Source organism: Lissotriton helveticus, chromosome 6 (assembly GCF_964261635.1).
Source record: "Lissotriton helveticus chromosome 6, aLisHel1.1, whole genome shotgun sequence".
Classification (NCBI taxonomy): domain Eukaryota; kingdom Metazoa; phylum Chordata; class Amphibia; order Caudata; family Salamandridae; genus Lissotriton; species Lissotriton helveticus.
The window spans coordinates 158,185,495-158,329,673 of record NC_136067.1 but is presented as its reverse complement, the minus strand read 5'-3'; the positions used below and the strand labels follow the sequence as shown (position 1 = coordinate 158,329,673).

Genomic DNA, 144,179 nt, shown 5'->3' with positions numbered 1-144,179 from the left:
ATCCCTTAATGTTTAATTTTGAAATATAGACAGATGCTGCATTACTTTAATACGTAGATTTATTATGGAAATATTTTCTGTATCAATATTGCTGCTATGTTCAGAAGGAAAAGAGCCAGCCAACACTTGTTTCACCCTTTGGTCTGCGTGCAGGCCTGAGGATTTCTCTAGGCAAAGATGGCCTTTGTCACAATAATTAATGGTTACTGGTCTGTGTGGTAAGAACTTGGTCCAGCATTGTGGCCTTCCATGAGAGAATGTAATTTAAAGATCAGGAAACTTGCAATAAGGGTATTAAATTAAGCGACAATACCAAGTGAGAGTCGTGGTAATCTGACACAAATCAGAAAAGTCGCAGGATGAAGGCTCAGTCTGAAAACCCTTAAAATTGTTTGTGACTTTTGCTTTAATCTGAGTTTTTTTATCAGTCAGAAGAAAATATACTCTTCAACATTGTAGAAAACTTCAATTTATTCGAGTGGTGTTACACTTCTCAGCCTGTTTGAAATATCTACCTCTTGAGTCAATAATATTCTTTAAACATGCAGTAAAGCATACCATTAAGCAGGGCGAGCCTTTTTCATCTTGCACATTACATCATATCACAATTTATATACCAACATTTTATTTTTATTTTTATTCTTTGTAGTATACTATCTAAGAACAGCTCTAAAAAGCACTCTCTCTAACTCTCATGGATATTTATTCCGAAAAAGTTAATCCAAAAGGAATTTCATCAGATTTCCACCCATTTTGTGTGCTGGTCCTTAAAGTCCAATTTATTTATGAGTATTTCTTTCTTCTTAGTTCCTCTCTTGTGTTCCAAATAACAACTTGAATATATTTTCCAAATTTGCCAGAGTGCTGCAGGTCGGGTATTTTAAAGTTCTTAGGGACACAGTGTATTTTTGGGAGAAGCTTTTTTAGGCATTCCCAAACAATTGTGAAGGAGTAAAAGAAAACACTGAACTTGCTAGAATCACTATGAAGGTGATTTTTTCTTACACATTTATTACATCAGTAGTCCAGCACCAGGCTCAAGTTTGATGCTCTAGAGGACAATTCAGTGCACATTTTAAACCAAGTAAAGGTACGTATAAGCAACAGAAATTGTAATCATTGTATAACCCTCTTAAACAGAGCGGCAAGGCCAAAACCATAAACTATAAGAAACAATTTAAAATGCACTAAAATGACAGTGAATTTGCTAGTCATAACCTTACTATTTCAAAGAATACCTAACTCTAGTTTGAATGAGTGTTATAGTTTGTGAACTAGTCTTAATACAGTCCCCATTGTACTTAAAACTAGGTACAACATTTATGAATTCTGTACATCCAAAATAAAAGCAGACACCAAAAGTAGAAATTAAAGCCAATACAAAAAGATTTTGGATTCAGATGTTTTACTGTAAGATTGTAGCTCATATGTGACCTCCCTCATATTCCCAAGTCAGCCATGAATCAAAATAAGTTTTCATGTTTTAAACACAACATTGCAAGACTCTCACTCAATTAGGGCTTTAGGAATCAATGCATCAGCTATATTACAAACTGGTCTATTAAGCTTTGCAATGCTTTTGAGAAAGTGTCTTCCGTTTACAAATGATTTGGGATCTGACGCATCTTGACTCTTTTAGTGGCCTGTCATAAACATAGTGAACCACATAGATATTGTAGATAATAGATTATATAACTTCCGCCAATTTACCAAAACCCTCCTTCAGGACATTAAAAGATTGGAACACGCCTACTTCACTTCCCATTCCTCAGATAGTCTGACATCTCTGGTTGCTGCCAAACTTAAATTTAATGAACAGTCAACTGAAGATGCCTCTTTGTACTTGCTTAAATCTAGTGCCAAGTTTTATGGTGGTAGGAACAAGGCCGGGAAGATTCTTGCAAATTACTTAAAAATCAAACAAAATAAAGTCACTATTGAATCAATTTATGATGACACTGCCCAGTTACACCATAAAGATGCTGACATTCTTGCTACCTTCTCACATTTTTACAAGTCCTTATACACCTCAGATACACCCACTTCTCCTCAGTCTCTTACTCACTTTTTCTCTACCATTCAGACCCCCCCCTCCTTCCCTCTTGACTTGTCCTCCTTAGAATCCGATGCCTCGCAGCCAGAATTGGTTGCTGCTCTTCATCGTTTGAAACTGAACAAAGCCCCCGGCCCTGACGGTTTCACCGTTGAGTTTTATCTCCACTTTTCGAAGCTTCTTATTCCAAAACTCCACTCACTTATCTCCTCTTTTACTGATTTAGGCACTTCTTCTGGTACTTTTTCGGACGCCCATATTTGTCTAATCCCTAAACCTGGCAAAGATGTCCAATATTGTAAAAATTACAGACCTATTTCACTAGTCAATATAGATTACAAAATCTTCGCTAAAATGTTGGCAATGAGACTGGATCATCTGCTCCCCGACCTGCTTGGAGATGAACAATCAGGCTTTGTTAAAGGCCGCTATATTACAGATAACACGAGGCTCCTATTTAACATCTTAACGAAATCTTCTCATCTCCAAATTCCCCTTGCAGCCATAGCTTTAGATGCTGAAAAGGCATTCGACAGAGTCGAATGGTCGTACCTTTTTCACACCCTTAATTGGTTTGGATTTGGTCCTAAATTTATCTCCCTAATCTCCTTGTTATACTCTCATCCTCGAGCTGCAGTTTTCGCTAATGGCCGTATTTCTCCTTATTTTGATCTCGGTAGAGGTGTCCGTCAAGGTTGTCCCCTCTCACCCTTCCTTTTCAACCTGGCCCTCGAACCTTTTTTATCCAAACTCCGTCAAAACCCTAACATTACTGGTTTTAGTACTACAGAGCTTTCCGTCAAACTAGCTGCTTACGCGGACGACATTTTATTATTTATCTCGAATCCTACTGTTTCCATCCCTGCCTTTCTAGCGGAAGTACAACATTTTTCCTCAGTTTCTGGCTATAAACTTAATAACGATAAATGCGAAATTTTACCTTTAACGAAGTTTACTTTTAAAACTGATTTCACTGCCTCAAACTTCACCTGGAGTCCTTCCAATATTAAATACCTCGGCTTACATATTACCCCCTCAATTCGTGACACTGTTTCCCTTTGTTTAACCAGGTGCATCCAGAAAATATCCGATCTCACAGCTAGGTGGCATCCTCTTTATTTATCCTGGTGGGGCCGCCTTGATACAATCAAGATGATGATCTCCCCTATTATTCTTTACACTTTATCCAACATTCCTGTCCCCATTCCAGCTAAATTCCTCACAAAAATAAATTCAGTTTTATCTTCTTTTCTTTGGCATAAAAGCAAACCTAGAATGTCTTTAGCTAGACTCTGTCGTCCTCCCTCCGAGGGTGGGGTCAACTTTCCAAATTTCTCCGCTTATCATAAGGCCTTTTTGCTTCGTCAGTCTTCCTTCTGGTTACAAGACCCTGAGTCTCCATGCCCTCTATGGACAAAGGTAGAGCGCCTTTTTCTTTCACCTTTTTCTTTTGCAGAATGCATCTCCTTTTCTCGTAAGCCTGCCTCACTTCTTACCCCTATTCATAAGTTCACCCTCAAACTCCTCCATTCCTCTCACCCTTCGGCCCCTGCTTGCATTGCTGACTTTCTCTCCTCTACTATATGGCATAATAAGTACCTTCTGATCCGGGGCAAACCCATTCTATGGAAGTCTTGGAGATCCAAAGGACTGCTGTGGGTTTCCCAATTGTTTTCACGTTCCACCTTCTTACCCTTTTCCATTCTTCGTCTCACCTTTCACCTACCCCTCACTTATCTTCCCCAATATCTTCTCCTCAAGGCGTCAGTCATGGCCGTGTATGTTACACTTCCTGCCACTCCTCCTCCTACCTCTAATCCAGACCCTATTGCTCACCTTCATTCTACTCTACTCACCCTTCCAAAAGCTTCTGTTCTTTACAAACAGCTTCATGTACACGCTACTCCCAGACTTAAGAGCAAAGTTGAGGAGCAGTGGGAGACTGATCTTTCCCTCTCCTGGCCGACCCCTCTTTGGGATAGGATCTGGTTAAAGATTCGTAAATCCTCCAGGGCTGCTTCCTTAACGCAATCTCTATTCTTTATTTATAACCGTCTATTACACACTCCTTACACCCTTCACCAACGTTTCCCTAACACACCCGACACTTGTTGGTCATGTACTTCCCCACATGCTACCTTGTTTCACATGTTGTTCCTTTGCAAGGATGTTCATACCTTTTGGTCACAAGTTTGGGCACAAATTAATGTCATTTTTTCTACTACTATTCCATTTTCACATGCTCATGTTTTCCTGGGTAGCCTGTCTTCTTGTTGGGATTGTCATGACCTTAATGTTCGAATTGTTGATTTATTATTAGCGGTTGCCTTTCAACAGATCACGATCAATTGGAAGTCTGCATCTAGTATTACTTTTAAAGCTTGGTGGTTTAATGTACTTCACAACCACAGACTCGATAATGCTTTTGTTTTTCCTCCACAGCTGGCCACTAAACGTGCTGACTTATGGCTTCCTATTACATTGTATTTAGATAAATGTGCACTTCGTTCTTTCCGCCCTAGACCTGCGCAGCAGGAAGTACCTAAACCTCCTTGATACCCTTCACATTACTTTCTATTTAACCACTCTATTTTACTGCATAGCCATATTTGCATTCTATTACATTACCTATTTATTGCACCCTTTATTTTTATGCTTTTTTCAAAATGATTTACCTTTATATTCTGCATGATGTATTGATTTTGTTGCATTGCATTGCTATCCTTTTTATTATTCCACCACTGTAAGTTTTTATTTCCCTTCCCCCCATTCCCCTCTTATTTCTTCACCATTGCTCCCTTATTAGTTTTGTCCCTGTTTGTATTATTCCCATGCTTTTCTTTAATAAACTTGATTTTGAACTGAAAAAAGATTATATAACTTCACTGAGATGACTCCTAATGTGACCTGCAAGTCACAAGTTCAAATGCTGGCAAAGCCAACCCAACATTCGATGCTTCTGAGATCAAGACCGATTGTTTTTCGTAATTCCACAGCAGAAACAGTGAGATGTTGGTACAGAATGTAATTTCTACTGAAATGTGTTGATCCGCTAACCATTTTTAATTGCCACTAAAGATTATTAATTGTACCATAATCTAGAAGAGGTTGAAATGCGGTTCATATCATTCAAATTCACAGACCTGTCTTAGTCAATAGGTGCAGCTATACGAGGGTTTTTTCTGCGTTGACACTTCTCTACCCCTTTTAGCAGTGATTCTCTCTGGTAAATATTGACTAAATAGTGACCAACGAAAATTCAGTATTTTGTTATTGCACAGCTGTTTTTATAACAGTGTTAACCAAATTTTCAATATATTAGTCATGAGGCATAACAATTTTAAGAAACACATCTATGACTCATTTGCAGAATATGAAATGACTTTCTATCACAAATTGAGAAACGTGTGAAATAAACCACAAATGACTGTATCTTTGTTTATGAAGCATGTAAATATACTGACCTTTGTATGCTCCAGATAAACACTTAAAAAATAAACGTATTATTAATTTGGGATGTATAATCTTCTGGCACATTAGTCAAGGCGCACAGTTTGTAGGTGTATTTTACATATGTGACTGCAGGAGCTGCATTGCCTATATCTGTTTATCTCTTGCAGCAACAAGCGTACGAGTTTGAGTTTGGAGCTATGTACGCTCGAATGCTTTGCATCTTTACAGTCATCATGGCATACAGCCTTGTTTGTCCTATCATCGCCCCTTTTGGTAAGTTGATTGTTTGACCTTGAGTTGTTTTGGTAGAGGTTAGTGGCATTTGCTGTATTTTTTTTAACTTATAGTGAAAAAATAAACTTAACACTAATAGAACACCAGGCCAATTGGGTGTGCCAGTTTCCCAGCTTGTATTTGGATCACTTGCGTATATAAATAATACTTTCAAGCTACTAATTTACGCATGCTTCTCTAGTTGTGTTTCTGTTTAATGAGCTTTCCAATTATCATTCATTTACAGTGGTGTTCAAAGTATCACTGTGCTTGATTTCCTAAAAATGTAGCATGCAATAGGCCCTTTGTTTTCCGTTACTAGCATTTAATAATGTGTGTCAGGTTGCTGCTGAGACTGGCACATTGATGTATGTATTTAGGCACTAAAGAAAAAATCTGCAGTGATTTTCCAACCAACTCTAGATTACAACTGTGTGCAATTATCAATGATTAATGATAGATGTGTTTTTAAAATGTTGGCATACCAAAAGAGGAACAACAAAATAATTTGCACCCGGCCTACCCGCATTTGCCATAATAGAATAAGAAGCCACCTCTGTTTGTGTATTTTTCTCTTCAGTAAAAAATCGTAAAATAGACATTGTGATTCTAAAGTATAGCGGGATATGCAGACGGCATACCCACGTTTCTGTTTACTAACAGCTGAATCAATTTATGATTTCTAGAAATATGCTAGAAAAGTAATGAATTGGCTGCGGGATAGTGATGTGTGTGTGATCTCCAGATTGACTAACATTTAGTGCAATCTCCACATGGGCTGGGCCCCTCCAAGTTTCTGAGGTGTTGTCTTTGGGATATTCAAACACCCTAGCTCTGCCTTGTGAAATTGCAGCACTGAATGAAACAAAGTGTCTTTATCATGTCCTGATCCAAAGGCAAAGAAGACCCAAAATTAACCCTTAAACTAAATCTTAAAGGATTCGACCCTTCTTGTTGTTGTGAATGATAAAACCTCTAGTTATCAAAAATTATCCCACTCTAACATTAATACATCAAATCAACAGAATGCCACAACCAGGGAATGTCTACCTATATTCACCCAAGAGAGTAAAGCACCTCCAACGTGACTCTGGTATCCAGACAACCTAGTTTGCTTCAATGAAAACAGTGCTCCACTCCACGTCATCGATCCCACAGAAGCGGAACTGATTATCATTACTGGCAAGGATCAGATTTAAAAATGGATATCTGATTTTATAAATCCATCCTCCTAAGAAAACCTAGCTACCTAGCCAACCAACTACATTGGGAGCTCCAGTTTCCCAAAAAGCTAAAGCTCTTCACAACTGGAATCTCCCAAATTCAGAACTGAAGAAGCTCTGAAAAAATTATTCACGGGGCAGCAATCTCCATCTGGAATTCCCTACTGACAAAGCGTGACATCATATCTTTCAGAAGAGGAGTAAGACCAACATATTCAGACTTTGGGGAAATTCCACCAGTAAACATGTGAGTCTCGTATTTCTCGAAGTGGATAGATGTCCTTCTATTCACACCGTACGTTCACTTCTTCCGTCCATATTGTTAGAGCACCCTAACCCCCTCAAGCTCAAGTTGATAACTTTAGTCTCTCCTTCTTCATACTTTGATTCACCTCCATATACTCCTTACAGGATTCTTTTCTCCTGTGTGGTTTTGTATATCTAACAAATCATCACAATGACCTAGTCTGTGTAACAAACTGCTCACAACCTGGAAATTTGCTTTTCTTCTAAGCCGTCCAAAGGAACAAACTGAATTCATAATGAACATGTAGGTTGTGCCTCATATAATTCCTTGACTAACCAAGCTGCATTTACTACTCGCTGTGCCAGGAGTAGAGTACTTTGTGTTCCTCACACACCTTACCTATACACAAAGAAAGCCATAATGCGAATCCTACACACATGCCTCATTACTGTGAAACTCTAAGATATAACTGCTCTGCACGACCGCTGTATGTCTTCGGTCTAGTGCATTTGCTGCATTACTCCTCAACGCCCCAGTGATGCATCTCACGAATGGCAGCAATGTGCTCTATAATTAGTTCAAAGATTACAATTCCCATTATTTCTGTCCATGACATTACATATAAAATATTACAATTCTGTATTCTAAATGATAATTAGCTTTTTTACAGTTTTGGAGCTTTGAGCATACACTGAAAATATGATGTGAATCAATAATAAATCATGAAGATTTTGCCACCAATGGTGCTTACCTCGTGAACACTAGAGTGCTCAGGCCCACCTTCTGTGAATGGAGGATCTGGCAATGAAGCCCTTGCTAAAAATGGCTCATTCCACAGAATCATTCCCCATGCAGATACATTCAAGAACACTTTTCAACATTCTCCATTGACACCACGTGTTCCTGCCATTGGGTAACTTTATTACCAAGGAGTTGTAATTGCAACATAGATATTGATTAAGTTAGTTGGTTTTACTAGACCGGTATTTGTAATTAGAACCCTATTATCTATGTTCAGTAGGGGTACAAGTACATGACAGAGAGGCTCTGAGAAACTCCAATCAGCTATTTTCTGAGTTTTTGAACAGCCAGCTTCTAATTTTCCAAGTAGAGCCACACAAGAAATGTCAATATCTCTCTTTGAAACTGTGTCCTGCGCAAATATTTTCTTAAGATTTTATGGAAGCTTATCCTTATAGGTGTGACTTGTTTCTGTAGGCCTTACGTATTTACTGCTAAAGCACATGGTGGACCGCCACAATATCTACTATGCCTACCTGCCTACGACGTTGGAGCGAAACATCCATTTTAGTGCAGTGCTCCAGGCTCTAGCTGCTCCCATCCTTTGTATCACCTGGCTATATTTTTTCTCCCTTGTCAGAATGGGTAAGTGATGTGTGCTTTAAGATTACCACAATGTGTAGCTAGTGTTATTTTAGCATATTAAATAACACCATGTTCATCGCCCTTATGGTCATTTTAATTGAGCATGTTAAACATTGAATATCAGTTTCATTGAATTCTTAGAAAAAATGGCACAAAATCTATACCCAGAAGTTGTATTGTAGAGAAGCTGACAGGTGGGATATGGGAGAGAGAAGTCAAATTTTATCTGAGCTGTGATTCGGCTGCCAGTCTGCCTTACAAGAAGGACACAGAAGTGTAAAATAGTTTTCCTTGAAAGTACGCTTGGCTCACCTTTGGTAGCTTGGCTTGAGAATCAAGCCAAGCTAGACTTGTGTGTGTGTGTTATTTTGTGTAACAAAACCAACAACTAGCAATGCAGTTAAAGAATTAACAATTAAAATACCCAAACCATTTTTGATAGGTTGAGATTTAATAAGAAACCAGCATTAGCAATGTCAGTAGCTTTGGTGTTGGCTGCAAACATTTTGCCTTATTCAGTGCTTGTTTTGTCATTGTTTTTATAAAACATTATCAGGTGAGCTGTGGGTCCCTCACATTGCCAATACCAGTAAGTCTGACTTATAAATAAGCGTACCTTTTGTGTTCATTGATGGCTTTAGACACTCAAACTTCTACATGCACTCTGTCATTCATCTTTGCACTCAATGCATCCATTCATCCATCTACTTACTCTTTCTTGCATTCATCCTCTGAAACACACACAAACTCAACATATGCAAGATACAATTAAAGAATACAAGTACTAAAAAGAAAATATGCTGCTGCCTAAATGTGTTTACAAATCATACACAGCGAGATGATGGCCGGAGCGCTGTTACTTTCCAGACACTCTCCCCCAGTCACAGTTCTGAGTTGAATCCATCATCATTCTTTAGCTCACTTCGCCACCCTAGTTCAGACCCAGCCATATGCAAATCAGTCTTGACCCTGTTTCTCATGGGAACAGTCCAGCCAAACTGCCAAGCCAGGTCTCTCCCTGGACCGAAAACAAGTATCCGGAGACCGGTTTCGCGGTAACACCCCTCATCAGTCAGGCTAGCTTGAATCCAGTGGCAAAGTGAGTAAGGGACCCACGTCTGGGCATACCCTGCCAAGTTTGGGCAAACAAAGCAAACACAGTGAGATGATGGCCAGAGCGCTGAAACTTTTCAGACACACTCTCCCAGTCACAGATCTGGGTTGAATTCATCATCGTTCTTTAGCTCACTTTGCCACCCAGTTCAGACCCATCCATATGCAAATCAGTCTTCACCCTGTTCCTCATGGGAACAGTCCAGCCTGAACTGCCAAGCCAGGTCTTCCCTAGACCAGAAACAAGCATCCTGGGACCGGTTTCAAGGTAATACCCCTCATCAGCCTGGCTAGCTTGAATCCAATGGCAAAGTGAGCAAGGGACCCACTTCTGGGCATACCCTGCCAACTTAAGGCAAAGAAAGCAAACACAAGAGGATGGCTGGAGCACTGAAACATTTCAGACACTCACCCCCCAGTCACAGATCTGGGTTGAATCCATCATCATTCTTTAGTTCACTTTGCCACTCCAGTTCAGACCCAGCCATATGCAAACCAGTCTTGACCCTCTTCGTCATGGGAACAGTCCAGCCCGAACTGCCAAGGCAGGTCTTCCTTGGACCGGAAACAAGCATCCTTGTTTTCGGTCCGTTGATGGCAGTGTCAAGGACTTGTTAGCATAGATAGCAGTTTAAATGTTAAATTGTAGCTTTCTTTCTTTTTCTTCTTCTTATTTCACAGGGTATGAATTCAGACAATGGGTTTAATTTGTAAGCTCAAGATGCTGAAGGCATTATGTTACTGGATAACCTTTTTTAAATTTCCGTTACTTAAGCCCCCTATATCTTGCACTCCTGAGGCTATGGACGGGGTGGGTGGAGTGCTCTTTGATGTTATGTGGGTGTGGACCTAATTGTGCTAAAGCAATTCCTCAACCACAATACAAATATTCACGTTATATTTTGTTAACCATTTGTTTTTCATTTCATTGTAGGTTTCAAATCCTCCACAACACTCTTTACATTACTTGTCTTGGTGATGACAATCTTTGTGAGCCTATTTTATACCTGCTTCGGCTGTTTTAAGCACTTGAGCCCACTTCATTATAAGGTAATCACCTGGTTTTCAGTCTAGGATTACTCTGAGAAGTAGTAGGTAGGAATCATGCATATTTGTAACATGTTCAGAATAAATGTAATATAATCCTAAAAAAAAGATTCAAAACATAACAAGCATTTTCAATGCAATAGGTCTCGCATTTGCGAGCCTTTAAGCTATTGGCATTGTCAATGTCAATGCCTTTTATTCATGTGTTTTCAAAGCAACACATAAAACAAGGCCTTGTTATTTTTAATGCCAATAGCTCAAACTCTTGCACATGCGAGAAAGCTTTAATGGTGGCCGGGCCCCTCCCTACCTGTAGATGCTGCGCTTGTATCCAGATTACAGAGAAAGAGCTGCGCACAATATTAAGTGAAAGTGCATATGGGGCATTTTCACTCTTAGTGGGAAAAAAATGTAATTTAGAAAGCTTCTGTAGCACTGCTTCTAAAGTGAAAGCGGCACATGTTATTAATTAAATAAATAAATAAGTGTGGCCGCTAATGCGAAAGCGGCCTGCGCTGTAAAATAAATAATTAAATAGGCATGGCCGCTAAAGTGAAAGCGGCCCGTGCTGTAATTTAAATAAATACATTAGTAAAAGCGTGTGGCATGCTGCGATGTCTTGGGTGGAGATCATTAAAGAAAACAGTCCTCACCGACTTAGAAAGCAGACAGTGTAACAACACAAGTAAAATAAGCGCTAAATTCTGCTTCAGATCACTAGACATTCCCACATGTATGATGCCTGTACCTGTGTATCATTTGAAATGCTTTATTGTAGCGCTGAAGAATGTCGACACAGTGCAGAGCATACTCCCACGCTTTCCGCAGGATAAATGAACCTCGTATTTGTTTACGTTTGCCATTCTGGAGGGAAGGCATTTGTTGCACTATTGAATGAGCACATAAGACGGTGTACTTTTCCCACTCCTTCAGTGCTCATTGGTGCCTGCTGGGAGGCGACCGCCTAGATAGAGCAATTATGGTGTTTGTGCGAGAGTGAGCCAGTAGGTGTTTCCCAAAGCTTAAAGTTGTAGTGACTTTGCAATCGCAACAAGGACACGGCTCGGAAATGACTGCGGCAAACGGGCAAAGTCCAGTCTGACGAGATCTCGCCTCGTGGGTCTCCTCCATCAAGTACAAGGGCGTACACAAGTTCTACGAATGGGCGGGTTGTTCTTTGACTTTGAGAACTGTAAAAACAAGTCCCCGCCGGGCCGCCGCGCTGCCTGCGACGACCCGGAAGCGGTTGGGAAGCCGGCCAATCCCATCGCGGCCCCAACCGGAAGTCCCGCCCCATCGCGGCGAGAGACAGAGAGAGCTGCTCGAGGAGCCACGAAGGCTCCGCATTGAGTCCCGGTCCCGAGATGGGGGACCGGGTGAAGAGCGTCCGGGCGCATGGGGAAGGCGGGGCTCTCATGTGGTGAGAGAGCCCCGCAAAGCGCTACCGCCGCCCGAGAAGAAGAACCGCCGCCGAGCACCGCCAGAACAGGTGAGTGTGTTGAGTGAAAGGAGGGGTGAGTGGGGGTGGGGTGTATGCGCGTGTGTCTGTTTGAGTGTGTTTGTGCGTGCGTCTGTCTGTCTGTGTGCGCGTGTGTCTGTTTAAGGGGGGTGCGTGTGTGTATATGCAGTGTGTATGGCTTTCTTTGTGCGCATGCGTGAGTGACGACGTGCGCGCTCACGAGGTACAATCTCGGAAAGAGAAAGCGCGTGGAACATTGCTGTCCTCATTCCCCCAGAAGTAACAACATAAGTCGTCTCGCCCTAGACAGCAAAGCTTTGCTTTGCTTTCGTCTAGGCGAGACCTAAAAACTAAAGAAAACGGGCAGCAGTCTTTTGTTTTTATTTAAAGATTGCGAGGTAGTACTGCATGAATTTGCAAAAGACAAAAACATCTTCCAGCTCTCATGAGCAATGGGTCACTGTGCTTTTTCTTACGTGAAAGTTAATAGGTTGTTAAAGCCTCTGATGTAAATTAAGAGGTTGATGATCTGTATAGCGGTCATTACTTTATGTATGTTAGTGTTGGAAAACTCCCAAGCTTGCTACATCTGTTTGAAACATGGGAATAACTTGGACATATGCAGCCTTGTAATAATCATTCAACAAATGAAACATTGTAAAATAGTACATATATGACAGTAAAACTGGCATTAAGCATGTGAGGAGGTAACAGAGCCGAAACATTACATCAAAATGTGAACAATGAGTGGTATCCAAACAACGTAAGTAAGACTATGCAAAAGTGGAAACATGTGTAGGGCAAAATATTTGCAAAACCTAGAAAATAGAGTGTGCATTTAATATTTCAACACTTTAATAATTAGTTACTTATAAAGAGTTTTCTAAAGCATTGTTACATCACCTTTGTCACCTCCAGATACTAAAAAGGTTAGTGTCCAGCTGGATGTATGAGGTGGTCCTAGGCCTCACACTCCTCAGTCACTTCCCTAACTTCGGTCATTTTCATGCACTATACACGGTCCAGCACCCCACAATAATTTCAGTACTTACTAATGTAAATTCTTACCTAGTTTTGCTCATTTGTCCTAATTAGACAGTCTGTGAGATATAATCTACATTACTTGCTTCAAAAAGTTATTAACTCAGTGGATTCATATTTCAACACAGGCTACCCTTTTTAAATTTAAAACTATACTGGCATACAATTCCTACTTCTATGTTTCTGTAGTTTTTTCAGTTGCCCCAGTATTGGAACTTTCATAGATTCCCATGCTTTGTATCATTCCCCGTCGTCGGAATGGGAGCCTCGGTAGTATAAAAAACCATAGAAACAAAAGAGAAACCTAGGCCTAGGCCTCATCTCATTTTGTATTCTATCCACCTCTTTTTGTGAAAAAGAGACCAAACTTTTGCCAGGACCAATCAGAGCAGCCTCACCCTCTAGAACCTTCCTGAGAGAGCTCAGAGCCTCAGATTTTTCTACCGCACGTTGTGCTAGGGAGTCTCCACTGAGCTCTGCTCAGTTTTCACTGTTTTTCTACTTATTTCTTCAAGTTTCTGCTTCAAATCGTCATGTCTGACAAGGAGAAGAAGGCCTTATTCAGGTCCTGTGCCTCTTGTGGCAAAAAACGTCTTTTTGTCGAGGATAAGCACGATAATTGCATCTATTGCTTATATCCTGACCACAAGGCCACAGACTGCAAGATCTGCAGGACTTTCTCGAACAAGACTCTTCGGGACAGAGAAGGCCGGCTACTTACCTGGCTTCAGAAGATGAAGACACGCAAGGAGGTGCTCTCTTCGGATGAGGAGGATTCCGTGTCTGCTGCTTCCTCGCAAAGATCAAAGAAGAGGGTAGGTCTCCCCCTGGTTCTTCTACATCTGAGCCCCCTCCTAAAGCCCCTCACAAGATCTCTGACAGGTCTGAGAGGGCTGGTCCCCTTCAATCTCCTCACGAAAGTGTAAAGGAGAGGCAGGGACAGGCTACAGCAGTGGTGCCAGCCTTAAAGGACAAAAAGGAGGTGGTGATCCTTTCTCCTCCGTCCAAAAAGATCAAGCCCAGTGATAAACACTCTACTGGCACTTCAGGATCTGGGCCGGAGAAAAAACAGCGTCCGTCGACGACGAGAACACCAGGTACGTCGACGACTGTGACTTTGGCTAAAGTTCCCGCTGTTTCTGTGGCTCCGTCGACGGGCTCGTCGACGGTAGCGGTGTCCACGACGACGACTTCGTCGACGTTCAAGGTTCCGAGCTCGTCGACGATGATGACTTCCACGTCGACAACGACTAGCAGGCCGCTGTCGACGGCCGCAACGACGACGAAGACTACGTCGACGACGTCGACGACGACGGCTTCCACGTCGACGACGATGATAATGACGACGAGTTCGTCGACGAGACCGTCGACGATGGTCCCATCGACGACGAGGATTGTGTCGACGAAGGCTGTGGTGCAGTCGACGGTTACAGTAACTGATGCTCCGTCGACGACGGCGTCGTCGACGAGACCGTCGACGGTCCAAAAATTGCATTTTCCAGTTCAGAGAATGAAAATCACGCCGGAGATGACGTCTCCGCGACGAGTCTCTTCCCATCTACCGACAATGCTGTTAGATGATGAGTCTGACGAGGATGAGTTTCAGGACAATTATGGACCTGCCTATAGTCCCTCGGACTTGAACGTAAAGTTGCAAGAGACGGACACGGAGGAGTATTTCGACCAGGCAGGTGGCCAACAACTACATCCTTATGTTGTGGAAGAGCGACATCCGCCGAGTTTGGGACAAGGCATGGTAGCCATGCCCTCCTCTCTCATTTCGGATCTTCAGGACATGCTTCAGGATTATCGTAAAAGGTTTCCGTCAGACCCTTCCGGACAGACTACGTTTTTTCCACTTCCACCACAGCCGCAAGTGCAGCCGGCTACTAGTGTTCCGGTGGTACCCTCCACACCACCGCCAGTGACGCCTTTGGCCCGGGTTCCCACACCAGATCCCGTACCACGGCCCGATACCCATCAGGATACCTCTTCAGATGAGGAGGTTGTTCCAGTGGATCCCTTGATGGATCCTTTACAGGACCCTGACCCGGATCAGGGGGACAATGACCCGCAAGACCCAAATGCTGCTGGTCGTGACACTTCCATCTCCCCTCCGGTGGATATAGGGGGTTTTCATCATCTGATGGAACGGGCTGCCAAGAGGTTTGGACTACCTATTTCAAGAGAGGAATCGGAATGTTTCCTTTATGACTTTAAGGAACAACACCAACGCTCTGTCAAATCAATTCCCATCATAGAGCATGTATGGGAGGAGGGCATGAAGATCATGCAGAGTCCTGCCACGGTGATTCCAGTCCTCCCCAGGCTGGAGAAGAAATATAAAGCTCCTGAAGGCAGTCCAGCTTGCCTTATTGGTCAGCCAAAGCCTGACTCGGTGATTTCTCAGGCGGCACAAAGCAAGTCAAAGAATCCGTCCACACCGTTGACCACTCCTCCGGACAAAGACGGCAGACGTCTGGATAATGTTGGAAAACGATTTTCCTCTATGGCCAGCTTACTGGTTAGAGCGGCGAATGCCCTTGCCATCTTAGGCCGTTACGACCGCCAGATGTGGTGCGACATGGAACCCTTCGTGGACCTATTACCTGAGCCCACTAAGGAGGACGCCAAGAAGGTGCTGGCGGAAGGAGAGAAATCGTCTGCAGAAGTGATTGACTGTGCAATGGACATTGCTTCCACGGCCTTCCGGGCCTTGGCCGGCTCCGCCGTCTTACGGCGTCAGGGTTGGCTGAAGGCCACCTGGTTTCGTCAGGAGGTCCAGAACAGAGTCCTAGACCTCCCTTTTGATGGGGAGATGCTGTTCGGAAGCATGTAGATGATACCCTACAGAATATCAAGAAGGACACAGACACAGCAAAGTCCTTGGGCTCTCTCACCTATCGCAAGGTCCCCTTTAGGGGCGCACGAGGGAGAGGATTTACATCTTACAGAGGAAACCAACAACGTTTTTCCTCGCAGTCTTCCCAGTCATATAAACCCAATTACTCGAATCAGCGACAAGGGCAATCAGCATCTTTCTCTCGCAACACTCCGCGAGGCCGTCAACAGCGACAAGGCCGTGACAACACCAAACGACAATAGCGGCCTCCCGGCTCTACCTGCTGTTCCTCCCCTCCCGATCACATCAGTGGGGGGGAGGATATCCCTTTGTCTGGACAGTTGGATGTCAATAACATCGGACCAATGGGTCCTCAACATCGTGAAGAGTGGCCATACGTTGGAGTTTCACGACTTTCCTCCAACACGAGCTCCGGGCGCCATCCGCTCAGGACATCTAGGATTACTACATCTAGAAGCCCACCAGTTGTTCCTCAAAGGAGCAATAGAACCGGTCCCGCTCTCTCAAAAGGGCCGGGGGTTCTATTCAAGATTCTTCCTAGTGCGGAAGACGAAGGACACTTGGCGTCCCATCCTCGATCTTCGGGAGCTCAACACCTATCTCGTAAAGCTCTCCTTCAGGATGGTCACTCTCCAGGAAATTCTTCCTCTCTTAAATCCAGGCGACTACTTGGCGTCGCTGGATTTAGAAGACGCATATTTCCATATTCCAATACACCCAGCTCACAGACAATACCTTCGCTTTACAGTGGGAAAGAGCCATTTCCAGTTCAAGGTGCTTCCGTTCGGCCTTCGATCGGCACCGAGAGTGTTCACCAAAGTATTGGCACCGGTGGCAGCTTTCCTTCGACGACAATCTCTCGAAGTTTTCCCTTACTTGGACGACTGGCTCGTCAAGGCACCATCTTTCCAGGACGCTTCGCAAGCCGTGTCTACTTGCCTCCATTTGTTCCGCTGCCTGGGCCTTCAGTTGAACGAACACAAGTCAGTCCTCCTGCCTTCCAAATCTGCAAGATTCCTGGGGTCCGTGCTGGACACCACGCATTGTACGGCTCGTCCCTCAGAAGAGCGACAACAAAAATTGATGGTTTCGGCTCAACTACTCTGCCGCAGCAAGGTCCTATCGGTCCGCCAATACAAATCCCTTCTCGGATCGATTTCCTCCTGCATACCATTAGTGCCGCATTGCAGGCTAAGGATGCGTCCTCTACAGGAGGAGCTGGACAAGCAATGGCGCCAAGCAGAGGGGTCGTTCGACGACAGGGTTGTCGTAACATCAGCAATGAGAACAGCGAGCGAATGGTGGCTTCAGAAAAGCAATCTCGCCCAAGGCCTAACGTTCAGGATTTCTCCTTCACCCATGGTGATGACCACGGACGCCTCGTTGGAAGGCTGGGGTGCAGTGCTCCGAGAGCTTCAAGTCAGTGGCCATTGGAGTCCAGGACAGCGGCAGTGCCATATCAATTTCCTGGAGCTGACAGCCATTCGGTTGGCCTTGCAAGCTTTTCTACCCAGAGTGGGCAATCGCTCAGTGCTGGTCCGGACGGACAATACGACGGCCATGCACTATGTAAACAAACAAGGAGGCACCAAATCACAGACTCTGTCCGCAGAAGCTCAACGGATTTGGGATTTCGCAATTCACAACAACATCACTCTGAGAGCCGAGCACTTGGCGGGAACTCTCAATGTCAAGGCGGACGCCTTGAGTCGCCAGACGGAAGTGACTCACGAGTGGGAATTGAATCAATCCATTCTCGACGGAGTGTTCTCAGTTTGGGGGATGCCGACCATCGACCTCTTTGCTTCGCCGGAGAACGGCAAATGCCGGTTCTACGCAAGCAAGGTTCACCATCGGGGGTCCCTAGGGAACGCTCTTTCGATGGCCTGGTACAGCGCGTTCTTTTACGCTTTTCCTCCCATTCCCCTCATTCCTCGAGTTCTCAAGAAAATGAAGGCAGAACCCTGCAGGATGATTCTAATTGCTCCAGCGTGGCCCAGACAATTCTGGTACACAGAACTGCTGCGACTCTCCCAAGCTCCTCCAATTCACTTGAGGCCCATTCCGTCCCTCTTGTCCAGGAGTCAGGGACAGGTTTTCCACCCGGATCCGAGATCCCTCCACTTGACGGCGTGGCTCCTGAACACAGAGAATTCAGTCATCTAGCTTTGTCTCAAGAATGCAGAGAGGTCTTGGCTCATGCCAGAGCACCAAGTACCAACAAAACGTACACGGCAAAATGGAAGAGATTCTGCTTGTGGTGTCAACGGGAAGGTCTCCATCCTTACACTTCCCAACCTCATCAGTTGCTGCCGTATTTGCTATCTCTGGCTAAGTCTGGTTTGGCACATTCATCAGTAAAGGTGCATCTAGCGGCCATATCAAGGTTTCGACGCAGTTCGGCAGGTCCTTCCTTATGGTCCTCGAGGGTGGTTAAAGAATTCTTGAAGGGCCTATTCCGGATGTATCCGCCAGTTCGTCCTCCTCCACCAGTGTGGCAGCTCAACCTTGTCTTGGCTCAACTCATGAAAGCTCCGTTCGAGCCGATTCACAAGGCAGACTTAAAGTTCCTCTCCTGGAAACTAGCACTCCTCTTAGCTCTAACATCGGCTAGACGAGTGAGTGAGCTTCAGGCACTCTCCATAGTGCATCCATTCCTGCAATTTACTAAACAAGGTCTGGTTCTTCGGACTAATCCCAAATTCATCCCGAAGGTGCCATCTGAGTTCCACTTGAATGAACCGGTGATTCTGAAAACCTTCTTTCCACATCCTTCTACACCTGCGGAGCGTACGCTCCATTCTTTGGACATTCAACGGTGCTTAAAGTTTTACTTGGAGCGCACACGTCCCTTTCGGAAGTCTACTCAGTTGTTTGTGTCCTACAGTGCACCTCGTAAGGGGTTGCCTTTGGCAAAGACTGGCATTTCCCGCTGGATCTCCAGTGCGATTCAATTCTGTCATCAGGAAGCGGGCAAGCCGCTGGACGGCAGAGTCCGTGCACATTCCACGAGGTCGGTGGCTTCATCTGTGGCTCTCTTTTCGGGAGTTGCCATTAAAGACATCTGCAGGGCAGCAACGTGGAGCAGTACTCATACCTTCACGAAACACTACTGCCTGGATTCTGCAGGACGAGATGATGCGGCTGTTGGCCAGGCAGTCCTGCGTAATCTGTTTCATTGAGAGGTGAGCTTTCCCTACGATCCCTCCATCCTGGTGAGCACATTTTGTTTGGTTTTACTGTACTTTATGTATTTTTCTATGGTTATGTGATGCCATGTATTTACAAAATGTGGTCATGGTGCTGTACTGCTAGCTATTCTGATACAAAGCATGGGAATCTATGAAAGTTCCAATACTGGGGCAAGAAAACAAGTTACTTACCTGTAACTTTGGTTCCCCAGTATTGGTAACTTTCATGGATTCCCATGCGCCCGCCCACCTCCCCTGGGAAAGCTCATCCTTTTACAGAGTTAGTGGCTGTTTGCACAACGGCTACGAAAATCTGAGGCTCTGAGCTCTCTCAGGAAGGTTCTAGAGGGTGAGGCTGCTCTGATTGGTCCTGGCAAAAGTTTGGTCTCTTTTTCACAAAAAGAGGTGGATAGAATACAAAATGAGATGAGGCCTAGGCCTAGGTTTCTCTTTTGTTTCTATGGTTTTTTATACTACCGAGGCTCCCATTCCGACGACGGGGAATGATACAAAGCATGGGAATCTATGAAAGTTACCAATACTGGGGAACCAAAGTTACAGGTAAGTAACTTGTTTTCTTCCGTTTTCTAGACAATATAATGTATTATTTTATTTAAGATCCTGTATTATGAAATCAGTGGATAACAACTGATTTTTATCTAGCATATTGTTATAAAATGCATTGACTGCCTTTTAAGCAATGTGTTATTTTTGGCATCGAGAGGTGGCCTGCCTTTCACTGAGAATGTGTTACATGCTCCAAAGAATCTGTCATCTTAAACATATGCTGTGCTTGCCACCCTTTTAGTTAAACTAGTCATGTTGTCGTGATATCTACAATAAATATGAATGCTAAGTGTTTACATGTAATGCTTTTCATTGGACGAAATGCATATTTTGGTAATTCTGAAAACCTAAGTAGGTTTTAATGTTTAGTGGGGTTTATCTTTAATATATGATTCTTTGTTTTGTCCCATATGTTGCTTTAACTCCATGACAGGTTGTAACCTGTGACATATTACAATATTTTCAACATAATTGTTTGCCCAGAATATCAATAAGATCTAATCTTAGTCATTCCATCTTTTCTAATAATGTTGCAAATTTTTATCAATTGTTTTGGGATTGCATTTGTAGATCTTAGTGATTTCAATCATTTACTTTCCTATATAAATGTCTAAAAGCCCCATTTGGAATGGTGTATTTGTTGGCAAATTCAGAAATTCACATTGAAGTGTTCCATATGTACATCACCTACTTTCACAATTTGTTTATTTTGTTATGCAATACTATTTATAATGAGAACAAGCTAAAGGGCTCATATTATCTTTAATAGTGCTCAGTAACCATAATTATGCCAAGTTGAGATTTTTAACCAATCATCTCCAACAGAATTCAACCTATACCTTCATTCAAAGTTTAAAGAAATGTTTTATTGTTTTTTCAGTTGTAGTAATAAATGTCCTCTCCTCTAAAAGAACTCCCACCATATATAAGCATAAATATCCTCAGTTACTTCTTCTCTGAGTCAAGATATGCCACTCACAGATTACACTTTTTGTTCATCTAAGTGAGCTTTAGATGTCCAAAGAATATTGTTAATCAGGGCTACCGGGTAAACATATTAAACACACGCACTTGTGTGTACGAAGTATATGATTTGCCTTCCACTTCCTTTTTGTCAGATATTTAAACAATGCTGATGCTATTGACCGCCTTCAAACATGAATGTTGTTTTTTTTAAAGGTACAGTACACTTATGAAGTCTTCCTATTTCAGCAAACTATTCATAATGGTGTATTATTGTCTTCCCTAGGTCGAGGAACCACCAAATGAATTTAAAGGATTAAAACAAGAAGATTGTGGTCGTAAACATAATGTGAGAATACTTACTATTTTTGTTTTATAAATGAGTACTTGTGATGTTTCTACAAGCTGAGTTTTGGGGGATTTTCTCATATCTTCATGAAAGTATCTCATACATGTCACATTTAATTTAATTTTATTGGGATTGTTATACAGTCAGTACCTTGTCCCAGTGGCATGTGGAATACTTTGCATTGATCAGTTAGTTACAAGCGATAGATTGATGTGACTGGTGCTTGACAGGAAACTTAGTATACAATAATTTTCAGAATATCAACAGTGGAAGCATACAGTTACCAAGGCAATGTGGGACACATGAAGTTTAGTTAATAAGTAATCATTACTTAGCGTGTTGTCTAGTAGATGACACGGTGCCACACATTCATGACATCACAGTTTTCATGCATTAGGTTAGAGTAGACACCAGTTTTATATGCTTCTGAAACATCAACTATCCATCAATGTAGTTGTCTTGTGTGTATTGATTTTTTTCTAATCGGTTGCCTATTGAATTGTGAGGAATGAGATGTGCGTAAAAACAACTTTCTGTATATTATAAGCTACTACACGAAGGATCTCATTTTGCAGTTAGTTTGCTTTAGGGCTCTGTTTACCACTGTTAACTAGTGCTAAAGTGCTTGTGTTCTCTACTTTAAACATGGTGGAATTAGCTTATATGGAATTGTCATATTTAATTTACTTCTAAGTTCCTAGAAAAACTGGCACTACATGTGCCCAGGGCCTGTCAATTAAATGCTACTAGTGGGTCTCCAGCATTGATTGGGCAACCCACTTAAGTAGCCCTTTAAACGTGTATCAGGCCTGCCGTTGCACAGCCTGTGTGTGCAGTTTAAACTGCCTTTTAGACCTGCAAAAATAAACCTTTTGCCAGGCCCAAACCTTACTTTTTAATACATGTAAACCACCCCTATTGTAGGCCCTGGACAGCCCAGAGAGAGGGCAGGGTGCAATGTATCTAAAAAGGAAGACATCCTTTAAAGTGGTATATGTCCTGTTAGTTAAAAACACTTACATTCATTTGTCATTACTGCAAGGCCCACCTCTCCCATAGAATAACATTAGAGTTGCATTATTACATTTAATTAGTGTAAAATCCAAATGGGAAGAGATGTACAAATTCATGTTTGATGTCTTGTGAATCACAATTTAAAACCCTAATTTATAGTGAAGTCGGATTTTAAATTGCAATTCTGAAAACGCTACTTTTAGAAAGTTGCCATTTTCTTGCCTTAGCCACTTGGTCCTTCAAGCCTGTCTGTTCACATTGACTGGGTGTAGCAACAGTCGGGCTTTGTGCATTCCTCCTAGACAGTTGCATACAATGGGAAGCTTAGGTGTGACTAGATGGACCATCACTGGCAGGATGAGAGGGCGGAGCTGGGCATAGCCATACTTACACATGAATAGGCAATGTGTCCTGTCTCCACACAAAGGGCTGTATACAACTGGTTACCATGACGTGGGAGGCACATCTTATCTTCAGGCTTCTTGCCTCCATGCAGCGCTCCTCTCACCTGCAGAACATCTATGTTCAGTGATTATGGTTTGTGCAGAATCCTACTCTGCACATGTGCGTTTATTTGTGGTTTCAGATCTACTTCTCATCTTGTAGCACAGTTGTATGTTTAGTATTGTAATTCTGTAGGCTTTCTGTTCCAGATCATTGTCCCTAATAACAAGATGCTATTTAAGTAGTTGATGTACTGTACTTTCCGGATGTGTACCTCACAAAAATGGCCCCTGCCTTCAGTCGCTTGCATTGCCAGGTATCGCCTATGCAGAAACCTAAATCTGTAGTCCCAGATGCATGTGTGACATATGCTCTTCCAAATCATAGCCTTTGGTTTGTAAGTAATACCTGATTTGAAGTACAGTGCCATGGACCAGGAGAAAATAGTGACTGACACTTCCAAAATCAGAACAATGTGGGTAATTTAGAACTCCTAGAAAGGGGTGAGCCCAAAGTATGTCTGTTGCCTCAATTCAATCCTGCAAAGAATCTCTTTTCCCCATTAACCATATAAAACAGGGTAGTCATAATTAGCCCAAACCTTTATTCAACAGCGACAGAGCAAGTCAGTATTGGTTCAGGAAGCAGCAACGTTGCCCAACTTTTCCAATGACGTCGACTTCAGCACTGGGGTGTGTCTAGTGTAAGTTGCCTATCAGCAGAACATCACACAGAAAGAAATAAAATGTGGGTGAAAAGGTTTCTTCATGAAACCATAGAGAGGAAAGTCAATTGATTGGGAATATAGAGCGTCTTCTGGTGCCAAGCATATTATTTTTGGGATATCCACCTTAGATGCAGAAAGCTAGTTGTCTGATGTACTCTCCACTACTAGAGACTGGATGACCACAACTTTTCTAAAACTGAACCCATCAAAAAAGCGAAATTCTCCCAGTTTACACCAGGTGTCTAAAGGATCATATTCGCTTTGGCCAGAAACTATGGTATGGAACTAAGAATTAATCCTTGACTATCAGTTAACACTAGATGTTCAAATCACTAATGTAACCATGTTGTGCTTTTGCCATCTGAAACAATTTAGAAGAATACTCCCATTCTTGACTTTTCCACATAAAGTCATGGTGGCCAATCCCTGCATATACCAGCTAAGTTTAATGCTGGAAAAATATTTGATTTTAGTATGTGAAGATATGCATTGCACATCTCCAATACATTAAAAAAAACATTATTAGAGTGATCTTTAATCTGAAAACATCAGACCATGTCTCAAAATATAGACTATTAGAAGCTAAATGAATCCAATTAAAGATAACATGCGTTCTGCAAAAAAAACATGCCACAGAAACAATCACCCTTTCTTTGCACATAAACAACAGAAACATCAGCCCTTACATTCTCTCACGCCATTGAGTAAATTTTAATTTTTGGTCCTGAAAAAAAACTTGACAAATGGGGAAGCAGTCCTATCTGTGACAGGTTTTAAATTCTGCATGTCTTGCCCTCTTTACATTCAAAGTAAGCAAAATATTCTGAATTTCAGGCAATCAATGAAAACTTGGCTGCTTAACCAATAATGTTTGCACCCAATAAGTGACAGTCGATCTAAAATATCGCCTAGATATTCTGCTAATGAATGATGATTGTGCTTAATAAATATACATAAATACATTATTTGAGTCAATTGTACCAGAGATAAAGCCCTTATTATAGTGGGCAACCTATAATTCTGGTGGTCCTTAGCACCAGGTACAGCTTAAAGGCTCGTATAGATTATTAGAGAGGGGTAAGTAGCCAGACACGCATGAACTCCGGAACATACCTAAATAGGCACACTTTTTTTACGCTGGCTTCTGCAGTCCAAACTTTAGTGACACTGCTCTGTCTTCTGCTGATACTCTTGTTTCCTGGCCCACTGTTCGCCCACATAGTGTGACTGATTGAGCAGTGCCTACAACATGAGAAAACTACTTGTGACTTTGCTGGATTGAGAGTGGAGACAAATTTACATGCTGCATGCTCAGTAGGTGACAGTGTGTGCTTGTCTGGTAGCCATTGGTTTGGTTGGCTGCCACTCTAAGGCTGTTGAAATGAGCAGTACTGACCTTTTTGTAATATGAAAAACCTCTGAATGATGTACTGGGCTTGGCTTCCTCTCTGAGAGCTAGTTCTAGAATGTTGGAGGGCTACATGTAGTTCCCGAGCTACTTGTTGGAGACCCCTGTTTTATACACTCTCAAGGGTAAGAGGAAATAGTTCTAAAGGCTAACGAGGGCGCTGTAGCAGTAATCCAGTTTGATTTGTACCTTAGAATTGCTACTGGTACTGGTTTTTTTTTGTTTTTTTTAAAATATGTTTATTTCCGGTATTGATCATGGACAGTTACAATTTGAAAACATTGCATTAATCACAGAACAATTAGTTATGTCCATGCAGTTGCATATATCAGTATACATTATATTGGCTTTCATATTTTTGTTTTGTTCTCAGCTTACCAAATACAACAACTCCCCCCTCCCGCTAACTACCCCGGCACTTACACTTTGACAACTAAGCAACACATAGTACTTTGTCTGCATTTACAGAATGTTATCTCTCGTTTAGAACCCAGCTACGTCTGTCTGCACTCCCAATTACAATGTCACAAAGTCATTTCTCCATTTGCACCTGTTCGTGCGTTGTCCGCCACCAGTGGGGGGGGGGAGGGGGAAAAGGGGGGAACACGAGGGAGGGGAGGGGGGGAAAGAGAGGGAGGAGGGGGGAGGGAAGAGGAGAGGGGGGGCTAGCATGATGGGGTGCGGAGAATAGGGGAAAGAGGGAGGGTTACCCTTCTATGATCTAGCTGTGTCCCTCTCCTTCAGTGGTCTCACTAGTAGATTGATTCACATTATTGTCAGTACTTGTTTCAAAGTCCAGAAGCATTGCATTCCACTCCATTGATATGGGAGTCTTTCTCAGCCCTCTGCGTTCCTCTCGTTGCAATTCCATACCCTCCGCCCTCCCCCACCGTACCACCTCCCCGCGCCAAACATCTGGGTCTGGCGGCCTAGCTGACTTCCACCTCATCGTTACTGTTCTCTTAGCCAGTAGGAGGGCCAAGTCGGCGAAGCGGGTTGCCACGCTCCTTTTCCTTTCGGTAGTTCCCAATCCCAACAAACTATGTCGCAGATGTGTATGGCCTGGCTGGTGCTATCCTGGCTAGTGTGTCATGTACTGTGGCCCAGTAGTACCCTAACTTAGGGCATTCCCATAGCATGTGTATCAGTTGTGCATCTCCAGTCCCACATCGAGGGCTTTAGCATGTGTATCAGTTGTGCATCTCCAGTCCCACATCGAGGGCACGTGTCTGCAGCATCGGGAAACATAGCACTTAGCCTATGTGGGGTTAGGTACGCCCTATGCACCACCATTAGCTGAATAAATTAAAATTTCGGATTCCTCGAAACCTTTTTGGGGAATTGCAAGATTCTTTCCCATTCTTTGTCTCGAAGAGCCCTTCCTATGTCTCCCTCCCATTGTTCTCGGGTGGGTTGGAGTGAAATTGCCTTGCCCGCTCTAATGCCGCTCGTTATCCACTTAGTCAGGCGGCTACCTGTTCCCATTAAATACTGCATAGTGAGCAGCCGGTTCGTGGGTGGTTCTGTGCCATTCTGTGCTACTGGTACTGTTTGTGGAATGTGCGAAATGGAGCTGATACTTATGGCTTTTGAAGGGTAGAAGTGGAAAGAGTTAATGTAGTAGGTAATCCACATGCAACTTTGGAGGTGGACTCTACGGTTTGGTACTTAGAGTGAGGAGGTTATGATATCAGAAGGTCTCATCTCCAAGTTCAGTAAAAAACAACAGAAGACACTTCCCCCTACTTAATCTGTTCGAGTTCGGTAATCTATCCAAAATAACATGCCCCGCAGACTTGTAGTTTGTTTAATTTATTACTTTATAAAAGTTATTTTTTACCATGGTTGAAAGTACATTTTCAAACATTGTATACATATAAAAAAATCATAAATATTGTACATGAGTTGCAATAGAGCCCCAGATGAACTTCTAGAGAAACCATACATGATATGTACATGCCTCCAACGATACCAAACAGAAAAACAACCATGAAATGTGAAAACAAAACAATTATACCTTAAACTTAAAAAGACATACATATATATTTACATACAGCGTACAAAAAACACAAGAAATGCACCGAAGCGTGTTTCGGAGGTACCATGTACTTAGACCATCCTTCATCAGGGCGCTGAATTCATAAAGTGTTCAGTGGTCTGAAACCATTTGTAGCTTATGCGTCAAAAAATGATTAAATGTAGTACACCGGGCTCTGTACAATGTGAACACACTACTCTGTGGGGACAAACAAAACATAGTAAATCATGACATACTTTAATTTCATAATGGTTTAAGAGACGGAGCAAGGTAACCAGGCCATAAGTCCCAAACACCGAAATGGTGCAATGTAGATACAAAATACTGTCTCTCTACGTGCAGAATTCAAAAGATCCAAAGATAACCAGGTGATGAGAGGAATATCCAAGAAAAAGAATGAAATAGATACATAGGTAAAAAGGTAGAAACAGGTGAAGCAGGGAATATAAAACAAAAAAAGAGACTAACATACTTTTCAAAGGCTGTATTTATTCCAAAAAGACTGTGGCTCTAGGGGATTCTTGAACACCCCGAGCACAAGCAGACTATCTCACAAGCAGAAATTGGTTCTGTAAAGAGAGATAATCAGGTAAATCAGGTAAAGACCTAATACCTTAGGTGTGAACTCAAATAGTAAAGAGGTGCTAATATGGGATGGCATACATACTTTCGCGGTAAAGTCGTCCAGGATCCACTAGGACAGCCCAACCATGGATATGGTCTTTAGAGGGTGACACTATAAGAACTAGGAAATAAAGGACAGTAAGAGTAAGAGCATGGTTATGCATTCCTCTTCCTAATGGAATATCAAGAATGTATAGAAGGTAATTTGCAGTCCTACATACACAGTTGTTCGAGGAAGTGGCCCCAGTTCACATTCAGAGGGTTATGATGCTGCTGTGAAATTTCGGGTAACCGTCAGCGCAATATATACTTGAGAAGAGGGAAGATATATATATGTAAATCAGTCGCCCCAGTATGGGAATTAAGACCCAAAATGGATTAAACGCAGTCTAACTTACAGGTTAGAAAACTGCGAGCCGTATAGACCAGAAACTGTCCTTTTACGACAGGCTCCGGTCGCCGTAAGTGCCAAGGGTTCAAAATCCAAACTTTATATGGCAAATCTGTAAAAAGACAGAGACTCGATGGTTGATCATATAGTAGGATGAACAAATGCCTATCCAATAAAGTCTGTGTCCTGCACGATGGAATTGATACCCTCTCTTCCCACTTAAAGTTACGGGACATTAATTACTCAGAGAAATCAGGCAAAATTCCGCCAAAGATCAATGTGACGCCATCTGGGTCGTCGGTCCTCCGTCGGAGCGAGCATTAAGGCTCTGCAAGACTGTTGGACCAGGCCTTGTGGCGTGGTCCTACCCCTCCCGCATGGCGGGCCCGGGACGACATCGGCCATCCATCGACCCGCTGTCTCCTCCACTGGCACTACTCTCCACGAACTCTCGACAAGAGCAGCCACCCTGACAACCCACGGCTCTCCCCCCTGGAACCCGGTGAACCCTACTCGCCCCCAACTCTGCAGTTCCGGCTACCACCCCGGACCACCATTTCAGGCCCGACTCCATCTTGGGCCCATCACGTCCCGAGCACGTGGCCTCGACCTGACCCCGGCCACGGCCTCAGCGGAGCCCGACACCGAGGCACCAAGATCCACCCAGGTGGTAGAGTGGCCACTCGACGGATCTAGGAGGAGGGGAGTTTCGATGGCCCTCCAGCCGTCCCCGGACGCCTGGTATCGATCGCCCTCCGGCCTCCCTGGGCGCTGGCTCCACCCCCCTGCTGGGTGTCTGGACACACTCATCCCGGCCCCTCTGACCCCCAGGCGCGAGGGTCCGGACATCAAAGGACTCCAGTCCTATATCTGGGCAAGGCCTGGATTGGGACAGTAGTTGTATCCTGGAGTTGACGCCCTGCTGACCTCGTCGCGGCTGATCCTAATAAGAATTCTCGTACTTGGAACCTGGAACTTCGGAGCCCTGCTGACGCTGTCGCGGCCCGACATCGCTGAACTATCTTCGGAGCCCTGCTGACGCTGTCGCGGCCTGACATCGCTGAACCATCCTCGGAGCCCTGCTGACGCTGTCGCGGCCCGACATCGCTGAACCATCTTCGGAGCCCTGCTGACGCTGTCGCGGCCCAACATCGCTGAACCATCCTCGGAGCCCTGCTGACGCTGTTGCGGCCCGACATCGCTGAACCACCCTCGGAGCCCACCTGACGCTGTCGCGGCTCCTTGCACCCCCCAGCTCGAGGATTGAGAGCTGTGTGCAGGGTATCCTAGTACCAGCTGGTACCCAGACTGTCCCGCTACCCCTTTTCCCCTGATACCGAGACTTTAAGGATCCCTCGATCCCTTTGTACCTATTGCTGCGAGAACTTGCCTTTATTCTTTATATAAAGACTCTTAAGTATCTACTCTCGTGTGGTGTCCCTTTGTAATGGTGTGTTTGCTCGTCCGGTACGATTGTACGAGAGGAACCTCGCCAAGGAGGCCTCTCGACGGCGCTCGGCCTATTCAATAAGGATTGGTGGGTCTCAGGGTAGTCAGTCAGACATCTTCTGTCTCCCCTGGGGTCGCCTTTCTAACATTGGTGGCAGGCGACGGGATCCGAGCAGACGTTAATCGTACAGCGAGTAACTCGCCCTCTACTAACAAAGGCCCACAGCAACTATGACCACTAAAGAAGCCGGAACATCCCTACAGTTCCAAAAGGAACTATTGGAGGAGTACACCCATAAAGAACTCAAACAATTTTGCAAAGACTTGGGTATCGCTACCACCGGACTAAGCACTAAAGAAGATTTTAAAGAAGCGCTACAAACCTGGGTGGAGGCTGAAGCAACGCCACCCCGAACTGAAGGTGACACGGTCCCAGACGTGCCCCCGGGAACCATAACAGCCCCAGCGGTAGAAAGAACCACCAACAGAGACCCAGGCCTCTCCCACGAAGACGCCCAAGAGCGAGAGAGAAGCCGGCTCCATGAGTTGGAGCTCGCCCGACTCCGGCTGGACGGAGAACTCCAACTAGCGGAAAAGAAAATGCCCATCGAGCAACTCCGGCTGCAAGGAGACCTGGAGGAGAGACGGAGACAGAGAGAATTGGAAGAAAAGAAACTCACGTTCGAGCACGAGCGTGGCCTCAAAGAAATGGAGATCAAGGCCAAGAGCGAAGAAGCTGGCGCCGCTGTGAACCGAAGCTCCCCACCTCCTACCGACACGAAGGTCCACATTCCCAAGGATGTCGTCAAAGAGTACTATAAAAATGACGACATCCAGCAGTGGTTTAAGGCCTACGAAGTCGCCATGACCGCGCACCGCATACCACGAAAAGATTGGGGTGCCGGCTTATGGGGGAAGTTCGTCAGCGAAGGAAGAGACACCCTGCTGGACCTGGCCGACGACGTGATGTCCTCCTATGATCACATGAAGGACGCCCTGTTCACCCGTTATGGTCTCACTCCTGAAATGTACCGGCAGAGATTCCGAGACTGTAAAAAGATCCCCGGTACCACATGGGTGGAGTACGTAAACTTTTATAGCCTGGCCCTGGAAGGGTGGATCAAGGGCAGCAAGGTGTCCACCTACGAGCAGCTGTTCGACCTCATCGTATGGGAACACCTCTCCAACAACTGCTTTGTCGAGCTCCGACAGCATCTACTCGACAGCAAACTGACCGAGCCACGGAAACTCGCCGTCGAGGCCGATCGATGGGTTAGCACCCGGGTCCCCCGGGCCCCGATAGGAGAATCAGGACGGAACCCCCCGGGGCACCCCCGCCAGCGAGGCGGCGGAGGAGGCCAGAACCGGAGCCGAGACTTCCCGTCTGCACCACCCCCGAGTCCGCCCCGGGGGTCGCCCCAGAATAACACTTCGCCAACCCTGTTCAGAAGAGGGGCCCCCCCAGCACGGCCGGGGCCCCGCCCGAACATCACATGCCACAGATGCCAGCGATCAGGTCACTTTTCCAGTGACCCCCACTGCCCACTGAACCAGCGTACCGGCACCACCGGACCTCCAACCCGCGAGATCGCGGCCGCCGCCCTGGGGGAAGGAGGGGAAGAAGAAGAAGAGGCCTACAACGAGGACCAGACTGAGTGGGAGCCGGCCGCCATGGCCCTAGTCTGTCTAGGCGAAAGAGACATGATCCCCCGAGCTCCCCTCCCGAGCAACACCCAAAAATACCGTCAGTGGGTCAACATCAATGGGCGACGGACCGAAGCACTCCGTGACACTGGGGCTAGTGTGACGGCTGTCCGCTGCCACTTAGTGACCCCCAAACAGATCCTACCGAATGTGCTATGCCCTGTACTGGCTGCCGACAATTCCGAGACCCTGTGCCAGATGGCCCGAATCCCCTTCGAGTGGGGGGGGGGGGTGTCTGGCACCCTTAAGGTGACCGTCCGGGACGACGCCCCCGTGGACTGCCTCCTCGGCAACGACCTCGAAAGCTCCCCCTGGGCCCAAGTCGAGCGGAGAGAACACCTGGGGATGTTGGGACTACCCGAGTGGGTCTGCGCCACCACCTGATCCATGGCAGCCCGGGCCCCGGCAGCGACCGAGGCCGCCCCGACCGAAGAACCGGAGTGGCCCGCGCCGCCGCCTCCCGCCGTTGAGAACGAAACCGACCCGGAGTCCGGGCTGCCGGAGCCCCACCGCGACGACATCCCCGAACTAGTCCAATGGCATCATGAAGGTGGTCCCACCCGAGAACAATTCCGGCAGGAACAGAAGACCTGCCCCTCCCTCGAGGGGACCCGGCAGCAAGCCGCCGCTCAAGCCGCTGGGGACACCCTGGGGTCCCACTGGGTCTACTGGGACCACGACCTCCTATACAGCGAACAGAAAATTGCCGAACTAGGGGCCAGCAGAGTGTTGGTGGTCCCCCTACGATTCAGAGACTTCCTCTTAAACCTGGCACACGACGTGCCCCTCGCCGGGCACCTGGGGCAGGACAAAACCTACAGCCGCCTGGTGACCCATTTTTACTGGCCAAAAATGCGCAACGACGTGCACAATCACTGCAGAACCTGTCCGACCTGTAAAGCCAGCGGGAAGAGCGGGGGAAAAGGCAAGGCCCCGCTCCAACCCTTTCCCGTGGTAACCATCCCCTTCGAGCGAGTGGGGATCGACATAGTGGGACCCCTGGACCCCCGCACCTCTCAAGGACACCGCTTCATCCTCGTCCTGGTGGACCATGTCACCCGCTACCCAGAAGCCATCCCCCTCCGGACCATAACGGCCCCTGTGGTGGGCCGGGCGCTGATGGGGATTTTCTCCAGAGTAGGATTCCCCCGAGAGGTCGTGAGTGATCGGGGCACAAACTTTATATCCAAATATATGCGGTCCCTGTGGCAACAGTGCGGGTTACATATAAGTTCACCACCCCGTATCACCCCCAAGGGAATGGACTTGTGGGGCTGTTTAACCGAACACTCAAGGGGATGATCAAGGGCCTGGAAGAGCCCCTATGCCGCAAATGGGACGTCCTGCTGCCCTGCCTCCTGTTTGCCTATCGGGAGGTGCCCCAGAAGTCCCTGGGGTTCAGCCCCTTTGAACTATTGCATGACTCGCAATCCGGTTTTAGGACCGGCTACAGCACGGAGACGGCACTACTAGAGGTGGCGGAGACTGTGCGGGAGACTGTGGACAGGGGAGAGGTGGCTATGTTAGTGCTCCTCGACCTGTCTGCAGCCTTCGACACGGTCTCCCATGCCATCCTCCTGGGGAGACTCCGTGAGATGGGGATTCACGGCACCCCTCTGGCCTGGATCTCTTCCTTTCTCACAGGCCGCACACCAAGTCTGGTGCCGCCCTTTCTGGTCCAAAGACAGGAAACCACTTGACTGCGGGGTGCCCCAGGGTTCTGCTCTCAGCCCCCTCTTTTTCAACATCTATGTGGCACCCCTAGCAAAGGTTATCGAGTCTTTGGGGGTAAGAGTGATATCGTACGCTGACGACACTCAGCTTATCTTTTCTTTTAAAGATCACTCACCCTCAGGTTTCGACAATTTCAGAAGCTGTCTTTCCAATATCGTGGCTTGGATGACCTCAAACACGCTGAAATTAAATACGGATAAGACTGAGGTGTTATTTTTTAGTCAGACAATTCCCCTACCCCCCTCTACATGGTGGCCTGTGGAACTCAACCCTCCACCTGCCCCGGTGAGGGTGGCCCGCAATCTCAGAGTTCAATTCGATAACGACCTATCTTTTAAGACTCAGATTCAGAAAGTCACCTCAGCATGCTTTGGGAAACTTCATATGATCAGAAAAATCTCCCCCTTTCTTCCCAAGGAAGCTCTGAAAACAGTGACACATGCTCTAATTACATCACACTTAGACTACGCGAACAGTCTGTACGTGGGACTTTCCGCCTACCTGCTGCACAGACTGCAAATTGTGCTGAACGCTGCTGCCAGGCTGATTTGCAAAGTCCCTTGCCGTCACTCAATCTCCCCCCACTTGAAGAAATTGCACTGGCTACCGATCACTGCTCGCGTTAAATTCAAGGCCCTGATACTAGCCTTTAGAGCTCTTAAGGGGAAAGGCCCTAAATACCTGAGTCGCAGACTTAAACCAGTGCACTCCACTCTTAACCTCAGATCGAATCACCTTCACCTGCTGTCAACTCCCCGATTCCGTTTTGCGAGAAAGGGTGGTAGAGCCTTCACAGTGGCAGTATCCAAACTGTGGAACTCTCTGCCCATCAGTCTTAGGATGACTGACACTGAATCTCAGTTCAGGGGCAAACTGAAAACCTTCTTATTTTCAGCCCACTAATATAAACAAGCAACTGCCACTCCTTCCTGCATTCCTCAGCGCCGGGACACCCCCGTTGGGGGTAGCTGTGCGCTCAATAAATGTCAAATAATAATAATAAATAATAATAATATTGTACGGACACCCTGTCCGAGGTCCCCTCAGCCTGGTCAAAGAAGGCTGGGAGACCGACGTCCGAGATGCTCCGCCTGATGTCTACCGGTACCTCCTGACCCTCCGCAACCAGACTCGGAAGTTCCGGGAACTTGCCGAGGCCAGTCAGGAGGAGATGAAACGCTGGTATGACCAGAACGCCTCGTCCATCGAGTTCGAGCCGGGCCAACAGGTCTGGGTCATGTCCCCGGTCGAACCTTGTGCCCTCCAGGACAGATGGACGGGGCCCTTCAAAGTGGTGGAGCGCAAGAGCCCCGTCACCTATCTGGTGGACATGGAGTCCCCCGGGAACCCCCTCCGGGTTCTACACGCCAACCGGCTCAAGCCTCACTTTGCCCGCACGGAGCTGAGCCTGCTGTTGGCTATGGATGACGGAGCCGAAGATGACTCCGAGCCCCTGCCCGACCTCCTGAAGTGCTCCGAAAAGGACGGCTCTGTCGAGGGGATTCCCCTCTCCTCCGCCCTGACCCCCGAACAGGGCCAGTACTGCCGAAAACTGCTGAGACAATTCGCGAACCTGTTTTCACTCACTCCCGGGGTCACCCAGTGGTGTGTCCACGATGTCGACACCGGGGACAGCCCACCCGTGCGACACCGGGCGTACCGAGTTCCCGACCGAGTTCGGGCCTGCATCCAGTCCGAAGTTGCCAAGATGCTAGCCCTAGGGGTGGTCTAGCCCTAGGGGTGGTCGAACCCTCAGACAGTCCCTGGGCCAGTCCAGTTGTCCTGGCCCCTAAAGCCGCTGCCCCCGGCGCCCCCCCCGGAACTCAGATTTTGTGTCGACTACCGGGGGCTGAATGCCGTCACCAGGACCGACGCCCATCCCATCCCCCGGGCCGATGAACTGATCGATCGCCTGGGGGCCGCCAGATACCTCAGCACCTTCGACCTCACGGCCGGGTATTGGCAGATCGGCCTCACTCCTGGTGCCCAAGAACGATCTGCCTTCTCGACCCCCGATGGCCACTTCCATTTCAAGGTGATGCCCTTCGGTATGAAAAACGCCCCGGCCACCTTCCAGAGACTGGTGAATAGGGTGCTGGCGGGGCTAGAAGAGTTCAGTACCGCATATCTGTACGATATTGCGGTGTACAGCCCACACTAGAACGAGCACCTGACACACCTCTGGGAGGTCCTGACGGCCCTCCGACGGGCCGGATTGACAATAAAAGCCAGCAAGTGCCAGATAGGCCAAGGGTCTGTGACCTATCTGGGGCACCAAGTCGGGAGCGGCCAGGTAGCGCCCCTCCAACCAAAGATTGACGCCATCGTGGCCTGGGAGCCCCCGGTCACCAAGACAGCGGTCCGAGCCTTCCTGGGGCTCACTGGATACTACTGGCGCTTCATAAAAGACTATGGGAGCATTGTGGGGCCCCTCACTGAGCTGACCTCCAAAAAGCAACCACAGAAGATACACTGGACCCCCGAGTGTCAAACGGCCTTCGAGACTCTGAAAACTGCCATGTGCACCGCCCCTGTGCTCCAAGCCCCCGACTACAGCCGAGAGTTTGTGGTCCAGACCGACGCCTCGGAGCACGGCATCGGGGCGGTCCTATCGCAAGTTGACCCCGAGGGAATTGACCATCCTGTGGCCTTCATCAGCCGGCGCCTGCTGGCTAGAGAACAACGATGGAGCACCATCGAGAGAGAAGCCTTCGCCGTCGTGTGGGCCCTAAAGAAACTCCGGCCCTACCTCTTCGGCACCCACTTCCGGGTCCAGACCGACCACCGGCCCCTGCGGTGGCTGATGCAGATGCGGGGTGAGAACCCGAAGCTGCTGCGATGGTCCATCTCCCTCCAAGGGATGGACTTCACTGTGGAGCATCGCCCTGGCAACGACCACGCCAACGCCGACGGCCTGTCCCACTTCTTCCGCCTCGGCGAGGAGACTCCCCAAGAAGATGGGTGACTCTCCCTGCCTTCAGCTGGAGGGGACGTGTGTTGGACCCGGCCTCGTGGCGTGGCCCTCCCCTTCCTGCCTGGCGGGCCCGGGACGACATCTGCCATCCATCGACCTGCTGTCGCCTCCACTGGCACTACTCTCCACGAACTCTCGACAAGAGCAGCCACCCTGACAAACCACGGCTCTCCCCCCTGGAACCCGGCGAACCCTACTCGCCCCCAACTCTGCAGTTCCGGCTACCACCCTGGACCACCATTTGAGGCCCGACTCCATCTTGGGCCCATCACGTCCCGAGCACGTGGCCTCGGCCCGACCCCGGCCACGGCCTCAGTGGAGCCCGACACCGAGGCACCAAGATCCACCCAGGTGGTAGAGTGGCCACTCGACGGATCTAGGAGGAGGGGAGTTTCGATGGCCCTCCAGCCGTCCCCGGACGCCTGGTATCGATCGCCCTCCGGCCTCCCTGGGCGCTGGCTCCACCCCCCTGCTGGGTGTCTGGACACACTCATCCCGGCCCCTCTGACCCCCAGGCGCGAGGGTCCGGACATCAAAGGACTCCAGTCCTATATCTGGGCAAGGCCTGGATTGGGACAGTAGTTGTATCCTGGAGTTGACGCCCTGCTGACCTCGTCGCGGCTGATCCTAATGAGAATTCTCGTACTTGGAAGCTGGAACTTCGGAGCCCTGCTGACGCTGTCGCGCCCCAACATCGCTGAACTATCTTCGGAGCCCTGCTGACGCTGTTGCGGCCCGACATCGCTGAACCATCCTCGGAGCCCTGCTGACGCGTCCCGACATCGCTGAACCATCTTCGGAGCCCTGCTGACGCTGTCGCGGCCCGACATCGCTGAACCATCCTCGGAGCCCTGCTGACGCTGTCGCGGCCCGACATCGCTGAACCATCCTCGGAGCCCTGCTGACGCTGTCGCGGCCCGACATCGCTGAACCACCCTCGGAGCCCTGCTGACGCTGTCGCGGCTCCTTGCACCCCCCAGCTCGAGGATTGAGAGCTGTGCGCAGGGTATCCTAGTACCAGCTGGTACCCAGACTGTCCCGCTACCCCTTTTCCCCTGATACCGAGACTTTAAGGATCCCTCGATCCCTTTGTACCTATTGCTGCGAGAACTTGCCTTTATTCTTTATATAAAGACTCTTAAGTATCTACTCTCGTGTGGTGTCCCTTTGTAGTGGTGTGTTTGCTCGTCAGGTACGATTGTACGAGAGGAACCTCGCCAAGGAGGCCTCTCGACGGCGCTGGGCCTATTCCATAAGGATTGGTGGGTCTCAGGGTAGTCAGTCAGACATCTTCTGTCTCCCCTGGGGTTGCCTTTCTAACAAAGACCGGCCCTTATATCCTGTTGTACGCCGTAATACAGGGGGTTCAATGAGTTCTAAATAGGAAACACCTGCCACAGCAATGGCATAGAACGTCACACCAAGTGGTGCGGCGCCGAGATGGGGGTCATAGTGGAGTGGCACGCGCAAAGGTGGGGAGGGGCAAGGAACGTGAAGACGCGTAGATCCTACATCTATACGGGCCATATTAGAATGAGGTAAAAATAAACTATCAATAACAAAAGGGAGAGTGAGGGAAAATTTACACTTATCTATGTGAGTTGGGAACTCCTGGTCCCCGGAATTAGTTACAAAAAACAATGGAGGAGTATCCACTCAGAAACAGAGAGAAAAAGGTTTCTCTGGACATGGGCTTATGTGCTCAATTCAGCACAATGTGCCCCAACCTGTTTAAGGATAATACATATCCTTATAGAAGACCCCTCACTCACCAACCTGGTTGGTGACATGCTTCATCATCGGGGTCCCACCCCATAGGCCGAGTGCCTATAGGGTGTGCTGCGACACCTGACTACAGTGGAGCTGGTTAATTTTTCTTTTATGTGTTCAGGGCGATCAAACAAGTGAGTTTAAAAAGGGCCAACACTAAAAATAAACTAGCCTATATGGGTACGAGTTGTATCCTGATCCAACAGCCAAACAGATATAGAAATAAAGTTGATGTTAAAATGTTAAGAAGGTGTCAATATATAATGCATAATCACTATTAAATTAATTGTTTGGGAATAACAATTACAACAGATCCTGGGGCGAAGAAGGCATTAAACATATGGCGTATAACATCTAAACCAATGTGGAGGCCATATTGAAATAAGAAAAAGGTCGAAAAACCCAAAAGAACCAGTATATGAAAACGGGCCATGTCAGGTTCGGATGGTCAGATATAAAAGCAATGCCGGTATCCTTATTAGAAAAAGGAGTCCACTCCAAGTGTCAAAATCGAGGGACTAGCTAACTGTCAAAAATTGACAGAGAAACAATAAAAAAAGAGCAGTCAGTCCCCCGGGGCTCATCGGGTAGACCAGATTGGAGTAGATAACAAGAAAAAACTTACTCATGGGCATGTGGTCGAAAAAAACATATGCTACTGCACATAAGATCCTACTAAGGGGAAAGCCTAGGAAGAGTACCACTTCCCTATGGGGGAGTAGCATAAATCTCCCTTCAAGATAATATGCTTAATTTCCTAGGGGTGTATGTTCAATATGGGACTGCGGATAAGCTATACATCCCCAATTACCATCCGGGAGACAACTCCATGTCTTTCATTCAAAGTCTCAGCTAAACAGCAGTGAGAAAGTATCAGTCCCCAGCACAAGTCCAGAAATCAAAACAGGATGTCTATATCTTCCTGTCATGGGGACCAAATCCTAAGCGAAAACCAATGGGCCTCCTGGGGTAAGTCCTAAGGGACCTGAAGGCTCATAAGTAGTGATTAAAGGGAAATGTTCACACTATAGCATTCTTCCAGGGGAGGCATTCTTTGAAGCCTGTGGTAGCTGTCTGTAGAGTATAGATCCACTATACCTCCCTCTTACATCTAAGGGCATCCACATTGCCATCCTTAGTGTGATGTATTCCTTCCAGTATGGTCCAAATTACATCCTTTACTGCATGTTGTTGTTCCCCCAATGTGTGACCAAAGGAGCGCCTATCCATTTATTATGGACTAGCAGCCCGTCCCGACGTTGTCCGGGTATGAATTGCTGCCGGCCAGTAGTATATTGTTTTGTAGGATTTTGTTTAGATAGCATTTCTTATCTGTGACAGGCCTGTGAAACGCTCCGATTCACAGTGCACTGCTGATGCACTTAAGAAAGCGCGTTCAGTAGTGTGTTAACTCTAGTTTCCCTACTTTATTTTTCCTTGCAATATTATATAGCGCGAACTCGACAACATGGCATGAGCACAATTTACATTACAGAAGAACACATTCATTTGTGGTAGACACGGGGAGACAAAGCGATTTGCCTGGAATCACAGGATGTTGAGCTGATGCCGAGATTCGAACGTAGCTCCCCAGCTCTAAAGTTCGCAATTCTAAGACTTATGGCGGGAGGTGTGTCTAAAAGTGTATGTCGGTGCTGGCCATCAATGAGAGAGACCTGTGCATTTTTCAAACGGGTGGTGAAAAAATATGAGTATGTTGCTGGAGATGTGGGCCGCCGTGCAACCAATGTACTTACCGGGGGAGGGTAAACACCCATTATTCCGCAACTTTCTTTCCGCATACCATCACTCCGCATACTTTCATTACGAAAGTACCATGACTCCGCAATGCCATTATAACGCATGGCATTACATTTTATATGCTCTTACCACGCATACATTTACAACGAAATTCGTTGTAAATGCATGAATTATAAAAGCATGTTTTTTTAATGTTTGGATAAGGTAAGTATGGGTATTGGGGTATATGTTTTGGGGTACGGAGATGTTTTGGGGTGTTTGGGTATTTTGAGGGTTCAGATATAGTTTTGGGTTATGGGGTACCGGGGTAGTTTTAGGGTTTAGGGATACGTATGGGTTTTGGGGTACAGGGGTATTATTAGGGTTCAGGGCTAGGTTTGGGTTTTGGGGTATAGGGGTATTTTTAGTGTTCAGGGGTAGGTTTGGGTTTTGGGGTACAGGGGTATTTTAAGGGTTCAGGGCTAGGTTTGGGTTTTGGGGTACAGGGGTATTTTTAGGGTTCAGGGCTAAGTTTGGGTTTTGGGGTACAGGGGTATTTTAGGGTTCAGGGGTAGGTTTGGGTTTTGGGGTACAGGGTTATTTTTAGGGTTCAGTGGTAGGTTTGGGTTTTGGGGTACAGGGGTATTTTTAGGGTTCAGGGCTAGGTTTGGGTTTTGGGGTACAGGGGTATTTTTAGGGTTTAGGGATAGGTTTGGGTTTTGGGGTACAGGGTATATTTATAGGGTTAAGATGGGTTAGTGTTTAAGGGTGTTGGGGTATTTTAAGGAGTAAGGGTGGGTTATGATTATGGGGTGCAGGGGTATTTAAAGGGAGCAGGGTGGGATTAGCACACGATATGAGACATGGCATGAAGGGTGGAACATACCACACGCCCCCAGCGTTTGTCATGCCCCCAGCACACCGCAGACACGCCCACAAGGGACTACTTTGCTGGCACGGTTCTTTTACCTTTTAAATGTATATGGTGGGCGTCTGCATAGCCTATGTCCTTCTGCTGCAACTGTCCTTTCCAACACTGTATTGGGTGTTGTGATTGGTGCTGTGGTTCCTGAGATTACCCGCCTCAAAGGTTTGGGCTCTCTCTTTATTATATTAGTATGGATGGCAGATTTATTTTCACTAAATCTCACTCTCAACTCCCTGCTAGTTTCACTGACAAAACCCTTTTTGCAGGGATATAAGATGAGATACACCACGTTGGCGATCCCAGGTAGAATTATGTTTGAACAGGATTGATTAGGCCCAGCGTGTATGGCCAAAATATAGCTGCCAGTACTGTGGCAAACAACTTTGTTTCTACATCTAACAATAAGATCACCCTGTAGGATCTACACACGGGGCGATCGCTGCCTGGCTTGGGTGTTACTGAAATCTTGACCCACAACATTCATTCAATAAATGAATTGAACATGTGTGCGAATATTGGGACTAGGCCATTACGGACTGTCCTGTAGAGTTTGTGTGAACCCATTGGTGTGGGTTGCTTTATGGCTCTTGAACCTGGAAATACTGCAGTCACCTCTTCCAACCTAATAGGCAGTGCTACAGTTTTGGCTTGCACGCTGTAAAGGGTCTGTAAACAGAACTCCTTAAAGACATTTGCTATGTTTTGGTGATCTCAGACCATGTCCCCAAAGGGTGTTCTAACTTCTAAGACTATCATGCATCACATTGGCTCTGAGTTGGCCCAGCAACTTCGTTCCCAACACTGTAGTAGTGTTGCTTCATTCATAACCGGGGATAATGTGCTTTATCCATATCTAAAATTCTGCACCAGCAGTATCTCCCATTTCTTCCCCCTATCCTCGGTAACCCCCACACTACAGCGTGTCCGGCAGGGTTTTCATGCTATTATCATCTGTCTTTGTCTGCCATATATTGTCCGGTAGTAATTTGGATCCTTTCTCTAATCTTCCTGCCTGCTATCAGCCCATATCTGTCTCCAGTCTTTTCCTGTGATGGGGCTTAGAGGTGTACATAGTGTCACTGATATAGGTGCCTGATCTGAGATAGCCATGTGCCCGATTTCCGCATTGGTAAGCTGGAGCTTCGTTGCAAATATTGTTAAAAAATGGTCGCCTCTGACATGTGCAGGGTGCCACTGAGAAATACGTGGTGTCCATTGTTTTGGTGTGAAGTGCACTACATATGTCTTTTATGCTCTGTGTGGGTATAACTGACCATCCCTCGCGAGTGCTCCTGTTTGTCCCACCATTTGTGCTTACCTATCTAGGGTTTTGTTTTTGTTCTTTACTATGTTAGGTTTGTCTTATTAAGCTGTCCTCATCTCTAGATTGTAGGATATCCATTCTCGTCAGCCTAAGGAACTGTTCCTGACCTATGTTTAATGCATGCATGTTGGCTCCTGAGGAGTGTGTGTCAGCGCGAAGGCAGAGGGCAAGACACCTACCCTTTTCATGAGCCTCTTTGCGTCTCAACTTTCAAGGTTTGCCACAGCAGGACGGCCCGCCTCCACTTTCAAATGTCCTGAAAAAAATTACTGTTTTGGGACCCATTTGGATTTCAGTCTAAACCAGTCTCTTGAACAGCTGTGTCTCATAAACAAGGTACATGCCAATTAGAGGGAACATGGGCACTTTATCGCTGGGTGGCAGGGGTAAAGTGCAAAGAGTTCTACAGTAAGCAAAAATATAGTGTCCAGCATAGGGTGAAAAATCCAGGGTGACCCTTCGGAAAGGTGCATATTTGCTCCTGGCATATTCAGCTAGCAAAAAAAATTTTTTTAAACGTGCATTTGCTATGGAGAATCCTCGCACAGCAGGAAAAGGAGCTTGCAAGGAAAGTTACATGACCTTTGCACGAGTGCATCTAGAAACCTGCCCCTGGTGCAGCTTATTCGCCGGACTCCTGAGATATTTGGTGAATTAAAAAGCAGTTGGAGTAATATGTTCCGGTAGTTTTTTCCGCTTCTATTTTTCCTACTTTTTCCATTAATTGGGATATCTATGCCGGGGTGCATATAACTGTTAGTACAGTAGAAAACAGCAGAAAGTGCAACAATTTGGTGGGCAGTAATAGAATTTCTGGCACTCATTATTCACAGTTTTTTTAAAGAGCAAGAAAAATTGATCACCTTGTACTACAGAATTGTGATATTAGCGAAGGGCAAAGGCGTTTTCAATAGCAGTGAAATCCTCATTGAAATCTGGACATGTGTCCTTATTATTTGTGTTTACTCTTCTATTTAGACATGCATAAAACCATAACTCAAAATGTAAAAAATGTCGACAAGTATCCATGCTTTGGTTCTAGGTCATTTTAGTGCAGGCATTGGAAGGTTTGAGACCTTGCTGAGCTATCCCTGCACCACTTCCTTCCTCTGTCTATTATTGTGTGCATGCGGCGTTAGCTCTTGTGGGGCGTGTCCGATCAACTCTGCATACCTGCACCTTGCTATTTCCATCTGAATATTGACAGTGTAGTTGTGAAGTAGCGATATTGCTAACCATATAGGGCTGCCTTTGGATCCTCTCATTTCATCCACTGGCTTTTCAAACAGCCTTGCTTAGCCATTGGCTGGAGACTTTGTCAGTGACGTCTCGGCTCAGCCCGGTGGAGTATTTATCTGGACTTAATGCTGTTGGCTGAATGGGTGAAACCTTCCAACTCCACTTGAGTGCATTGAACTGCAGGAGGAACTCCTTTACAACTATAGCCCTCTCTGTTGGGTCCCACCATCTCCCCTCTCTGCGTCTTGCTCTAATGTACCAACATTGCAAGCTTTAACGCGTTAAATCCCTCTCTGTTGGCCTTGCCAACTCTTGTTTGTTCGGTATTGTGGTTCTGTTCCCTTTTATACTTCTAGATCACCCACATGGCTGGTGTGCTTACTTAGAAGGTCTCCGGTTTTATGCCTGTGACTTTTGCATTCCCCCATTCTTGCCTGTTTCTCTACACATCTGCTTTGGTAACAAGACAAAATATCGAATTCAAAATATAGAATTACCAAAATATCGAAGTCAAAATATAGAATGGACAAAATATCGAATGGACAGAATATAGTGGTGAAAAATATCGAATTGAAGGTAAGTAATATCGATTTTTTTTTTTAAATATAGAAAGTCAAAATATCGAAGTATATAATATAGGTATTAAAATTAAGTGTTTTGTATGTTAGTATATAAGTGAAAAGTGTATATTATTTTTGTAATTTATTTTAAGTAATGAATTTTACGTTATTTAATTTTTGTGTAATTTAATTCTGTAGCGAGTTGTGGGTTAATATGGGAATAGGGTGGGAAGTAATTTATTTATATAAAATTAAATATTAATTTTTAGAAATTACAAATTATTTTAAATTTAATTTTGCGTTTTAGTTCTGTAGCGGGTTGTGGGTTTATAGGGGAATAGGGTGAGATGTAATTGAATTGTAATTAATTAAATATTTGTATTTATTTATTGGTATTCATTTTGAATTAATTGCTAATTAATTTTTAATTGGTAATTAATTTTTATTAATTAATAATTATGTTAATTTTATTAATTTCTTTTCTGTAGCGGGTTGTGGGTTTATAGGGGAATAGGGTGGGAAGTAATGTAATAGTAATTATGTAAATAATTTTTATTTATTTATTGGTTTTCTTTTTTATTCACTAATTAATTGTGAATTGGTAATCATATTTTATTAATTGGTAATTCATTTGTATTAATTGATAATTACGATAATTGTATCAATTTATTTTATGTAGCGGATTGTGGGTTTATAGGGAAATAGGGTGGGAAGTATTTTAATTGTAATTAATTACATATTAAAAATACTTTTTGTGTATTGATAATTTACTATTAATTAATTATTAATTGGTATTAATTTGTATTCATTCGTTTTTGTTATTGAAAATTAATTAGTTAATTATGAATAGGTAATTAATTTTAATAACTAATATTTATTTGTATTTATAATTGATTATTTATTACATAATATTAAATTGGCAATTAATCGTAGTTAATGTTTTATCGGTATTGTTATTTAATTTATTTTTATTAATATATTAAATCACTACTTTACCTACTGTTAAATTCACTAGAGTGGTAATAGTAATTTTTACCCCTGCGCTATCCAACGCTTTCCCTACTGTTGCACTCTCTGGAGTGGGACTAGTAATTTTTACCCTCCCTCTATCCAACGCTTTCCCGACTGTTGCACTCACTGGAGTGGGAATAGTAATTTTTACCCTCCCTCTATCCAACGCTTTCCCTACTGTTGCCCTCACTGGAGTTGGAATAGTAATTTTTACCCTCCCGCTATCCAACGCTTTCCCTACTGTTGCGCACTCTGGAGTGGGAATAGCAAATGTTAACCTCCAGTTATCCTATGGTAAAAATATTGTATCTTTTTTATTAATATTAAGTTAATATATATATATGTGTATTAAAAATAAAATTGTATTTTTTTTTAACTTAACCTTCAAATTATTAAATAATTAATTTATTGAAGTATTTTTAAGTATGTTTTAGTTAGTTATATTTCTTATTTCATTAATTTTAAATTAATTTAAAGACATTAAAAAAAATCGATATTTTGACTAACTATATTTTTGAAAACGATATTTTTGATTCAATATTTTTGTACTTACCTGTTTGTAGATAGGAATTCGATATGTTTGCATTCTATATTTTTTCTTCGATATTATGTCAGTGATCCATCTGCTTTCTGTCATGGGGCAGGGCCCCCCTGTGATCTCACTCCCCTGCATGGCTTCCGTTTTTTGGTGCACTTATTTTCCTTTCAGTACATCATGCTGCAGGCTCTTGAAGCCAGTCTCCTTACCCAAGGAGCTCTCATGTATGTCTGCTGGTGTGCCTGGCAGCTGTTTGGTACCATGCTGCCGGGGCACAACTAGACCCAACCTTTGGTAGGGGTGTGGGGCGCTAACACTTCCAATAAGTGGGGCGGAACAAGCATTCAGGCAATATAGGTGGATATATCTTTAAATACAACAAGAGGGAAAGAAGTGACAAACTGCAATTTACACATATTGGACAAATTCTGTCTGATTATGATTGACAGACTGGAGTTCATACTGACCCCTAGAATCTTCACTTGGGCTCAGTTGTTTGGGGGTGGGCCACATTGTTGATAGGTGACGTTTGATCCATTTTCGACATATGAATATTTTGATTTGTGATGTGTTTATATTGCTGTGGTTGGCATCATGCATTATTTGACTGCTTATGGCATTGTAGAATTGAGAAGGAGTCAAAGTCCTGTGGGTTTTCATACTTCAGTATGATATGTGTATCAACTGCTTATCAGTAACACTTGAGATTTAAGGAGACGATTAGGTCCAGTAGAGAGCTGACCTGAAGGGAGGAGTGAGATGATCTATCTGATAGAAAAGGTGCAATCTGCTTCAGTTGTGTGCCACACACTCTGATACTGTCAAGTCTCTGAAACAGCTCAGGATAGTGAACAGTGTCAAAAGCAAGGGGGAGTTTAAGTAATAGGTGTGCTGGTACTCCATTTTTAATCCACCGTATGTTAAAAAAATCACCCCATGTGGAAATAACTGCTGATTCTGTGGCACGGCCATGCCAGAATCTGTGTTGGTAATTTGAAAGCAGTTTATTTATTTGATGAATGCTTTGAGGCAGATTTTTCAATCACCCTTTTTAGGTCTCGCTGGTGTTAGCAGCGCATAGCGCTGCTCCAGCGAAAGACCTATTGTTGTGGGTTTGCCGGGAATGAGGACAGGGGATGAGCACGCGCTTTTCCTTGGCGATTTGACCTCGTGGGCGCGCGCACGCCCAGTCCGGCGCCGTGCACATCCCCAGTCCTACATTCAGAGCAAGTCAGGCATTCGAAATCGCGCGCACACGCACACACACGCACACACACGCACGCACACGCGCGCACACACACACACATACATACATATACCCACGCAGGCACAATGCATCAGGACGCACACACACGCACAGCTAACAGACACACAGTCACACATATACATACACACGCACAGCTACACACACGCGCACACACACACACAACTACACGCGCACACGCACAGCTACACCCACACACGCGCACCCCCCCACTCACCTGGCTCTTTTCTTGCTGCGCTGCTACGTGATGTCTCATACCGTTATGCCTTGCCTGCTCTCCCGGGAACTCCATCACTCCCGGAATCCCTGCTTTCTTCTGGCATGAGGTCACGTGTTCTTGGCATCACGCGTACTGATTGGTGGATACCCAGCCAATGAGTCAGCACATTATTACTCTGTCGGCGTGCGGGATCGCCTGTGTCCGGAAAGTGCAGATTTACCACGAAGAACCGGGGTAAGAGGGCCGAAATTGTGTGGAGTGGTTGAGAAATCTGCGGGTGATGCTGGGGGAAGCATGTTTGTGAGTTGGTAAAGGGTCACCCTCATACATAAACACACTAGCCCCATCCTCTCGCCCCATAACACCACGAGGGAGGCAGCGTTCTGGTTCTAGCTCTCTCCCACGTGTACTTCTCCCCCAGGACCCTTCTGCCCACTCCATGCTTCTCTCTCCCGCCCATGTGTTTCTCTTCTCCCCCATGTGTTTCTTTTCTTCCCCATGATCCACGTTGCTGCCTCTCAGTGTTGGATACTTATCCAGCCACACTCCTTGTTGCTTCCCCTTCCCTCTGTGTCGGTTCCCTCCGCCCTCTGTGTATGTCTCCTCACCTCGCCCTCGGTCAGCCCCCCCCACCCTCCCAGACCCCCCCACCCTCTTTGTCAGTCCCCCACCCCTTCCATGTTGCTTCCGCCGCAACAATCAACCCTCCGTGTGCGTCCCTCACCGGCTTTAAAAAACACTTTGCCGTTAGTGGGTCCCAATAGGGAAAAAGCCTTTGCTTTTTGTTCAAGTATAACCAAAATAACCAAAATAGTGCTTGTAACGGAGCAGCTCGTTTAAAAAGTCGTGTGCGCAGTTTTCCACTTCAATGGGAAAGATTTCGGCTACGTTCACAAAAAAGTGTTAAATACACTGGTACCACCTGCCTCCGTGGCTCCCTGACCCTCAGTGCCAGACAATCGTAATTATTTTTTTGTGAAGAGTTTGATGAGCAGAGAAGGCTTAGCCAGCAAACAATGAGTGTGTCGTAATGGTGGTCTTCTCAACTACGTGTTAACGATTGCCAAAGCACGTGCACAAAGAGGTGGTTACAGATATGAAACAACTAAATTTCCTAGGATTTTAATTGCGCAGTGTGAATCCATCTGAAAATGCCGACAAAAACCAAGAGGCTCCATCGCAAATAAATAAAAATTATTTGCAATGCAATATGCGTCTCATTTGCAAGAGTTTAAGCTATTAGCATTGTAAATGACAATGCCTTTTATCTATGTAAATAAAAGGCAATGACATTTACAATGCCAATAGCTCAAACATGCTTAAATGCGAGACCTATTGCATTGCAAATGCTTGTTGACTAAAACCAACAGTTATTAGCCAGAGGTTAGAAGATCTCTTTGCTCACGGTCTGTTTGGTTTTGGGAGAGTTTTAGGTAAGACATTTAGTGTTCCTTTGGGGAAAATACCTATATTCAAGGAGTTGTTAGCTGCTCTGGCTGGATTGGCTGCACAGATATCCATGAGGACATGGGTCTGCCGGGGATCCCGCTGGCCCAGAAGCATCTGCAGCATTGATGAAGCCTTCTACTGTATTACCAAGGAATCGGGCTGGAGGCGGAACCTTTATCCTCTGAAATCTTCTAGGGGGGCTGTTGTTTGTCAAGTGGAGGCCTCATCAGGTTTGCAGACCTCTTAACACCTCTCTCTATTCAAATCTTCTGTCCTACGTTGAGGGCTCTCAGCTCTCCAGGCTCTAGGACAGCTCCCCAGGACATACAGCAGGTCTCCCTTAACCCCTTGGCCGCGGCGGTATTTCCGCCCCGGCGCTAGGGGGTAGAGGGGGTGGGGGCGCGGGGCGCCTCAATGCTCGTGACGGAACCACTCCGTCACGAGCCACGGTGGCGCTGTGCTTGTGACGGAATGGTTCCGTCACGGCCCCGCCCGCTCAATAGAACGCGCCGCGCAGGGGCAAGATTGATGCCGCGCGGATGCGTTGCTGGGCCGTGACGGAACCATTCCGTCACCAGCACAGCGCCACCGTGGCTCGTGATGGAATGGTTCCGTCACGAGCATGCAAAGGGTTAAGCAAGGCAGACATGAGGTCCATGGCTCGTTAGCTTTACGGGCTCCAGTCAGCTTTCTTTGGTACCACCTTGTGGGTCTTCAGAAGAAAGAAAAAAATAAACATGCAAGCTGCTCACCATTTACAGGGGGAGGAACAGCTATTCCTGCATGTGTGTGCTGTGTAGACATAGCAGGCAGTGATTGGAAATCATGTATATTCAAACCAGTGATTATTCAGTGAGACGAAACGTGCACTTGTTTAGTATCCACAAAATGGTAGATTTACAGGTCTCAACTAAACATGTACATAGTGAAAAGAAATTAGGTAAGCCATATTAATTTAGGAAAACTGAATTTTCCTGAACATGCTGTTGGATCAGATATTTTCTCTGTGAGTTGCACAGTTATGTTGCTCTATTCTGAAGGCCCAGCTGCAACTATCCTGTATCCTGTTTTTTTTTAATTTTGGCTAAAGGCTCATGCTAACATAAAATGTGCTTAGAGGCCTACCCTATCCGTGACACAAGTGAGGTCCTGGAACTGTCCTGTAACCTGGAGGGGTGCATAAAGTGTGCCCTCATTTTGCTGACACTGTATTACCGCCCCTGTTTTTGCTTTAACAGGTACAGTGGTGGTGGTAGCATACCATGTTTTGTAAATCTGCACTTGTGCCCTTTCTGTGCTGCTGGCACAATTTGTGTAAAGTTCTGCTGCGATTTCTAACTCAGAACCTATTGGTAACATCCCAATTGATTTTATTGTGTTTTTGGCTTCTGTAGTATTTGTAGTATGCCCTTAAGTGAGCAAGAGCAATGAAAGCATGTGGGTCCCATTTTGGAAGCCCCCGTCCTGCTCCTGTGCATGTGTATTGCTGACATTCCTGACGTTTCAGTGAGGAGACGAGGCTCCTTTAAAAATTTACTGAAACACTTCTGCTAAGAGGAGCTTCTGATCAGTCTTCCTGCAGTACTGCCATTTGGTTGGTGGTGGGGCTCTCATCTCTATTTTTCAGGGCGAAAGGGTTCTTTTAACCCCCTCCATGCTGATGACGGCCCCCGGCCGTCATGCACCACGGTGGGCGTGTGCTGATGACGGCTGGGGGCCGTCATGAACCCGCCCACTCATTAAAAGGGCCGCACAGGCGCAGAATCGCGGCCGCGCCCAAAGGGTTAAGTGAAGCCAGTGTTTTGACTTCAGCCTATCACTGTTAGTCAGTTGAAGAAATCTCATACCTCTCTGTGCCTCTTTTGTATGTACTCCTGGCTGGAAACTACCCTGCTGGGAGGAGCGTAACTCTACAAAAAAAGCTGTGTCTGGAGAACAGCCTACTTAGGACACTTGAAAGAAGAAGCTCCGTAAATCTGCTTTGACTGTCTAAAAGTGAGTGCTACTTACATCCTTGCTGCTCCAGTTCCAAGTCCTTTTGCCAAAGAAGGGAGTATTCCACAGCATACTCTGAAGACCACTGCGCAAGTAGAGCTTGTGTCTGTGTGACAGTCTTTACTTGCTGGAAGAGCTGTTCTGAAGCGCCTGAAGACAGCCTGTCTGCTGAGAGCGGGAAGGAGCCAGACTCTAGGGTGGAGGGCCTACCAGGAGCAAGAAGACGGAAGAGCACGATCTAAGCGTATGAGTGCAGTCTCTCTAGAATTGAGGGTCCAAGTGGCAATCGCAGGCTGGCAGCTGACCTTGCCACTATGCAATAGTGGCAATCAAGTTTGAGCTCGCTGCTTAAACCCAGAGCTGTGCCTCTGGCACATGTTGACACACTTACTGGGCTTGACCCAAGCCGCTGAACTACGTGCGTCACGGGCTAGAAAGGATATGTATTCAGAGTGACCAACTACACTTTGTGTGCCACCTCAGTCTATTAGTTTGTGTCATTCACTTAATACACCATTTTCAACGGGTCTCAACAGCACAATGGTTGCAGGTAGAAATGGTGCTGCACTAAAGGCATCAAAAGAAAACAAGGTGATTTTGAATAAAACTAATACTGTTCTAAAAACCAGTTCACTACTTTTGGGTAATCTACACATTACATTTAACTCAGTTTGTTATTCGTGAAGCATTAATGTAATCAAGTCAATAACCAAATTGAGACTATCAGGAGGAAGGGGATGGCAATAGCAACAAGACTAAGTCAGTTAAAAACAAAGCGTACAGGTCCTATCCTTTCACTTCTCCTCCGGGTAGCAGAAGCTAAAATTCTACCCTCTATCACCTATGGCAGCGAAGCACTGAGGGGCAGGGACGCAAAACTGCTGGACACCACCATGGCCAGGGCTTATAGAGTTATGTTTAGCCTTCCAACTTACACCCTCACCTGCACAGATTCGATTGGAGTTCGGCCTAACCAAACAACGTTTGGCAAGGCAAGGTTCCTATATAATGTGTTGGCACAAAATTAAGAACTTCCCCCGGAATACACTGAACCATCAGCTCTGGCAAGAACTATGTAACATATCCAACTCACCAGCCAGAAAGTACTTGGAGGATTCCCTTGCCACTACCGGGCTAGTCGACCTATGGGAAACTCAAACTACCCATTCGCTCTTGGAGCAAGTAATAAAAAAGGTAATCGAGAAAATCTCCCTTGTCGAAGACAAAGCTGCCTTTGCCCGCAGGAGCCATGCCTGAATGACACTGGGCGGCTACAAATTACTTGGGTCACAGGCATACTTCAACTTGGGGTACTCCAGGAAGAACAAAGAACAATTCTTAAAATACAGGCTAGGAATCCTGCCAGCCATTCCGCACCTTCCACCCTGGCAGAGGGAGAAATGTAGAAACACATGCAGACTATGTGGGAACGGTACTGAGGATATGGAATATCTAATCTGCTCCTGCACCAAATTAAAGGAGGAAAGGGTAGGATTACTTAAAGTGCACTTTAGCGAACGAGGGATTCGAACTCGGAGCCAGGCTGTGATTGCATGCTTCAACCCCAAGGATCTGCAGCTAAATGGGAAGCTAGTAAAATTCCTGTCACCAATAGAATCTAAACAAGGAAGAGCTGCGCCCCGTGCAAATGCAAAACCACATAAGGAAGTTTAAACTTGCACAACTGATAATTTTGAGCACAGACATTTGAACCTCTTCAGAAGAAGCCGAATAAAGGCGCTTTTATATTAGAGACTTTTTAGTTTTTTTAGAAATGCATTTCTCTTGTCTTAATATGTATGAAAAAAAATTTAACGTGTACTTTTGTAATGCTTTTAATTAATCAAAAACAATAAATTAATTACTCAAGTTAATATAAAGTGTGATTATGCGCTTATTAAGCTTTTTATTGAATGTGTTTCAGTAACTTGCTTGATATCTCAGCTATCGCCGTATCGTGAGTGATAAACCGAAAAAAGAGCTCTTTAAGAAGCCCAACTGAGAGAGGGGATTTGGCTCCACTAACCTGTTTATCTCGAGTACAGCACTTATGTTGTGCTGCCAAGAAAGAGTGCGTGTTGCTCCCAAATGGCTCCTGAGTAGTGTTTTCTCAACTAACATGGCAGCCCAATTGAAATGCAGTGGCATGGCAGTGTACAAGTAGAAGACCCCCTCCACAATGATGTGATGTTACTGGTTAAGAGTATTGCTGTGTGAGCCAGCAGCAGTATTACTGGCAGAAGTATTGCTAAATAGAGCTTCCCAAAAGTGGGTTCATATCACCCAAAATGGCTGCCTCGTCCAGCTGATGACATAGTGGCATATGGTCTTCCCAAACTTCCTTGCACTCCAGAAGTACTGGCCACTGCTGCCTTAAACTCTGTTTACTCTCCACAACTTCACTGGCTCTAACAGCCTGTCCCCATCTCCAAGATGATCTGTGGCCTCTACACGCTCTCTCCTCCTGTAGCAGCCCCTACAGAGTGCTATTACAATACAGGCCAATGGGACCAAGTGCCGCTCTACATCATTGCTTCAGAATTGGTAAAACAACACGTCTGACCATAGGTGCCTCCCCTTTCCATCTCCATGGTCGTTATGAAAGCCAATGGGGCTCAGTGCAGGGCCAACTAGTACCTCTTGAGCTTGTGCTTTCTCCCCCTACCTGCACCACACCTTAGCCAGCAGTCCCCTCTAAGTTCCCGCACCTGCTCACAGCCACTGTTGCAATGCTTAAGCCTTAGCTGTTGGGCTGCCCCCCTCCTGTAGCCTTCAGCTGCTTTCACCACTTCCTTTTGGCTGATCCCCAAGACCTAAGACCAACCCCACCTCCCACACCAGCCACCAGAGGGTCAGCTCAATCTTCTATCCAGTACTATTCCCCCAGCCTCAGTGCACTCTCCCCTCTTGCACTGGACTTTAAATTACACATGAACAAGCATGTAGTACTACAGGAAGAGCATATATTCTGTGGGTGCATTTGTAGACGTGTATGCATGTTCACGAGTGTTAGGTAATTTAATGTGTGCTGTGTTAGAGGTCTACCTGTGTTAGTGCTGGGTAACAATGAGTGCAGAGTGAGCAGTGTGAGTGCAGGATGAAATGTGTGCCTGTGTAAGTGCACAGCAGAAGCCCTGCCCACCCAAGGACCTAATTAATGCAGGCTGCAGAATGACCACGCTGCTGATGTGCAGAAGGCATGACAAAGGCAAGCTCGCCTGTACCTGTCTGTGCCTGGCAAGCACCCAGCGCCGCGACCCCAGGTCCTTTCACCCCCCCAAAGATACAACATTGCCATGCTCTACACTTTCGACCTCACAACATACACTGCCACTGTGACGACCCACGCTCCTAGGTATGACCTTTCACCTGTACCCACTGCAATTTCACCTGCCACAACACATACACTAGCCCACTTACCAGACCCACCCTGAACACACCACAGACACCACCTGAACAAAAACACCAGCTCTCATGTGGCCTTCTCCGCACTCGCTCACTATGCAAACGCACCGCGGAAATTTGGGACCTTGTCTCTACCTTCACATCCGACGTCCTCTTCCTCTCTGGACCCGGCTCAGTTCCACTTCCACGCACAACAATGCCAGCGCAATACCCAGAGGATGCAATATCACCCATCATAACCGCATCAACAAGCCTGGCGGAGGGACAGCCATCACACACGAGAAATTCATCCAATGCACTGCCACAAATGACATAGCCCCAGCAATGGAACACCTCAACTTCCGACTCCAAACAAAGATCAAAACCAACATAAGGGGCACCCTCACCTACCATCCTCCAGGACCATATCCAGCCTTCTGCAATTTCATTGCCCCCCTTGCACAGACTCGAACAACTACATTTTCCTCAGTGACCTGAACTCCCATCTCGACGACAACAATGACATCAACACTACCAACCTCCCCAACAGCATGAACAACATTGGACTTACTCAAATCGTCCTCCACCCCTCTCACACTGCAGGCCACACACTAGACCACATTGTCACCTCCAGGGACTGTATCAGGTACTGCTACACAAATGAACTCACTGGGAACGACCACTCCATCATCCACATCAACATCACCAGCTCACAGGCCTCCGCCCCCAGTGTTCCCAACGCTCCCTACCGAAGCTGGAGCAAAGTCTCAAAGGACACATAAATCAATGCCCTCAACACCACCCACCCCATATCCTCGAACAACCTAGACCAGAACGTCCGCAACCTCCACAATTGGGTCACGACTGCGCTGATGGCGTCGCTCCTATCAGCTACAGCACCCACAGAAGGTCCACCAAGCAGGCTAGCTGGTCCACTGAAGACCTCAGAACCTCTAAACAACACTGTAAACAACTGGAAAGGAGATGGCACACCAGCAAAAACAAGGCCGACAAGACTGCCTTCAAGACAGCCCTCAACCTCTACCACAGACAGTTGAGAGAATTGAAGAAAAAGGCCTTTGCCTCACACATTAACTCAAGCACCAATAACAGCGAAGAACTCTTCAACATCGTCAAAGAATTCTCGAACGCCTCAGTTGCAACAGTCACTATTACCCCCACACAGGAACTCTACAACAACCTTGCAAACTTCTTCCACAATAAGATTGGCAACAGAAACTTCAAGCCCAAGGCCACAGACTTCAAGCAACACAACGACGCGATACCACCACAGACATCCGACTAACGAAATGGAGCCAGCTCGCCCCACAGGACACCGCCTCCATCATGAACTCGGTCCACTCAAGGGCCCAAACCGACCCATGCCCTCACCACATCTTTAACCTAGGCGTAGACGGAATCAGCCACCTTGTTCAACACCCAATTGCCACTGCCTTCTTCCCCTAGGATTGTAAACACTCCGAAGTCAACGCCCTAGTAAAGAAGCCGTCGGCAGACCCCAGCTAACTCCACAACTACCGACAAATCTTCTTGCTCCCGTTCCCGGCCAAAGTTAGAAAAGAACATCAGTCAACAACTCTCCTCACATCTGGAACGGAACCGCCTACTCGACTCCTTGCAATCCGGATTCCACAGCAACCACAGCACCGAGACCGCCCTCATCATTGCTCCTGACGACGTCTGACGAGGAGAGACTGTGGCTCTGATCCTACTAGACCTCTTGGTAGCCTTTGATAGGGTCTCTCACCTCACACTCATCACAAGGCTACACAGCATAGGCATCCAAGGAGCTGCTCTCAGATTGATGCCTCTTTTCTCACCAAAAGAATGCAAAAAGTCCACCTCCCCCATCACCTCCAAACCCAATATAATCTGTGAAGTACCCCAAGGATCCTCGCTCTGTCCCACACTCTTTAACACTTATGACACCTCTAGCCAGCATCGCCAAAACCCACAAACTCAAAATCTTATCCCACGCCAAGGACAAACAACTCATCCTTTCTGAAGACACCACCAATACCAACATCGACAACTGCATGACAGATGTCACCAACTGCATGAAGGAAAAATGTCTGGAGCTAAACATGGATAAGACTGGGGTACTGATTTTCGGGAACAAAATCTCCTCTTGGGATGCATCTTGGTGGCCCTCAGAACTCGGACCTACTTCCACCCCCACTGACCACGCTAGCAACCTAGGCACCATTCTGGACAAGAATCTAACCATGACGGCTCAGGTCAACTCCATCTCCTCCTCCTGCTGCTTCATCCCCTGCATGGTTTGTAAAATATTCAAATAGCTATCACCCAGCGCTCATCCTCAGCCGACTGGACTACAGCAATGCTCTCTACGCAGGGATTGGAGCTCACCTCTGATGACTACAGACCATTCGGAATGCTGCAGCCAGACTTGTCCTGGACCTTCCTAGAAAAACTCACATCACCCCCTACCTCTCTGAACTCCATTGGCCCCCTGGACAGAAAAGATGCCAGTTCAAGCTCCTGCCCTATGCATACAAGGCCATAACCACTGCGGATCCGCCTACTTGAACCACCGCCTGAACTTCCATCAGCTCAGCAGAAACCTCTGCTCCTCATCGCTTTCTCTAAACCCACCCTCCCCTTGCATGTGACTTGGCAGATGCGGAGGTTGTGCCATCTCCTACCTTGCAGTGATGACGAGGAATGAGCTACCTTTTCATCTACGGAACTCCCCATCTTTTCCAGAGTAAGATCTGGCTATTCGGCAAATCAATTGGACCCTGCCAGCGCCTGGATACCTTCACGGGTGACAAGTCGCTCTCTACTAATCTACTGAATGGTTGATTGAGTGTAAGGTAATCAGTATGTGCTGTGCCAATGCACGATGATGTATCCCTCTACAGTAACTCTCCATGTCATTGACGGTTCGCAAGTGGGGGTGGAAGGGGGGGGGGGGGGGTCAGGTGTAATTTGAACTATGATTATTGAAGCTGATCCCACAACAAAATGCCAGTCTTTTGGATGTGTGAAATTTCCTTTTCTAGAGATGGGTGAGCCATTGAAGGCCAGAGCCAGATGTTGAACTCTGGAGAAGTGTTCTTGGAACTTCAAGCCAAGTCTTCTTGTGGCTTCTGCCACCCACATCCTTATGTTAGTCACCAAATTCCCTTCCTCTTCATCTAGCGACTAAATGATGCAACATTAAATCAGGAAACCTGGTTTCAGACAGTTTATCTGCTTGACAAAATGTGTGCTACCCTGGGCAATTTCCTTATTTCACTGTGCCTCCTTTTATTTTACTATCACATTAAAGCGTACCTTAAACACTCCATCTAGGATGTGCCTTCTACAAAAACCCAACATGTATATGTTTTAATAGACTTAAATGTTGCCCCATTTGTTATAAAAACCTAAGCGGCGTTCACATGACATCTGACGCGCCTCTTGGTTCACTAATAGCAGTGTCATCGCAGGTATGAATGTTTCAAAGTTTACGTTTAGAACCTATGACTTCTTATAAATTTCAATCAATGCAGAAAATCATTTTAATGCACTGAAGTGAAACACTTCCGTGTTAAAGAAATATACCTTTTGAAATGTGTTTCTTTAGCACGTGTTTACTAGACGAATTGTATGTCGCACTGAGCTTTGGCTGGGCCTTCTCTGTCCTCATTTATAGTTTTCCTGAAATCCACTCTCCCACTGTGGTAGCAACAGTCCATGACAAGAGCGGCGACAGCAGTGAGAGTGGGGGGCGGTAGCAATTAAAACACACAAGGACTCGTGAACTGCGAATGGCCTTTTGAAGACCTGCCAAATACTTTAGATGAGGCCGAGCCAGAGAGGTCAGCCCCTGGCCCGCCCAGGACACTTTAAGAACTGCTGTGTACTCACCAGCCTGGGCTGCGGCAGAAGCCCCCTCAGCCCAATGGGCGTTGTGTGTCTGCCATGCTGTGGTGCCCGGGGGGACAACACTGTTCTCCTGCATGGTGTATGTTTAGAGTGGACCATTCATGTGGGTTTTGATTGTGCTAATTCTGTGTCAGAATGTAACGTACAGAAATATTGTCAGACTTAAATATTGTGTCTCGAATATTGTTTACAAAAATACCATCCAACAGTTTGTCGATTTTCTATCATTGACTCTAATTCAGCAATGTTTTTGTAGATGCTATTTAGGGCACAATATTTATGTCTGATACACAGCAGCCCCTTACTCACCCGAAACTGGTCTCAGGATGCTTGTTTCCAGTTCAGGGAGGACCTGGCTTGGCAGTTCGGGCTGGACTGTTCCCATGAGGCACAGGGCCAAGACTGATTTGCATATGGCTGGGTCTGAACTGGGATGGTGAATTGAGCTAAAGAACGAAGATGGATTCAACCCAGATCTGTGACTGGGGGTGAGTGTCTGAAAAGTTTCAGCGCTCCGTCCATCATCTCCTTGTGTTTGTCTTGATATACAATCTGTCATAGTCAGACCCTGCCCCATTGGCCCCAGGATTTTGTGGCCTAGTTTGGCAAATTTTGGGGCAAAAAAATATAAAATTTGCAGCTGTTTTCAAGCACTTGGCAAAAAAATACTGCTTTTCTGTGTGGTCTGTTACTGCTGGAGACTCTGACAAGTCACAGTCTGTGACCTGATTGGAACATAGGGCAGCAGGGTTGGCAAGATGCAGGTGCCTGGGGGATGGTTGGCCGATGAGTCTTTTGGGGGGAGGGCCAGTTAAGTTGTGGGAGAAGGAGGGCACACGGGGAGTGGGCACAGAAGGAATTGGGCAGGGGGCCAGGGGAGATACGGGGATGGAGGGGGAGAGGGTAGATGCTACTGTGCATCAAGAGAGGAGGCAGGTCAGAGTTCCAGTGGTACAGCAGGCCCACAGGCAGGCTACTGCGGGGAGCAGGTGGGTACAATTTAAAGACTAATAGGAGATTGGATCAGGTATATACCTGCAAATCCTGGTGTCTGGCACTCATTTTGCAGGTTGTTTTCACACTGTGCGCATTTGTAAGTGATGATTGTTGCGACGCCGGTGACTGAGAAAGTTAAAACCTCTCCTAGGCTACCACCTGGCTTGTTGCTCGCCTTCTTTTTATTGCCCAGCAGCAGTGACTAGCCAATACAAGAATGTTCAGTTTATCTTCTTTTCAATTACATTGCATGCAGTATCTTTTTAATTTTTTTTTATTAAAGTGCTGATTTTGCCATTTCTTTTTCAAATTCCCAGAAGAAGTCCCAGGGCCGGTCTGCATAGAGCTTTTTCGTCCATTTGACACAAGTAGAGAATAAAATAAAAGGGCACTACCAAAAACATTGGAAATCTGTACAGTGCATCATCGCAGTACGATGGAAGTTTAGGTGCAACTGTAAATATATAGTGTACGTTAATATTATTAGGAAGCATATGTGTGTTGGTCGAATGAAGATTATAATGATAGACATACCAATAACAAAATGGTTTCTCTATTTTCAGGTCTATGTTCCAAAAGCGTTGCTTTCCGCTGATCCTGTGCCCACTCCTTCGGCTCCAGAGGGAGCAGGACCGAGGTCCTACGGCACCATGGAAGACGCCTTCACGCCGGTCACAGACGACAACATGGTCCAACTAGTGGTGGATGATGATGAAAACATACATTAACAACTTCTCTGTCATCCTTAGCTCATACCTGAGATGTGCCTCCTCCCTGGGACTCGTTTACTGCTGCTGACTCCCAAGCTCCAATGGTTTCCTGTGAAGAGGACAAAGGGAAACAAGTCCCAAGCGTAGGGATCCTTGGGCTCCCGTGTGATATGGTAATACACAGGCACTGTATCCTTGGAGGAGCTGAGCATGTCAGAGACACATGGCTCCCACAAAATACCAGCGGAGAGGAGGCCGTTGGGGTGCCGAGAATTCTACAGAGAGCTCTTCCCAGGGCAAAGGTCAAGATACTCCGTCCAACCTAATACGCCCCACTCGTAGTCCAGAAGTTATCTGTCTAACGTGCTGTATTTATAATTCAGCTGTCATCATGTTATTTTTAATTTATTCCAGCTGAATACAGCTCGAAGAGAGCTTTAGTTAAGCCTTACTAAACAAAGCAATGGCTGGAACGGACTGGATTTATGGAGAAAGGTTGCAGGTTCTTAGAGAAAGTCACGACAGGAAATGGCCACCGGGTGGCGATAGTGTGCCGCAACCTAACTATTTAAGCACTGGTAGACGTCACTTAATTCCCATTTGACTCCGATTCAATGCACGAGTATTGCACATCGGTCCGCGGTTTTGTATTGTATTCTGGCAATTACAGTCTTGAAATTCTAATAGATAAACAGAACTAAAAGTACCAGAATGCCAGCATGCAAGCATGCAAGCACGCATGAAAGAGAGAAACTTGGACGCACTGCGACTGGTGTCTCTTTGCCAATCTCCGGCGTCTGTTTTTTGCCTCAGACTAATTTTGGGTACACCATAATCTCACTTTTAGCTCACAAGCCCTTATTAATCAGAAGTTGTATGGGTTAAAACGGAGCAAACACGTTTGGCAGCATTTTGGCAGCTCGCAGTGCAGAACTGAGCAGGTATATTAAGCTCCAGGCAAGACACAAGGGAACAGGTTTTGAGGCCACAATTGCACAGTCATTGAACATAAAAAGAACTTCATATATGGAAAAGAGTGTTTAATGAAGAAAGCATGAGCCATTTATTTACAAATTTGAAAATTGCAGCTAACTGATATAGCCTTAAACAGAGCCCCTTTTTACTCCTATCTTAAAGTTTTTTTTTACTCCATTTCTTATTATTTTATGCCCTGCTGCAAATCTTTACATTGCGGTTAATCATTAATGCTCAGTTGCCTGGTGAAACATGACTTTCTATATATATATTTTTGCACCAATGCAAAAATGTACCTAATCTAATATGATATCCTGCCTCTGTCACTTCCTTAAAAGACTATTGCAAACAGGAGTGCTCACCCGCAGCACCCCTAACAAAGGCCTTCGAATGCTACACAATGGGTCCTCGTTTTTTGAAAGGTTGAGTCTGAGTACCATTAAGTATACTATGCAAAAACACAACCAAGAAATGACATCACATTCACTTTAGACATTGACTTGCATCCTCTGTCTCTCCTGTTAGTGGTATCACTGGTTGCAACAAAAAGCAGGGAAAATGGGTGTAAATGGGGTAAATAAAACCCTTATAAACACTCCAAAACACACACACAAGCTAGAGTTCTCTGTCGTGTATACTGGTAACTTAAAGTCGCAGTACATGATTTGAATGCAATTCACCGCGGATCCCGCCACAATAAATATGATTGCCCCAAGCCACTAAAGGGTTAATTCTGTGCAGTGTAACTGTGCACACACTCTCATCTCCCTGAAGTCACTCCCAGATAGGTGTTAGTATGAAATCACTCCCAGAGTGCCATGATGACTGTACCTCATACACCTCCTAGGATTACCTCGTCGCCAAATGAAGTACCAAGTTCCATATGTCCCAGATCCAACGCTAGGCTAATCTTGTGTCCTGAAACAGGGTTAGGACACACATGCATCTCAATGCGTTATTGTGCCAAATAGATATTCAGTAAACTATTGTTTTTATAAAAATAGGCAGACATCATCAAAAATACATCACTGAGTTTTTGGGACCTGCATCTAATAACATGCGCTTTACTGTAACTTCCAACGCATTGGATATTTTGCATGCGTAAATGTACCCATTAGCTTCTGTGATCGCAATCTCCATGCCCCTAACAGTGTGCAAGTAATCATACCCTACCAGCCAGCTTCTCTGCCAGTAATCAACCCGTCAGTCAGTATTGTGTTGTGTTCTGCCCCAAAAGCCGGTACCGCAAAGTAGCCACCCCATCAATTTACCACTCTGCAAGCTCTGTTCAGTACTCACCCCTAACCAGTAAATGATGTGTACACGCGCCTGTCAATCAGTACAGGGTAGATAGCAGCTATCTCTTTTGACAGATGTCAACTGCCAAAGGAATGAGTCGCCTCTATAAAGATTTACTGCAGCCACAACCTCAGGTTTGCCCTTTACAGAGCCAGTACACCACCACCTTTTAATGAGAGGGATGCATCTACAGATTAATTTATAACTACAAGGATGCATTTATCTCCAGAGTAACCTGTAACTACAAGGATGCATTTATCTCCGGAGTAACCTGTAACTACAGAGATGCATCTATCTCCAGAGTATCCTGTAACTACAGAGATGCATCTATCTCCAGAGTATCCTGTAACTACAGAGATGCATCTATCTCCAGAGTATCCTGTAACTACAGAGATGCATCTATCTCCAGAGTAACCTGTAACTACAGAGATGCATCTATCTCCAGAGTATCCTGTAACTACAGAGATGCATCTATCTCCAGAGTAACCTGTAACTGCAGAGATGCATCTATCTCCAGAGTATCCTGTAACTACAGAGATGCATCTATCTCCAGAGTAACCTGTAACTACAGGGGTACATCTATCTCCAGAGTAACCTGTAACTACAGGGGTGCATCTATCTCCAGAGTATCCTGTAACTACAGAGATGCATCTATCTCCAGAGTAACCTGTAACTACAGGGGCGCATCTATCTCCAGAGTATCCTGTAACTACAGAGATGCATCTATCTCCAGAGTAACCTGTAACTACAGAGATGCATCTATCTCCAGAGTAACCTGTAACTACAGAGATGCATCTATCTCCAGAGTAACCTGTAACTACAGGGGTGCATCTATCTCCAGAGTAACCTGTAACTACAGGGGTACATCTATCTCCAGAGTAACCTGTAACTACAGGGGTGCATCTATCTCCGGAGTATCCTGTAACTACAGAGATGCATCTATCTCCAGAGTAACGTGTAACTACAGGGGTGCATCTATCTCCAGAGTAACCTGTAACTACAGAGATGCATCTATCTCCAGAGTAACCTGTAACTACAGGGGTACATCTATCTCCAGAGTAACCTGTAACTACAGGGGTGCATCTATCTCCAGAGTAACCTGTAACTACAGGGGTGCATCTATCTCCAGAGTAACCTGTAACTACAGAGATGCATCTATCTCCAGAGTAACCTGTAACTACAGAGATGCATCTATCTCCAGAGTAACCTGTAACTACAGGGGTGCATCTATCTCCAGAGTATCCTGTAACTACAGAGATGCATCTATCTCCAGAGTAACGTGTAACTACAGGGGTGCATCTATCTCCAGAGTAACCTGTAACTACAGAGATGCATCTATCTCCAGAGTAACGTGTAACTACAGGGGTGCATCTATCTCCAGAGTAACCTGTAACTACAGAGATGCATCTATCTCCAGAGTAACGTGTAACTACAGGGGTACATCTATCTCCAGAGTAACCTGTAACTACAGGGGTGCATCTATCTCCAGAGTAACCTGTAACTACAGGGGTGCATCTATCTCCAGAGTAACCTGTAACTACAGAGATGCATCTATCTCCAGAGTAACCTGTAACTACAGAGATGCATCTATCTCCAGAGTAACCTGTAACTACAGGGGTACATCTATCTCCAGAGTCACCTGTAACTACAGGGGTGCATCTATCTCCAGAGTATCCTGTAACTACAGAGATGCATCTATCTCCAGAGTAACGTGTAACTACAGGGGTGCATCTATCTCCAGAGTAACCTGTAACTACAGAGATGCATCTATCTCCAGAGTAACCTGTAACTACAGGGGTGCATCTATCTCCAGAGTAACCTGTAACTACAGAGATGCATCTATCTCCAGAGTAACCTGTAACTACAGGGGTGCATCTATCTCCAGAGTAACCTGTAACTACAGAGATGCATCTATCTCCAGAGTATCCTGTAACTACAGAGATGCATCTATCTCCAGAGTATCCTGTAACTACAGAGATGCATCTATCTCCAGAGTAACCTGTAACTACAGGGGTGCATCTATCTCCAGATTAACCTGTAACTACAGAGATGCATCTATCTCCAGAGTAACCTGTAACTACAGGGATACATCTATCTCCAGATTAACCTGTAACTACAGGGGTGCATCTATCTCCAGAGTAACCTGTAACTACAGGGGTGCATCTATCTCCAGAGTAACCTGTAACTACAGGGGCGCATCTATCTCCAGATTCACCTGTAACTACAGAGATGCATCTATCTCCAGAGTAACCTGTAACTACAGGGATACATCTATCTCCAGATTAACCTGTAACTACAGGGGTGCATCTATCTCCAGAGTAACCTGTAACTACAGGGGTGCATCTATCTCCAGAGTAACCTGTAACTACAGGGGCGCATCTATCTCCAGAGTAACCTGTAACTACAGGGGCGCATCTATCTCCAGAGTAACCTGTACCTACACCAGATCGCCCTGAGTACCACTCTCCAACACTATGAGAATGTTGAATCCATACAAAGGAACATTCATTTGAGCCCAGGATTAAAGTGGTAAAGATGATGCCCAAGTGTTGTTACTTGGCAAACAGTCACTGCCATTCACAGTGCTATCATAATATGATGCAAAATATATTATTATCATATAGTATGTCGCATAATGTCACTGTTTTTGCATGAAGGGTTCTCGCAAAGAAATCCATTAAACAAGTAAACCAGTTTAGAGTATGTGGAAGTAGTCTCATATCCACTGTTTAATCTGTGATGCATCTAGTGCTAATCTACTGGGCATCTCTTGGGATCTGACCAACGTACTCCTTCGGATTTCAAAAACAATACTGCCAAATATCTGCCAAAAATGTTTAATCAGTTCGTCATTACATCAGTGTGAACAAAGTGTCAAAAGTCTCACTGTCCTCACAGTTGTCTGTGCTAAAAACACATGAAATCCAAGCATTGGGCCCATCTACAATTTTTCACGTGAAACACCTAAACTTTTATATTCAGAACGGGTGGTATTGATTTTCAACTTTAGCCGATTTTTGAAAGTTGATAACAAAGAATTTTGGACTTTAATTACTTTAATAGGGAATTATTTTCTGCTTTTGTATATTTATTTCTAAAGTTGCTGTTTTGACACTTGAAGCGTTTTTCCTGTACCTTCAACAGGACTAGATTGAGATGCAACATTTGTCTGTACAGCACGCAACGTTTGTGTACAGAATTGAGTTTAGGTCAGTGGCACTGATAACTATGAGTAGGTCTCTTATACCGTTACTACGAGGAATCAAGGTTATAATCTTTTCAGTCAAAGCAACTTCTCAACCACTGTTCTTGCACTTTTCCATGCAATGTGAGTGTTACATGAAGCATCCTAGCCATACACTTGATATGCAATGCCCACTGTTCTTTAGGGCTTAAAAATATCTCCAAACTTTGTATTTTATTAATTTATGTATACATAATATGGTTTGACCAAATAGGATTGCAACTAAGTTTCCTAAATTAGTATTTTTATACAGTACTCCATGGTATTTAATTGTGAGATTAATCACGGTGGTAAATGCAGGAAATATACTTGTTATAATGTAAGATGAAGAATAGTTTGAGATTTGAATAAAGCAATTTACAAACGAAAGAAAAACATTTTATCATAAAAATGGAATGTAAGTTATTGATTCTCTGATTTCAGGATGTATCCACATATAATTGAATGATTTACCTTCCTCAGAGTTATGTAGTGTGGTTGCCCTACCTTCTTTGTTTGTCATTCACTCTTTGTTGCCAATATCTGGCACCCTACATCGAATTCTGGGTTCATATTTGGGTGACATGGAGCAGCCAGGATCAATCACTTGTAATGTGACTCCTACATATTTAATGTTTCACTTCCTAAGCTCGTCCTCCGTCCAGGAATCATTTCTACTTATTTATCTTGCCAAATCAAAGAGGCAAGACTTTAGTTTTATTTCTGTTACTATGGAAATATTTTCTTATGGTTATATATAGTAGGCCAGTCAGCAATGGCTCCCTATTGGTGCGTTCTAAATTGACCTGCATGATGCATCCGTAATTGCACACAGGATCTCCCCACTACCTGGTGCACATCCTCAGAATCTGTTCTCCCTGGAGCCCTGAGACTTCGACTTCTGGAACCACCATCAGCCTTGTTTAGGGTCATCCTGATTTATCAAAGTTTTTACTCTCATTAACAACTCGTGCTGTTTATTCAACTTTGCTTGAGCAATGTAAGATGGTTCCGCGATGCGTTTGATTGACAACATTTTTCCCCAGCATGCAGTTTTCCAGCGGTGACAAGAATAGTCTGCTGGTATGTACACTGTATGGATGTTTCCGTAAACCGAGACCATGACGTGCGGGCGCTGCCACAAACACCAGCCTATGGCCTGGTGGCATGAGAAACCTGATGCCCCACTAGCCAAGTCATGAGAAGTGAGGAACCTGGAAGTAACCATGGACTCCGATCCACCCCTGATACGTAATTGAGGTCAAAGAACACCTTCCACACAATGAACACTGCAACGCATCCGCCCGTGTCTTGGATACCAACAAAAAAATAAAGTTAGCCTAGCTATAATGGATCAGTAGCCTATATCTTTGTGCCCTTTGTTAAATCTCTATATATAAAAACCAAAGTATGTCCGTTTGTCCTTTATGCATTACTTCACCATTCACCCGATCGGCATGAAACTTTGGGAAGTTGTTGAGTGCACTCCCGCGAAGGTTTCTGGCTAAAAAAAAAAACAAAGAAAAAGAAATAACAAAAAAAAATTGTTAATAGTTGTTGAGTACACTCCCGCAAAGGTTTCTGGCAAAAAAGAAAAAAAATGAAACATTTGTTAAATATCGGCCCCCGGGCCAGCCAGGGCCCTCATAATCTTTTCAATACTGAACGTTTACAGTTTCTGGTGCGACTCGCTTTTGCAATGACCATCAACAAAGCACAAGGACAATCGCTGCAAGTCTGTGGACTAGATTTGGAGAATCCGTGCTTCTCACATAGACAACTGTATGTGGCCGGCTCACGCGTCGGAAAACCTTCTGATTTCTTCGTGTACGCACCAGGCGGAAAAACAAAAAATATCATGTATCCACAAGCACTCGAATAAATAAACATAATTAAAACAACACTTTAAAATGTTTTCCATATTAAAATGAATAAGTTTCAATAAAAATGACAATGTAAATTGAATGTTATCATAACAAATTTCCTTTCTTCTGAGATCGCAGCAACACGCGACGGGTAAGCTAGTCATATATAAAACCTAACAAATCCAAAACACAACACCAAGACTCTTCTTCCACCTTCATCCAATAGAACACAAGGCCAGTTCTGCAAGCATGCCATTGGCTACCTTTAGTTACACATTCAGTGGTCAAGACTCTTTGCATCATTCCCAGAGCCTTCCAATGAAAAGGACCGCTATAACTACAAATCACATTTAAACGTGCTCTAGGCTAGTACAATGGTTCATCACACTGCCCTAAAATAAGAAACCCAGTGGCAGCTCTGCTTTCTCCATACGGTGGGATATTTAATTTTTTTACAATTCACGCAGCACAGCGAGGCAACTTACTTCATTGTTTGAATGGTAGAGACATCTTCATCATTTGTCTCGCGATGGCGCACATGTGGCTGCCTAGCGCCTATACTCCTTTTTTTTTTTTTTTTAAATGCTCATAGTTTTATATAGCACGAGCTAGACCTGAAGATATCAGGTATCGGAGCACTTTACATGAGCACCAGTTTTGTTACACAAGGAGATATCATGGTGCAAGGGTGCCTGCGTTATAGGTTGTATTGTTTTTGTGCAGGAAAGGATACCTTTGTGCACAAAAACAATCCTTAAAAGGCATTTCATTTTTCTATGTGTGTTGCATTTTGCAACACACACAGAGGAAGTAACTTGTTACGCCTGGTTCAGGAAGGTGTAGCACTTTAATGCAGTCCTGTATTTACAAGTCTTTGAAAATCTGGGAATGCACCAAGAGACATTGGGTGGATGCATAAAAAAACTCATGCTCTCCCCATGTAACGCCTATCTGACGCAAAGTAACACAAGTGCTTTGTGCTGCCTTGCAATACTTTTTATTTACTAAACCACACGAAACCAAACAAAGTGGCTTTACGTGGCATAGTAAATGCCCAAAAGGATTTTTTGTCGGGCAGAGCTAAAAAAGTCACGCATCCCCAATGCAAAACCTTAGTAACCCACTATCTCTAGCTGCCTGCCATCTTAGATTGGAAACATACAGCACCATACAAAGTTTGGAAGAGAGATGAAAACTTGGCTGTTAATGAAATAGTCAAATGTTTATCCTGTGCTTGAGCCTGTAACCTATAATCCCACCTATAAGTGCAGCCAAGAGCTACCAATCAACAGGCTGCGATGAGAAGAGGAACACAGGCACCCCACATAAGCTGGCAACCTCCACCCACATCGCCTTGCAATGATCACAACATATGGTTGGGCTGTCATAACTAAGTCTTCCCGAATATGTGATGACGCTCTGCTAAATAGTAAAAGTGACTGCTAACACTTAGCACTTGAAGATCGGCTTCCTTACTGATGAGATGGAGGACTCTAACCACAGAACACTACCATAGTAAATGGTGTCTGACCAACCACAAGATGGGGGACAGTAACTCTTGTAATTCTGATGGTCCTCCCTTTCTCAATCTGATATAAACTGAGTCATATACCAACTAATTGCCCATTTAAATAAGGGAACAGACATATAGCGGCCTATTCACTAACTGCATTTTGTTGTTATTAGTACTACAATAGAAGTACTACTTTAAGTACTACAAAATGCTATTCACAAACATACAAGTGTAAATCTCCTCTGATTTCTTTTCTATGGCAAGATCCTCACACATGTATGTTTACTACTTAGGGCCCGATTCCGATGCGGTTAGAAAGTCTTCCCGACCAAATGGCTCTGAGAATGTTTTTTGACTTGCCCGGATCGGGAGAATCCGACCGACCGAGTACGATGCATCTGGATGCTTCCAGATACGATTGGGTCGGATTCCCATTGACTTCAATGGGAGCCTATGTTCCGACTGACTGCATAGGCTCCCATTGAAGAAAGGGGTGGCTGAGGAAAATCGAGCACCCCTTGGTGCCTGCCACACTGCATGGCTGGTAAGGGGGGGGACTCATGGATACCCCCACGGGCCCAATTGGGAAGGCTCCAGGTGCAGGGGGGCCCGCTACATGCCCCCAAGGTATGATTCCGACTGCCGATTTGAGTCGGACGGCCCAATTCGGAAAGGCTGTCCAAATCTAGCATCATACTAGGTCGTTTGGAAACACGGCCCATAAAGACGTACAATTCTGCTCTATACAGTTCGGTCATCCTGAATGCCGTCTGATTCAGATTGGGATATTCCTAACGCCTGACTCGCATCGTACTCGGTCAGTCAGAAACCTCTCTGATTCTGTCGGAAAGACATGTTCCCGATCCATTCGGAAGGAGCAAATGCCGTTAGGATGCCTTCCTAACCGCATCGGAATCGAGCACTTAGTAGTAAATGTGGGAGGGGCCTGGGAAGTGGCTGGAAAAAGAGATGCTTACTGCTAAATGAGAGTGGCTTAGGGAGGGTTAAGGAGGAGTTCAGGAAAGGTTAGGAAGCGGTTTAGGCAGAAACATGCACCATACTCACAAAAGTGTAAGCCCATTGCTATTCACAAATTGCACTTACTGCAGCCAAAAAAAGACACAAAACAGTAGTAAATTACTCCATCTCAGAGCTGCAGTAAGTCCAGATAGCCAACCACTGGTACTGCAACACCCTCCAATAGAAAATAATAGAGGTCAGGACTTAAAACGGCTCAGGAAATAATGTTACATTAAATTATTTTAAATAGTTAAATATAAATTAATGATTTCATGCAAAAAAAGTCTAAAAATAAAACTCATGATTTAATTACGAAATATGTTAACTTTTTAATTTATAAATCAATGTAACATTATTTTTTGGTAAAATATATTTACATGACATTAAATAAATTCTCTATCAGTTTTAATAATTATTAATGCATAATAAATGTAATCTTTGTATGTTAGGTAGGAATTATTTTTAATTTCAACCTCAGAAAACTATTTTTATTTAATATATTTATTTTTGTATTTATTTTTTATTTAAAAAGTTTTATATAGCGCTGGCTAGACCCGGAGGTATCAGAGCGCTTTACATGAGCGTCAGATCATAGTTACAGGTTACATCATTACAAAGGTTACAAAGTTCTTAGAGAATGGCAATATAGTTACATGTAAGGTCGAGATAAACAATAAGCACAAATACGTAAGGGGAAAAGCAGGCAAGGTGAGAGATTCCGGGGAGGGGGGGTTGGAGCACGGGAAGTAGAAAGATAATGAGGGTGGGAAAGGGGAGGGGCGGGTGAGAGACACAGCATGGGAAGAGGAGAGGAAGGGTGATGGGGACACAAACCGGTAGACGAGTCAAGGCAACGTCCAAAGTCCAGTAAGGTGTGATCCCAGGGCAGACAAGGGGAGAGATTCGGGGGAGAGAGGATAGGAGCTAGGGAAGAGACAGTAAGGAGAGACGAAAAGAAGTCTGCCTAAAGACCGACTGGGAGGTGACGACCCAGGAGGGAATCCACGGCCCATCTCCTCTATAGCTAAACCAGGTAGCTCCATCGGGCGTCAGACAAAATAGTTCGGTCTCAATACATTGAGAGAGGGGGGAAGGAGAGACATAAATAGAGGGAGGATGCGGTAGGAGACGACAGGAGAGGCGAAAGGAAGTGCAACAATGTGGTTCGACAATAAACCAGAAAAATAACAACAAGTAAACATTAAATAGAACAGTCAGCATTACATTAAGGGAGGAGAGAAAGGAGAGATAAAGTAGTGGGGGGTAGGGGAGGAGAGAGAGTGAGGATAAGGGAGGAGACAACCGTAGAGACGAAAGGAAGTCTGTCTAAAAACCGACTGGGTAGGTGACGACCAAGGAGGGAATCCACTGCCCATCTCCCCTATATGAGGAAAATTGAATTTTGCCTTGTCATGTGTCCCTACGTGTTCCCCATCGTATGTTATATGTGCATGATCGATATGCATATTTACCCCCTTAACCGAATAAAGACGCAATTACAGTTGTGTCCAACGTTAGTATGCCAGTTATCCAGTCTTCGTGGAAGCAACAAGTATTAGGCCTATGTTGCCAACGTTTTACAGTGTGCACGTTAATTCATCGAGTTGTCCCCGTTTTCTAGGCCTCATAGGGCCCGAACACCAGATTCAAGCTCAAGTCTCCTGAAACTACTCCGAGGAGCGATGTAGCCCCTCCCGTATTCCTGACCTTTCGCTTACTCTCTGCCAAGCAGCGCGGTGCCCGGCCTGGCCTGCCTGCCTGTCTGCCAAGAATATGTTATGCCTCTAGTTATCAGTCCAGCTCCCCGGCTTCACATTCTGAAGCTAACGAACCGCATAAACATCTTCAGCTATAGTCTAGTCTTCCTGTCTCCATGCAAGAGAATTACCGAATTAGTATTCATAGAAGATTCATAGCACACGCAATACATAAAGAAATATATGCATGCACCAGCCTTAGTGTCAAGTAGCCTTTACCCTGATGACATTTAGATTCTATCAACATGTTCTCCAAACACGAGATATCAGATATGCTATAGGTACATGTCGTCCTGACATCCCAGACTTTAGTCTCCTCTTCTAGTGCCAGAAGTCAGAGCCCCCAGCTCTCCCTAGATACACGTCATGGCCCGTTTGCGCGCACCAGTAGGTTAAAGGTTCCAGCTGCCCAGGTAGCCCCCTCCATGTATCCACCCATTTATGACACTTCTGTGACGTTTACATCACATGTCTCCGTGCACGCCCTGTGCACGCCTTCTTTTCACGCCCATATGTTCTTATCTCTCATTTGTCACTTGTTACGCCTACTGTATGCCATGTAATTGTACTGTTTTTCTATATATATTGTAAGATGTTAATATGACATGAGGCTTTTTTCTTTCCCCTTGTGTCTGTCCCTTCCTGAACCTTTGCAGGTGATGGAACCCGATGGTCCATTGGCTCGAGCCATCTAATTAAAGCCTGTTTGACTCAGATTCCACGGATCCTGCCTCTTATTTATTGAGCTATCTGTTTTCAGTTAATGCATAGAAAAATAGTACCGGTAATTAATTATTTATTTACCACAGAAATGGCGCCCGAATAGGGACGAGCCCCTTCCCCACGCGCCGGCGATGTAACGCAGGCCCCCTGACCCTTCTACAGCCGTGACGGACCCCTACTGCACACTTGCAGATATTTCTGCTTCAAGTCTCCCTCAGGCCCACGAAGGAGATGGAGACTGCGGTCCGGCATCCAGACGAGGCGGTGAGGAATGCGGTTCGTCCCGACCAGAGCCCAAGCCGAGAGAGCAAGGTCCGAGGTATCCGGAGGCCCACCTGTAACTGAAGCCCGAAGCCCGAGGCGCATGCGTAGTGCGTAGTAACCAGATGTCGTAGCAGTCCAGTCTAGTCCGAGGCCTTCAGTTTGCTTCCCGGTGAGTACCGTTGCTGGGGGTATCTAGACGGGTTCATTAATTTGTGCCCGGTCCGACGGGTTTGGGTACACAGATCCGGTCCGACGTGTTCACCTAGGTGAATACGGTATGACGTGTCTCTTTAGGAGACCGGTATGTTCTGTACTGTTTTAACAGTGCATCCGATTCTGTACTGTTTTAGCAGTGCATCTAGTAATTCTAGTAAGTCTGTTCTCGAGAAGTTCAAGTATTATGTTTTCAATGTATCAGGTAGTATTCTGTTCGAACTGTTATTAATGTGTTCATTGATGTCATGGTATGAATGATTGTTTTGCTATTCATTACGGTGTTTATTGTGTATTGTGTTCAAGTTCAAGTACGGTTCAAATATGCCGCTGTTTTCTAAGTTACGTCAGATAAAAACCAGAAAAGGGTTACTCGGAGAATCAGTTCCTGTCCCTCCTAGGGACAGTCCTGGACATTTCATGTATCATAAGCATGGCTTAGATGCCATACTGTATCTAGATTTATGGGTGGATTACACCAAACATCTCGAAGAGAAATATAGATGGCCTGTTTCAGGAACATGGGATGCCGAGTGCATCATGAGAGTAGAAGAAGCATTATGGAAAAAGAAAGCCAGACAATCCCAGAAAGATGCCATAGAGTTATGGCGTAAAGAATCGCATAGGAGAACAGAGAAAGAATTCAGAAAAGCAGAATTAAGTAGAGAATCTTCCGAAAAAGCCCATGAAAGGGAATTACTAGAAGAAGGTGAACGAGTTAGAGCAGAACAGTCAGACAGACAAAGAAATGCCCTTATTAAAGGTATGTATCCTCTTCTCGCCGAGGGATTGCCTAAAGCGACCCCGGAAGCACCCTGTAATTTACCGCCACCATTGGTCCCGACTAAGCTGCGTCATAAACCGACAGCAGCTGAAATCTTTCTTTCTTCCTATTTAGATGACACTGTCCCAGAATATGCAAATACGAATTCTGCTCCGCCTGTTCAACTTCCACCTCCTGTTAATAATGTAATTACTGTTCCTCCAGTCGTGGGTCCCGGGAATCCTGTCCATGTGCCAGTACCCCCGGACCAACCCACATTACGTACACCTATTTTGCCAGTTCCGTTACCAGCAACCGCACATTCAGTGTTAACTGACGATTCCAGTCCAGGAGGAGCGGGGGGAGGTACTCCTATCACCCCGCCTCAAACAAAACGACTGACGCTGAGAGACGCAGCGTTACAACACACGCCAAAGGTAGCTACGTACGAAGCCCTCAAAAAGTTCCTTACTGATAGTAAATATGATTGTAGATATGATCCAGTGCCAGGTGAAGATCACATGATATTATATTCAGTACGTTTACGACGAGTTGCAAACTTCTTGGTCACCATATCAGATATGAAAGAACATTTAGACAGAATATATCATTTTATCCGAACAGGGGAGAATCCAGAAAGTATTCACGAAGCTATGGCACACAGAAAGGTCGAGATTCAAAGCATGATTTTACAGTTCTTGATAAATTGTTTAATAAGAGAACAAGATCATCCTGATAAAGAAAAAGACGAGATGAAAGTCCTGACAAGATGGAGCGACAATATAGCAGACGGAAAACACAAGACACAAAATAGTATAGAAACCATGTACAGAAAGATCCGGAAAGAAATTATAAGCATACACGAGAAGGAGAAAGCAAGAATAGTAGCAGAGAAAGAGAATGAATCTTCAGATGAAGATGTAGACAACGAGAATCCCACCAGAATAGCGTATGTAGGTAGGACGAGACCTTCTGATAGACACACACGCCTAGACTACAAGAAAGCTTTTCCTCCTCCCGTGCCAGAACAGTGTTCTCTTGAACAAGTATTCCAGGCTACCGATAAAGTTCTGAAATTACGAATAGGTTATAGTGAGCTTAGTACCATGCATGAACAAGAACTAGCCCGATCAGCAGTTCAATGGACTAGTGATTCTACCACGTTTCCAGACGAAGTAGTGGCTCAAATGTTTCTGAAACTGCCCCCAGCCGAGCAGCGACTGGTGGGTATGTACATGATCCAGCACCTCATTACACTGTATGAGAGTCAACATTCTGATCCAGGTCCGTTATATAATGTACTAAACGAGTTACTCCTAAACAGATGGAAAGGTCTAGGTACCGATTTAATTGGTGTCATTTTAGAACAGCGCCACAAATACAGAACGTTCCTAACTCCGCATTTTGTTCCTGTTTCACCCCCATTCTACATAGATAGACAGAATCCGTTGCGAGAAGTGCATCCTGTTAAGGGAGCGGGGGGTGATCTCGAACGAGTATTTGTTTACACCCCTATAACGAAAATAGAATTACTAGAAATGAAAAAGTTAGTGCCCTGTCACGATAAAGATCCAGCAGGGTTCCACCGTGAATTAAAAGATATGCTCCGTATGGGAGAATACACGTATCCTGATATCATCAAAATGTTAAAGGTCCTGTTGCCTGCGGGCATATATGAAAAACTGAAAGAAAAAGAATGGGAGGTGGGAGAGAAAAAGATTGATTGGACCGCGTTAGAGAACGAAGAAAATACACGAGTCCCAGGTACTGGCCTTGGGGAAAAAGCTAAAGCATTGCCCGAGTTATTAATACAAGTCTTGCCAAGATTACTAGCCACGAAAAAGGAAGACTGGGATGCCATCTCAGCCTGTAAACAGAAACAAGACGAAGACACTAGTGATTTTTATTCCAGATTTGAGAAATGTTTCATTATTAATAGCGGTCTGAAAACAAGTAGTGAGTCATATCCACATCTTTTTGTTACCAAACTAGTTGAGAATTCTTTACCACAGGTTAAGAACCGAGTATTGAAAGTCGAAAGTACTTGGCAAGCTAATACCCCGTCACAGATGCTCCAGATGCTACAGTATCACCAGAATAGAATTAGGGAAGAGCAAGAACACGAAAGGAGACGTATGAAAGACACGAAAATGAAAGTACTAGTTGCACAGTCTGTTCCAGCAGATAGTCAGAAGAGGGGTACGAATCAAACTAGTCATTCTGCAGCTCCCGTTAAAGGGACATGCAATTACTGTAAACAGCCAGGTCATTATATAAATGAATGTGCAGTTCTGAAACACAACATAGCTACTGGTAAGACGAAAGAGAGACCGCGTCCTCCTAGACAAGAACATGTTCCGCAGAATACGCAACCGCCGCAGAACGCACAACAGACAGTTACAGTACCGCAGCCTATAGCTGCCACACAACACGTTACACAACAGATGTACCAGTATGCACAGTCAGATTATCCAGAATATCAGCAGTATTCATGAAACAGCCTAGAGAGGGAGGTTGGCTTGCCTCTCATCGAGATTCCTGTAGATCAAGAGGGTCCCTATGTACACAGTCAAGTATTAGGGAAAGACAGAAAGTTTCTGATTGATACAGGGGCAAGTAGGACTACCATCAGTCATGACGAGGTTCCAGGGGCTCCACTCTCAGGCTCAAGAAATGTTTCCCTGGGATTTTCAGGAAAGCCTATTGTTAATGAAATATCGAAACCAGTTTCCCTAGAAGTTGGTCCATTGTCCCGAACTACAGACTTGTTACTTACGAAATCATGTCCAGAAAATTTACTAGGTATTAAAACATTGAAAGAATTAGGAGCAGTCATCTGCTGTTCTCCGGAAGGAGTAAGATTGTTTTTACGTGATTTTAAAGGTCATTATGTGTTACGTGATTTTGATCCTAGATTATTGAATGTACCACAGCATTTATGGGCGCAAGGTCCAACTGATGTAGGTTGTATGCACATTACACCCTATCGTGTCACTCTGAAACAAGGTGTTGTATTACCACGAATCCGACAGTACAAATTGCCACCTGAGGCTGTAGCAGCCTTATCGAAAATTATTGACGAGCTCATTGCTCAAGGAGTAGTTGTAGAAACTGACTCCAATATATGTAATTCTCCTATCATTCCGATTCTTAAACATACTGATCCAAATGCACCTCCAGTTTATCGATTAGTGATTGATCTCCGAGAACTCAATAAATGTATCATACCCCAGTACCCTGTGGTCCCAGATATCTCTTCCCTATTGACTGCCATTGATTCCGAAGCAGAGTTCTTTACAGTTATTGATCTCAAGAACGCATTCTTTAGTGTCCCCATTCATCCAGACAGCCAGTTTCTTTTCGGTTTCTGTTTAAATGGAAGAAGCTATAAATTTACACGAGCTCCTCAAGGTTTCACAGAAAGTCCTAGTATTTACAGTCAAGCACTTAAGAGACAACTAGACAGTATTCACATGCCAACTGACACTGCCCTGCTCCAGTATGTCGATGATCTATTAATCACAACCCGTACAGAACGTGACTGCGAACGTGCGTCACTGACCGTCTTGTATCATTTTGTCCACCACAAGCGTGGAAGGGTATACTCAGATGTGAGTCCCTTGCTCATTGCACCATCAGGATTCAAGCAAGCCGGGCCGAAGACGCCTGAAATGGCAGAAACCGGTCCCCGGAAGCTTGTTTCCTTCCCAGTACAAGAATTGGCTTGGTAGTTTGGTTTGCCCTGTTCCCATCATGCACTGGGACAGGAACAGACTAATTTGCATATAGCCAAGTTCTGAGCTGGGATGGTGCAGTGAGCTAAAAAACGGTGATGGATCAAGCCCTGATCTTTGGACTGGGTAAGAGTGGTCTGCTTAATTCAGGCACTCTGTTCATCACCACCCCCTTTTCTGAATCATTTTGTCCACCATAAGCGTGGAAGGGTATACTCAGATGTGAGTCCCTTGCTCATTGCACCATCAGGATTCAAGCAAGCCGGGCCGAAGACGCCTGAAATGGCAGGAACCGGTCCCCGGAAGCTTGTTTCCTTCCCAGTACAAGAATTGGCTTGGTAGTTTGGTTTGCCCTGTTCCCATCATGCACTGGGACAGGAACAGACTAATTTGCATATAGCCAAGTTCTGAGCTGGGATGGTGCAGTGAGCTAAAAAACGGTGATGGATCAAGCCCTGATCTTTGGACTGGGTAAGAGTGGTCTGCTTAATTCAGGCACTCTGTTCATCACCACCCCCTTTTCTGAATCATTTTGTCCACCATAAGCGTGGAAGGGTATACTCAGATGTGAGTCCCTTGCTCATTGCACCATCAGGATTCAAGCAAGCCGGGCCGAAGACGCCTGAAATGGCAGGAACCGGTCCCCGGAAGCTTGTTTCCTTCCCAGTACAAGAATTGGCTTGGTAGTTTGGTTTGCCCTGTTCCCATCATGCACTGGGACAGGAACAGACTAATTTGCATATAGCCAAGTTCTGAGCTGGGATGGTGCAGTGAGCTAAAAAACGGTGATGGATCAAGCCCTGATCTTTGGACTGGGTAAGAGTGGTCTGCTTAATTCAGGCACTCTGTTCATCACCACCCCCTTTTCTGAATCATTTTGTCCACCATAAGCGTGGAAGGGTATACTCAGATGTGAGTCCCTTGCTCATTGCACCATCAGGATTCAAGCAAGCCGGGCCGAAGACGCCTGAAATGGCAGAAACCGGTCCCCGGAAGCTTGTTTCCTTCCCAGTACAAGAATTGGCTTGGTAGTTTGGTTTGCCCTGTTCCCATCATGCACTGGGACAGGAACAGACTAATTTGCATATAGCCAAGTTCTGAGCTGGGATGGTGCAGTGAGCTAAAAAACGGTGATGGATCAAGCCCTGATCTTTGGACTGGGTAAGAGTGGTCTGCTTAATTCAGGCACTCTGTTCATCACCACCCCCTTTTCTGAATCGTCTTGTATTTCCTGGCAGACATGGGGCACAAGGTGTCCCCTTCGAAACTGCAATTCTGTGTCCAGCAAGTGGTATACCTTGGACACTTACTGTCCAAGAGGGGTAGACAGTTGACACCTGACCGTATCCAGTTAATAGCACATCTTCCACAGCCCAAGACACAGAAGGAGGTACGAGCTTTTATCGGCCTCACTTCTTACTGCAGACAATGGATTCCTCAGTATGCATATCTAGCCAAGCCACTGATACAGTTAACAACACAGGAGGCAGCGACATCGACTGTCCTCCCTTGGACCCAGGAACATACACTTGTTTTCAATGAGTTAAAGAAAGCTTTATGTAATGCACCTGTGTTAGCGACACCAAACTATAGTAAGCCTTTTACACTCTTTGTTACTGAACGTGATGGTACAGCATTATCTGTTCTTACACAAGATCAAGCAGGACAACACAAGCCTTGTGCTTATTTTTCTAGCACATTAGATCCAGTAGCCCAGGCTCTGCCTGCGTGCCTCAAGTCAGTTGCAGCCACAGCTCTAGCTATCAGACAAAGTGATTCCATAGTGTTAGGACACTCCCTGACAGTACAAGTTCCACATTCCGTGGAAGTTCTTTTAAACCGAACACAGACTCAGCACTTGACAATTGCACGATTAACAGGATATGAATTAACACTGTTTCAGCCACACATAGAAATCAGACGCTGCAACATTTTAAATCCTGCTACACTGTTACCCTCGACTGTTCCAGATCCTGCCACACATGATTGTGTGGAAGTTATTAATATCATGACTAAGCCAAGACAAGACTTGACTGATATTGCATTACTTGATCCAGACCTGACACTTTACGTGGATGGTTCGTGTATGAGAACAAGTACAGGAGAGCTAGTAGCCGCGTATGCAGTGACTACTGAAACTGAAGTTATAGAAACACATCGTATCGACATCCTGTCTGCTCAAGCAGCAGAGCTCATCGCTCTGACCCAAGCCTGCATACGAGCTAAGAACCTGAAAGTAAACATATATACAGATTCACGTTATGCATTCGGAGTTGTACACGACTTCGGAGTACTCTGGCAAGAAAGAGGTTTCATGACCTCTCATGGAGCCAAGATTCAGCATGGTCCCCTCATTCAAGCTCTGTTAGAAGCAATACATTTACCGAAAGCCATTGCCATTATGAAGTGCAAAGCACATACGAAAGCCACTGATACCATTTCCCAAGGTAACGATCTAGCAGATCGAACAGCCAAGCTTACAGCTCAGACTCCAGACATTCCAGTTAATAACACGACAAAGACAGACGTTCCAGATCAGACTACTTGTATGACAGTTAAAGACCCTACACGAGACGTACTAGACATACAGTCACATGCTACCCCAGACGAAATCAAGAAATGGTCTGAACAAGGAGGGGTCCAGACAGATCAGGGATGGTTGACGAAGGGAAAAGCCACATGGTTTCTCCCCGACTCTATGGTTCAAGTCCTTATTAATACCGCACATAGTCCAGCACATTTAGGAGAAAAAGCCATGTTAAACAGCATCCAGAACCTCTGGTTTAACAAGCATTTATGAGCAGCAGCAAAGCAGAAAGTGCATACCTGCATGATCTGTTGTCAATTCAATCCAGGTAAAGGTGTTCCGGTGGAACAAGGTGGATTTCATCCTCCTGACCACCCTTTTGAAGTCCTCCAGATGGATTATATTCAGATGGATCGATGTCGAGGTTTCAAGTATGTCCTCGTAGTTGTATGCGCTTTGTCCAGATGGACAGAAGCATATCCAGTCTCAGATTACACTGCCGCGACCACTGCCAGGCAGTTGGTTCGTGAGTTTTTCCCCCGCTATGGTTTGCCCAGGGTCGTGTATTCAGACAACGGCCAGCCATTCTCATCCGAACTCATGAAACAAGTATCTCTTCTGTTAGGGTACCAGTGGAAGTTCCACTGTGTACGACACCCCGAGGCAGCTGGCCTCGTCGAGAGACATAATCAGACTCTGAAAATCCGCCTTGCAAAGGTTTGCGCAGAAAAAGGTGTAGATTGGATGGTAGCACTGCCAGTCGCCCTTTTTTACATGAGAATGGTCGCTCACTCCCGTTCAGGTCTGTCACCCTTCGAGGTTGTTTTCGGTCGTCCCCCGAACATGTGGGGTACACCTATGCCACGTAAAATTACAGATGTTGACAGTAATATGCTGACAGATTACCTAGCTTCCTTGATGTCTGCACTACTCTCTTGTCGTTCACAGGTCGCGGCTGCCTTTCCAGACAACACCGAGGTGAAACCGCACGAGGTCATTCCAGGCGACCTCGTTTTGATTAGGAACTTTGATCGTTCAGGTCCGCTGGAGCCCCGCTGGAAAGTGCCGAAGCTTGTTCTGATGACCACAAGGACCGCCGTCAAAGTGGAGGGCCGCAAGGGATGGCTTCACTCCAGTCACGTCAAACGTTTTCATGGACTCCGTCCAAAGACTTTTTTCAAAGACTGCCCCGTTCTCAAGGACTGCCCAGATACTGACTCTAAACTTCCCCTGTTAGAGAAAACTCCGCAGCAGGAGTATAAATTAAAGTTAAGGTCTAGCAAGTCAGACAGTTTAATTGTGTAAGTCCCTCTCGGGTGAAGCGGTTAGACAGGTTCCTGACATGTATGAGATAGACCCCAATAGTGAGAGAGTTAGTCGAAACTCCAAGAAAATACGTTATTGTAAAAATTTGCGCAGCAGATGCGTGGTTATGTCATTGTTTATGTTATTTCTGAGTCTTACGATTACATGCATAAGTTATGTTTTACATGTATATTTTCCTCCTATTGATTCACAGGTACATTTGTCCTCTAATGATACAGTAGAGCACACTTTTAGTGACCTACCTCCTCACGAGTTATCCCACCGACTTGCCATGCGCAACAATACTTTTATCCGTATGCTACACTATTCACACCAGACCAGCAATGCCACTAATTGTTGGGTGTGTGGTCGACTCCCCCCTTTCCAGACACCGAAGGGAGTTCTGCCACTCTTTCCCTATCCGTTTTCACACAATGGTTCGTGTGGAGCATGGTTTACGATAACATCATCCTCAGACGATAAGTCCCTTCTGAATAGAACATGTTTCCCAGACAAGGAAGGTCTTTCCCATAGAACAGGGTTAGATCTGGAAAATGAAGTATATGATCTAGGTAATTATTCCTCGAATTTCATGATTTTGAATGTTCAGTCCGAGACTACTCCAGATTTGCCTGCTATTACAGTTCTACCAGTGAAAGGCGAATTATGTATTAGAAAGAATGGTTCGGTACATCTAGGACACAGTGATTGTACTACTGTGGTCGAGTATAGTGACAGTGGGAAATCTAATTTCAAAGCCTCACGTCATTCGTATTTTGTATGTGGTCAGACCGCATATGTTCGTCTGCCCCTAGATTGGGATGGAACATGTTACATTGCCTTCCTACTGCCACCAGTTTTCCTAGCCCCATCCGATTATCACAGGAATACACATCTAGTACACGTCAGACATAGAAGGGAGATCGAGTCCCCAATTGTCGATCAGACTGAAACTGCCTTAGAACAGTATACAGATTTCAATAAAGGTTTCTTTTTCTTCATAGGACCTGTCCAGAATAGTAAGCTAAGTTAACCAGAACCCTTGAAGCAGTAGTGAATGAGACTACTTCCGCTCTAGGTAACTTAACCGAAGAACAATCTGCTATGAGATTTGTCGTGCTTCAGAACCGCCTTGTTCTTGACGTCATACTGGCCGATAGGGGCGGAGCTTGTAGAATCATCGGATCTAGTTGTTGCATTTTCATTCCTAATAACGCACCGTCTGTATATTCAGCTATAACCAGACTTCATAAAATTGCCCATCAGTTGCACCAGAATCCAGGCACCTGGACATGGTCCGGTTGGCTCTGGAGTATAATATCTGCCTGGGGATGGAAAGTACTGTCATTCCTAGGAATAATAGTAATGATCATATTCAGTTGTTGTCTATGTTTACAATGTGGCCCTGCGATTTGCGGCTTGTGCGCTACCTCTTGTATTCCAAGTCCTAAGTCCCATTCCAAGAAAATAAGAGACGAGCAGATGATGCTCTATGAACAGATAGATGGTATCATGAATATTGATGTTTCCTGATGGAAACGTAGGGCACAAGGAGGGAATGAGGAAAATTGAATTTTGCCTTGTCATGTGTCCCTACGTGTTCCCCATCGTATGTTATATGTGCATGATCGATATGCATATTTACCCCCTTAACCGAATAAAGACGCAATTACAGTTGTGTCCAACGTTAGTATGCCAGTTATCCAGTCTTCGTGGAAGCAACAAGTATTAGGCCTATGTTGCCAATGTTTTACAGTGTGCACGTTAATTCATCGAGTTGTCCCCGTTTTCTAGGCCTCATAGGGCCCGAACACCAGATTCAAGCTCAAGTCTCCTGAAACTACTCCGAGGAGCGATGTAGCCCCTCCCGTATTCCTGACCTTTCGCTTACTCTCTGCCAAGCAGCGCGGTGCCCGGCCTGGCCTGCCTGCCTGTCTGCCAAGAATATGTTATGCCTCTAGTTATCAGTCCAGCTCCCCGGCTTCACATTCTGAAGCTAACGAACCGCATAAACATCTTCAGCTATAGTCTAGTCTTCCTGTCTCCATGCAAGAGAATTACCGAATTAGTATTCATAGAAGATTCATAGCACACGCAATACATAAAGAAATATATGCATGCACCAGCCTTAGTGTCAAGTAGCCTTTACCCTGATGACATTTAGATTCTATCAACATGTTCTCCAAACACGAGATATCAGATATGCTATAGGTACATGTCGTCCTGACATCCCAGACTTTAGTCTCCTCTTCTAGTGCCAGAAGTCAGAGCCCCCAGCTCTCCCTAGATACACGTCATGGCCCGTTTGCGCGCACCAGTAGGTTAAAGGTTCCAGCTGCCCAGGTAGCCCCCTCCATGTATCCATCCATTTATGACACTTCTGTGACGTTTACATCACATGTCTCCGTGCACGCCCTGTGCACGCCTTCTTTTCACGCCCATATGTTCTTATCTCTCATTTGTCACTTGTTACGCCTACTGTATGCCATGTAATTGTACTGTTTTTCTATATATATTGTAAGATGTTAATATGACATGAGGCTTTTTTCTTTCCCCTTGTGTCTGTCCCTTCCTGAACCTTTGCAGGTGATGGAACCCGATGGTCCATTGGCTCGAGCCATCTAATTAAAGCCTGTTTGACTCAGATTCCACGGATCCTGCCTCTTATTTATTGAGCTATCTGTTTTCAGTTAATGCATAGAAAAATAGTACCGGTAATTAATTATTTATTTACCACCATTTAAAACCAGGTAGCTCCATCGGGCATCAAACAAAATAGTTCAGTCTCAGGTGGTGAGGGAAGAGGTTCACAGAAAAACAGGGTGGGGACAAAGGACAGGCGCAAGCGAGGGCAGAGGACAGAAGCTGGAAAGAGTAGGAGCGGAGGGGGGGGGGGGGGGGGGGGTGGGGGAAGTGGGAGCACATATTGTCAGCAGCCGCAGGTTCATTTCTTTTAAATAGCGCTGGCTAGACCCGGAGGTATCCGAGCGCTTTACATGAGAATCAACAATGTAACAGAAAAAGTTCAACAATTACACAAAGCATTCAAAACATAAGCAATACAATTAGGAGAGGAGAGAAGAGCGAGGAGAGAGAAAAGTAGTGGAGGGGGCAGGGGAGGTTAGAAAGGTGGAGAAGTGTGGCTCAATGGTTAGAGCGGCAGACCCTGATGCAGAGGTCTAGCCTGGGACCAGGGTTCAATTCCCCGCCTCGGCGGGTCTTGGGCTCAAAATTCCACGGACCTGATAATTCTCGCCTCGGTGCCTATTCCAATCATGGAGTCCCACTCTGCAACTCTGGGCAATAGCTTGCTTAATCTCCACAACGGCCCCCACAACGCTAAGGATGCCTGGCCTCCACCTTGGGGGTGCCCAGGAGTGGACACCTCACAGGGAAAGCCAGGATGGGTTCCACAGCGGTATTCGTACAAGCGCCTTGAGACCCTTGCGGGTGAGTAGTGCGCTATACAAGTATCAATTTACATTTACATTTACAAAGGGAGGATAAGGAAAGAGACAATAAGGAGAGACGAAAAGAAGTCTGTCAAAAGACCGACTGGGTAGGTGACGACCAAGGAGGGAATCCACGGCCCATCTCCCCTATAGCTAAACCAAGTAGCTCCATCGGGCATCAGACAAAATAGTTCCGTCTCAAATAAATTGAGAGAGGAGAGAAGGAGAGATATAGATAGAGGGAGGATGCGGGAGGAGCCGACAGGCGAGAAGAAAGGAGGTGCAACAATGTGGTTCAACAATATACCAGAAAATGATCAACAAGTAAACATAATAACAAACAATCAGCAATACATTAGGAGAAGAGAGAAAGTAGTGGGGGGTAGGAGAGGTGAGAAAGTGAGGATAAGGGAAGACACAACCATAGAGACGAAAGGAAGTCTGTCTAAGGACCGACTGGGTAGGTGACGACCAAGGAGGGAATCCACGGCCCGTCTCCCCTATAGCTAAACCAAGTAGCTCCATCGGGCATCAGACAAAATAGTTCAGTCTCAATACATTGCGAGAGGAGAGAAGGAGAGACATAGAGGGAGGATGCGGGAGCAGCCGACATGAGAGACGAAAGGAGGTGCAACAATGAGGTTCAACCATATACCAGATAAAGATCAGCCAGTAAACATAATATCAAACAATCAGCAAAACATTAGGAGAGGAGAGAAAGGAGAGAAAAAGTAGATGGGGGTAGGGGAGGTAAGAAAGTGAGGATAAGGGAAGAGACAACCATAGAGACGAAAGGAAGTCTGTCTAAGGACCGACTGGGTAGGTGATGACCACGGAGGGAATCCACGGCCCATCTCCCCTATAGCTAAACCAAGTAGCTCCATCGGGCATCAGACACAAATTATGATAGAGCTGCAGAATTTTTAATTTGGTTCTGCATTTAAAGTAAATATAGAAAAATAATTGACATTAATCTTTGACATACAAATATTTTTAGTTAAACTTTTAAAATGTTCCCTATACTTTACAAAGGGGAGACTCTACAGCCCTCTTAACTGCACATGAGTCGACAGCAGCGTGCTCCCCGCGGTTAGCCGCGCATTGTCTGACTGTTACGTCTCCGTGCTGTAATCATTCTGTCTCACTGGCAGACTTCCTCTCTGCTCCCAAGGCCTGTTCTGTGGCAGCACTTCCTTCCATTGGCACCCCTCCAACCCTAGTACTCCTTTGCTTTTCACCAGGGAAAGCCATAGCACAGGCTGAGAATGAGTATCACAGCGCAAGTGAACAATGCATGTTTACCCAAACTTTCTAGGGACATGGACCTTAAGGCCCTAATCTTTTTGAGGGTATTTATCCACCCAAGCATTTTCGTTGCGTTCTGATATTCATTTTATTTCCATTTCCATTATTAATGGAGAAAACTACAAGTACCAGAATACTCAGGAAGGGCACTGCTGTATGTGCCATTCACCCAGGCAAAGGAAAGCTTCTAAACCTTTAGGCCAGACCGTCTCGGTGTGCTGGAAAAACATGTTTCTGGTTCAAAGATTATGCTAACTTGATATCTACACACCATAGGTGGACCGGCCCAATCCAGCTCCTCTCCCCGCTCCCGCCTCCCAGCTGTCCAGCCCTCCCCGATCCCTACTTAATGGCGGCCACTGCGGGGCCAGGCGAGCAAGACCACTGACTCATTGTCAGTGAAATTGCTCTCCCACCCTTGCAGCTCCACCATTAAGTGAGGTGCCCCTGCCCCTGCACTCTTGAGTGTTAGTGATCGAGGCCCTCCTCCACCCGCAGGTTTCCCTGTGCCTCATCCCTGGTGGTCCAGTGGACCTCTGTCTCCTTTCTCTCACTCTGCTCCTTCACTCGTTTTTCAACCCTTTCTGTCTTTCACCTTTCTGCACCTTTCTTCATCTCTGCTCTTTTGTGCCTTATTTCTGCTTATTTTCCCTTTTTTCCTTTATCCCTTCTTTCCTCCCTTTACCTTTCCCCGCCGCTGCTGCCCCCGCGCCCCCCCTCCCCCCCCAGCGCGACCGGCCCATTCCAGCTCCTCTCCCCGCTCCCAGCTGTCCAGCCCTCCCCGATCCCTATTTAATGGCGGCCACTGCGGGGCCAGGCGAGCAAGACCACTGACTCATTGTCAGTGAAATTGCTCTCCCACCCTTGCAGCTCCACCATTAAGTGAGGTGCCCCTGCCCCTGCCCTCTTGAGTGTTAGTGATCGAGGCCCTCCTCCACCCGCAGGTTTCCCTGCCCCTCATCCCTGGTGGTCCAGTGGACCTCTGTCTCCTTTCTCTCACTCTGCTCCTTCACTCGTTTTTCAACCCTTTCTATCTTTCACCTTTCTGCATCTCTGCTCTTTTGTGCCTTATTTCTGCCCATTTTCCCTTTCTCTCCCTCTGCTCCTTCACTCGTTTTCACACGTTTTACTACTCTTTCTATCTTTCACCTTTCTGCACCTCTGCTCTTTTGTGCCTTATTTCTGCCCATTTTCCCTTTCTCTCCCTCTGCTCCTTCACTCGTTTTCACTCGTTATTCTACCCTTTCCATCTTTCACCTTTCTGCCCTTTTCTGCATCTCTGCTCTTTTGTGCCTTATTTCTGCTTATTTTCCCTTTTTTCTTTATCCCTTCTTTCCTCCCTTTACCTTTCCCCGCCGCTGCTGCCCCCGCGGCCCCTCCCCCCCAACGCGACCGGCCCAATCCAGCTCCCCATCCCCGCTCCCGCCTCCCAGCTGTCCAGCCCTCCCTGACCCCTACTTAATGGCGGCCACTGCGGGGACAGGCGAGCAAGACCACTCATTGTCAGTGAAATTGCTCTCCCACCCTCGCAGCTCCACCATTAAGTGAGGTGCCCCTGCCCCTGCACTCTTGAGTGTTAGTGATCGAGGCCCTCCTCCACCCGCAGGTTTCCCTGCGCCTCATCCCTGGTGGTCCAGTGGACCTCTGTCTCCTTTCTCTCACTCTGCTCCTTCACTCGTTTTTCAACCCTTTCTATCTTTCACCTTTCTGCACCTTTCTGCATCTCTGCTCTTTTGTGCCTTATTTCTGCCCATTTTCCCTTTCTCTCCCTCTGCTCCTTCACTCGTTTTTCTACCCTTTCCATCTTTCACCTTTCTGCCCTTTTCTGCATCTCTGCCGCTGGTGCACCGAAGGCGCGTCAAAGGCAAGCACGTCTGCGCCCGTCCACGACCAGCACCAGGAACCCTGGACCTCCGCCCCGCCAACGCTACGACCCAGCAGCACTCCACGCACTCAACCCAGGCTACAACAACAACTGCAAGCTAGCATCACCAGCCGACACCCATGGACCCTTCAGCTGTCACAGCTGCCGGCACACCTGCAGCACCGCCAAGAACACGGATCCAGCACAACCCGCCCACAAGAACACAACCGAACCGAAGACCCTGCAATGCATTCTCCTCAATGTCCGATCCCTCCACAAACACGCCACAGAAATCTGGGACCTCCTCGACAGCACCACCCCGGACGTAGCATTCTTCACTGAAACCTGGACCAACGCCACCTCGGGACCGGACATCGCCATCGCCATCGCCATCCCCCAAGGATACAAGATCTCCAGGAAGGACCGCCCCACCCACCCAGGAGGAGGAATCGCCATCGTCCACAAATCCAGCCTCCGCCTGAGCACACTCCCTGACGAGTCCACAGAAGTGATGGAACACCTTCACTTCAAGATACTGGCCAGCCCCACCGCCGCCCTACGAGGAACCCTCATCTACCGACCCTCTGGACCCCGCGGACCCTTCGCCAACTCCATCACGGACATTATCTCCCCGCAGGCCATCGCATCCACCAACTACACCCTGCTGGGAGATCTCCACTTCCACCTCGACAATCAACTGGACCCCAACACCACATGCCTCCTGGACAATCTACACAACATTGGACTCTGCCAGATCGTGACCGAGCCCACGCACTCAGCAGGACACACCCTCGACCCCCTCTTCACTACAGGAAACTCCATCACCTTCGTTGCGTCCACTTCACCTTCAGAACACCCACCATCCACAGACACCAGCACCTGCTTCCACAAAGAAACTGGACCAAAATCGCCGACGACCAGCTCACCTCCTCACTCAACAACTCCACCCCAACCATCGCGGAAAACGACGACCCCAACACCGCAGCCTGAACCCTGCATAGATGGATCTCGGACAGCACCAACACCATAGCCCCCCTCAAGAAAAACAACAATACCCGTGCCAAGAAAACCAGATGGTTTACCACCGAACTTCGAGAGTCCAGGCGCACATGCCCCCGCCTCGAAAAGGCCTGGAGAAACACCAAATCCACAGAAGATCACAACAACTTCAGAGCCGCCACCAACGCCCACCATGAACTCATCAGAGAAACGAGGAAAAAAGCGATTGAAGACAGAATCTCCACCCACGCACACAACAGCAAGGAACTCTTCAGCATCATCAAGGAGTTCGCCCAACCCACCACCGAGTCTACCGACATCCCTCCCTCACAAGACCTCTGCGACAAACTCAGCACCTTTTTCCACCACAAAATCAAGAGCATCTACGACAACTTCGACGAAGACAACCAACACACTGAACCCTCACCAACCACCCCCGACACCCGGAAACCAGGGATTGATGACTGGACAGCCCTCACCACCGAAGACACACTGAAGACAATGAAGTCAATCCACTCAGGAGCCCCCACGGACCCCTGCCCTCACCACATCTTCAACAGAGCCGCCGACACCATCGCACCATGCTCCGCCACACCATCAACCGCTCCCTGGCGACCGCCTCGTTCCCCGACGACTGGAAACACGCCGAGGTCAACCCCCTCCTAAAGAAACCCTCAGCGGACCCCACCGACCTCAAAAACTACAGACCCATCTCCCTGCTCCCTTTCCCAGCGAAAGTCATCGAGAAAGCCATCAACAGCCAACTCGCCACATTCATTGAAGAACACAACATCCTCGACTCCTCCCAATCCGGCTTCAGAAAAAACCACAGTACAGAAACCGCCCTCCTCGCCGCAACAGACGACATCCGCACCCTACTGGACAAAGGAGAAACAGTAGCCCTCATCAGGGGAGAGGTGTGGCGCCGCGGCCAGGGCGACTGACGCTGGAATCTGGGGACCACGGTTCGATCCCCGGCTCCGGCGGCAGGTTAGCCCAGCACCATGTGACTCTGGGCAATAGCTCGCTTAATCTTCCCGACGGCCCCCCAGCGCCTAGAGACCCTTACGGGTGATTGTGCGCTTTACAAATGTGGACTTTACTTTACTTCATCCTCCTAGACCCATCAGCGGCGTTCGACACAGTCTCCCACCGCACCCTAATACGCAGACTCTACGACGCAGGAATCCAGGACAAGGCCCTCGACTGGATCTGCTCCTTCCTCTCCAGCAGGGCGCAACGGGTCAGACTCCCCCCTTTCCTCTCAGACCCCACACCTACCACCTGCGGAGTCCCCCAGGGCTCCTCCCTCAGCCCGACGCTCTTCAACGTCTACATGGCTCCACTTGCCCCCATCGTCAGAACCTACGGAGTCAACATCGTGTCATACGCAGACGACACCCAGCTCATCCTCTCCCTATCCAACGAGCCAAACACCGCCAGATGCAACTTTCGAGAAGGCATGGAAGCCGTCGCCAAATGGATGAAAAACAGCTGCCTACAACTAAACACCAACAAAACAGAAGTAGGGGAGGAGCCAAGATGGCGATCGGAACGGTCGCATAACCGCCGCGCTCCGTGATCTCTTCCTCCCCGCCACCTATCCTGTATTTCATCCTGTTCGGGGTGTTCCGAATTTGGTCACTGAGGAAGAGCCGTCACTTACCATCCTTTTCCGGGGCTCTGGCGTGCAGTAATTCCGGCGTTCTGCCCTGGTCCCCTTGTTGGCCTTCCCGGCCCTGACGCCGGGGCCTCGAGTGCTGTTCCTGCCCGGTGATGTTCGTAGTGCCGGCGGTCCGGAACCGGTGGAGAGACCCGATGGTGAGAGCCTGAGAGCCGCGGGCCGGGACCCCCGGGGCGGACCCGCCCCCGCTAGTGGGCCACCCCGCATGTCCGTTTGCCTACCGGCCCGAAGAAGAGAAGCCGCGCCGTCCGGCACCCCTCAAGTGAGAAGCCCACTCCTGTTGTTAGTCCCGCCCGGGGTCCGGTGCTGGGCTCCCCCCGAGTGCTGTGGGGAGCACGCCCGTTCTTCTGGTGACTCTCCTTTCTCCGTCGAGCGCCATCCGCCGCGGTTTGGCGGTGTGCCCTGGGGCCGCCGGTGCTCCTGGTGGACTTGGAAGAGCCTGCGGCGGTGGCGGAGGGCGCGGTGCTTAAGATGGCGGATGGCCCCTCGGAGTGTCTTTCTCCTGGAGACAGGGAAGTAGCCGCATTTGCTTTCTCCGGCCCTCGTTTGGTTTGGGCGGCCCCTACTCGGAGTACTGTCTGGTTTGCCCTGTCTGCTCTGCGGATTGACCTGTCCTTGAAATGTCGAGTTGTGGTATATAAATAAATAATACCGGATCTAGGTTTGACTGGACATAGTAATAACAGATAGCTCAATAAATAAGAGTCAAGATTCGAGGTAGTAGGAGTTTGCAGGTTTAATACAGCATAAAGGACAGGAACAGGACAACCTGCACAGGTATAGGATGGCAGCGCTGCCTGGGACAGGATAGGCGTAAGGGAATCGGAATCGGGAATCGGCGTAACATTTAATAACAGTGCACAAGCATATATACTAAAACAGTTGCATTACAATACATACGATAGGCGGAGCAGTGGGTGTGGTCAATAGCAGTCGCGAAAGATAAGGGTGAAAGTAGGTGTAACAGGAGGCGTATACATAGACATGTGATGTAAACGTAACAGAATATGTCATAAATGGGGCGGAAACATGGAGGGGGCTACCTAAGGAGCCGGGACCTCTAACCTAATGGTGCGCGCAAACTGACAATGACGTGTTACTAGGAGAAGCTGGGGGCTATGACTTCTGCGCTAGGAGCAGAGACTGAAGTCTGGAGAGTCAGGGCGACATGGACCTAAACAATATCTAGTATCTGATGTTTAGAGAACATGTTGATAGAATCCAAAAGTTATCGGGGTAAAGGCTAACGGACTCTAAGACTGGTGCATGCATTATTCTACATGTAGTGCGTGTTTGAAGAATATTAAATGACCATTAATACAGTATTTCTCTTACATGGAGACGTAAAGGCTAGACGATGACGGAAACTATTGATGCGATTCAGTAGTTTAGGAATGCAGAGAAGGAGGGCTGGACTGATAACTAGAATCATAACATACTTTTGGCAGACTCGTAGGCAGAGCCAGGCTGAACCGGGCACTGTGAGGCAGGAAGTAAGTGAAGGGTCAGGAATACAGGTGGGGGCTGTATCGCTCCTCAGCGAGGGCTCAGGAGACAGGAGCTGAATCTGGTGTCCGGGCCCTTTTGAGGCCTAGAAACGGGGACTCTACAATGAAATAACGTGCACACTGGGGAAACGTGGCAACGTAGCTTTACATAGGCCTGATATTCGTAGTATTCACGAGAACTGGAAACTGGCATACTAGAGATGGACACAACTGTAATTGCGTCTTTAATCAAACATGGGGAATACATATGCATATTAATCATGCACACATAACATAAGATGGGGAACACGTAGGGACACAGAACATGGCAAAATTTACTTTTCCACATTCCCTCCTTGTCACTACGTTTCCATCAGGAAACATCAATATTCATGATACCATCTATCATTTCATACAGTATCATTTGCTCGTCTCGAATTTTCCTGGAACGGGATTTAGAACGGGACTTGGGACTAGGAATACAAGAGGTAGCACAAATGCCGCAAATCGCAGGGCCACATTGTATACAGAGGCAGCAACTGAATATGATCGCTACTGCAATACCTAGAAAGGACAATACTTTCCATCCCCAGGCGGAAATTATATTCCAGAACCAACCGGACCATGTCCAGGTGCCTGGATCTTGGTGTAACATATGGGCAATTTTATGGAGTCTGGTTATAGCTGAATAAACAGACGGCGCGTTATTAGGAATGAAAATGCAGCAACTAGATCCGATGACTCTACAGGCCCCGCCCCTATCGGCCAGTATGACGTCAAGGACGAGACGATTCTGGAGCACGACAATTCTCATAAAGGATTGCTCTTCGGTTAAGTTACCTAGAGCAGAGGTAGTCTCAATCACTACTGCTTCGAGGGTTCTGGTTAATCTACGTATCAGTTTACTATTCACGACAGTACCTAAATAGGGAAAGACACCTTTATTGATATCTATGTATTGTTCTAGAGCAGTTTCAGTATAATCGACAATCGGGAGGTCTCTCTTGTGTCTAGTATGTACTAGGTGGGAATTCCTATGATAGTCAGGTGGGGCTAGGAAAACTGGTGGCAGTAGAAATGCAATGTAACAGGTACCCTCCCAATCGAGGGGCAGACGAACATATGCGGTCTGACCACAAACAAAATAAGAATGACGTGAAGCTTTAAAAATAGATTTCCTACTGTCACTATACTTGACAATAGTAGTACAATCACTATGTCCTACATGTACGGAACCATTCTTTCGGACACATAATTCGCCTTTGACTGGTAGTACTGACATAGCAGGTAAGTCTGGAGTAGAATCAGACTGAACATTCAGGACCATGAAATTCGAAGAATAATTACCTAGATTATAAACTTCATTTTCTAGATCTAACCCTGTTCTGTGGGGAAGACCTTGCTTGTCTGGAAAACATGTACTGTTAAGAAAAGACATATCTGTTGAGGATGACGTTAACGTGGACCATGCTCCACACGAACCATTATGTGAAAATGGATAAGGAAAGAGTGGCAGAACTCCCTTCGGTGTCTGGAAAGGGGGGAGTCGACCACACACCCAACAATTAGTGGCATTGCTGGTCTGGTGTGAATAATGTAACATGCGGATAAAGGAATTGTTTCGCATAGCAAGACGATAAGATAGTTCATGAGGAGGCAGATCACTAAACGTGTGCTCTACTGTAACATTAGAAGACTCATTTACATGAGAAACTGGAAAACACAAATAAAATGCATAACTTGTGCAGGTAGTCATAAGGCTGAAAAACAATATGAAACTTAGAAAAACGATGCATCGGATTGAGTTTTGACTAACTCTCTCACTATGGGGGTCTATTTTATACATGTCAGAAACCGGTCTAACCGTTTCACCTAGGGGAGGACTTAGACAATCAAACTGGCTGACTTATTTTACTAGACCTTAATTTTAACTTATACTCCTGTTGCGGAGTTTTCTCTAACAGGGAGGGATTTGTATCATTGTCTTTTGCGGGACAGTCCTTAAGAATAGTACTTTGGCAGTCTTTAAAATCCTCGGAAATGTTCTTGGAGACAGTCTTTAGTCCATAAAACTTTTTCACATGAGACAGGTGCACCCAGCCCTTCCTGCCTTCCAGCTTGACGGCAGTACGGGTGGCCAGGAGGACCTGTTTTGGCTCCTTCCAGCGAGGCTCCAGCGGACTTGAACGATCAAAGTTCCTTACAAGGACCAAACTTCCGGGAACGATGTCATGCGGTGCCACCTCAGTATTGTCTGGAAATGCGGCAGCGACCTGTGAACGACAAGAGTGTAGGGCAGACATCAAGGAAGCTAGGTAATCTGTCAGCATATTACTTGAAACATCTGTAATACTTCGGGGTCTAGGTGTACCCCACATATTAGGGGGGCGGCCGAATACGACCTCGTACGGGGACAGACCTGATCTGGAATGTGCGACCATGCGCATATAAAACAGAGCGACTGGCAGAGCTACTAGCCAGTCTACACCTTTCTCTTTACATATTTTGGCAATGCGGATTTTCAGGGTCTGGTTATGTCTCTCTACGAGACCGGCTGCTTCAGGATGGCGTACACAATGGAACTTCCACTGGTACCCTAACAACAGGGAAACATGTTTCATAAGCTCAGATGAGAATGGCTGGCCGTTATCAGAATATACGACCCTAGGGAGTCCATAGCGGGGGAAGAATTCACGAACCAACTGCTTGGCAGTGGTCGCGGCTGTGTAATCTGGGACTGGATATGCCTCTGTCCACCTGGACAAAGCGCATACAACTACGAGGACATACTTGAAACCTCGACATCGCTCCATCTGAATATAATCCATCTGGAGGACTTCAAAAGGGTGGTCAGGGGGCTGGAATCCACCTTGTTCCACCGGGACACTTTTACCTGGATTAAACTGGCAACATATCATACAGGTACGGACTTTCTGCTTGGCTGCAGCTCGTAAATGCTTGTTGAACCAAATGTTCTGGATACTGTCTAACATAGCTTTTTCTCCTAAGTGTGCTGGACTATGTGCGGTATTGATAATGACTTGAACCATAGAGTCGGGGAGAAACCATGGGGCTCTACCCTTCGTTACCCATCCCTGATCTGTCTGGACCCCTCCTTGTTCGGACCATTTCTTGATTTCATCGGGAGTAGCATGTAACTGGATATCTATGACATCTTGAGTAGGGTCCTTAACTGTCATACAGGTAGTCGGATCTGGAGTATGTGTCTGTGTCGGATTAACTGGAATGTCTGGAGTCTGTGCTGTAAGTTTGGCTGTACGATCTGCTAGATCATTACCCTGGGAAATAATATCAGTAACTTTCGTATGTGCTTTGCACTTCATGATAGCAATAGATGTCGGTAAATGTATGGCATCTAACAGAGCTTGAATAAGAAGACCATGCTGAATCTTGGTTCCATGAGAAGTCATGAAACCTCTCTCCTGCCAGAGCACTCCGAAGTCGTGTACAACTCCGAATGCGTAGCGTGAATCTGTATAAACATTAACTTTCAGGTTCTTAGCGTGTATGCAGGCTTGTGTCAGAGCAACTAGCTCTGCTGCTTGAGCAGACAGGGTGTCAATACGGTGTGTTTCTATAACTTCAGTGTCAGTAGTCACTGCATACGCGGCTACTAGTTCTCCTGTACTTGTTCTCATACATGAACCATCCACATAAAGTGTCAGGTCGGGATCTGGTAATGGAATATCTGTCAGATCTTGTCTTGGCTTAGTCATAGTGTTAACTACTTCCACACAGTCGTGTGTGGCAGGATTCGAAATAACTGACGGTAACAGTGTAGCAGGATTTAGAACGTTGCAGCGTCTGATTTCTATGTGTGGCTGGAACAGTGTCAGTTCATAACCTGTTAAACGTGCAATTGTCAAGTGCTGAGTCTGTGTTCGGTTTAAAAGAACTTCCACAGAGTGTGGAACTTGTACTGTCAAGGAATGTCCTAATACTATGGAATCACTTTGTCTGATAGCTAGTGCTGTGGCTGCAACTGACTTGAGGCACGCAGGCAGAGCCTGGGCTACTGGATCTAATGTGCTCGAAAAATAAGCACAGGGCTTGTACTGTCCTGCTTGATCTTGTGTGAGAACAGATAATGCTGTACCTTCGCGTTCTGTGACGAAAAGTGTAAAAGGCTTACTGTAGTTCGGTGTAGCTAGAACAGGAGCTTGGCATAAAGCTTTCTTTAACTCATTGAAACTAAGTGTATGTTCAGATGTCCAAGGGAGGACAGTCGATACGGCTGCCTCCTGTGTCGTTAACTGTATCAGTGGTTTAGCTAGAAATGCATACTGAGGAATCCATTGTCTGCAATAAGAAGTAAGGCCAATAAAAGCACGTACCTCCTTCTGGGTGTTGGGCTGAGGAAGACTCGCTATTAACTGGATACGGTCGGGTGTCAACTGCCTACCCCACTTGGACAGTAGGTGGCCTAAGTAGATCACTTGCTGGACACAGAATTGAAGCTTCGAAGGGGACACCTTGTGCCCCATCTCGGCAAGGAAATACAGAACTGTCAGTGACGCTCGCTCGCAATCACGTTCAGAACGGGCTGTGATCAGGAGATCATCGACATACTGGAGCAGGGCAGTGTCAGTTGGCATGTGAATGTTATCTAGTTGTCTCTTAAGTGCTTGACTGTAAATACTAGGACTTTCTGTGAAACCTTGAGGAGCTCGTGTGAACTTATAGCTCCTTCCATTTAAACAAAATCCGAAAAGAAACTGGCTGTCTGGATGAATGGGGACACTGAAAAATGCGTTCTTGAGGTCTATGACTGTAAAAAATGAGGCTTCGGAATCAATGGCTGTCAATAGGGAAGAGATATCTGGGACAACTGGGTACTGGGGAATAATACATTTATTGAGTTCTCGAAGGTCAATCACTAATCGATATACTGGGGGTGCATTTGGATCAGTACGTTTCATGACGGGAATGATCGGAGAATTACATACATTGGAGTCAGTTTCTACAACTACTCCTTGAGCCATGAGCTCGTCAATAATTTTGGATAAGGCTGCTACAGCCTCAGGTGGTAATCTGTACTGTCTGATTCGTGGCAGGACTACACCTGGTTTGAGAGTCACACGATGGGGTGTGATTTGCATGAAGCCTACATCAGTTGGACCTTGCGCCCATAGATGCTGCGGAACATTGGACAATCTCGGATCAAAATCTCGTAATACATAGTGACCCTTGAAGTCACGTAAAAACAAACGTATTCCCTCTGGGGAGCAGCAAATAACTGCACCTAATTCTTTCAGTGTCTTAATACCTAACAAATTTTCTGGACATGACTTCGTAAGTAACAGATCAGTAGTGCGGGACAATGGACCTACTTCTAGAGTAACTGGCTTAGATATCTCGTTTACAATAGGCTTTCCTGAAAATCCAAGGGAAACATTTCTAGAGCCTGAGAGCGGAGCCCCTGGAACTTCGGCGTGACTGATGGTCGTCCTACTTGCCCCTGTATCAATCAGAATCTTTCTGTTTTTCCCTAGTACTTGACTATGAACATAGGGACCTTCTTGATCTACAGGAATCTCGATGAGAGGCAAGCCTACCTCCCTCTCTAGGCTGTTTCATGAGTACTGTTGATACTCTGGATACTCTGTCTGTGCATACTGGTACATCTGCTGTGTAACATGCTGTGTTGCAGCAATAGGCTGCGGTGCTGGAACTGTCTGTTGTGCATTCTGTGGCTGAGAAGTCTGTGAAACTTGTTCTTGTCTAGGCGGACGTGGTCTTTCTTTAGTCTTACCAGTAGCTATATTATGTTTCAGAACTGCACACTCGTTTATGAAATGACCTGGCTGTTTACAATAATTGCATGTCCCTTTAACGGGAGCTGCAGGATGACTGGCTTGATTCGGACCCCTCTTCTGACTGTCTTGTGGAACAGATTGTGCAACTAGTACTTTCATTTTCGTGTCTTTCATACGTTTTCTCTCGTGTTCTTGCTCTTCTCTGATTCTATTCTGGTGGTATTGGAGCATCTGTAACATCTGGGACGGAGTACTAGCCTGCCATGTACTTTCGACTTTCAAAACTCGATTCTTAACTTGTGGACTTGAATTCTCGACTAATTTGGTAACAAAAAGATGAGGGTATGACTCACTACTCGTCTTCAAGCCACTGTTTATAATGAAACATTTCTCGAATCTAGAATAAAAATCACTAGTATCTTCATCTTGTTTCTGTTTACAGGCTGAGATTGCATCCCAGTCTTCCTTTTTAGTGGCTAATAATCTGGGCAAAACTTGTATTAACAATTCTGGTAATTCTTTACATTTCTCTCCAAGACCGGTACCTGGTACTCGTATCTTATCTTCAGCTTCTAGAACTGCCCAATCGATCTTTTTCTCTCCCACCTCCCATTCTTTTTCCTTGAGTTTTTCGTATACCCCTGCGGGCAACAGGACCTTTAGCATTTTAATAATATCTGGATACGTGTATTCTCCCATACGGAGCATGTCCTTTAATTCTCGGTGGAACCCTGCTGGATCTTTGTCGTGACAGGGAATTAATTTCTTCATTTCTAAGAGTTCCATCTTTGTAATCGGGGTGTAAACAAATACTCTTTGCATTTCACCATCCGCTGTCCTAACTGGGTGTACTTCTCGTAACGGATTCTGTCTATCTATGTAAAACGGTTTACTTTCTGGAGGTGAGACATGAACAAAATGCGGGTTCAAGAACGTACTATATTTGTGACGCTGTTCTAGAATGACACTAATTAAATCGGTACCTAAACCTTTCCATCTATACTGGAGTAACTCGTTCAGGACATCGTGTAACGGACCTGGATCAGAATGTTGACCCTCATACAATGTAATGAGGTGCTGGATCATATACATACCCACCAGTCGTTGCTCGGCTGGGGGCAATTTCAGAAACATTTGTGCCACTATTTCGTCTGGAAAAGTGGTAGAATCAGTAATCCATCGGACTGCTGATCGGGCTAATTCTTGTTCATGCATAGTACTTAACTTACTATAACCGATTCGTGATTTCAGAATATGATCGGTAGCTTGAAATACTTGTTCTAGAGAACCTTGCTCTGGTGCCGGATGATGAAAAACGGACTTGTGTTCTAGGCGTGAATGGCAGTCTGGAAATCTAGATTTTCCTACATACGCTATTCTGGCGGGATTCTCGTCCTCTACCTCTTCTGTAGAAGAGTCATTCTCTTTCTCGCTTACTTGTGCTGCTTTACGTTGTTCGTGTAATCTTATTATTTCCTTACGAATTCTCTTGTACATACTCTCTATACTACTGATAGTTCTGTGTTTACCCTCGGCTATATTATCACTCCACCTTGTCAGGATTCTCATTTCTGTCGGATCTTTGGACGGGTAATCTTGTTCCCTTATTAAACAATTAATCAGAAACTTTAATATCATGAGCTGGATCTCAGCTTTTCTTTGAGACATGGCTTCGCCAATACTTTCTGGATCATTCCCTGTACGGATGAAACAATATATTCTGTCTAGATCTTCTTTCATATTCGGTAGGGTGTCCAAATACCCGGTCACCCGTCTTACACGTATGGAATATATAACCGTACTATCATCACCTGCGACTGGATCATAGCGGCATTCAGTAAGAGCTCGTCGGATATCTGCAACGGACTTATATTTGGGCGTACGCTGTAACGCACATTCATGTAACTCGACCAACGTTACACGTTGGTGTGGTGGCGGGGTACCTGGAGGACCTCCTCCTGCGGCCCCTAAACTGGAATCGTCGACTGATACTCTTCGTGCTGGCGCGGCGGGAAATTGTAATGTAGGCTGGACCGGGGGTACCGTAGCAGGTACTGCAAAGGGTGCCCCGGTGTCTGGAGGAGCAGGAATTGCATGATTTACAGGGACTGGCGGAACAGGATTTGCATATTCTGGAACTGTGTCGTCCAAGTAGGACGAAATGAAAATATCAGCTGCGGTCGGTTTGTGACGTAGCTTGGTCGGAACTAATGGTGGCGGAAAATTACTGGATGCCTCCGGGGTTGCTTTTGGCAAGCCCTCGGCAAGAAGAGGATACATACCCTTAATGAGGGCATTCCTCTGTCTGTCCGACTGTTCGGTTTTAACTCGTTCACCTATCTCGATTAATTCCCTTTCTTGTGCTTTTTCTAAGGATTCTCTACTTAATTCTGACTTTCTGATTTCTTTTTCGGTTCTTTTATGAGATTCTTTGCGCCATAACTCGATGGCATCTTTCTGTGACTGTCTGGCTTTCTTTTTCCATAATGCTTCTTCTACTCGCATGATGCACTCGGCATCCCACGTACCTGATACGGGCCATCTATACTTTTCTTCTAACTGTTTGGTATACTCTACCCATAATTCTAGATATAATATGGCACTTATGCCATGCTTCTGATACATAAAATGACCTGGACTGTCCCTGGGCGGGACAGGAACTGCTGCTTCTAACAGACCTTTTCTGGTTTTTAACTGACGTAGTTTAGAAAACAAAGGCATGACTGAACTGTAATCTAGACACAATACAATACACAATGAACACGATAATTACACCACTTTCATACCACGACATTAAAATACATGAAGAACATTTAAAATAACAGTTCGAACAGAATACTACCTGGAATACGGAAAACAGAATACATGAATTTTCTCGAGAACAGAACTGACTAGAACAGAAACTAGATGCACTGCTGAAACAGTACGAAACTTACCGGTCTCATAAGAGACACGTCAGGACCCGCATCCACCGGAGTGGACACTTCGTTTTGGGTCTGTGTACCACCAAAACCCACGGACCAGAGACAATTAGATTGACCCTGTCTAGATACTACCCCAGCAACGGTACTCACCGGGCAGCAAGAACGGAAGGCCTCGGACTGGACTGGACTGCTTCGACGCCGGACGGACGAACTTCGGACTTCTGTTACGGGTGGGCCTCCGGATACCTCGGACCTTGGACTCTCGGCTTGGGCTCTGGTCGGGACTCGCCGCGTTCCTCCACCGCCTCGTCTGGATGCTGGACCGCAACCTCCGTCTCCTCCGTGGGCCTGAGGGATACTTGAAGCAGAAATATCTACACGTGCACGGTATGGTTCCGTCACGGCTGCAGAGGATCAGGGGGCATACGTGGCTTCACCGGCGCGTGGGGAAAGGGCAAGTCCCTATTCGGGCGCCATTATGTGGTATATAAATAAATAATACCGGATCTAGGTTTGACTGGACATAGTAATAACAGATAGCTCAATAAATAAGAGTCAAGATTCGAGGTAGTAGGAGTTTTCAGGTTTAATACAGCATAAAGGACAGGAACAGGACAACCTGCACAGGAATAGGATGGCAGCGCTGCCTGGGACAGGATAGGCGTAAGGGAATCGGAAATCGGCGTAACATTTAATAACAGTGCACAAGCATATATACTAAAACAGTTGCATTACAATACATACGATAGGCGGAGCAGTGGGTGTGGTCAATAGCAGTCGCGAAAGATAAGGGTGAAAGTAGGTGTAACAGGAGGCGTATACATAGACATGTGATGTAAACGTAACAGAATATGTCATAAATGGGGCGGAAACATGGAGGGGGCTACCTAAGGAGCCGGGACCTCTAACCTAATGGTGCGCGCAAACTGACAATGACGTGTTACTAGGAGAAGCTGGGGGCTATGACTTCTGCGCTAGGAGCAGAGACTGAAGTCTGGAGAGTCAGGGCGACATGGACCTAAACAATATCTAGTATCTGATGTTTAGAGAACATGTTGATAGAATCCAAAAGTTATCGGGGTAAAGGCTAACGGACTCTAAGACTGGTGCATGCATTATTCTACATGTAGTGCGTGTTTGAAGAATATTAAATGACCATTAATACAGTATTTCTCTTACATGGAGACGTAAAGGCTAGACGATGACGGAAACTATTGATGCGATTCAGTAGTTTAGGAATGCAGAGAAGGAGGGCTGGACTGATAACTAGAATCATAACATACTTTTGGCAGACTCGTAGGCAGAGCCAGGCTGAACCGGGCACTGTGAGGCAGGAAGTAAGTGAAGGGTCAGGAATACAGGTGGGGGCTGTATCGCTCCTCAGCGAGGGCTCAGGAGACAGGAGCTGAATCTGGTGTCCGGGCCCTTTTGAGGCCTAGAAACGGGGACTCTACAATGAAATAACGTGCACACTGGGAAACGTGGCAACGTAGCTTTACATAGGCCTGATATTCGTAGTATTCACGAGAACTGGAAACTGGCATACTAGAGATGGACACAACTGTAATTGCGTCTTTAATCAAACATGGGGAATACATATGCATATTAATCATGCACACATAACATAAGATGGGGAACACGTAGGGACACAGAACATGGCAAAATTTACTTTTCCACAGAGTCTTGGAGTTACGGATCTCCGCCATGGTGGCTCCGCCATTTTGTGACGAGGTGTCGTCTTCCCGAACTGTACTGGCTGAAACTTCGCCGGCGGCTGTGCTGGGATCTCCGGTTGGGTGTTCGATTCTATGGGATCAAGCGGACCCGGTGCCGATGCTGCAGTGTTTCCTACATCCTGTTTTCTTTGCTTCGTGCTGGACCCAGACATTGTGCTTGGCCACGTGGATCTTTGAGGAACTTTTGCATTCTGACTGTTGCCGAGTTCTCCTGGTTGCTTCTAGTTGGCCGGGACGGTGTTTCGCGGAAATCCCACCGGCTTTTCCTGACTGGTATGGACCCACTGTGTTCTGCTGTTTCTTGGCGGTGGCGAGATCTGAAAGCTCGACTCTTCATAAAAGTGGACAGGGGTGATCATGCTCGGTTGCCTGTGGGACCCCCTTTTTAAATGGCATCTCCGGGCCTCGTTATGTTGGATGGTTCCTGTTTACATCCCTGTGTAGGCTTTTCTTGACTCTCCTTTTCGACCTCGATTAGTGAATTATTGTTGCGGAGGGGGTAGTGTTTTATGTCTCGATTGCTGGCTCCTCTCCTCTCTCTTTCTTCCTTTTCCTCTCCTTCTTTTCCTTTCTCCCCTCTCTTTCTTCGTTATTATTCCTTTTCTCTTTTTCTATATTTCGGGTGACTCTGGGCGACAGGCACGCTGTTTAGTGGGGTAGGCCGTAGCCATTACAGTGATGTAGGGTGGGGGGGGGTGTTTGTTATTTTAGTTTGTTTTATTCTATGGTCCCTTTTTTGCCTTTTTCCAGGGGGTGGGCTATGTCCCTTTGTGTTTACTCCTCTGTTTCGTAAGCGTCTGCACTTTCTCCTTTTTCGGGGCGGGTGGGCTGTGCATGTGGCGTCCACTTTATCTGTTTGCCGGTATTCTTCCTCTATTTTTCACCTGATGTGGGCGTGAGAGATCTTTGGGCTTTGCCCTACTGTGGTCGTCTGCTTGCGTGGGGGGCTGTTTCCCTCCCGCCCCCCCCTTCTTTTTCTGTATATGTTGCATGACGCCCTGGTAGATATGGTTGCTGCCTCCTTTATATAATGTAAAATGAAACCTTTTTTATCCTGGCGCTGGCTGTATAACGACTTTATTTGCGTCCATCCTGTATTCACTCTATCGTACACATTGCTTTGTTTTTTTTTTTGACTCTCCTGACTTTGCGGCCGGCCCCTGTGGTTGTAGGCCGGCGCTTGTACCTATACGTGTCTTTCAATAAAGGTTTAAAAAAAAACAACAAAAAAAACAGAAGTACTCATCATGGGCCCAAACCCCGACGCCTGGAGCGACACCTGGTGGCCCACCGCCCTCGGAAACCCGCCAATCCCCACAGACCACGCACGCAACCTGGGAATCATCCTGGACTCCGAGCTCAAAATGGACCGCCAGATCAACTCTGTCTCATCTTCCTGCTTCCACACCCTCCGCCTCCTTCGTAAGACCTTCAAATGGATCCCCCTCGAACACCGAAAGACAGTCACTCACGCCCTGGTCACCAGCAGACTCGACTACGGCAACGCACTCTACGCCGGAATAAACAAAAACCTCATCCGCAAGCTCGCCGCCGCAAGACTGGTCCTCAACCTGCCAAAACACTGCCACATCTCCCAGCACCTGCGCACACTCCACTGGCTCCCCGTCAAGGCGAGAATCACCTTTAAGATGCTCACCCACGCACACAAGGCCCTCCACGGCACCGGACCAGCATACCTGAACAGCCTGCAACCTTGCAATTACACTTCGATTCTTTTGAAAAGCGCACCCGCTTTCAAGAAAACTGCATTAACCATAATGCTCTTGGGGTATACACGCTGGAATGGTGGAGTAGCGTGCGACCTACGGACCCTTTATTTAACACGGCTCCCTTGAGCCTTTCAGCTGACGAGCTGAGGTAACGCCCTACGCGCCTGGAGAGGTACCATACCTGAGAACACTTTGGCAGCCTGCACAGCAACCCCTGAAAACCGCCCTACACTCTGCTGATGAAGGACAATAATCCTGAAACACCGGTGTCCAGAGTTGGCCTGCAACCTTGCAATTACACTTCGATTCTTTTGAAAAGCGCACCCGCTTTCAAGAAAACTGCATTAACCATAATGCTCTTGGGGTATACACGCTGGAATGGTGGAGTAGCGTGCGACCTACGGACCCTTTATACCTGAACAGCCGGCTCAAATTCCACGCACCCCAAAGGACCCTACGATCAGCCCAGCTCTCCTACGCCGTGGTCCCCCGCACCAGAAAGACCAGATCGGGAGGCCGCTCCTTCTCCTTCCTCGCCACCAAAGCATGGAACGCCCTTCCGCTCCACCTCAGACTGACATCGCTCCCCATCTTCGCAAGAAACCTCAAAACCTGGCTCTTCGACAGACCCCCTCCTTGATGGAATGGAACCTGCACCCACCCCCCACCCCTAGCGCCTTGAGACCCTTACGGGTGAGTAGTTGCGCTATAACAAACTCCTGATTGATTGATTGATTGACCCGACCCGTCTTTTAACTATTGTAAAGACAGTTTATTCGTCTTTTTCCTCCCTTAAATTTTTCATGACTGAATCCTGGTTTCCTTGGTAACGGTGCAGGCCAGTCGAGACTATGCAGTACGGGAGAAAGCAGCTTGAGGGCCACAAAAGCTGAGTAACCAACATGGCTGGCATTGTGCTGCAATGCAGCATGGCGCATGGGTGTTCTTCCCAAAAAGACTAACTTTCTCCCTATTATCTTGTCGCAAGTGGCACTCGTGCATTTTTTCGGATTCAGAAAAGGTCCATGTAGTAACTACTTTGGGAGAAAAATGAGTGTGCTGTTAATTTGGACACTGTTTAACTTGTTCACCCCTCAATCACACATTCTTCTAGTGTAAAGCACTCTTAGCATCTGGTTCCTCCCCAAACTGCCTGCTCACACATGCTACCTTCCTGTACATCCTCGTACTGGGTACAGGTCCACCTCCCACCCCGCCCCCCTAGGTGCCCCTCCCACTACTTCTCTCTCTGATCCAGCATTTCTCATATTAGTTTACTTCCGGTTCTTTCAACAAAGTTTCTTTAGCATACCTTTTCAAAAATTCCAGACCTCGAACACTCACTCTCTTCCTCTTCTTTTGGTGCCTTCTACGTATACAAGTGCAGCCTATTTATGCACCTATAACCTTCTTTCCCCTTCCTCACACACTTTACTGCTACTCTGTCTGGAGTTCATTCACCACTTCATGCACAAACAATCTATCCCTCTAATCTTCCTTTCTATCTATTTTATACAGCTCTCACCAATCTATTCACCATGCCACATAATTCCACTACACACCGCACAATTCAAACCCACACAATTCCACAACTAACAACTCCAATTCAAACCACATAATTCCCCTACAAACAACATACATCCACTCCGCTGCCAACAAAAAAACATAAGTAAAAAACATTGTCATTTACAATGCCAACAGCTCTAATTTTCACAAATGCGAGACCGATTTCATTGCAAATGCTTGTTGTCTATGGGAAGATGTTGCGGTACCAGTTGTTGGCCATGTGCAGGTCCCAACTTACTACGGTTTCTATTTTTGGCAGTGGCAACTTACACTCCTAAACTGACATGGAAGTCTACACTTTTGAGCACCTTTAAACTCTACTACTTTGGGATGTACACAAAATTAAAGTTTCTTGCTAGTGTAAGATTAAACTTACTCATGTAACTCATTCAAAAGTGTAAGTTCCCTTTGTGAGTAGTCTCAATAATGAATCAAAGGACGTACAGAAACTTGCTGGCTACTTACTGGAGGACACATACCAGCGACACAAGTTTGCTTAACGATCCACTCGGTACTAATCGCGCAGGCTTGCTAACACCGGAGAGATTGGCTAAACATTGCTGGTCAGGGAGGTCTCTAAAGTCATCCACCCTGCAGGTCCCGGACAGTCACATATTCTGAGCCCTGACACCTTTAAATGTCACGATAAAAGGATGAATATAATGCAGTGCATCTTGGCGTGTCTTAATAGCAACCCTATAAAGGTCTGTGACGCAGTCATTCAGGGGCAGATCTCTCATTCCCTTCACTCCTCCCCCAAACCGGTTACCGTTCTCAGATCCATAAGATCTCAGAGCGGGCGACCTGCTGCCACAGCCTGAATAAAAAAAAAAAAAGATGATAACATAAAAGATAAAGAACATAGTCACATCATGGCAACAGGACCCCCCCACCCCACAACATAAGCATGCATCCCGCAAATAACACACTAGACACCAGTGTTAGATTGGGAAGAACTGCTGCAGGTTTATTACATACAACGTTATGTAATCATAGTGGGTTATCTTACGGGCGATCCAAGAGCAGGCCGCATTCTCGCCACCTGCCTGATGAGCCAGGCAGCACCGTGGCGAACCACCTATGTGCTGCCCCTTATGGTAAAGATTATACTCACGCCCCTTACGGGGCGTAGCTAGGCAAACCCCAGGTTGCACAGACCCACAACCGCCCGAAGGACTACTGGGGCTCCGACACATGTTCCCGGAACCTCCCATGAGGCCCCAGGTCTTAGGCTCTGGCACCCCTATGTGCCCGCTGAAGTACAGTGCTGCACCTCTCTGCTTCTGGATTGCCCTGTAACTCCGCCTGCAACGAAAATTAAAACATTAAAACGTTCAAACTGTCCCCCCCCAAGCTGACACACAGGGTGAGAGGTTGGGAGGGAAAAGTGTGTCCCCGCTGGCGAGGACGCCACGACGCGTCCGGTGCGGCAAAGAGGCAGAGAAGATGGCGAGGGGGACTTAAGTACCCCTCGCCCTGCCTGCCGCACCGGACGTGACCACAGCTCCTCCCTGCTCCTCCCTGCTCCCCTCGGGACTCCTCCTGCCCGCGGGAGGAGGGGGTGATAGAGGGGGGCGGGGGGAAGCCCTCTGTGTCTAGAGGGCCGCCCTCCTGATGGCCACTGCGTGGCCTCGGGCAGCCGCATAGTCACATCATGGCAACAGGACCCCCCCCACCCCACAACATAAGCATGCATCCCGCAAATAACACACTAGACACCAGTGTTAGATTGGGAAGAACTGCTGCAGGTTTATTACATACAACTTTATGTAATCATAGTGGGTTATCTTACGGGCGATCCAAGGGCAGGCCGCATTCTCGCCACCTGCCCGCCTGATGAGCCAGGCAGCACCGTGGCGAACCACCTATGTGCTGCCCCTTATGGTAAAGATTATACTCACGCCCCTTACGGGGCGTAGCTAGGCAAACCCCCGGTTGCACAGGCCCACAACCGCCCGAAGGACTACTGGGGCGCCGACACGTGTTCCCGGAACCTCCCATGAGGCCCCAGGTCTTAGGCTCTGGCACCCCTATGTGCCCGCTGAAGTACAGTGCTGCACCTCTCTGCTTCCGGATCGCCCTGTACCTCCGCCACAGCCCGGCCGGCGGCAACCGTCGCTGTCCGGGCCCCCCACTAACTAGCTTCCTTCCTACCTGCATCCTTATAACCGGAATGCTTCCTGCCGGTCAGAAGAAAGGTCCCACCCACAAGAGGGGAGAGAACCGATCCCCACAAAATAGGCCGAAGCTGTTACCCAAAACATTCTTGCCGGCTAAGGCCACTCACGCTGACATAGGACTATGCAGATCCTACGCTGTGCACACTTTATTTACATCAAGACGGTAGGGTTAATGCTATCCTTCTGCGCTAGGAAGTTATGCAGCTGAGTTTCTCATAGATCATACTCTGACCCTCGTTAAAAAGCTTATAGCCCACCCTGTCATCTCTAACATACCTGTGAGATATGCGGCATAACCTACATTTTTAACGTTAATGCCTGCACTGGCATCTTTACCTATTCCAAGGCAAACGGCATTAGAAAGCTCAAGATATCTGTCAATCCACTGAGAGCCGGAGGCGTCATGTACTCCTGCTGCACTCGTGCCTCGTACACATACAACTGCCCAGCAACGCTTGCTTGATTCCTGTTACAACAGACATTATTGCCGGCCAAGGCCCAGACACAACTGCTTCAGGGTGAGGCTGGCGTACACTGTGCTTTTGTTTAAACGCTTGTGCTTCTATACTCGAAGAATACTGGGAATTATTGTAGGGATAAATACAAATGTTTTATAATATATAACTTGTGTGGTGTCCCTCCATTTGATATTACAGGATTGCAATGGTAAAACAGCTGGCTACACATGCCCTCTTGAGTTTAGCCTGGAGGCTGCTTAGTCCATGCTACCTCTAGGATAGCTTGTCTATAAGGTTGACTTACAACCACCAACATAAGGGATTGCTTTGACTGGTACAAGGTGCCTCCAGGATTGGAGACATCAAACATCAGGCCAACATCTCACATTGGAAGGGGCTCCAAGAGAATCTAAGGATACTCCTATATATCCACGAGGCTGTTCCGACACAGGCCAGGGGAGCCCAACCACACGTAATCATGTTCGTGAAGCCGTGCGTCCCATTCCTGATAGAAACCCACTTGTGCAAAGCCACCACCCCTCTGAGTGAAATGAGCAAAAGGGGTGTTAAGTTACCAGATTGATCAGTGAGAACCCCCGCAAACTAAGCAGGGAAAATTGTGAGGGCCCCTCCCCATTGAGCGCCACAGGCAAAACGCCCTGACAGCAAATCTGTAAATTGTATAATTTAAGGTGCCCAGGAAAATTATCGCACAGCAGTAAAGGCTGCATAATAGCTGATAAGAGCAATACCAATAGCTTAATTACACAGGAGTATCCAGCAATTCAATGAACCTCCGTGTACACCTAGGAGGAGACCGCGTGGTGTCCTAGGGATAGACACCGGGTCCAGGCACACTGAAGAGAGTGCGAGCTCTCCGGGAAATAGGCCTGTGTACTGCACCTCACTAGCGTAGTTGACGGCAACACCGGACTGCAGGGACTGTAGTCCAACCCTGGCCAGGGATGCAGCCAATCCCCGAAGGTGTTATAGGTCCGGGTTCCCCGCTTGCATGCTGAATGACCGGGCAACTAACTCCTGAGTTCACCCCTGCACCTCCCTCAAAGGAATTTACAGGTCCAGGCTGGACTCCAGTCTGCTCGAGGCAAGGACGCCTCACACTCCGTTACTCATAATGAGGCCGCCCGAGTCAGCATGCTTGGCCCCGGACTGCGCTGCTTACAGACAACGGACCCAATAATGCCCAGTCAAGCAGCACAAGCCCCGACACATACAATGTACTATAAGAGCAAACATAGGAATATAGTACAGGAGCTACCTGCTGAGCTCCGGGCCAAGATGACTACTACTGTAATACTTCCAAGGGGTGTAACCTGTTTACCCCACCACATGGACATAATGACACCTGGGGGTAACCAAAGAGACACCCAAACCCTGGCGGGCTGCCCCCAATGAGGTAACCCTTCACCGGATGGTGGTTCCGTTGGCCCCCCCCCCCCCCAAGGGTAGGGCAGTTCTCCAACTTTGGTCCTGTATTGGAGAGAAAAAACATCCATTAGAAGCCCCACCCCCCCTCATATACCAATCTGTAACACAGGAAGGGGGCCGTAGATGCCCCCACGCTACCCAGGCCAGGCCTGATTGTCAGTTACAGTACCAGTACTACCACCTTACCCTCCCGCAAGGAGATAAGTGGGCAATTGCTTCCGTACCTCCAGTGCCTGATGAAGAGGTAAGGTAAAGGTGTGGGCCTTCAAACTGACCTAAAAGATCTCCCCCAAAGAGACACTTCCAATGATACTACCTGCCCTCTCCAATATCTGATGGCAGACCTACAATCTAGAAAATTCTACTTGCCTTGAGTGTGGAAGTGTCTTCCCAGTGAGTTCTTGCTGTAAGCGAGTCCGTAAACTTGTGGTATATTCTTCTACCAATGTTAAGGACTCGTAGTAACATGCACCTATTACTAATCTCGTGTCACACGCTGTGTGCTACTTATGCAATGGGATGGTTACCTGTGAAGCACCAGTGATACCAACGCCTGCGTAACCTTCGGTCCTGAGTGTGCCTGTCTGCCAGCAGTGAGGATTGGGATGCATATAAACAGCAAAAGGCTGTTCTCCCTGGGGGAAGCCAAAGCACTAATTATTGGCTGGTGAAGTGGTGGGAGGAAGTGGCCAAAAGCCGAGGATGCCAATGTGAAGCCTGCCAGGCAGGCGCTTGAGCTAATTAGCAACTTGTATGCCAAACACACTTTTTTTTTTTTTTAACCTTTATTAAAGTAATCAGAGCAATACAAGCGCGGGCCTACAACCACAGGGGCCGGCCGCAAAATCAGGAGATCAAGACAGAGCAGTTTAGATGTGTACGATAAAAGGAAGAAGCACATTATAATCGTAAGACGTGGTCGTAACACAGGAAAGCACAAGGATAAAAGAGGTTTCATTTTTATAATATTGAGAGGAGGCAGCGGCTATATCAACAGAGGCATCGCACAACACAATCAGGCAAAAAGAGACGGGAGAGGTATACCCCTCCATGCAATCAGAAATCAATCATAAGTAACGGGGCCAAATACACCCAATGCCCGCCTAAGGCAGGCCAGGAGTAAAGGTCAAACAATAGCAAGCAATTTAGCAAGATGTTGTGTAGAAAGCCCACCCATACCAGACAGTAAGAAAGGCAAGTGCAGACGCCGGATAGGTAAAGGACGGAAAAAGAAGACCTAGCCAGCCCCCTAGAGAAAAAGGGAAAGAAAGGGACCATAGAACAAAACAAATTAAAATAACAAACCCCCCCCCATCACCCGCCACCCTACATCACCGTAATGGCTATGGCCTACCCCACTAACAGCGTGCCTGTCGCCCCAGAGTCACCCGAAAGAAAGGAAATAAAAAGAAAAAGAAGAGGACTAAAACGAAAAAGAATGAGGAGAGGAGCCGGCGATGTAAACACCTGGTCCCCCCCCATCCCCGCAGCTAAAAGCATAGAGACCGAGGCCAGAGAAAATACAGAGAACAGCCAACGCACAGGATGCAATCAATAACAGTCCTACAAGACGTGTCCCGGATTCGCCATTAACTAGGAGGAAGTCCCGCCAGGACCCAAGCGAGGTCACCCCTGGCCACTTCTGTGAATAGTAGAACTGCTAAACAGCCTTGCAGTCAGGAGACAGTACGATACAAAAAGTCCACACCAGCCAGGTGAGGCAGGCGGCACCTTCGCACAACATTGTCCCAGCCACCAAGAAGCAGCCAACGATACATGGCGGCAGCCAGAGTGCAACAATACGCCGATCACCAACGAGGCCAAGTCCAAAAACAGGTCTGCCAAGCACGGAGAGGAAGACACAAGATGTGGGAGGCATTGCAGCACAGGCGCCAGATCCATTCGCTCCCTCAAAATCGTAGATTCATCCGGGGACCCCGGCACAGCAACCGGAGGAGATTCAACGGCACCAACCCGGGGGGAAGCCACTACGCCACAAAATGGCGGATCGACAATGGCTGCGATCCGTACCTCCAAGTCCCGGGACTTCCGAAGCAGAGCAGTCCGCAGGGTAACCAGTGCAACCAGCACATGACTACGTGTATGCGCCGCCCCATGTAACCGAGGTCCGGGGGTCTCAAATGCAGCAGTGTCTCCGTCTCCGGGAGGGATGCACTCCAAGGGGTCGTCCGCCATCTTAAGCACTTCGTTCTCCGCCACTTCCCCCTCCACCTCCGAGTCCAGTCCGACCGCCAGAGGCAACAGGTCTCACAGCTGATCGGTGGCAGTCGGCGCCTGGCACGGACAGGAGTCGCCAGAAGGCCGGGTGCGCTCCCCGCAGCTCTCCGGGAGCCAAGCACCGGTTCCCGGACGGGACTATTAACATGAGTGGGCGTCACACCCAAGGGGAACCGGGCAACACGGCTTCTCTCCGGCTCACCAACTGCTTGGGTATACGGGACAACCCACTATTGGGAGTGGGTCAGCTCCATCTCTCCCGGCTCGCGGCTCCCAGGCTCCCATCGACAGGCTTCTCATCCGAACCAGGGCCGCCAACACTCCGAACACTGCCGGGCGGGCGCTGTACTCGAGGCCCCGGCGTCAGGGCCGGGAAGGCCAGCAAGCAGACAGGGGCAGATCTCAGGAGCTACTGCACGATGGAGCCCCAAAATCAGACGGTAAGTGAGCGTTTTTCTCTAACAACAGAAATCATAAAGCCTCGATCAGGATTATCGACAGGATAGGCAAGCGGGGAGGAAGGGACCTCAGAGCGAAGCGTTCATGCGACTGTTCCGATCGCCATCTTGGCTCCTCCCTGCCAAACACTCTTGGTAAAAGTCGAAGGGACTTGCCCCGATCAACTACAGTGCGCTAAGCTATACCCGCCATCGTTGCGATGCCCCCTGGTGCAGCCAGCCCAGGAATAACAATATTGTTATCCGGGAGGCAGTTACTCCCAGCATGCTCCAACCATGAGTATTGCTTGGTCTGAAGGGATGTTGAAAGTATGTTTTAGCCCTCCCCTGTCAGGTACAATATCCTGTTGCAATCCCGTTGCAAAAGACAGAGGCAGCCAGAGTCTCCCATGGGGTTTTTTTGGGCCCAACAATCCCCTAAATCTTACTTGCTGTAGTCCTACCCAGGAACCCAACCTGCTGCCCAAGAGTGACCCTTGTTGTAGAACCCTCGTGTCCTGGTTCAGGAGCGCCCTCGGAAGTGCTAACCCTTCCGACGTGTTAAAAGTGGGCAATCCAGTTTATGGTAAGCGGCATGAGTGCACCCGAGTTGTAGCTACAAAGGACCGACCCTGGAGACAAACGCCACACTGCAACGGCATACGCAGGCACGGTTTTGCCGAGCAGAAATGAAACAACACATTTAGACATGGTCTTCTAGAGAGTGCCTGCCCGACACCGTGTATGAACCGACCCAAATTAGACGCCCAACACATGAAAAGTGACTGAAACTAACACCTTTGGCACGCTGATACCACACTGTTGTGGCCTACGCATTCTGTTCTGCAAGTTGCAGCACTTTCATGTAGAGGATCATGTTTAGATGTAGTCCAAAATGAAGCTCCAAATGGCCTACAAAATTTGCGCAAGAGCAGTTGACCATACACATACATGTACACTGAGCGCACAACTACGCGCCTCTCCTGGACCGAGCAGTCATTCCTAAGTCTGCTGAGCACACAAGACCCAAGCTCGGCACCTCTCCTGCAGGTGACAGGCGCTCATGCCCATGTACGCTGAGCACACCTCACACAGTGACTGTCCCATGCAACTCTTCTGCAAGGCCACTCATTTACCTGCCCCCATACCACAGCATGCAGGGTTTGGTGCGTCGCACCTCCCCTACAAACATTCACTCGACACCTGATACATTGCTCATGCAGTGGACGGCTTGCTCTAGTATACGTCCCCAAAGATGGACGCTCAATCCCATATATAGTTTAGCCACATCATACCTAGTCTGTGCGCTGGTGGCCTGAAGTACTGCACATCTCCTGTACACCAGCAATCAGTTGTGTGTACATATTGTCCACACTATGCAGTAGCATTTGCTTGACTGGTGAATCGCACATGTCCTAGGACTGAATACCAGGACACATGTACAAACTGCTCACCTCATGCAGTGTTGGCATACCGCTTGCCTGAATAACCCAAATCTCTTAGTCCTGGGCACACAGATACATGTACACAATAGCCACATCATACAATTCTAGCTTGCTGTATCACACCTCACTTGCACAGGGGCACCCAGTTACATGTACCCGTAAGCGTATCATGCATAAATACACTGGCAGATGGCCTGGTGTACCACACACCCTTCATATGCAGATACTCAGTCTCGTGTACATACAAAGTTTATCATCTTCTCTTACATGCAGGCACTCAGTTGCATGTACATACGAGTATATTATGCAGTGTCGACTTGCTGCTGGCCTGGATGCCTCCCACGCGCTGAAGCACTTCAAAGGATTCTGCACTTGTTCTCGCCACATTAGCGCAAAGCATATTAACCCACCCAAGCGCTCACGGAACGGTACGAAGACGTGAAAAGCCAAAGGCCTGGGGGGGTGACAACACGCCTCAGCCCTGACAGAATTCACCAGCATGTGAGTCGGCGCTCGCGCCACTATGCCACATCCACACCACGTAAGGGCAAAAAGACGCTTTGAACAGCAAGCATTGAGCAAGGAAAATCATGACCGAAAGGAGGGCCGAAGAAAGCAGCTCGAAGCAAAAAACCCCAGCACCCACAGGCCGGTGTGCGCCCGGGTAGCGAACGTGTCTGACCCCGCTCCCGGTGAAGTCTGTGTTGCGCTGCCAAAAGCAGGTCCATGCACACCAGTTCAGACTGTACACTCCATGAGGGTGGGCCCCCATTAAGCAGCCCGCATACATCATACGATTAGCGGCAAGAGGCGGCTCCGCGAGGCTGCCTCGTTGCAGATATGCCGACCAAATTTGGAAGGCCTCGTTCGTACGCCCACAACCACGTGCGCCTGACCAAGAGAACCTGTTGCCCAAGAAAATGGCCGCACCCTGACGCCATAGACCACGTGCGCCATACATTGCGAAACATGCTGCCCAAGCATATGGCCACACACGGCCAATACCCACATGCGCCGGACAATGACCCACACACTGCCCACGTAATTAGCCACACACGGACGCCAATACCAAAATGCGCTGACCAGAAATTAATCTCCCCCACACACGAAGCGGAGGCCATATCCTGCCAAAGATGATCGACCAGACCACACGTAAACCAATCTCGCATTCACCGAAATCTGCTCTAGGCATAAGCACGGCGCACAGGCCACATAAAGGGAGTCAACCCCGCACGGCCGCCCAGTGGTAAGCACCAGTCCGCTAGCATCTCCGCAGCCTCATCGAAAGCACCGAGCAAAAACAAAACAAGAATGCAGCTTCAATCGAATCTCTTCAAAATCAAAGGCATGTATGGCCCTTTCTCAATCATGTAAGGGAACTGATTAGGCCTATGCCACCAACTCTCGGTGAGGGGACCCTGCCTACTTGCGGCGCTAGGAGAGGGGAGGGGGCGGACCGACATGTATTCTAAGGTAAATATTTCAATGCATCAACACAGACGGAATTTAATATTTAAACCTTACATTTCTGATGGGTCATGAATATCCATTATGACACCCGTTAATCCCATTGTGGATGGACATGATTTAAGATGCCAGCACGTTGTTGCCAGCACAAGAGTTGATACTTTCCTATAAATTAACCTTTCCACTAGGAAGGTCACATGGGAGAGGTCTGACTGGTGACAACACAGTATTTAGATGGATTGAAAACCACGAAATGCAGAGGGATGCGGCGGCAGCAGTAATCCCTCTCTATCCGACCAAGTTTGAAGGAGAAATAATTAGGCTTCATCTTTCAAAAGAGTTCCTAAAACCGCAAGATCACGACTTCACATGAAATAGTTCGTAGTCCCCGCTTCCCGAGCAGGAGCAGCCCTTCACCCCCAGGACAGTACATGGGCAATACACAATCGAAAGCCTGTTTGTTTTTCCCCCCACCTTAAACTTTGCCAGCATTGGCACCATTCGAAACCTTGCCTTGGAGAAACCTGCGCCACCAGAGGCAGCCGACATTGCCATGGAGCTAAAACGCCTTGGTGGTAGCGCACTGAGCACTGCCTGGAGCCCCAGCGGACAGCTTGTAAGGGCCAATGCGCCGATCCTTCAAAATCGCGTTTGCCATGCAAAATTTTCTTGCCGGAGTTATACATAGCACCAACTAGACCCGAAGGCATCAGATCACATTTGTTTTGATAGGCACGGGGGTTAAGTGACATGACCAGAATCACACGATGTTGAGTCTCATTGCCGAGACTCGAACCGGCTCCCCAGATTAGAGATTGGCCGACCTAGCCATTAGGCTATATCCTTCGCAATCGACACCCGTGATCGTGAAATACAATTGTAATGGATTGAGCATATTTCCTGAAAATTGCAGTTCCTGCCGCTACTCCCCAGATTAGAGATCGGTCGCCCTAGCCGTTAGGCTATATCCTTCGCAATCAATACCTGTGATCGTGAGATACAATTTTAATGGATTGAGCATATTTCATGAATAATTGCAGTTCCTGCCGCTACTGAACCCCGACTACCTAAGGTCTCATACCTTGGACCTTCTAGTCCGAGGACGGACGCCTCCTCCAGTAGCCCACCCACTCCCCATCTGTAGCGTGAGCGGAGGGGGAGTTCCGTAAATTCAAACAGCTCCCTGCCAATTGCGTATCACCGCGACAGGGCCAGACAAAAGCCGCGCAGCTCTATGCTCGTGGCAGGCCACGCTGAAAGTTACTATGCCCACACAGCCATGCCCCGGGACTCATTAAAACAACGACGCCAGACCCAGGACACGAGGCGTGTCCAGCGGGGGCAAGTACCCAAGCCTCAACACCTTCACCTCGCTGTGCACCACATTAACCCGTGCCACCAATTGACACTGGGAGCGCCCCAGTAACCTGGACTCACCATACCATCACCGACACAGCTCGACAAACGGCGCGACGCGGCACAACAAAGGAGACCCGTGGCCGAAAAAGTGTGTCCCCGCTGGCGAGGACGCCACGACGCGTCCGGTGCGGCAAAGAGGCAGAGAAGATGGCGAGGGGGACTTAAGTACCCCCTCGCCCTGCCTGCCGCACCGGACGTGACCACAGCTCCTCCCTGCTCCCCTCGGGACTCCTCCTGCCCGGGGGAGGAGGGAGTGCTAGAGGGGGGCGTGGGGAAGCCCTCTGTGTCTAGGGGGCCGCCCTCCTGATGGCCACTGCGTGGCCTCGGGCAGCCGCAAATATAACAAGCATTTACAATGCAACGGTTTCGCCTTTGCAAAAGTTAGAGCTATTGGCATTGTAAATGACAAAATTGTCATTTATGTGTTGGTTTTGAAAACGGATAAATAAATGGCATTGTCATTTACAATGCCAATAGCTTAATCTCTCGCAAATGCCACACACAGACCGACACCTACACACACACAGACCGACACCTACACACACACACACAGAGCCCGCCCCCCCACACACACACAGAGCCACACTTATGTCAAATAAAAATGTGATACCAGATCGCTGAACTGCAAGAGTACAGTCAAAATTGGTTGAAATGTTTTTGGACCGAACCCGGGAGGGCCCAGTGAGAAATAAAGAAAGGTAGTTCGGTTTTAATTTCTATGGCAGTAGTTAGGGTTGCGGAAAGATGAACATTCATCAACTCAATTGGAAGCTTAAAACACAAAGCCGACAAAAAGATGTCAAGCACAGACTAGAAGTCACAGACAGCAGGCAGGAACCGCCCACCCACTGCCTGTGTCTGAAGGGTACCAAGAGAGTGGGATCATTTTCAGTCCAAGCTTCAGAGGGGGCCATCGCCTCCATAAAACCCAGAAGCGTCATCTGATCACTCGTCAGCAATTTACCTCGCATCCCTCCTCGTCGGTAGCTACCACCATGCTGGTAATCAATAAAGTGCAGACTTAAGCAAGGCACAGGACTGGTGCTACTCAAAGACAACAAACTGATCATACAGCCTCCTCCAGTAATGGGGCAACAGCAGCTCCGGCTGGGGCACTTCCACGTCCCCGCCTGAAGGGCACATAATACATGGAGCTCTAAGGAAGCCTAGTGGCGGGACCTGTGCTCCTAGACACAAGAGGGACAACGCGCTTCTAGAGAATTGGGTTGTTCTCACAAGCTAGAAGTGGCGGTAGAACATTTGTCAAGAAGAATTAAGTAAAATCAAGAAACGATCCAAAACTAATGTACTATATGCCAAATAAAGCAAAGAAGACATATAGGCAATTACTGTATGAAACAAGGGGAAAATGTAAGAATACATAGAATGCATCTCACATGGAAACTACACTTTCTGAAGACTTGGCTCTGGAGTAATCAACGCAGAATTTAAAGACAAAGATTCAGAAAAGTAAATGTTATTTAATAAATGGGGACCACTCGCATCCATTCTGCTCGTGTTTCAGTGTGGCCTTATTTATTAGCCTTTACAGTTTGGTAAAGCACGTATTAACTTCTCTAACCACAAGATAAGGAACAAAATCGTATTTTTTCATTTAAACTACCTTCTCGTTTGAACTTGGAACACGAATGATGACCCAGCGGTAGGAAACCTCAAGGAGAACCATTTCAATGTCTTCCTAAATCAATCCTAGAGGTGTGCCCCAACTACAATGAGAGTCTACCCTATGCTCTCCAACTACACTCTCAGCCAGCAGCGAGTGGAACCCCAAATGTTGATAACTTGTCAGAGAAACGCAAACACTAACAGATCCAGGACCACACCTACTACATCAGTCCAAAAGAGGATACCTAAAACCTGCAAGCTGTGGGCTGGATTAAGATGAGACTTACTTAGATAGATGAAGAATCCCTAAAATGTTAGCAATTAAAAAATCAAATTGGTCTCCCAGAAACCTAAAAGAGGACCTGTAAATAAGATGGACATCAGTGTCTCCACGGAGTGCAGCCAGGCTGCAAGCCTAAATTAAATCATCTTCCGCATATGTTGATACAAAACAGGCTTTCAAAGAAGGAAAACAGTGCAATACCACCCCTCATTGGCAGTATGCAGTAATGCCTATTTATCCTGTTGCCCTATAGCAGAGCTGCATAAATTAGTTTCCGAAGTTTGGAAACTGTCCTAGCTCCTGGTTTCTTACATTCTGACTGATTGGTATACAGGAGTTGTTGAAAAAGGAGGATGGTGTCTACTGTGTAAAACATTCAACTGTAATTGATAGTAGGATGGATGCACAGCTTGTAAGTACAGATTCATCCAGTTGGGTTCACCTAGGGTGGCGTAGATACCCCTAAAAACGCCAATAATGAACATAGAATGTGATTCCAGAAAGGCACTGGGACCATCCCCTTGGGAACACCTTGTTTTCCTCTTGTAGACAGAGGATTCCACAATATTATATGCGTCAAGTTTTCTTTTTATTCATCAAAGTTCATCAAATATTGATTCAAAGCATATTCGTTTAGTCCATGTTTTCACTCATTGATAAGCATGAGTGACACATTAGTTCATGAGACATCATTATAGTTCAGAGTGTCCAATGCATTTCGGGCTGTACAATACGCCCTTCATCAGGGAATAATGCTGTAACAAGAAAAACATTATATATCACCACCTTCCATGTGACCTTGCATGATCAATTCAAATACTCCTCTTATGCTTTCAAAACATATATCTATCCGGTTGTACAACAAACATTACTCGAAATGTAAATAAAAAAATGCAAATAAAACTGCAAATGAGTAACTCACATGTCTGTTGAGTGATTTGGTGACTGCTCAACCAATGTAGTTGCGCTGTTGCAAAAAAGAGAGAAACGCGGGTTGTGTTAAAGTGTGTGAACGCGGTATGTGAAATGCAGCGTAACGGCTTCGTTTTAAAGAATCCACTAACCTGATGCTCGGTGAAACCGGTGTGTTCAAAGGTGAGAGTGCCCGCTCATCAGAGGGTCAGTGCTCACGGCGAGTTTAAGATTTCTCACTGCAACATTGTTGCTGTTAGGTTCATTGTTTGAAACGCGATGCCGGTCACGTGATTATTGGAGTTAGAGAAAAGACTATCGGGCTGCGGTGGCCGAGAATAGTTACATATACTGTTATTTATGCGTAACAAAACAAGTGCAGGCTTAACATGAACGTTCAAGAATGTGTAGGTAAAGCGCTGTAAAATGAGTGTGTAAGAAACAGAAAAAATAAAGTATTGAGGCGAAAAAAGTAAATGCTGGTGGTATCGAACCGGTAAGCATAAGGAAATGGTCTCCAGAGGCATGCTCCAGTGTGTTGTGCTATTAACAAACTGGGTTAGAATGAACGTTATCATGGGTGTGGTAAATGCTAAACAGGAGGACCAAACTAAAAAACACCAGGGCAAATTTACAGTTTACATAAGGATTCACAAGTAACGTGAAAATTCACTTCTTTCATTCAAACCGAATGGCTTATGCGTGCACAATTTAAAAATCCAATAATTCTCTCTTTGGAGAATGTATTTTGTATTGTCTCTTCCTTCTATTTTGTTGATGGTCTCTAGGATCATAAACTTGAGCTGGGCAATGCTGTGTTTGGCTTCCATGAAGTGCATTGCAACAGTTGATTTTACATTCTTTAACCGTACATTAGATTTGTGCTCTGTGAGTCTTATTTTCATCTTGCGTTCGGTCTTCCCGATATATAGTTTACCGCACGGGCATTTGAGGGCATATATGATGTTTGACGAATCACAAGTAGCATTAACTCTCAATTTGATTTCTTGACCTTTCATTGGATGGTTGATTCTGTTTCCTTTTATCACATTATTGCAGTGTCCGCAATTGTAACATGGTCTGGTTCCATGGTAGATTTCAGAGATGGAGGTCCTGGGTTGAATCATTTCTCCTAGATTTCTTGATCTTGTAAATGCGAATAGTGGAGGTTCTTTAAAGCTCTGATTGAAATCAGGTTCTAACATGAGCATTTGCCAGTGTTTAAGAATGGTCTTTTTGTATTTATAGCTCGTTGTTGAAAATTTGGAGATGGCAACTATTCTTGTTTGCTCATTCTTTTGACTAGGTTGTAAAAGTGTATTTCTATCTTTTTGGTCAATTTTGCGTTTTGATTCATCCAAGATGTGTTGTGGATAACCTCTTTGTTTGAATTTGTCTTCCATCTCTTTTAATCTTTTTTGTGATGTGCTGGGTTCTGATGTTATCCTTTTGATTCTAGCCATCTGAGAGAAAGGTAAAAATTTCTTTAAATTGTGCTCGTGGAAACTGCTGTAATGGAGCATATTATTGCGATCTGTGCTCTTGATGTGTAGATCAGTTTCGAGGCCCTTATCTGTGCGAATGATTTTCACGTCTAGAAATGAAATGGTGGTATCTGACATTTCCCAGGTTAATTGTATTCTCTCATCGACCTGATTGAATTGTGTGAGAGCCTCCTGTAATTCATCTTTCGTGCTGGACCATAAAATGAAAATGTCGTCTATGTATCGGATAAAGGTTTTTAGATTTTTGATCCAATGTTCGTTACATAATATATGCTTTTCTTCATAAAACTTCATGAAAAGATTTGCATAGACCGGCGCAGCCGAATTGCCCATTGCTGTCCCAACCAGTTGTAAGTACCATTGGTCATTATGTTTGAAGTAACTTTGATAGAGAGAGAAAAGCATCAGTTCCATCAGAAATGTTTGAAAATTCACGTCAAGATCTGTATTCATTAGTGCGTTCTCTATGGCTTCTATGCCCATTGAGTGTGGTATGCTGGTGTATAGTGACTTTACATCCGCTGTGCATAAGATTATGTTTTCTCCAGGATCCAATCTGATAGTCTCAAGTTTTGTTAAGAACTCTGTAGTATCCTTTACATATGTTGCCATGGTTTTTACTACGGGCTGTAGATATTTATCCAGTAATTGACCCACTGGTTCATGCATGCTGTTGCGGGTAGACACAATTGGTCTTAATGGAGGGTCTAGTAGGTTTTTGTGAATTTTTGGGACCATGTTTAGAGAAGGACTCTTAGGGTTCTCTTTCAGCAGAAATTTTTTTGTTCTGTCATTTATTGTTCCCATTTCATGTGCTCTTTCCACGATTTCTTTGAGGTTTTGTGAAAATTCCATGGTTGGATTTTGTTCAAGTCTCATATAGGTGTTTGTGTCTTTTACATGTTCCATGACTTTTGATTCATATTGTGCTCGATCCATTATCACGATTGCACCACCTTTGTCTGCTTTGGTACAGATTATTCTATCATTAAGTGATAATTTTTTCAGGGTATCCAGGTCCTTCTGAGTGATGTTCTTGTTTGTATGTCGTTGATATTTCAATTTGTTGAGATCCTGTTTCACCATTTTCTCAAACATGTCAATCGTTTTGTGGCTAATGGGAGCTTGAAATGAGCTGCTTGGTCTTAGTCCTAGTAGCTGATCCTTCTCTTGCGTGGTCGGTTTGGGCAAGACATTATCAAAAAAATGGCGTAGCCGAAGTTTACGCATAAGTTTGTAGAAGCTCACCTCTACTTCCAATTGATCCGTGGTGTAAGTAGGTACAAAAGATGTGCCTTTTTGTAACAATTGCATTTCATACTGGTTTAGTTGATGCTGGCTGATGTTAATCACTAGTTGGTCTTTAGAGTTTTCTTCAGATCTTTCTTGGTGCCCGTGGTGCTCCTTGTTGCTGGTACTTCCTTCTCTTTCTCTCTTTCTGGCTCTTTTGTTCTGGCTTCTCCTGGGTCTCCTTTTTGAGATTGACCCTGGTCTAAAAAATGACTCTGTTGTGTTTGAGCCTGGGTGGTCGGTTGTATATTGGGTCCAGAATCAGTAGCTTGTTGTACAACACCACTGGTTGTTGGCTCGGATGTTTTGGTTGTTGTTCGTTGTTGTCTCGCTCTCTGGGTTGAATCACTGTCAGAAGAAGATGTTTCGGTTTGTGATGTATAGGGTTTAGTGGCTCTCTTCCTTGAGTAGATTTCGGCCCACGTGTACACTTCCCCTAGGCGATAATCCAATGTATCCCTTTTATACTTTCTAATTTTTCTCTCATTAAGATCTTTAGTATGTTTCTCCATTTGAATATGTATGTCATCCAGTATCGTAGTCAGTTCCTCTTCAGTTAATAGTGTAGATAGTTCATTTTGCGTTTCAACTATTTCTTTGGTCAATTCCTCCAAAATTTCTGATAATTCCTCGATAATCAACAGAATAAGATCGAGCGAACATTTGTTTAATATTTCATACCATCTGTTTTGAAATTTTTTGGAGTTCTTGCAGAGAGACGGTTTGAGGGCAATCCTGAGACCGCGGGGTATGCGTTGATTCTTATGGTATTTTACCAATGTGCTTGCATGCATTTGCTGGTTAATCTTGCGTTTGAATAGATATATTAATTGTCTTATGTTTTGCTCCTTAGTGCGTGTGTTGGACTCCTGTGATAGTTCCTCCCTAATGAGACCATATATTCTGTCTGCCTCCTCTGGTTTAAAAGCAAAGGTAGAGGCCCTGGCCTCCGTGCTCCGAGAGATTTCCTCATAATTACTCATTGTACTCTGAGTTCGACGTTGATTAATTGTTTTGTGCGTGCTATCCTTCCAAGTGAGGTTTGAAATTAAGTAAACAGAAATTGATAGTAGGATGGATGCACAGCTTGTAAGTACAGATTCATCCAGTTGGGTTCACCTAGGGTGGCGTAGATACCCCTAAAAACGCCAATAATGAACATAGAATGTGATTCCAGAAAGGCACTGGGACCATCCCCTTGGGAACACCTTGTTTTCCTCTTGTAGACAGAGGATTCCACAATATTATATGCGTCAAGTTTTCTTTTTATTCATCAAAGTTCATCAAATATTGATTCAAAGCATATTCGTTTAGTCCATGTTTTCACTCATTGATAAGCATGAGTGACACATTAGTTCATGAGACATCATTATAGTTCAGAGTGTCCAATGCATTTCGGGCTGTACAATACGCCCTTCATCAGGGAATAATGCTGTAACAAGAAAAACATTATATATCACCACCTTCCATGTGACCTTGCATGATCAATTCAAATACTCCTCTTATGCTTTCAAAACATATATCTATCCGGTTGTACAACAAACATTACTCGAAATGTAAATCAAAATGCAAATAAAACTGCAAATGAGTAACTCACATGTCTGTTGAGTGATTTGGTGACTGCTCAACCAATGTAGTTGCGCTGTTGCAAAAAAGAGAGAAACGCGGGTTGTGTTAAAGTGTGTGAACGCGGTATGTGAAATGTGAAATGCAGCATAACGGCTTCGTTTTAAAGAATCCACTAACCTGATGCTCGGTGAAACCGGTGTGTTCAAAGGTGAGAGTGCCCGCTCATCAGAGGGTCAGTACTCACGGCGAGTTTAAGATTTCTCACGCATATGCTTTGAATCAACATTCAACTGTGACACACATTTTAGTAGTGGTTTCAGACCAAACTTAGCGTGCTCAGTAAGTCTGCCCATCTGTGCTCCAAAAAGGTTTAGCACCCAAGAAAGAGAGTCTGATAAGCCACTGATTCTATAGACACCACAGGATGGCAAGGAACCGTAATGATGCTGAACTAGACCGTTAACGCAAGTACCGATATGACAAATCCCTTCTTGTATTACAAACGACCCATCAACTTCTCTAGCATCCAGCTCCACTTTTAACACTCATTCGCATCAAACTCTACTAGTACCACTTCTAAATTGTTCAACCGTAGTTAGAAGCAGCATCATCCTCCTTCAGAGGCATGGTAGAAGGATCATTGAATTACCACAGAGTTTAAATATTGCGCCCTTACACTACCACCTTAAGCCTGCCCCAGTCTGGTGAAGTGAAACAGTCTCAAGAAACGCTCCCAGCCACTACAAGGAACTCAATGGTACCAGAGGTCACCATTTAAAACCAGGCAATGTGCACAAGCAAGGTTGCTCAGCCAGTGCCTACTGCCGCATACAATGGGCATAAAGCAACTACCCTTAGCTCCTTGGGCATAAAGCAACTACCCTTAGCTCCTTGGTATCGGAGGGTGAACCCCGATTTCCACTGCCCACTACCCACAAAGTGCATATATGGACCAATCTGCCAATGTGGATCATCATTGGAAAATCCCAAACACCAAGATGGCATCCGCAGCACTACCCGAACTTGTGTCTTTCCATAAATGAGAAAATGACATACAAAAGTACTAAATACAATATTTAAAAACACAACACAGATCCCCATAAACAAATCTCATAGTTCCACAATAAGTCACAGCACCCAGACTGTGATTGAAAGACGCTTTAAAACCTGTACCAACTAAACAAAAAAGTAGAACAAATCGGGGGGGGGGGGGGGGGGGGGGTCAGGGGAATGGATAAAGTGTTGCAATGATTTGCCAGAGTTCCTGAAGTCCTGGTGGACTCGACTACCTTCAATGACTGAATGATTAGAAGTATTCAATTACAGATCTGAAGAAGGAGTAAGGTAAAATATAAAATTCAAAGGGGAATAAAAGGAGTGTTTGACTCGTGACAGGGATTATACACACGTTGTGAAAAAGTTGATGAGGAAGAGTAGAGCGATCTCTTGCAAACGTTTGTGCCGCACTGCAAGCTATCAATGAAGTCGAATAGGCTGGGAAAATGTTTCATTAAGTTTTAAAGGGGCTTGGTGCACGCCTCGTTCTTTTAAACACCGTTTTAAAGATATTTTAAAAGTTAAAGATATGCTAGCAACGTAATCGAATTATGCATATATCACAGTGATCTATACATAACTACAATTGCAAGCGCTCGATCTGGGACAGGCTCACGGAGATCGGGAGGGGGGAGGGGGGACAGGCTCACGGAGAGCGGGAGGGGGAGGGGGGACAGGCTCACGGAGAGCGGGAGGGGGGACGGGCACACGGAGAGCGGGAGGGGGGACGGCGGGAGGGGGGACACGGAGGAAGGCAGGACAGCAGCAAGCACTCACCAGAGGTCGGGGCAAATGATAAAATGAAAGGCGGCCCAAAAAAAAAAACCACACAACACGCCCCCAGCCGCATGACGTGTCCAAAGGGGCTGGATGAGAAAAACATCCAAGGAACGCCCACGAGTCGCCTCGAAGGATGACGGACGCCTCTGTTTGCCAATGGCTAGCGTCCATTTATGGAGCTAGCCAACGAGAAACAGAGGCGGTGCCAACATCCATACTGTTGACAAAAGTTTTCGATCTGGGAGGGGCACTTCGTGCCCTCGCCAGGTCGAAACCTAATAAAGGGACCTGCAGAGCTAATCAGAGCTGCCAGCAAGCTACAAATTATAAAATGCCGGTCTATCTTTCACACTTTTTCATCCACCACACCGACATGCAATGCGTTGTGTAACACTTTAACCACACATCAGTGGTCATTACGCACACATGGAACCACTCCTCACATAGATGGAAAGCAACGACCGCATCCTTCCAAACACACAACCAGGACAGGTAGCGCCCTGGGCGAAACCACACTTGGCACCCCTCCCACTCAGCTTCTTGAATTATCTGTGTCCCTCGTCAAAGCGAGGCTTCTACAGGCAGCTCCTCCACCCCTGTGGGCCCAGGTTGCACATGGTGAAGGCCGGCCCTCGCACACTCCACACTGTATGATCCATGTGAGAAAGAGCATCAGAGCCCCCCAAATAGTGGTAGTAAGTGCTATACAAATGCTACAGTACAGTACAACACATTGGGAGACAGAGAGATTGTTGTGCCCGTGCTCCTGCTCGGTGTTCAGTTGTACCCATTGGAAGAAGCAGGTCGGTTCTTCGCTTCATTTCCTGTTTGCTGCCGCTGCTCGCGCCTCAGTTCAAATCACTTGACTTCCGGATTGGAGACAGTGCAGGTTTCTGTTTCCCTGCCTCCAGATGCCTGCAAGCCTCAACAGAGGTGTCACCCTCCTTTACACAGGTCAGCACCGGCAACGAGGCCCTGCTTTATAACTGGGCCCACACAGTGTCGGATTAGTATGGGGGCACTCGGGCAATGGTCGAGGGGCCGGTTTTGAAGGTCCAGCTGTGGGCTGCTTTTTGGGCAGCGCCAGCCTGGGGCCGATTTGGGCTGTGTCTGGTGTGTTCAGATGTCGCCAGCGGCCCAGTGGGGCCAGGAGTGGCCTTTCTGGAGGCAGATGGGCGTCCATTATCTTCCTTTTATCAACGGGCAGAGGTGTCACTCCCTTTCTCTTGCTGGGCCGGCCCATAAATGTATGTATATTGCGCGGGACAGAAGGCCTGAGCAGAAGTGGCCTCACTTGTTTTCAGGTGTTTATAAAACTTCCCTAAAGCAGTGTTTTGAGGAAAGGCAATATGCAAATGTGGGCCGCTTTTGTAGCATGCCCGGGCCGATTTCTAATCCCAGTCCAACCCTGGGCCCACCTGTTATTTGTACCTACAAAAAACAAAGTAATTATCTATGCATGTAAACAAATGACGTTCAGTGTTTATTTTCAAACACACATACCATGTTCGTGTTCTTCACCCAGTCAAAGCAGAACAGTAAATATTTGGGGTATTACATAAACCTACTTAAAAAAAAATATAGACCTACTATAATACAAACCGGTTCTTCAGGCCAAGCATGTCATGAACACACAGAAGCGCGGCTAGAGGGGAAAAAAAAATCTTCCTAGTCATTCAAAGTTGAGAATGTGCGGTACGAATGCAGTCTGAACAACTGTAGTTTTCATTGCACATTCACAGGGTTGGATTGGGATAAAAAAAAATAGGCCCGGGCACGCAAAAAAAATAAAGTGTGGCCCACATTAGCAGGATGTTTTCTTAATTTCACTTAGATAAAAAAAAAGTGTGGATTTGTTCACACTGCTGCGCCACACATGTATGCAAGTGAGACCATGTCTGCTCAGCCACCCCCCCCACTCAATCTGCATACATTAATGGGCCAGCCCAGTGAGAGAAAGGGAGTGACCCCTCTGCCCATCTGCCTCCAGAAAGGCCACTCGGGCACCTACTGGGCCGCTGGCAGCATCCAAACAGCCCCAGGCTGCCCAAAAACGGCCCACAGCTGGAACTCGGATACTGGCCTCTCGTCCATTGCCCGAGTGCCCGCCTTACCAATCCGACGCTGCAGATTCACCGCACGCTTGCATGTCCTCTGCATTTTTAGGTCTGGCGTTAGGCAAGATCTTGATTTTATTATGTGTAGAATGTGCTTGTAGGGGCTTTATGCTATTGCTAACCATCTTTATCAATTGGTCTCTCGTGTCATTACCATTTTTCTTCCGCTCTATACATCATACGGCAGTGGGAAAGCCCACTTCACACACTAACTTCACTGCGACTGACTGCATTCTTTCCTTTTACAAGAAGCACATCCGCACAGAGTAGTTTCTTTAAGTGCGAGGGAATTTTTTAGGACCAAAACATTTTTTTTCTCTTGCCCAACATTTTTATTTTAGATCACTGAGGGACCACCAGCTTCCCCAACAATAAAGTACTGCGAAGCACTAACTTTACTGCATGTTGCCTTGTTAAATGAAGCTGCTTGTTTGAAGAAATGCCAGGGTACACTTTGAAAATCTAAAATTCTCCTAACCAGGAACTCAATGCTCCTTTCCTGTAATGTTTTCCAAAAAACCCTCAATTTTTTATTACTTGATCTTGAGGGTCTTCATCTTGGACTGTTTCTGCCTTACAATAGTGATTCTTTGGGCGTCCAACAAAGGTTATGAACCACTGCTTTAGGCTTCAATGCATTTGTTGTGTTGAATTGTAATATAGCCTTACAGCCTGATCTAGCAGGCTCTACCGGCCATTAAAGGCCCGCTCCAGCAGCGAGGGCATTTAACAAGCAAGTAAGCCTTTAATGGCTGGTAGAGCCCGATAGGATGTCTCTAAGGCTATTAGAACATTCTACCCCAGAGGGCAAAATGTTCTAATACCGTATATTTTTTGTTTATTGAATTGAAGTTGCCCTGATGCAGACCACCTTAGTTTGAAACGTTGAAGAGACAAAAGAATGCATCACTAGCGTTTTCCTTATAAAGAGGTGAAGCTGGAAGTTAAATTAGTCTTATGGCTAGAAAACACTGTACAGTGTTTGTGTGTATAAGAGAAATGGGAGACACGGTTTTCTATCCATGTAGTATATGGTAAAGTAACCAGATGTTAAAAGACTTGTTTAATGTTTACAATGAATGTGTAACTGGCAACCCTCAGTCCGCTCTCCCATGTCAGTCTAGCTACAGCAAAGCAAATTCCATTCCTTTAGAAAGATGGTGTAACCAGTCATTTTCTCTTCTGCAAAGTATGACAATCATTGGCAAATGTCTTGGATTGTATGGTTGTGTTTGACGAAGCAGAGATTGTGTGGGGTGGAGGGGATGAGGGTGGAAAAAGATGACGTTACCTTAATAGGAACTCTGGGGCATATTATCAAGGAGGGCGATAAGAGATTATCGCCACTTTAGCGGCCATTTTCGGCTGCTAAGCGGCGATAAATCGATCGCCCTATTAGCAAGCTGTCTCTAACAGCAGTTAACGACAGCTTGTAGGCGATAGCGAGAGGTTTGGGGCCCGCTTTGCATGTCAGCGATATTTATCGCTAATGACATGCAAAGTGGGCGTACCCAACCTGTTAGCGACTAAAAACAGTCGCTAACATCGCTATCGCCTATTATCAACGCAGGCGTAGCAATGGAAATATTTGCACTAAGTGCGAATATCTCCAAAAGCTAACGCCTGCTCAGACCAGTTCTTAGCCGTTATATCCAATGGGAGGTGGATATTATGGCTAAGACCCTATTGGCGTTAATGCGTGAATATCGCTGTATTCTCAGCGATATTCACGCATTTCGCCGCTATCGCCGGATATTTTATTGCATTAGAGATAAACGTTGCTAATAGCACGTTATCCCTGCGATAATATCTGGCGATGCTTGGGGATCAAAAAAAAAAACTCGCTAAGCCCATTTAGCAATAAATATCGCTAGTTGTTGGTAATATGCCCCTCTGTTACTCCTGGTATGTTCTTTCCCGCTATCAATTTTGGGGCATTTTGCCACTTATTGGCTGGACCTCATGTCACTTCTATCAGATGTGTGGGTGGGCACTGACTAGAGGTTGTAATCCTTGAAAAATACAATATTGAGTGATTCATGACAGGATCTGTCTGGAAGTTATGCCTTTAGTTGCTTGGTCAGTATCATAGCCTCAAAAAGTCACAGATAGAGCGGAGGTCCCTAATTCTGCCAAATAAAAGAACACTCTGCGCCAGATTTCAACTGTGTAATATGAGCTGAGGAAAACATCATGGAAAACTTATTTTGTATTGGAAAGTTGGAATATTTTTGGGCGCAAACCACAGAGCCATTGAGACACAATAGGTGGGCTATTTAATGGAAGTGGGTGCGAGACTGCACATATATAGATGGACTGTACAACCATAGCGCCTGATCGAATTTTAAATCTTTAAATTTGCTTTCGTTTTTTTTTTCCAACACTGCATCTCTTAATGGACTAGGAAGGTTATTAACTTGGATTGAATTGTAGGCTTTAAGGAGGTCACACTGCCATTAAGTAGGGGAAGGGAGTATCTGGAACTGAAGTTGCTATCAGGAATCTTGGGTACTGTTTTTGCACTTTTTTCATACAAGGAGCACCGCAGTTACACCCATTTTCGGTTCAGTGGATTAAACGATTAGCGCTCTAGTGTTTTGGGGAGCCGAGACACAACAGGTGGGCTACTTAATAGAAGGGGCAGTCTGCACAAATGTATGACGAAATCACATATGCGTTTATCACACATGCCTTCACAATACTGGCATTAGAATGAAAGCATTGTTACAACGCGTAGCTTTAGTACGCATAGCCTGGGGGGGGGGGGGAAGGGGGGGGGGGGGGGGGTTGGCCTTGGTAATAGAGTCATTTACTATTCGAACTTCAGTCTGCGCAACAGTAGGGAAGGTGTTGGACTTAAAATCCAACACCACTCTCCCCCTAAAGCAAGTCGTTGTAACACATTGTGTGCTAAACAAATATGTGGTAATGACGCGTTCGTTCTATTGCCGGAGCTGTAAAGGCACAGCATGATTCCAGCTTCGTTTTAAAGGATGTTTCCCTGTTTGCACAACGGGAACGCCAAAGGCAAGCTTCTCTGCGACCTGCTGGGGCCAGTCTTAATGCTTAATGATTCACTTATTCACGAGCAGAACTCATCCAACTACATATGCCACCCATTCTAAGGGTCACTCATTAGCCATAGGGCCAGATTTACAAAAACTGACGAATCGGCTTTGATGCATCAGATTTCTTACACCTGCCGCAAATACCCTAATGATGCCATGGATGCGCTGTATTTACAATACAGTGCTCCATGGAGCAAGGATGCACGAATGCGTCATAAATTCTGATGTATCTCTTGACGCTAAAGTGGCACATTGCTGGAGTTGGTCATAAGACTGATGCAACGCCAGCAATGCATCAGAACACAGACGGAGTCCTATGTTAAAAGCCCTGTGTCAATCCTTATGCCTGGTTTGAGAAGGTGTAGGGATTTTGACACAGTCAAATTGTAGAGTGACGCAGTGAAAAGTTGTAAATTTCACTGCGTCTGTTCTATGTGGTTTTTAATGTGGGAACGTTCTCAATCAGATGCCAGGGGGGGGCAGAGTCAGTAAGAGCTCCAAAACCCACAAATGCCAGGGCGGCGCGAGCACGCAGTGGACACGCTGAAGGCACGCCCGTCTGCATCCGGTCCGCAAACATCGCTAGCCACTATGCCCGGTTGCAACCAGATACATCTCTCTCTTCTGAATTTCTCCTTAATCTTAAGAGAGAACCTTCTGTTAACTGCCATAGATGGGATCTAGCCCATCTGAAAGGTCCCGGTATCATGTATTGGCGGCAGGAACGAGTTTGATTGTTTCATAGAGCTGTGCCTAGAGGCCTTTACATGTACCAAAGGCTCCCAAAACTTGCCTGGCCAGAGGGCTTATTAATGCGTGCTCTCTGAGTAGACACACACAGGATCTCACTGGTCTCATCATAGAAGAGAAATTGGAGTTTTTGTTTATCATGAAAATCTGGTTAAAGTCATTGTGTAATCCAGATATAGCAAACAAATGATGGACGGAATGCTGACAATGCAAACATTCTCCCCCAGTCAAAAGATCTGGGTTAAATCCATTGTTGTTTTGCCCACTACGCCACCCCAGTTTGGACCCAGCCATATGCAAATCAGTCTTGATCCTTTGCATTGTCAGCATCCAATCCATCATTTGTTTGCTGTAATCCAGTTGTAGTAGCCATAACAGGTCCTCCTGGGTACCCAATCATGCCCAAAGACAGAATAGCTTGTCGAGGCGGAGGAGTAGCATTCATATTTAGTGATAGCTTTCAATGTAGCTCCTTCGACTTGGACACTCTCAAGGGTGCAGAATACCTGGGCTTTGGTTTCAAAATGAATCCTTCTGTCTTCTCTATCGCCCACCTGTGCCCCGGCACTCGTTTTTTAACCATGGTAAGGGAGACACTTTCGCCTATGGTAGTCCGCTATGCTAATTTTACTATGTTAGGAGGCTTTTATCTCCATTTCGACAACTCGGATAACTCCGAGGCCAACGCCCTCCAAGATATCTTAAAAATAGAAGGCTTACCGCAAGTAATATGTGATGCAACCCATTTTCTGGGACATACCCTTTACGGGATTTGCACGAACCACTCACGTTTAACACCTGGTACATCCATTGCTCAATCATGGCCGGATCACTGCCTGGTTCCATTCAACATAACAATTATGTCTCAAACCTCCCCCCCTGGCAAAACAGATTGATCAGCCCCCACTCATCGGAAATGGGGAACGATGGAATCAAATCATTATTGACTTCACACCTGTCTTCCACTGCCCCTATCCTTTAAGGGAATTTGGTGGGAGAGATTAATTCTTTTAGTGTATGAATCCTGGATACAACATTAGACCTTGCACTTCTCATTTGCCCTCGAAACAGCTGGTCGAATCCTTCTCAGCCTTGGTTTTCTACGGCTTTAATTGAACAGAAGGGCTGTCGTAAACACCGTAAACGTAAATGCCACCTATTCTACAGCGCAAACGATTTGCTCTCTTTTAGAGAGGCCCAGAAAGCATCACAAACTGATTAAAACAACCACATTTGTTTTGTATTTTACCAAAAAAATGGAAGAGGCCAACCAAGACCCCAAAACTATATACACTATATCAAAAATGTGTATGCAGCCAATGACGCTTATCGAGTGAGCTCCCCCAGCCCTCTGTGACCAGATCTCAACATTTTTGTAAGAAAAGATCCTGGCTATACAGCAGGAATTCACCTCCACCCTCATCATGAACCCGTGATGAGTAACTCTGACAATAAAACTAACGCTCGTCTGACCACGTTTGCAGATATTTCTCTGTCATTTTCACATCAAACTATTCTTTCATGTAAATCAGGCTCACACCATGATTTCTGTCCACCAGCTAGCCTTCATGAGGCTATTGACACTGTAAATCCGTTTATCAACCACATCTTGAACAACTCTTTATCTACTGCTGAAGTCTCTCAAGCTTGGAAGTTGTCAGACCATTACTAAAAAAAAGCCCCTTGACCATTTTGACCAATCTTAGGCCTATCTCCCTGCTACCTGTACTAATCAAAATGTTAGGAAAAATGTTGAACCAGCAACTCACTACTTTTTGGGAAAGCTTCAAATCCGTCCACACTCGCCAATGGGTTTAGGCTCAAACATTCTACTGAGTTGGTCTTACTTGAGGTCACAGAGACTATTCAAATGACGCTGGGAATGATACAGTACCATTTCACATGACATTCTTCTCCAGCGAATCCAAGGTGTGGGGATCTCCCACAAAGCCTTATCTTGGCCTATATCATTTTTAACCGATAGGAGACAAATGGTGGTCCTAGGTGAATTTTCTTCCAAAGAAAAACAGATTACCTGGGTCGTACCACAGGGGGTCTTCCCTCAGCACTGCCCTTTTTAATATCTACATTGCTCCTCTTATCTCGCTAATTGACTCCTACAAATTCGCAACTGCATCATACGTGGATGACACCCAGTCGATCCTTTCGCTAGGTAAGGGGCCTACGAAATCGCTACTACATTATTTTCGGATGACACCTAGTGGATCCTTTCTCTAGATAAGGGGTCAACTGGTCCAGAATTGAACTTAGAAAAATGCCTCTCAAGCGTGGTTTTATGGCTGCAAAAGAATCACTTGCAATGCAACTCAGAAAATGGAAATTCTCCTCTTTGGAAAAACTAATCTCCTTTCTCCTGCAAGCTGGTGCCCAAAGTTTGTCCCCCCTCCACCAGAGACGGTAAAGTCACCAAGAATCGGGGAGTTAAATTTGACACAGAACAATCCTTTCAACTCCAAGTGGTGGCAGTAGCAGGGATGTGTTTCAACCTGATCAAATTCAGTAGCGGCTGCTACCGAACGGGGAGAGTAGGGTGAAGGTGGCAAATAAAAAATGAAAATAAAAGCACTTACCTGGGAACGGCCGGCTGCCGCCTTTCCTCCGTCCTCTTCTCTTCTCCCAGCAGCGGGAAGAACACAGGCTCCTCTAAAAAATCACAACACTGCGTGACAGCAGCGTTGTGACTGGTCTGAGGGCCGTTGTTCGAAGCTCAGACAGGGGCTGGGAGGTTGTGCAGGTTCTCCACCCAGGCTGTGCAATGCAGCCTGGTGAAGAACATGGTAAGTACGCAGGATTGTTTGGCCAGCCCAAGACAGCCGTCCAAACTGTCATGCGCACTTAGAAAGTCCCTACCACTCCTTCCCCAGCTTTGAACTGCCCACCCCCTAACCAAATGAGCCAGAACATTAAAATAAAATAATAACGTTGCGTTATCATTTTATTTTTCCTTTTTGAACTGCTTAGTGAGTCTTTAGGGCATTTAAGGCCACAGGACAAATATCTCACTGCCAGATTCAGACATTATAAAATTCTGAGATCCTCAAACGCGAATCTGCTGAAGCACCCCTCTTTTAGATTAAAGATTCGAAGTGGAAAATCCCTCACAGTGAAATGCACCAATGTATGGAATCAATTGCCAATGCATCTCAGATTTATAAACACGTAAGATGCTTTAAAAAAGACCCTGAAGACGTGGCGGTTTCAAGCCTCTGATGAGCTCCGTCACTCCCTCATTAAAACCACATTTTAGGCTAGGGTAAGGGCTCACACTGCTGTTTAGTATCAGTGCCAGGATGCTCATTTGTTTTCTTTATAAATCCCTATACAAACATTGGCTATACTGCATACATTATACCTGGTGCAGGCCTCTACAAATTGACGCAGTGGGTCCAATGCATCAATTGTAAATATGGAGCAGTGTGAAGCACCGATTGCGCCGCTGCAGAATAAAATAAAATGATGCTGCGGCGGCGCTAGCTCCTTGTAAATATGCCCCTTAGTGTGGACACTAGGGGCCAGATTTACTAACCTTTCACACAACATAGTGCAGCAAGGCAACTTCCTGAGCACCGGAGCTCAGGAAGGTGTTTAGAAGTGGAACAGAGCCGGAGGCCAAATCCCTGCCTGGGGCCGCCACGCAAATATGTATCCATACTCAGAGGATTATTATATTAAGGATATATATTGGCGTTGTGGCCCCTGGGGTTTGGTGGCCCTGTGCAGGCGCACAGCTTGCACATGCCTAAGGCCGCCCCTGTGCCTGCGCCTCATCCCTGGTGGTCCAGTATGAGAGCCTTGATCTTCTGCTGGTTCCACTGCGGTCTGTGATGTATTGTACCCGTTTTCTGTCTTTGTTTTCTGTATTGTAACTGTGCCTGTTTTTCAGTTATTTGCCCCTGTAGTTTTGTGTTTCTGTTTTTTTTCCTGTTTTCCACGTTTCCTGCCTGTTTCCCTTCCCTCCACTGCTGCCCCTGCACCCCACCCACCCTGCTGATTTCCCGCTCCTAACTGCGATTTCCTCCCCCTTCCCTACTTAATGGCGGCCGCCCAGCTGCCGCAACACCGGCGCTGCAAAGGCAAGCCCGTCTGCGACCCGACCGCGACCTGCGCCAGGGACCCTGGACCTCCAACCTTCCACCGCTACAACTCTGCTGCCATCCTCGCACTCAAACTCGGAAGGAACAACAACCGTCAGTTGTCGGCACCGAACATCACCCACAGTCAGTTCTCCTACCGACACTACTGACATTCTTTCACCATCCACAGCACCTCCATGACCTTCATACCCACACCAGATGCCCACACCAATGAAGCCCTGAAAGGCATCCTCCTCAAAGTGCGCTCCCTGCACAGACACCCAATAGAGATCTGGGACCTCCTCGACACCCTCTCGCCAGACGTCTCCCTCTTCACAGAAACCTAGACATACGCTACCTCAGCCCCCGACATTGCCACCGCCATTCCAGACGGCTACAAGATCCAGAGGAAGGACTGCCCCCACCACCCAATAGGCAGACTCGCCATTGCACACAAGAGCTTCCTCCAACTCTCCACCTCGAGCGACTCCCTCTCCAACACGGAACACCTCCACTTCCAGATCAGCCCCAGAACCACGCTGCGCTGCACCATCACTTACAGACCACCTGGGCATCGCGTTCCTTTCACCACTGCCATTGCCGACCTCATTGCACCACACGCCAATGCCTTCACGTACTAGATACTCATCGGAGACCTGAACTTCCACCTCAACATCTGCAGAGACCCCTAATCCACCCCCCTCCTGGACAACCTAGTCAACCTCGGACTGAAGCAGCTATCACCATCCCCACCCACAAGGCCGGACATTTCCTCAACCCCATCTTCACAGGAGGGACAAACTTCCATTTCAGCAACACCTCGCAGCCCCTCTGGATAGACCACTGCGTACACTTCACTTTCAACACCACCACCACACATAATCTTGCTGCGAAGGAACTGTAGCAAGGTTACAGAGGAGCACCTCAACTCTACTCTCATCCACAACCCCCCCTCCACCACGACCAACGCCAACTTCGCAGCCACGGAACTACACCGCTGTATCACCAGCTGCAACGACAAACTCGCTACCCTCCGCCACCCCAACAAACAACGCCCTCTGAAGGCCACCTGGTTCCCCACCGACTTCCAAGAAGCCAGATGCTCCTGCAGACGTCTCGAGAAATTATGTAGAAACAGCAAAACCACCAAAGACCAGTCTACCTACAAGCATGTAATGACAGAATACCACCAACTCATAAGAGCAACCAAGAGGACTTTCATCCGGAACAAAATCCTCACTAATGCCAGCAACTCAAAGGAATTCTTCAACATCATCCAGCGGTTCACCAAATCACCAGCGAAGCCACGGACATCACATCGTCCCGGGACCTCTGCAACAAGCATGGCTCCTACTTCCACCTGAAAATCAAGGCCCTCTACGACAACTACAGTGAACAGTCTCCAGAAACCACTCTTCCCCTCCAGCAATGACAGCCAGCCCACCATCACCACCTGGACACCGGTCACCACCAAAGACATGCCCATGAACAGCACCCAGCAAAACCAAAGGGGATGATGGACGGAGTGTTGAACATTGCAAGCACTTACCCCCAGTCAACGGATCTGGGTTTAATCCATCAGCATTCTTTAACCCCTTCCATGCTCATGACGAGCTCAGCTCGTCATGGCATATACCGCTCAGGTGCTCATGACGAGCTGAGCTCGTCATGACCACACCCGTTTTTATTGCTGTCCAGCACAGCAGAGGAAACTCTCTAGCAGCGATGAGGTTAGCTCACTCCGCCACCCAAGTTCAGACATGGCCATATGTAAATCAGTCTGACCAAAACTGCCAAGCCATGTCTTCCCTGGACCGGAAACAAGCATCCTGGGACCGATTTCTGGCTAATCAGCCGTCATCAGCCAGGCTAGCTTGAATCCAGTGGCAAAGTGAGCAAGGGAACCACGTCTGGGCATACAATGCCAACTTAGGGCGAACAAAGCAAAACCAAAGGGGATGATGGATGGAGTGTTGAACATTGCAAGCACTCACCCCCAGTCAACGGATCTGGGTTTAATCCATCATCATTCTTTAGCTCACTCCGCCACCCCAGTTCAGACATGGCCATATGCAAATCAGTCTGACCCTGTGCCTCATGGGAACAGTCCAGCCCGAACTGCCAAGCCATGTCTTCCCCGGACCACTCTTCCCCTCCAGCAAAGACCACCAGCACCACCTGGACACCGGTCACCACCGAAGACACCACCATGACCATGAAGAGCACCCACTCAGGAGCCCTCACGGACCCCTGCCCGCCTCACATTTTCTGCTATTGCACCCCAACTATGCCGCACCATCAAAGCTACCTTTGAATCCAGCATCTTCCCCGATGACTGGAAGCGGGCTGAGGTCAAGCCCCTCCTCAAGAAGCCCTCAGCTGACCAGACGGACCTGAAAAACTACCAGCCCATCTCTCTCCTTCCCTTCACAGCCAAAGTCACCAAGAAAGTAGTCAACTCCCAACTGACCACCTTCATCAAAGAGAACACCATCCTAGACTCCTCCCAATCTGGATTCCGCAGCAAGCACAGCACCAAGACCGCCCTCCTCGCTGCCAGCGACGACATCCGCGTGCTATTGAAACAGGGACACACCACGGCCCTCATCCTGCTAGACCTCTCCGCAGCCTTCGACACCATCTCCCACCACACACTTGCAGCCAGACTCCACAACGCTGGCATACGGGAAACCGCCCTCGACTGGATCCGCTCCTTTCTCGCTGGCAGAACCCAAAAGGATCAGACTCCCACCCTTCCTCTCTGAACTCACAGAGATCAACTACGGAGTACTCCAAGGATCATCGCTCAGCCCCACGCTCTTCAACATCTACAGGGCCCCCTCGCCACCATAGTCAGACAGCATGGGCTCAGCATAGTATCCTATGCTGACGACACCCAGCTCATCCTCTCCCTCATGAAGGACCACAAAAACACCAGACTCCGCTTCCAGGAAGAAATGAAAGACGTTGCAGCCTGGATTAGCAATAGCCGCCTAAAGCTGAACTCGGAGAAGACAGAAATCCTCCTCCAAGGACCCTCCCCCAGAGATTGGGACAACTCCTGGTGGCCCTCCACCCTCAGAAACCCAACCCGAAGGGCCACGCCCAGAACCTCGGCATCATTCGAGACTCCTCCCTCACCATGACTCGCAAGATCAACTCAGTCGCCTCCACCTGTTTTAGCTCAGTCTGCATCCTCTGGAAGACCTTCAAGTGGATCCCCCCGATGCCAGAAAGACTGTCATTCAAGACTGCATGTAATTAGCAGACTGGACTATGGAAAGGCCCTCTATGCAGGAATAAACAAACCCCTGCTACACTAAGTCCAGACCATCCAGAACACCGCAGACAGACTCGTCCCTGCCACTCCACGACATGAGCACATGACCCAACACCTGCGATACCTCCACTGGCTCCCAGTCGAGAAGAGAGTAACTTTCAAGCTACTCGCCTACGCCTACAAATCACTCCACAACATTGTACCCAAATACCTCAATGAAAGAATCTCTTTCCACGCACCCAAAAGAAACCTCCGCTCCACCAACCTCGTCGTAGCAGAGACCCAGCGCATCTGCTGAACCAGAGCAGGTGGAAGAGCCTTCTCCTACGTTGCAGCCAAAGCCTGGAACAAGCTCCCGGTCAACATCAGACGCTCCCCTACCCTGCACACCTTTGGGAAGAGCCTCAAGACCTGGCTTTTCGGCTGACCCCGTCCCACTAGCGCCTTGAGACCCTCACGGGTGAGTAGCACACTTTAAAAAGCCCCTGATTGATTGATTGATAGATAGATACAAAGCGGCGCAAATCGCCAAGTGGCTTTGTAAATATCTACTACCATTTTTTTTGCATCATGGTTGCGCCATAAACGTGGCGCAACCACAACCCAAAATGTTAGACCATCTTCCCCCTACATTTACAATTAACAGATCTTAGTACACAGCCTTTTATTTGGCTGATCATTATGTGATTGAGTTTTCAACCCCTAGCTTGATTTACTGATGTAGCCAGGCTACAGAGTTTATTAAGCTTCAGAAATGGAATCAGGTTAATATCCATCTATAGAGATGGAGGCTGTGTCTGCCCAAACTACCCCGATATTAGGGGACTCCATGTTAGAGGCAGAGAGTATTCACACTGACTAAAAGCTGCAGCAGGCCGGTTTGCACCTGTTAAAATACAACACATAGTTAAGAGAGCAAAGCAGGCCATATCTATGGTTTAACAAGGGATTGCAGGAAGCTACATTTAAACTGTGTCAGATTGAGCACCAGTGGTGCAAAGACTATCTGGTCAAGTACAAAAGTAAATGTAAAGCGGGACAAAAGGAATAGATAATCAAATAACTAGTGAAATCCAAATACTATAATGAACTGATTTTGAAAGCCGTCAATAGACAGAAGGAAACTTTCCTGATTCTAGATGAGCTCATTTCCTCGAAGAAGCTAACCGCCAAGGTGAAAGCTTCTCAAGACCTATGTGAACAGCTTCATCTTTTATTTATAGAAAGAATGAAGACGATCCGGAACAGCATCTGGTCTGATGGTCTGACTTTGTGTCTGGAGTTGAAGGCGGAATCTAATGACACTTTTCTCATTTGTTTCTTGGACATCGATGAGGCTAGATTTGTGGCACTACAAAATTAAGTCAAATCGGGCTCACATAAGGACTCATGCTCTCCGGCATTTTGAAAGGCATGTCTAAGGCAAAATTCTCCCCAAACACTGCTGAACAAGTCACTTTAGTAGGGTCTGGTGCCTCGGGCTTTCAAGCACGCGGAAGTGATCTCCCTTTTGTAAAAGCAGGGGGATGTCCAATCTCACCTCCTCAGCAGTGATGGTGAACTGTGGGACCATGCCAACCATCCCACCATGTCAAGGTTAGATCCCAAAGAGACTGGACTAGAATGGGTTTGGAATGAGCATCATGAAGGTGCCTGTAAAGTACAATATTTCGCAGAGAATTCCTAGTGTACAATATTTACAATACTTAGCAAAGAATTCCTAGTGGGGGCTGAGAGATGGAAGACAAATGTATGCTTTAGAGCGGTGTCCAACTTAAGTTTTAAAAAGGCTGACTTCTTCTACAAGCATCACAGTGGTCAGGATCAGTTTACAAAGCACTTCAATGGCCCCCCTTCAAAATGTTACTTGTAGAAGTAACTGAACCTCTGCCCTACAAGTAGTGCTGTCTACCCATGCGTGAACGGCTTTTTTATACAAATCAGTAAGCTTCCTGTCCTAAAATAACTATATATCACTAAAAAGTTGCCAAACATACCGACAAAACTACCCTAAGGGAAAGACACTCCTTCCCCTCAAACCATTTGGTCGCCTGAAGTGAATTTATTTCATGAAAATGACACACAAGGTTTGTGGACTCCCAGTAGTCAATCACACTCGGGTTTGAATCCAATCCTGATAGGCAACGTTACTTTCCTGATGTGCTGTAAAATTCACTAATTTCCCCCCAAACCCTTTGGAAACACAAATCCAGGCATGCCAGATGTTCTTGCGAGGCTCTGCTTTCAGACTAAAGTGGAGCCTTTCATATGGGAGAACCTGTTTCAGAGTTTAAAATGTGTACAAGACATTTACGCTTCATTTACCAGAACCGAACTACCCAGCATACCCTTGCCTTTCCCCTCCTCTGCAAACACATGGTCGGAATTTAGTCCTTTTAACCCTGATAACTCCCTCACGCAATTGGAAAAAATGAAATCCGGATCTCCAATTGATCCCTGCCCAACTAGGTTTTTCAAATTACTAGCCCCACTGCTCAACCCCTCATTAAACCTGCTATGGAACACATCTCTTAAAACAGGCATTTACCCGTCCATTTGGAAAACTGCACTCGTTCAACCTATCCTCAAGGAGGATGCAGATCCAGCAATACTGAAAAATTTCAGACCCATCTCCCTCCTGCCAGCACCAGCCAAGATCCTTGAGAAAGAAGTGCAGAAACAGCTATCTAATTTCCTCTAGTCTAACAAACTACTCCAGGACTCCCAGTCCAGATTTAGATCTGGATATAGCACAGAGACAGTGCTGCTTCAAGTAGCTGAAACAGTCCGGGAGACCATGGATAAGGGTAGCTGTGCAATGCTGGTGCTGCTGGACCAGTCGGCGGCGTTTGATACGGTGTCTCACAAAATCCTCTTAAGACAGGCTCAGGCAGCTGGGAGTGGCAGGGACCATCTTAGCCTGGTTCAGCTCCTTCCTTGAGGGCTGGTCCCAGAGAATAGGGTTGCATCCTCACGTTTCATCCCTGCGCCCCCTGATTTGTGGAGTCCCTCAGGCCTCAGCCGGACTCTTTTAAATATTTATCTTGCCCCCCTTATAGAGCAACATGGTGTAAGTGTTATCTCATACGCTGATGATACCCAGCTTGTGTTCTCCTCCAAAGATCACTGTGAGATGACATTTACAAACTTCAAGCAGTGTCTCATGGACATGTCAGCCTGGATGTCAACGGTCAACTGTCTAACGCTGAATACTGATAAAACGGAGGTACTATTTTTTAAATCAGCCTTCCCCTCCACAATCCGCCCTATGGTGGCCTTCAAAGCTTAATCCTCCCCCTCTTCCTGTCTCCTCGGCCAGGAACCTAGGGTTCAAATTCAACACTACCCTCTCATGCAAGACCAAGATAGGACATGTTTCCTCATCCTGTTTCTAGAGAATAAATGCAATACGGAAATTCCTTCAACTCCTACGCATGGACTGCAGGCAAACAATAGTCCATGCGCTGATCACATTGCAGCTGGACTATGCCAATAATTTGTAATTGGATTTGCCAGCCTACCTGATCAGGAAACTGGAGACTATACAGAATGCAGCCGCTAGGCTTATCAGAAATGTCCTGCTACGGCATCACATTTCCCCGCACTTACGTAGTCTGCACTGGTTGCCTGTGAAAAGAAGAACATAATTCAAGGCACTGACTCTTGTAAACACAGTAGTCAACAACATTGGCCCTCACTATCTAAGGAAAAGACTCCGGAAATCCCCCCAGACAAGGAACCTAAGGTCTGACCATCTTGAACTCCTAGTCACTCCCAGCTTCGCTAAGGCCAGGCTTGGAGGACGATCCTTCTCCGTCAGAACTGCAACCATGTGGAACTCCATGCCTGAACACATCAGAAAGGGAAACTCTGAATCTACCTTCCAGAAATCCTTGAAGACTTGGCTCTTTAGTCTGCCTTAGTACCCTATGGCACCCGACAACGCCCCCCTTACTTTCTGTATCCGCTGCTAGTGCCGGGACACCTTCGATGGGGGTAGCCGCGCGCTCTACAAGCTATAAAATAAATAAATAAATACTATAGGGAAAGCGAAAACACAGCAGTTAGACATCTGAAGGAATTACTGTGCTAGCGGTTTCGTCATTAATAAGGACGGCAGCTTTATTTTAAAATGTAAAGGTAAATATGCGACAGCACTAGGGGGATCTCAAAAACAGCATGTTCTGGGGAAAAATTCCCACTCTGTGGAAAAATTCCCCCTCTGCCTGCTAACCCACCTGGTAAGCACCAAAGTACTCGTCAAATTTGCTTTTAAACATTCTCCAGAATTGACCAACAGAACCGGACAAAGTGGCTATCAAATTCACCATTAATCACAGTTAATCCTAGGAATTCCAAGGTGGAGAATCTACAATCTCGACTATAAAATGATATTTACAACCTAACAGTGAAGCATGATATTGCTGGACCACTGTTTTTTTAAAATCCCTCATTCGCCACTGGTGTTTCCAATAAACCTTTGGAGAAGGATCCCATAACCGTGCTGAATGTACACCAGCAGGAGTTGCAGTTCAGCATTGTTGCTGTAACAGTGTGAGTAATAGCAGAAGAGGACATAGGAGTTGTGAGCCTGGGGAGTACCAAGATGGGTGCAGAGTGGCTCCCATGCCAATACTGCAGTCGGAAGCTAGCAAGTGCCTGGTGTTGTCTCACCGCTACAGAAATGAGGATCCACAGAAAGGTGAAGCCAGATAACTAACCAACACTTTTGTCATCAGTGTGAGGTTCCAGATTGTCCTTAACAGTTGTCGCGCATGTGTAACACAAAATACAACCATCCAATATTCCGGTCACACAAGCCTGGATGATAAAACATGGAAATATATTGGATGGGAGCTTCTGAATGAAGACATGAAGCATGTATATGTATGGGGATTTGTAGAATGCAGCAACCATCAGAAGGCCACCCCTATACAAAATATTGGTGTTTTGAGCTACAGTGGGGCGGGTAATGGGGACTCTGTTCAATGCAAATAGTGGTTGGAGGTTTATGGTATGGCATGGGGATTGGAGCTTGGAAGTGGGTTTACCCATTCTATAGGCAAGGTGTCTGAGAAAAGCTGCTTGTAGGAGTATGATAATTAAAATCCTGTTTTACAATGTTTTAGAAATCTTGATTTTGTACCTAATATTATGAGCTACCGAAGTTAAATAGCATTTTATATGTCATCAACTCGATGTCATTATTACTCAATGTTTTGATCTCAAAATTATAACCGATCTGATTGGAGCAGTCTGTTGTAGCGGACTTGCAGCAGACTAGCAACTGTACAATATAGTTAATGAAAAAATTAAGATTACCAAACAATTTCTTAAAGTAGATGTCATCATGACTTTTCACTCACCTACAAATTCACAATCAATGCTTATCCTTTCTTTATGATACAAAACACACAAGAGATTCAGCCTAGAACCAGAATGCTCAAACTCATTAATTTAATTCACTGCAAAATTCCAAGCATTCTATTATAATTATACTAAAAACATTTGAGGATGCGCCACTTGTAAATAATATGTTCATCATTCTTACTATCCATCTACCTCGTTGTAGAAGGACATCAACACCTGTCTGGAGTCAGCAGCTAATGTTTGAGTCTCTCTTCATTGAATGTAGAATGTTGTCCCCACAGTATTACATGAGGTCCATTAGAAGACTGGAATGTTTAGAGCTTCAATGAAGACAAAGGGGTGCCTGCAGGCTTATAATGGCTGGTAAACGCCTTCTGCTCTAACATTTCAATGTCTGTCTTTCTGTGTTTCCCTTTTTAATTTAGAACATTCCACCCTTAGTGAATGGAATGTTCCAATAGCCTTTATAGCCCTTCTGCCTCAGGCTATACTGGTTAAGGGCCTTCATCCTCATTATAGGCCAACGCCTGTGGCTCAGGCCTATAGCTCGGGTTCAAGGCATTTAACAACTGGTATAGCCTTCAGCAGCGGGTTATAAGGATGAATATTCTAGCATTTTTTTCAAAGTAAAAATTCACAGCTTTTAGCAATTGGTATATCCCTCTGCAGCAGGCTATAAGAATAAAATTCGAGAATTTTTTCCAAAGTAAAAATCAAAGTCTCCAAAGTTTATTGATCCAAAGGCTTTCAACGATGTGACATATAGGCTCTTTTTCTTCCACAGTTTAACAGTTAAATATCCGACGAAATGTGTCACTTTAAACCATGTGCTGTTGACGGGTGAATAAATATGTATTTGACTCGGCTTACTAAATGTTCATCAAAGGGCTATGACTAAACCAC

The 144,179-nt window shown here is 46.3% G+C and overlaps 1 long non-coding RNA gene across 1 annotated transcript; it reads right to left on the bottom strand.

Moving 5' to 3' along the window:
• Positions 1–63,268: 63,268 nt before the first annotated feature.
• LOC144762365 (uncharacterized) lies at positions 63,269–63,568 on the bottom strand. Its single transcript, XR_013596081.1, has 3 exons — positions 63,484–63,568; positions 63,376–63,411; positions 63,269–63,303 (listed from the first exon to the last, which is right to left on the bottom strand). It is a non-coding gene; the product is annotated as an uncharacterized LOC144762365 (long non-coding RNA).
• Between the last annotated feature and the right edge of the window lie 80,611 nt (positions 63,569–144,179).